This window comes from Cyrtonyx montezumae, unplaced genomic scaffold (assembly GCF_038088225.1).
Source record: "Cyrtonyx montezumae isolate F1298 unplaced genomic scaffold, pur_monq_1.0 scaffold_3, whole genome shotgun sequence".
Classification (NCBI taxonomy): Eukaryota; Metazoa; Chordata; class Aves; order Galliformes; family Odontophoridae; genus Cyrtonyx; species Cyrtonyx montezumae.
This window is the reverse complement of record NW_027072034.1, coordinates 106,560,778-106,703,068: the sequence shown is the minus strand read 5'-3', so window position 1 is coordinate 106,703,068 and position 142,291 is coordinate 106,560,778. Positions and strand designations below refer to the sequence as shown.

The 142,291-nt window shown below is 44.3% G+C and overlaps 5 protein-coding genes and 1 non-coding gene across 8 annotated transcripts; 3 read left to right on the top strand and 3 right to left on the bottom strand.

The window, feature by feature from the left end:
• Positions 1-34,912: 34,912 nt before the first annotated feature.
• TRNAD-GUC (transfer RNA aspartic acid (anticodon GUC)) lies at positions 34,913-34,984 on the bottom strand. Its single transcript has one exon. It is a non-coding gene; the product is annotated as a tRNA-Asp (tRNA).
• A 285-nt stretch (positions 34,985-35,269) lies between these two features.
• LTA4H (leukotriene A4 hydrolase) lies at positions 35,270-45,340 on the top strand. Its single transcript, XM_065742673.1, has 19 exons — positions 35,270-35,422; positions 35,708-35,838; positions 36,680-36,800; positions 37,341-37,409; positions 38,076-38,180; positions 38,859-38,911; positions 39,683-39,755; positions 40,065-40,205; positions 40,368-40,391; positions 40,797-40,867; positions 40,969-41,080; positions 41,999-42,143; positions 42,227-42,330; positions 42,635-42,705; positions 43,261-43,315; positions 43,663-43,758; positions 44,131-44,213; positions 44,379-44,483; positions 44,816-45,340. The coding sequence occupies exons 1-19, from the start codon at positions 35,270-35,272 to the stop codon at positions 44,934-44,936; spliced, it is 1,833 nt and encodes a 610-aa protein (XP_065598745.1). The 3' UTR covers positions 44,937-45,340.
• A 4,230-nt stretch (positions 45,341-49,570) lies between these two features.
• Positions 49,571-60,710, top strand: HAL (histidine ammonia-lyase). The gene is made up of 20 exons (XM_065742672.1): positions 49,571-49,903; positions 50,335-50,395; positions 50,572-50,599; positions 50,883-50,957; positions 51,043-51,115; positions 51,205-51,271; positions 51,442-51,479; positions 51,558-51,683; positions 52,892-53,031; positions 54,213-54,260; positions 55,618-55,765; positions 55,844-55,939; positions 56,056-56,114; positions 56,890-56,970; positions 57,775-57,840; positions 57,925-58,090; positions 58,890-59,024; positions 59,197-59,305; positions 59,417-59,486; positions 59,885-60,710. The coding sequence occupies exons 1-20, from the start codon at positions 49,657-49,659 to the stop codon at positions 60,032-60,034; spliced, it is 1,983 nt and encodes a 660-aa protein (XP_065598744.1). The 5' UTR covers positions 49,571-49,656; the 3' UTR covers positions 60,035-60,710.
• A 1,962-nt stretch (positions 60,711-62,672) lies between these two features.
• Positions 62,673-69,261, bottom strand: AMDHD1 (amidohydrolase domain containing 1). The gene is made up of 9 exons (XM_065742671.1): positions 69,097-69,261; positions 68,874-68,980; positions 68,678-68,742; positions 67,812-68,089; positions 66,314-66,539; positions 65,254-65,378; positions 63,953-64,046; positions 63,391-63,551; positions 62,673-62,912 (listed from the first exon to the last, which is right to left on the bottom strand). Exons 1-9 carry the CDS (start codon positions 69,231-69,233, stop codon positions 62,798-62,800), a joined length of 1,308 nt encoding a protein of 435 aa, XP_065598743.1. The 5' UTR covers positions 69,234-69,261; the 3' UTR covers positions 62,673-62,797.
• A 1,716-nt stretch (positions 69,262-70,977) lies between these two features.
• On the bottom strand, positions 70,978-72,527 carry SNRPF (small nuclear ribonucleoprotein polypeptide F). The gene is made up of 4 exons (XM_065742720.1): positions 72,437-72,527; positions 72,221-72,346; positions 71,975-72,039; positions 70,978-71,080 (listed from the first exon to the last, which is right to left on the bottom strand). Exons 1-4 carry the CDS (start codon positions 72,437-72,439, stop codon positions 71,014-71,016), a joined length of 261 nt encoding a protein of 86 aa, XP_065598792.1. The 5' UTR covers positions 72,440-72,527; the 3' UTR covers positions 70,978-71,013.
• Positions 72,528-103,676: 31,149 nt separating this feature from the next.
• On the top strand, positions 103,677-136,906 carry NTN4 (netrin 4). Of its 3 annotated transcripts, none has more exons than XM_065742669.1 (10): positions 103,677-103,754; positions 106,544-107,073; positions 116,356-116,628; positions 124,711-124,837; positions 125,030-125,218; positions 128,631-128,847; positions 129,375-129,487; positions 130,374-130,442; positions 132,285-132,455; positions 135,383-136,906. In XM_065742669.1, the coding sequence occupies exons 1-10, from the start codon at positions 103,700-103,702 to the stop codon at positions 135,517-135,519; spliced, it is 1,881 nt and encodes a 626-aa protein (XP_065598741.1). In that variant the 5' UTR covers positions 103,677-103,699; the 3' UTR covers positions 135,520-136,906. The 3 variants fall into 3 exon arrangements, with proteins under 3 accessions (XP_065598741.1, XP_065598740.1, XP_065598742.1); XM_065742668.1 differs by having other exon boundaries at positions 129,372-129,487; XM_065742670.1 differs by lacking the exon at positions 103,677-103,754 and adding an exon at positions 103,910-104,142 and having other exon boundaries at positions 129,372-129,487.
• Positions 136,907-142,291: the final 5,385 nt, after the last annotated feature.

Here is a 142,291-nt window from a genome sequence, read left to right as displayed (position 1 = left end):
AGACAGATGTCTATGGTGGGATTTTACTCCAAAAATACCCAGTCCATGAATCTTTCTTATACTAGTTTGCTATGTACTAGTTCAGGACAGCTCTCCTGCCTGAACCTTAAGTAGATGCATTGAAAATCTGATATGCAGTTGCCTATATGCTACCCCTTTACTGCATGCTAGCGATAGCTGTGATTCTAAGAAAACTACCAATATGCAGTGAAAAATACACTTAGTTATATATATAAATATCATCCTGTCTTTTTGTCCTGTGCAATTGTCTGGCTGTTATCAAGATATGTCACATTTACATGAATACCTTTTTTGAAACAAACTGTAGGCTTCTTCTACCCAGACATAAACACAAGTCTCAATCCACCCTCATTAAACAAACCCTGAATCGTGCTCTCAGTTTTGTGCTTAAAACAAAAACAAATTTGAGCAACGATATTATGAGGATGGCCAATGTGGCTGTAGCCCACCATTTGCATCATCCCATGAAGCACGGCTACTCCAGGCTGCTCTCATCCACATTCCAGCTGCATGCAATAATAGATTCAAGCACATTCTTAGGGCTTTGCTAAAGGCTTCCCATCCTTGTTCAAAAGGTGTTGAGGTTACAGCAAGTTTCCTTTGACTTCAAGGGATTTCAATTGGGCATCAACCGCACAAGTGATTTTTAGGATGATCTTGTTTACATACCAAGTTTCTTCAAAGTCTTATGGAGATTGTAGTATAAATTTATTAGTCCAACGCTTGCATGTTCTGCTAAAAGAAGAATGCTATCCCAAACAGTTTGTAGCTTACTTTAGTCCACAGAATATAGCTTGTATAATTCATGTTAAAAATTACTTTAAGACCTTATTAAGATATTTCAAAAATACGTATACATGAGGATGTACAGTGAACTATAGTGTAAGTGGCTTTAAACATTTTTAAACTGTTGGTAAATTTTTTGGATGCTGTTTACGTTTGAACTTTTCTCTGTTTTCCTGTAGAAACTTCCGTATCCTCTTCCTGTGTCCCTACAAAGTTTTGTACAATGCAGAACAAGAAATGTTACAGGGATTGTGCTCCACCTTTCTCCTTCCTGCAGGGATATCCTTTCTGTAGAGAAATGTAAAGTATGTAATATTCAAGTAAGAATGTTGTATTATTCTTTATCTCAGTCATTTTCTGTTATCTACAGCATATCAAGCCGAGTCTACATTGGTTGCAGAAGTACACCACTATATTCATATTTTTATGACATATGAGTTACTCAGCCAAAGGTAGCTAAAATCCATTACAAACTTTCTTGTTTTCCAGAGTCTTATCAAGGGTTCATGTCTAAGCCAAACAAGACAAGGGTGGGTTGGGTTTTTCTCTTCATTGTTCAGATTGAATTAACAGGAAGGGGGGAGTGCTTTACCTGTCTGACACCAGAGCAGTACTCATTAGCTCCCACTTCTCACTTGCCTGTCTGTCCAGACTCTGTCTGCATCTCTGTGGGAATTGTACAGGATATATTTCTCAACTCCCAGTAAGAAATAAGAAAATTAGTAAGGGCCTTCGATCTGAGTCCCAATGCCTTAATTCATTCTAAAGAAGTCAATACTTAGAACAACAAAGAAGGGACCAGGGCTTTAAAAGCTTAGTTAATGTTAATGGAACATATTCCCTAGCAGTCAGGATAGGCTTTCACTGTTGTGTTATTCCTAAGATTGTCAAAAGACTGTTTTATAACCCTGCATGCATATAAATGCATATGTACACGTGTGTGTATCTTGTTTAGATCATTTAGCCGTTCTTCTCCTGCTGTAGCATCAAGACATGATGGTGGTCAGCACTGAAGAGAACCATTCTGTAATCTTGTCGGCTATGACTGATTATTCATTTCAAATGAAGTTATGTATGTAAAATAACAAATGATCCACAGGGGTGCCAAATTCAAATAATGTAAAAAGATGGAGTCTTCCAAAAATATGGAGATGTTTCAGACAATTTATTGAAAGAGCAAATAGGAAGCAGATGTTTTAAAAATTATCTTCAGAAAAACACAAGAAGAACAAAAACACAGAAGAACAAAATTTATTCCCTTGCATGGATGAGATCTGCTGGGTTAAATATTTTTTATAGTTACCAGCTTTTTAATTGCCTTTTCACCTTTTCTGATAATACATATTTCATTGATTTACTTATTTTTCATGATAAATTGAACAGGCCAATAGGATAAAGGGAAGCGTTCAGACTACAGGAAATTAATGGTATGAAGAGCAAAATAGGGAGGTAGTCAACAAAAAGAATTTATTGAAAATTGAGCCCTTATTGATTACCAAACTGGTTATGAAGTATCTAGTAACTTAACCTTTATTATATTTACATTTTATTTATTTGTTTACATTATGAAGTTCTTGCTTGACCTTTATTTCTATAAAAACTATTTCTTTAATGACAAATAATCTAGTATGAGGCTTACATGGAGCAATGAATGGTCCCACAAAAATCTGCATGTTTAGAACTAATACAGTGATACCATAAATAGATTAGGGTGGTATTTTTCCAAGCAAATGACAAGATTGCAGATAGCAGTGGCAACTATACTTTTGCATGTGACAATCATTTATGATTGTGTTAGAGAATTCTGCTTCTGTGGTTAAGAGATTTGACTCCAGTTCTGTGGTTAAGAGATTTGACTCCACTCTGCTCAAGCTCCCTTATGTCTAAATGAACAGACTTGTGCTGAACTCCTTAATATTAATCAGAAATTTCACTGGGCTAATTATGAAAAATTTCAGATTCTCATTGGTTTTACAGAAGGCAATAATGGCTTCCCAATCCCAAAAAGAAATAACTTTGGTACATTTTCTAAAAGAAATGAGGTTTTGTGATCACACACCGAAAGTTGAAGACTTGAATGTCTCTCCATTGATTCATAGGTTTTAACAAGTTTACATGTATATGCCTGCCATTTCTCCCTAATAATTCGGCTTTGCCATTTCAGCCAAATTGACAAACTGTTTTGAAAGTCCAGCACTAATTTCTGTGAATATTCCATGAATATTGGCCCTTGGAAAGAAGGACAATGCTACTTCAGGAGGATATGTTACTGAACTCAGCAAGCCATGAACACCCATGAATCCACACGGCAAACTGTTATGAACATTAAAAAACCTGAGATGAGAGTCAGGTGTAGCTTGCATTTAGTAAGGGCCAGAAAAATCAGTCACAGTATTGTAAGGCAACTTCAAGCCAGACTTCATTAGCTCTTCCTTTCTGAAAGAACTTGGATTGTTGTTTTGTTGTTTTGTTTTGTTTTTGCACAGCTACATGGAAACAAAAATTCTCTCCTTGTTCAACAGTCACAAGAGGCTACAAGGAAAGGCTGGACTGTCTTCAGAGCCAGTGCTATCCAGTATAACATAGGTTATTGAACATTCTTTGCTGCTCCTCCTTCCTTATCTCTCTCCTCTTTGGTCTTTCTGGTTCTCTAGATAATCTTGGTTTGTTTATTGGAGAATAATGAGACCTTACTTCAGAAGATGTAGATACTCTCTGGATTAACCTCAAAAGCAGCAAAGACTGCTTGATACCTTCCCCATTGGAGGTTGCAAGAGTCTCCCTTTCTTGAAGCCATCTGTGTAAAATTACACATGTGCTACTGATCTTAACAAGAACAGCATTTGTTAAAAACAAGGTGAAAATTCGCTGAAAAAAAAAAAGAAATGTGTATTTTACTGTAATTTATCAGTTACTCTTCTGATCAACTCTATTAGATAAGAAAGTCTCAGCTGAGTTTTATAGAGGAAAAAAAATGCAGAAGTAACTCGTCAGTGATCAGCTTGCTCCAGTCTCCTGAGGATTCTCGTGTTGCACAGCCAGACTGACAGTGCTGAGGCCAGGAGCTCTCTGAACTACTTTTCCCCATTACCTACACACTGAAGGCTGTAAACTCATTGCCTCCTCTTTGTGCTCTCAAACTGGCATTAGTAAAAGTGGAGTTATGAGATGTAGGCTGTTGGTTTTATTTGATTATTTCTCAATCCCAGAAATAAAAGCTGTTTTTCAAATTGAAAAGATAAAAAAAATCCTCATGTTTGTTTCTATGAGGATTTTACAGGGAAAAGACATGTCAAAAAGATGAGTGCTCTGTCTAATTCTGAAAACAGTAAAGCTAGAATCATTTCCTGGGACTCCTGTGGGAGCAAACCAAGATAGACATTTATCACAATGCTGAAAAGGTTTCCTTCCTCTTCCTCACACTTCTCCAATTATCATAGTTTGATGCACTCCATGCACCCAAGGCTCATGTCACTAAATCATGACCATAAGTTGTATCTGGAGCAGGGCTGCATCTACTCTTGCGGGTTCCAGAGTCTCCACTTCTATTTCTTTCCCACATTCAAAAACCTTCCTTTGGGGTCTGACGGTCTCCTCAGTTGAGCAGAACAGCTGTCAAGGGAGTTTATGTTTGTGAAGAAACGAAAATTAGTAACAGGCTAAAGATTAATTTAATAATCTAGAAACAGATGCCCATGAGGATGTGTAGTATAGTAGAGGAAACAGCAACTTCTATGATGCCCTTCTTTCTCCCAGGAAAAAAAAACACTTCTGTCTTGCTTTTGTACAGCTTTGCCAGCTTGTCTTAAGGTAAGTCTAGGTTTTGTCCATTTAGAGACCCCTGTGCACAAAAGAAAACTGGAATTTTAGCATTTCAGTCTTTTTAATTGAGTTTTTCAGCTTACAAAACTCCTTAATTTCCATGAAGTTCCACCAGAATATAGTATATGCCTCTTTTCCAAAATGTATTTTTTTTTCCATCACCTCTCTTCAGAGTCTGCACAGCCGTTCAGTGAGGTGAAAAAAGGAAGTGAGATGTTGTGAGTCTCATAGGAAGGGTGCCAGGAACTGATGAGCAGTTTTTGCTAATGGTCCTCTGCTTCAGGAGTAGAGAACTTAGCTGTTTTGAAGTCTTTTCTGAACAGGGAGAATATTTCTTACCGCCAAGGGGATCTATTATTTTGCAGTGATTTGGAAATTACTGTATTGTCACTCTCCTTGGGTATGTGGGAAAAGGTCATCTGCCTGAAAATAGGCATTTGTACGTACATCAGGAATAGAAAGAGTCCTGGGAGACTGAGTTAGGGCTTCTGGCGTTATATGCTAACCTTTCCAATTACATTGCTTAGAAAAGAGGGGAAGGGGAGCCAGTCTCTGATGGTAAGATATCATACTGTTGCTCCATAAGTTATATGCTAGGTGAGCGACATACATTTAAGGAGATGTCTGTCTTTGAGGAGAGGATGGGATTTTTCCAGGACATAGAAGAGAAAATGCCTAAGACGGAAAGGGCATGAAAACTGTTTAATATCTCCAGTTTTCTTGTATGTAGCATGAAAAAGGTCTGCTCTGAATAGCTGTATAGTGAAAGGAGAAGAGAGAAGGAGAAAAGAATAATCCTTTGATTAAAATGTGTTCAGCTAGATCTGATAACATACCTTATATTAATACCCCAGATGAGGAGTTACACCTTCAAATACAGCTGCTTGTGGCCTTAGACAATAGAAACTCTGTTCACTAACATTAACGATCATGTACATCATTGCTGTGTACTGATAGTGCTATTATTATATCAGATAACAGTACACCTCTGGTGGCAACATTAGGAGTTGTTGAGATTTGTTCATGTTTAAGGTGTGAAGTGAAGGAAGTTTAGAGGTGGCTGCTTTGGGCTGTCATTGTTGCTGAAGTCATTTCATAAAGACGTTGCAGTGCTGTCCTTAACCAAAGGATTCAGAGGATTCAGCCTTTTTTTTTTTTTTTTTTGTCAAGGACACCATTAAATCTGTGCTAAAAAAAATCAAAACTTCTATCACGTTATCATTCCAATATTTCATCAGTTGGCATCTTGTGTGTTATAAACCAAAGGCACTGATGAATTAGAATTTCTACCTGCACAACATCTTATAAGTCTTACAATCGGGAAGAAGAAAAAACATCAGATAACAACTAACTGGTTTTAGCCAGATACCTATTTGGGATTTTTTTGAGCAATACTGCATTTTGAACACCAAAGTTCACTGAGCATGAAGATTAATTTGCTAGTGGGTATGAAGATTGGAGCTGTTTGTGTTAAGTGCTTGTCAGGTATGGATAAAGCCTCTAATCACATGCTTTTTTCTATGTGGGTTTCCAGGTGTGGCTTTCATTATGCTCTTCCTCAAAATAGCAAGAACAGAACAGTTTCTTTTATCCACATTAAACTGATTACCTTATAGATCTCATTAGAAGAAATTTTATGCTCGGCAGATCAGCTGCATATTTTCCTAAACCTTTCAGCCTGGAAGCAACATGCATGCTATGGTAGAGTGTATGTGGTGTTAATATCTGAAAACCTCAAAGCAGCCGTCACCTCTCATTTATAAAAAACAAACATCCTCTTAAGTAACATGATGATCAGATGAAGAACATTTATCCTATGGCCTCGTTATCATCAGAATTCAGCATGGAAATTCGTGGAAATTCTTGTGGAAGATAATAGAGCATCTTTCAAAGTGTCATCTTTGACTTTTTTTTTTTAGCTATGATGCACATATATTATTTTGCCAGCTAGAATTATTTCATTTGTTCTTTCCAAGCTGTATCAGCATTTATTTGGCTTCTGCAGATCCTCATTCTATTGGTTCTTTTTACTGATCTTCTCAGACCTATGGTGCTGCATTTTCTCTTGATTTTTCCCTTCTTCAAATACACGTTTCCCGTATTTTGAAGATATATCAGGATATATCAATGAGTCTGGCAAAATAAAAAAAAAAAGAATTGCTTTTACATGTCTGGATTTTATTTTATATTCACGTTTAGAATTTTTTTTCACATCTGTTTCTTTTTTTGCAAGTATTCTGAGGGAATCGCTTTGCTTACTTTTTTTTTTCTTTATAAAAGCACTCAAATTCTGTTCCTATTTATTTCAAATATTTTCGTGTTCAGCTATCTGCAAAATAAAATTCATCTGCAGCTCATTCCTGTTTCAGAATAAAAGAGACAGAGGCTTTAGGAGGCAGACAGGAAGTTGTGCCCTTTTGACCCAAAGGACTAAGAGGAAGGTTGGGAGGAAGATGATAAAGAAAAAGCAAAAGAGGAGGCGACTTGTGTGCACAGGTCATAGATCTTCTAAGTTTTAATTTATCCCATTAGGAGGTATTTGAGTAGCAACCTCAGGCAGAATGTGGAAATGTTGTTGTCTACCACGCTGTGCTGACTTTTTACTTCCTGTCCCCTAAATCATAACTTGGAGATAGCTATTCCAGCACATTTCATGGAGAGTCTTTCTCAAGCATAGGTTTTGTGATGTTTTCAGGAGGTCCAGTGTGAAATTAGCATTTCTGAACAGAAAATGCTCTTACACAGATGTGCCAGTCCAGGAAGCACACATGGCAGTGGAGTCTTCATCTTCTCAGATACTTGGGACTGTGATTTCTTTTCTGTATCTCCCTCTTCTTCACTCTTTCTCATTCTTGTTAGTTGTATACTTCTCTATCTTGCAGCTATTTTTTTTTCTTAGCATGTATATTTTTTTTGTATCTTCCCAGCTCTCTTGGTAATCTTCGAGTGCCTGTTGGAAAGGAAAACAGGGAAAACCTTATCTTTTTTGCTTTCTGCAGATGAAAATTGAGAGGATGCAGGCAGAGAGACACAGAGAGATGGAGAGAGATGGAAGGAAAGAGTGCTGCGGCTATCAGATCCTTCTCTGCTTTTCCCCTTCTGCAAGAGATTATCCTTGCAGAGCCCTGCAGGATCCTGGGGACTAGGGACAGGAAGAGGCTCTGAAACTCTGCCTGAAATAGAAAACAGGTAACATAATCCTCCTTTTATCCCACAGGAACCTGAGGATGAATGGGTGTGCCCAGCAAGTGTGACAGCAAGGCAAGAAATTAGAAACAGAGTCCCGTGTAGTTCCCACACAACAAGCTTCACCAGGAGGCTAAAAGAGAAAAATGGGCAGAGACGTTGAGACTGTGTTTTATACATTTCTTCAGCATGGAGTATAGAGAAAGGCAAGGAGTGGTGCTGGTCCGCTCCTGCATTGCCCAGAAGGTGCAAGACAGTAAGATAAGTTACTCCCGCCACTGCCATTCCTCAAGAGGATAGGATGGGGCAAAAAGATTCACTGTCAGGGTGTCCTGGTGCTCCTGCTGGCCTGGGACACCTGAGAGCAGGTTCCTGTTGAAACCTCAGAACAGACAGAAGGCCCAGCCAGTAATAAAAAACAGCAAATATGTAAGAGCCTTTCTTGTAAACTTAGTGAGGTTTTCAAAGTGACACTTTATGCTTTGCCACAGATTTCTCTCAGTGAGACAAATGTCTTATACAAACAAACCATGAGCTGCACTTGCCTTTAATTAAAACGTCTTCCAAACATATCAGATGATTGAACTTGTGAGCCTTATATTTATTAAAGCAACCTTTCTTTCATCCAGTGGATTGAGCGTTATCAGAGCTTACATTCTCAGGCACACACACCAGACAAATTTAAGTTCAGTAGGTGTCCCAAGGCTGTGATGACACTATGGTAAGGTTGAAGTTGTTCCAGTCTCTTCAGAATCATGAAATACGTAGCCAGGTATAATAACCCTACTTCATACGTGGATAAATGTACATGAGTTTCTCATAAATTCAGTGAGTTCGTTCTTGTTGATCATATTTGACAGCTTTTGCATATACTTGTCTACTTAATGTCTTCCCAATACATATGTCTCTTGGCAATGAATATAATGTAAAGCTGCCGATAAGCTGAATTTCATGTTTCCACTTAAATCGGCATTCCTTGTTGAGATCTTTTGTTGATTTCCTTTAGAAATGTCCCAGTATTTTGCCTACCATGTTTGCAGTCTACCTGTACTTAATGCTCTTTCATTTCCTTTGTCTAGCACAAGATGCTGTTATTCCACAAAGTCCCACGGAGAGTGGGAAAAAAGGAGGAAAAAAATGTTAATTTAGGAAGTAAATCTGCTCAGTGTTTTATCCCAACATCCTGTCCTCCTGCTGCTTTTTATATGACCTTTTGCACTGCACAGAACTCATTACTATTGTAAAAAGCATGGTTTTGCTTCTTACGAAATTTCAAGAAACCTGTGATCTGTTTTAAAGTAGACAGGATTCATAAGTGGCAAAAAATACATGTTCTTCCAAATCCTTTTCCTTCAGCATCAGCTCCAGAAGTTTGCTAATTAGACCCACTAAACAAGAACATCCCAGCAATAACACAGTGCAGAAGAAATGGAGAAAACTTCATTATTGCAATTTTATTTACTATTTGACTGCAGGACAACACAGGAACCTTAACCAGGTCAAGACTTCATTGCGTCAGGTGCTGTACACACACACACACACACAAAAAAAAAAATAGCAGTTCCTGCTCCAGGAAACGTGAAATTTGTGCATGTATTTATAGCCGAGCTTGTGGCTCCATGGTAACTCATTTAGTGATTACCTCCACGTATGCTAGTGTAGGCACCCAGAAACATATTTTGCAGGGTACAAACATCTGTGGTTTCCCTGAGGCTGAAGTCCAGTGTACTTTCCCTGCCACAGAAGAGTAATAGGGCCTTAGAGTAAATGGAGTGGAATAAGGCCCAAAACACTTTGTGTTCTTTAAATGAAAGGCAGTTTATACACACATGTATGTTTACTGAAAGGCCTTTCAAAGAGGCATAATTATGCAGGCATCTCTGTGTAATTCGCCTGGGTCAATGCTAATGTTGGAAAGTACTTATTCTGTGGGTCAGACGAATTACTGCGGTGCTCAGCCCCTGGCCTGTGTGTATGTAATAAATCATTCTGCAGAAGAACTCAACTAACCTGTATCTGTCTTAGCTTTTTTAATTGCAGACCACAAACACTGATAGAACCTAAAATGTTTGCTCAGTCTAGACTGAGTGAGGAAATGGAAGCTCATGCTGCATCTTCTCTTCAGGGAGTACCTTCTGCTCCTTCCAGGGAGGCAAAGTCACCAGAAATACCAAAATCCATACAAAAGCAACAAACACTAACTGTCCCAAATGATTCTTTAAAAATAATTTAGGTTTAAAGTAGTCAGGTCTCTGTGTGCACTTTTAGGCCCACAGGGTCTTTCGGAGTCTGAAAAGTGTCCGGCCAACTGCCTGCCCACAGGGTGAAGCAGCAGGTGGGACAGCACTGCAGCTTCTCCTGTCTCTTCCTACAGAGAACATGGTCCTCCACTGGATGAGTTGGGGCACAGAGCTGCAGAGGCTGCTACTAGAAATGTGTCAGGTGGGGCCTGATGGCGTGCTGGCCCCAGCATCATTTCCTGTGCCCTAGCTTCTGCAAGGACAGCCATGCAGGAAAAGCCACCTGACCATCCCGCAAATCTGCAATGTGAACCCTTTGGTGAGGATCATGTTGCTGCCGCAAGGTCTCTTCCTGCAGACACACAGATGCAGTGAGGGGGGGGACATCAACCCGCTCCTCCAGAGGCAAGTTGCCTGGGACCTGGGGCAAGTGCTTGGCTGCTGCTTTCCCCCCTCTCCACTGATAGCCACTCCTTGCCTCCTCCAGCACTGGACATATGCCACTGGGGCAGTGAGACCCTTCCCACCTCTGCAGGAAGGCTGGCTTTTTATTTTGCTGGCACTACATTAAAGATGGCAGAATCCCAAGGAAGCCTTATTCATTATTTCTACAACAAGGTGGTGAGCTGCACTGTGGGCCATGCATGGGATGCAGTGGCTTTCACCTTGCCTGAGGAGAAATACAGCTGCCAGCTCCACATGCTGAGGCAGCAAGGCAGTGGGCAAAGCCACACGCAGTGGAAAGCTGGCTGCCCCATTGGGACTGAACTGATGGATGCTCAGAGCAATGGGAACACTCAGAGCTTCACCTGGCTTTCAGCTTGGAAATGTGCAGCGGAAACGGAGACACTCCTCTAGCCGACTGTCCCTTTTTCCTGTGAGCACTTCTGGGCTCCCTGAAGACCTTTCTAAGAGTCCTCAAAGCAATTAAGGGCAGTGCCAGGAAGAGTGGAAAATCCTCCAGATGGCAGAGCTCCACCCAGAACAGGAGCACTCCATTGGTGTCCTCACAGCTCTACTGCTGCTGCTGATGCCAGTGCCGTCAGCCACCACAGAGGCCCCTCATGCTGCAGTGGAGCTGGAAGCCAAAGGCAGGAATTCCTGACTCGGCTGACCTGAATCCAAATATCAGAGATTAAGCATGAAAACCAAATAAATAAATAAGCAGTTAACTCTTTTCGATTGAGTTAATAATGAGTGTTTTCCTGGCTTGTCTCTGTCTGGCTGGCAACAGGAAGCAATGCCCCAGCATACTCTTTGAGATGCTGTTTTCATACGTTGTCTTGGCCTGTCAGGGTCACAGAAACAGCCCAATGCTGGGGCTGCTCAGCCATATCAACACAAGCACTGAGTGCCACTGCTCGAGGCTAGGGTTGATAGAAACTGACATGGGAAAGGCTTGAAAGGGTTACCAGGCTGTGAGAGGGAAGGGTGGGGAACGGAAGGCGAGGGGGAACCGCGGTACTATTACAATCATCAGATCAAGTCACAGGGTGGAGGAGGATTTTCCAGATCCTCTGACCTTAAGGTTGGGGAGTGAAAGGAAGAGGAAGCACATTTGCACAGATCCTCTGTCAGAGCTTCCTCAGGGAGGGGCTCAGTCCTCCTGGCCCTTTGCTACATGCAGGGCAATACGCACACATAGGCACAGCTAAATAAACACAGGAACGAAGTTCAAAGTAGACCCCCAGGAGAAAACCTAATCTATGGGAACCTTTTATTAACACTTAGGTTCAGCAGCCCCTCATATCTTAAACATTAAGTGTTTAAGCAGCCATAAATGAAAATATTTACTAGGTACCAGGAATACCTTGCAGTTCTGTAGCACTTTCTAAGGGTTTCCAACCACCTTATAAGCCATTAAGCCTGATTGTGCCTTTGGGTAGGCACTTCAGAGGACTTAAAAGAGTAGGGAAAGTGAAGTACAAAAGGTAAATTAGCTGATGGTTTCACGTGGGGACTCTGATAAAGCTGGGCAACTCCGAGTTCCCCAACTCTTAATTTACACCTGATCCATTGAAAACCATGGGCATTTTAAAATTGATTTTAATAGGCTTTGGCTTAACCTCTTCTGCCACAAAGACATCATCATTTGTGTTTTATAGTACATCTCTGTTACAAAAACAGATGCTTGAATCCTCAGCATAGGTTTCTGAATCATATTAGAATTAAGCGTGAGAAGATATCCCTCATATCCCCATTTTACTCTTTGTTTTCCTCAAAAAGTAATCATCAAAAGCAGCAATTCAAAGGTTCATTAACAAACAAATAAATTTATTTCATGTTTTCCTCCTTCTTCCTTGTTTCTCCTCTTGGCCTTTTTTTTCCCTCTTCATTTTGTTTTCAAGCTACAGGAAATGTTCGCATGGGCCATTTTAGATTAGACAGAGCATTCAATCAGTGCGACCCTCCCTAAGAGCAGATTTTGAAGAACAATTAGGACATTATAACTGTGAAGAGGCACTCAGACCTGAAGAACTACTAAGTGATTTTTTTCCTAACCCTGAATAGTTCAATTCCTGTTAAACACTGAAAGTAATAATACGCAAGGATTTCATCTCCTTTATGACAGAAAAACTGCCCCTGCCAAAGTGTCAGATTCTGTTTAAGTGCTCTTTCGTGCATTTTTTTCTGTTGATACATGATACAGCTATTGGAGTGACTGCAAGTTTCAACTTTTTGCCACAAGGCAATGTTTAAACAGTGTTTGGTTCTTCACAGGGCAGAAGAAGGAGACCCTTTAAACAGTGATTTACAAACCCTTCAATCTGACATTTTCATATCAGAGAACCACAGATTCTGACAGACAGACGAGACAACATGGCAGAACATGAGTATGTTTTGTCTTCTTTGCTCCCAGTCATCAGCTTTGGTTTTGCCTATTGTATTTCTTCCTCTTACTTATGAGTAATGGTGATCTAAATTTTATTTTAACAAGGACAGCAGCAAGGCACTTCTGATTAGATTTTATCTCTACCTACTAGAAGAAAAAAAAAATAAAGTTTGCACAGACAAAAGGACCTAGACGTAACGAGAGCATTAAATGCTTCTGCTGTTTCCATAAAACCCTCTCTTTCAGGGACATCTAAAATCTGTTGCCTTTCTGTTTTACAGTTGCTTGTGCAGAGGCTTTGCCATCAAGAGGTCTGTCAGTGGCAAAACGCAGCCATCATGGATTCCTGCAAGCTGAGTTGTGTTGCAGAGGTAGCACTTGAAATGCTGGTGAGGAACCTCTGCCGGATCATCTCTATCCAGCCTTTTACTGCTAAAAGTCACGGGAATTCTGGACATACATTCTCTCTGAGACATTCAAAGGTGAAGAGCAGGAAATGACCTTCCCCTTAGCCTGAACTCATTCAGTGAGCAAGGAATACACAGCACAAAAAGTCAGCCCTATCTCTCAGTTCTTGATAATGTCTGCCGACACCAACGTCATCTCCAAAAATACTGTTCCCTAGATCTAAACGTTTATTATTTTTTATTTTATTTAGTCTCCCAAATGCTTCTGAATAACCCAAATACTCATGACTGCTAAAATTTAACTTCACTTTACAACTGCTGAGAAAATTGCAAACCTGCAGACTGGACTTTCAGACTCAGTGTCAGAGTGTCTTTAGCAGCAGTATTGCATTCAGTACCTGCAGTTTATTGTAAGTGCACACATAGCCAAGGAGCAACCTTCCATACCAGTTTTGCTCACTTGATTCTTTGCTTGTTGACCAAGACAGCACAGCCACATCATCCCAATGATCGTCTCAGCACCAGTCACCAAGCGAAGTATAGCTCCATGACTCCAGACAGAATACCCTTCCTGGGGCAGGTCACTGCTTTCTGTCTATGATGGTACATTCCTCTAACATTTGAATTGTAAAATCATAGAATCATTAATATTCATCCAGTCCTGCCATCAGCCCATGCCCACCATGCCCACTGACCACAGCCCTCAGTGCCACATCCACACGGTTCTGGAACACCTCCAGGGATGGTGACTCCACCACCTCCCTGGGCAGCCTGTGCCACTGCAGCACCGCTCTTTCAGTGAAGAAATGTTTCCTAACATCCAACCTGAACGTCCTCTGGCACTACTTGAGGCCACTGCCTCTCATCCTGTTTGCATCCTCTTGGAGTAATGATGTTATTACCAATAGGAGGAATTCCACAGGAATGGGACTTAAACCATACTCCTTACTCACATAAGAGACAGGAACCACTACAGGCTTTGCGGGTGGAAACCAAAGGCAAGTTTCATTTCTTCAACTCAGCATTCCTTAAATAACTCTTTGGGAACATACAGGCAGTCTCAAGCAATAGTAGCCCATTGCCTACTCCAAAGTTTAGTTACAGGAGTGAGAGGAGGAGGAAGACAGACTTTTTGAAGCTGCTACTCCTCCTGCCTGATTGTATGAAAGGAGCCATGAACCCAGTGCTAGGGGCTGTCCATCCAAAGCCCCTGCAGTGATGCTCCACTCCACAGCCATCTGGGGTAGGGCACAGCTGAATGAGGCTCTTGCAGGAGGAGTTTGTGATATGGATATCCTACTGAGAAAACTGAAAACCATTGCAAAGCTAAACACAGCTTGGAGTTTCCTCCCTGAGGTCAGAGTCAGCTTCCAAATTTTCAGTCGTGTGTTTTTACTCAGCCCTGTGTGGACAGAGGAGTCATTTTTGTCTTGTTCCAAGGCTCCCTAGAGAGGCCACAGCTAAGCTACAACAGATTTTTACATTTCAGCAACAATATATTGTGGTCTTTTAAGGAAAAGGAAAAACTGTGTTGGTGTTCACAGCTTGAACTGCCACTGGAACAACATAGCAATGTCTTTTTCATGTCTTTGCTTGATAATGGGACCAGTGCTCTCAAGGAAGATCAGACAGATGGCACACTGTGCTTCTGAAGCTCATACAGTGTCCATACGTGCTGCATGCAACAAGTGTTCCTTCACCAGCTTTGGTTTCTGGGCATGTGCTCTCTTCTTTCTGCCATTTCATGAGCCTTTTAGTGCAACACAAGCAGAAATTTGAGGCAAAATCCCAGATCAGGTTTTAAAAGTATTTTGCTTGCAACACCGGAATCTGCTGCCTACTGCCAGCTGAGTGGACACTGTTTGCAAGGCTTACGTTCTGTAATGACTTGAAAAAATGATTATGGTGTTGAACTGATTTTTGCAATGTTTTCTGTTTTCCACCTGATTACCATGTGACCACCCTTACAATTATTAATAGGCAATGTTCAAGAAGCACTGAACTTATGCAAAGGAAGTTCTATATAAACATGCAGAAGAATTTCTTTTTAGGGTAAGGTTGATGGAGTGCTGGAACAGGCTGCCCAGAGAGGTTGTGGAATCTCCTTCTACAGAGATGTTCAAGACCTTTTTGGACACTTACTTGTGTGACATATTGTTGGGAACCTACTTCAGCAGAGGGTTGGGACCAATGATCTCTTGAGGTCCCCTCCCTTCCAGTAGAGGGGGCCATGTGAGACAGTGATGCACAATCAGCTATGCCTATCGAAGATCTGGAAATCTGAGGTTAGCATAAAAAACTTCAGCATCTGTTTGTGTGGAATTTCTGTCTGGGAAAAGAAACTCCTTGGGAAAATCCAACTGTATGAATCCTCATTCTTCCTAACTTTTCTGCTCTTCAAGAACTGCTTGAGGTGTCCCAGCAGGTATTCAGAGATGGGACAGCACACCAGTAGTGGGATTTATTTAGCCTGTCACACTAATGAAGTGCACTGGTGTCTGCAATTGTTATGATTTTAGCTTGTGACTTTCTTTAAAAAGCCTCTCTTTGTGTCTTCAATCTTTCATTTCTCTCTCTCTCTTCTTTTTTTTCCCAAACAGATATTCTGATACTGACACAGGAGAGTTAATTATTCCATAGCAGGAGACAATAACGAATAAATTGATCAACATTTCTTTGAGAGATGAGGAAACAAGGTAGGGAGATAGGGGAGCAAGTGCTAAATATCTAATTAAACAAACTAGCTAGCAGGATAAACTTTGGGTAATGCTTTATGTGTTATATTACCGTGCAATTAAACGTCAATATGATCTGATGGTGTTACATTAAATTCCACTTAATTTCCTGTAAGCTCCTGTGCTGAAAGTGCAGGTGAAAACTGATCCTATTGATCTCTTTTGCTCTCCTCGTGTTAGCTACGTGAGCTTCATCTGGACTTGCACTCTCTGAGGCAGTGATTTGCTCCTGTAAATGGCATCACTGAGGCAACTTCACGTTTTCCTGCTGCCTTCTGGGGCACATGTAGAATGCCATCTGAGCAAAGGTAGGCTGTGGCTGACACACAGCACGATGCTAACTTTTTGGTTGTCCCTTTCTTTCGGTGTTGCTAAAAGCCATGATGATGACTAATATTTTCCCCAGTGCAGAAGCAAGTCACTTTTTAAAGTGGTTAAAAAACAAAGATTGATCTGTGTGAAATTAGTTCTGCAGGTTTAAACAGCATCATTTTGCTGCTGTGTATCAGTCTTCTATCACTAATGCTGTATTCATCTAAGGACCATATCTTACAGTCTTTTTCAAGAGTAACTTGCCATGAAAAGTAAGTAAAAGCAATCAATATGTTTGGGCAGACAGGGGAGGTTACACCGACATGAATTGCATTGTTGGGCTGTAGTTAATTTTGTTCTTAAATGCTTGTAGATCTTATGAAAATCTCAGCTGTTCATTAGTTACTGCAGCACTGAAAAATTAACATTTCACATTCCTGTCATTAAAGGGAACTTCAGGCAGTTTCTTTCCACTCTCAAGCTCCACAGAGTTTGTTGTCCTCCTTCAGCTCTCTCATTTCCTGTGGTTTCTATGGTGCATCATCAACACCAGACTTGAAATGAGCATAACCTGGGGAAAGGAAGGAGTGTGGCAGCTCAGGAGCTAAACAGAGAGCTATGGCAAAGATAGGCTGAGGCCATGTCAGCTCCTACTTGCTGATGCTAATTTGTAATTTTCATGAATGCCATGATCAAATAAATTTAGAAAAACACAATCCAGATTGCTGGGGCAGAGAAACACTGAACACAGGGCTGCTAACATCCTGTTACTGGCCCTGAGCCACTGCCAGCTGCAACGTTTTTATGCTGGAGAGATGAAATTGCTGCTCCTGAATGCACTCAAGTATTTAAACAACCAGTGCAATATAAAGCCGAGGATATAAGGACATTAGAAATAAAACAGTCCTTTGGCAATAAATCTTGTTGAAAGAGCAACAGCTTAATGAATCCTATGTAACTTTTAGCAGAGCTTAGACCTAATGCTGACCTCTGCCAATATATTTGTTAATGGATTTGGTAGCAGTCCCAACAGTTTGGGGTCTTGCTTCTCCTTTCACTCATCTGTTACTGATACAGCACATCTCTGACATGACTGTTCCCATCCAGACAAGACCTGACAACTAAAAATCATCTTTTATTAACACGAGTAATAGCTACTAATAAATGGCATTTACAGTACATTGCCCTTTCTCTTGAAAACTCCAAACACTTCATAAATACAAGGAACTGAGCTTTGAATGCTTCAGAGAGGCAGTGTATTATTTTACTTATTCAGAAACATACAGGTAGTAGCAGAGAAAGTGTCACATTTGATGTTATGGCTGAAAGGCAGAGCCTTGAGGAGCCCGCTAGCCCCTTGGGTGCCTTTGTCACAAAAACACCCAGCAGAAAATGAGAAAACTGCATGCCCCATAAAAAGGGCAGTCACACGGCGTGGAGTCAGTAGCATTACCTATGAAATGCTAACCCATTTCACATTCAGAGAATTTTTATGAAACCTGTTCATATGAAGTATTCCTGTGGGGCGTTTTGAGTCAGATTCAACCTGCTAAATGGAGAGAAAGAGTGCTAACTCACATCAAGGGCAAGGTCACAGACGCACTATTATTAACAAATGTGGCAAACAACCAGGCTATCTCAGGTTCAACCAGAGGGATGCCGACAGCGGCCGACTTCAGACCTCCCACCCGTGTGGCCCAGCAGCCTCCTGCTGAGTCGATGCTCCTTAAGGCAGCAAAGAGCTCCTCACATAAAGGCACTTTATGGCACCACCACGCTCAATGGGCCCCCTTTTCTGTGCTGCGAGGGCGGAGGGAGCGTGGCTGATATGAGCAGGGTCTGTGCCTTCTCAGCGCCTTGTGACGGGAACTGCAGCAATATGTTGCCTAGTAATGGTCTTTCTAGGGACTCGAAAAGCTTTATACATTTTTAATGCTCCAAATTCATTTTCTGATAGCCTTAATACAGGTTTGTGATTTCAGTCGGTGAAACAATAGGCTGGTGTATATTCCCAGTAATTCTGGTCCTGCTACATTTTTTTGTGTCATTTTTGGTACTATCTCAGTTTTGTCAGAGACCTCTTATTTAACAAGAGCTGCAGTAACAGTTTTACTGGTTTCAGCTCAGTGGGCTGGGTTGGAGCAGGAGGGGCAGTCCAGGTCTCACACAAATCGGTTTTAGAGTGAGTTTAGCTCTCTGAGCTCACTGGGTCTGTTCCTCCTTTACACTGGGCAAACATAGGATAAGGATCAGGCTGTCAGCATTCATAACTTCTCTTCCCAAGGATTCATGCAGCAGACTGCGACACAGGCAGTGAATATATCCATTCTACTTGGCCTCCAGGCATTCATTTCCTGTAACATAATTTTTAAGGAGTCTCTGGCAATTCAGTGGAAAGAGACTTTTTTTTCTTTCTAATCTCTCTTAAAGACCTATAGCCACTTTTAATTACCACAGTTTAATTTTTAAAGACTAAAAGTCTAGCAGACTTGCTGAGCTGCTTAAGTGTCTCGTTAATCACCCCTGGTTAGCACAGCTGCTATGTCAGCCACATACTCAGTGAAAGACAGTGCAGCAGAGGCAGTGACCACACATCTACCCACCTGTGTCCCTTTATGGCATGTTTGTACCTGTGCTTTCCTGCTTTTTTTACCCTTTTATTCCATTTTCAATTGCATCACAGACATGTTTGTACCACTAAGTCTGCATGACTGAGACATCCATTGCTCTACTGGTGACATGTCAGGACTCGAGGTCACCACCACAGCCAGGCACTGGTTATGCTACTAGGGACAGCCATCCTGGTCATGGGGCTGACCCAGCCATCTCATGTTCTCAATGGGAAAGCAGAACAGGGGGTCGAGTCAGTGAGGTTAGACACTGTGCCAGAACTCAGGGCAAGAGGAGGCAGGAGGAAAATAGGTTTCATCCTCACAGCAGCAAGCTGTGGCAAGCTGTGATATAGGCAAGGACACTGGGAAAGTGCTGCATGTCCAGCAGCACAGGTTTGCTGCTGTCTCCCACAGTCCCGTGTGTGCCCAGCTGCCTTAACCTACAAACATCCTCTGATCACCAGGGATGTAACACCCACCATTCCCCAATGAGGGGCAGGGAGAATGTCCTGACATGTGGTAAATCGCTCATGGAGAGAGTTGATGTCTGGTGGATCCTGATGCCTGAAGGAAGCTATAGGGCAGCGAGAGTACATACAGGGTTCCCTTCCTGTAGTGTTTTTCCTGCACTTTAAACATCTACCTTTCTCCTTAAGAAAACTTGACAGAGGGAAATTTCTGTATATTTCAGGCAGTAGTTCATTTCTACGAGGGCTTCCTGAGGAGTTCATGATTCACAGTTGTTTACCTGGTGAGCATAAATGAGCATGTGTCACTTGGGTCATGTTTGGATAGAGAGAACAAAATAAATAACAGTACGATGTCTCAGGCAGCTTTTCCTCTCCAAGATACAATGAGGCTGTTTACTGCTGGATCATTGTTTTCTGTGAACTCGGTTGTAAAATCTCCTACTGCCACCATCAGGACATCAAAATACAGAATACTTCTTTATACAGAGGACAGCATCCAAGCCAAATAAATCAGTACATCCAATAACAACATGACTAGAGTATAAATCTTTGGGATGTACACAACAATATGTGCTGAACTGGAAAGTATATTTGTTTGTTTCTCCAGAGAGACATCTGTAAGGAAAAGGGAGGTTTTTGTTTGTTTGTTTGTTTTTCTGTAACTTGTGCAATAGTTATGTAGTAGATAATAATGTAGTAGATAGTCCAAACAAAATAAGCAGCATTATACATACCCACAAATGTGAATTAAGAGACATCTAATAATAACACCAGGAATATTTTTGCACATACTTCAGTACAAGATTTATGGCTGACTGAAAACTGCCCTCTTTCCCTATAGATGACTACTATCTTTCTGAATTCTCTGTCAGCTTTCATGTGTAACCTGGAGAACTAAATTCTTAAAACACCCTTTCTGCCATTGTAGTCTGCAAATGCAGTCACAATTTTCTGTGAAATACTCAACTTAATACCAAATATAGCCATCTGGTACTGTGATATCTACAGGATATCACTTAGCTGTCATCAGGAAGACTTGGTTAGGCTATACTGGGCGGGATCTCCTTCTAATGGGATTTATGTTAGCAGAGAATTTGGTCTTTTCTATATAGCTTTGTAGCAGCATTGTATCATCCAAGTGAATAATTACTAATACATCAATTAATAATATATATTTCTGAGCACACTGTCATGCAGTATACCAGATTGCTTTTCCAACCATAAATCTATTGTTTACTTTTATTTGCTAGTAAATAATGCTTCATTTCAGGTGAATGTGTTTTCTATGGGTTAGATTAAAACTATATCAACCTTAAATCAAACTGTCTTCCTTGAAGAAAGTAAGCTCCCCTTCTTCACTACCAGTAGTGCTCTATCTACTGTTGTGGTTGCTCATACCCAGTACTCAGCTGTCACTGCCATGGCTAAGGTGCCCAGAACATATATGTGAACATTCTTTTTTAAGGCACACTAATAGTAACTAGGTATTTACTGTTACATACTGTGTGCATACCTGTGTCCTCATTGCTCTGTGACATCATGTATGATCTAAGGAAGCACTCACAACTTTTCTGTTTTAAACGACAACAAAAAAAATCTCCGTAACCAAGCACTGAAGAATTTGTAAGAACTTCTAACACACTGAACCAAGAAGGCTCAATCTTTGACAGCAAGTTGTTATGGTATATGTTTGTCCTTTGTCAATTGTATGTTAAATAACTTCCCATAATTGCCAGTAATTCATCTAGAAGTGGAAAATAATGGGATGAGGTTATCGGGGGAGCAAATAGTCATTCTTTACAGTCATTGATGGGAAGAGTTTTTGGAGTGGTTGAGAGCTTCTCTACAGCTCAGTAAAGAGAAGGATTTGGCCCTGAAGAATATACAGTAGAGACCACAGGGAAGTCTGTGGAGGAAAAGGCCATGAGAAAAAAGAAGAGACATGGAGTGAATACATGCAGCCTGTGGATCTGTGCTGCACAGCAGGCAGTGTGTCATAGGAAAGATGGTGATATCTTCTGGATGGCATCTGGGATACTGGGGTAACACCCTGGATCAGCAGGGAGGCTGGAGGAAGAGGGAAGTACACATAGGAGGACTGGAGGTCTGGGTCTGAGGTTGGTAGAGATCTTCCTGCCCTAGGAATGATGCTGGAAGTTCTCTAGGAGAGCAATCTCCTGTAACTGAATTTTAACGGTGGAAGATCTTTGACCACAGGACCTAAAAACACAGCAGCAGCTTCACAGCCTTTGTAGAGTGACTGATTCAGATAGAGAATCAAGGCGTCATATCAGCTAGGTAAATATTACTGCAGACCACTAAGGTCTGGCTGACTGCTAGGAGGAGGAGGATGCTCAGCTGATGACCTTCCGCTGAAAATAACTCATGTCCTGGGCATACATTTATAGGTTTTCAAGAAAAATGCCTCCAATTGTCTGAGTTTCCATGGAAGTCTGTGGGGGGAAACGTGGTCCTTCAGGACCAGCCTCTAAAGCATTTACCATACCACTTTACATAGCAGGTCAGATTACATCCAGATGGGGAAATGGCATGGCTGTGTAATTCCTTCAGCTGACTCTCCCCACTGCAGAATCAGCCTTCCCGTGCTCTGCTAGCTGGAACGGACGACTGCCTTAATTGCATTGCCGTATTGCCACTTACTTGTACTTGAAATAGCCACATCCTGTTAAGTAAGTAGAAGCAGGAGGAATAGATTTGTGTGAGGTGGAACAAGGAAGGCCCAGTAGTGTCTCTCATTTGAATTACTGTGCATCTAAGGACATATGAGCTCTTGAAGATGATTCTCCTCTAGTTAGGTAGAAATGGTTCATAATGGTCTCTTCCATGATGCCTGAAGTGGTCAAAGTGTCACAGCCCTCTCTTCAGTACAGGCACTAGTAATTACTTATTTTCATCTACTGAGAAGCATTTCTTTTAGGTGCAGTAGCAGGGTTACGTGTAGCTTTTTGTTATCTTTCTATTTGTGACTAGTCTCTGAGGGCAAACGTGTTTTGTGGATGTCTGATGAAAAGCCAGACACACCTGCCTGCCCACACCAGCACATGGATCATAGAAGCATAGAAGCATAGAATATCCTGAATTGGAAGGGACCCATAAGGATCATCAAGTCCAACTCCTGGCTCCACACAGGACCACCCAAAAATCAGATCACATATCTGATCATGTTGTCCAGACACGTCTTGAACTCCATAAAGTTTGGTTCCATGCCCCTTCCCTGGGGAGCCTGTTCCACTGCCCAACCACCCTCCTCGTGAAGAACCTTTCCATGATATCCAACCATGGTATCACCTGTTACTAGCCTTTCAACAGAGAGCTAGAAGAAGCCAGCTAGAAAGCTGTATTCCCCACACAGCAAAGCAGAGCCATAAGAAGGTGTTTGTGACCCTCTAGGGATGCCCTGTGCAGGAAATGTACCCCAGTAATCAAAGCACTGGAGTCCTGCTCTCAGCACTGGGATCACCCTGAGTATTGCAGAATGCCTTGTTATGTCTATTCTTCGCACTGAGAGAAATTCAGAGGAGTCTGAAACAAAAGCCAAGTGGGAACAACCACATTTGCCTTCTGCTTTCCAGAACCAGAGGCAAAAAATGATTCCTTCATGAATTAATGCACTGGTTATGTTGATGGTTCCCTCTGCTCTCTTTCTGCATTTCAGCTATGTTTGTATACTGTATTACAATTACATACAAATGGGTTTTATAGGGACAGATTCCATTCCTGAATATTTAAATAGTCAGACTGGGGTGCTATATCTTCTTGAACAGATATGAGATTCTTTGTTTCCATACAAAGGCACTGAAAGGGAGTGGGGGAATGCAAAGGGGAATGTGGAAAGATGAGGAAAAAGCCACCTGGAAAGGGCAAAGGGAAATGGAGAGCACTCCATACACAAGCCTACTTTGGCTCATGAATTTAACATGTGTGTAATGTTTCTTACAAGAAGTCATGTGAGCAATTTAAACTAGCCCCTAGGCAAGCCTAATCTGAACAAGCTGCTCTGAGACAAGCTACAAATTGCAGGGCTTAATAAAGAGGATAGGCCAGAATGAGCAAAGCACAGGGATAGCACAGGATGGGGAAAGGACTAGTAATAATATCATAACATGAAACAAAGTCTCCATAAGCAGGTCTTAATAACATGTTATGTCAAGTTAGTAGAGACTAAAAATGAGACGCCGGATGAAAACCCTCCTGTTCAGTGTGTAAGTTGTGCAAATTACCCTGATACTCATTTAATATCTGTGGAGAGTGACAGTTCTGTTAGCTCTGTTGCACCACAGCTCTCTTGCACTGTGTCCCTGCCATTAGGTGTCACCAGTCCACAGCAGTAGATTCCTGAGGAAATAACTCTAGAAAGTCTCTCCTAATATTGCAAAAGTGGTATTTCTTTCTGAAAGGCTCCCTGGCAACTCCTACAAAAGCATCTTCCTGAGTAGCAGGCTAAGCTTCTGCTCCAGAAAGAAATAGTGCTGGATGAGACTGGGCAGAGCCCAGAAGTTTGGTTTAGTGGCTCGTAATGTTGAGGTTCAACTACTGGATACATTCAGCTGCAACACGTTAGGGGCTGGGCCTTTGGGGTGCCTCAGTGGCCCTGCTCCTTTGTTCATCCTCCATTCATGGACGGGATTAAACCAGCCAGCGTGTGGTGCAGTTGAGCTTCACGTTGCTCGTGTGTATCAGACAGGCCAGAGTTACTCCACCTGCAGGTTCACAGAGCCCAAAGTGAAGATGAGAGTAGCACTATGAGCTTTGTTTTGTGGGTAAAATGCAGCTCTAATCGTGCTCTCACTTCTCTGTGTGATGTACAACAATGCTGTGTGGTTTCCCCACAGGGACAGACAATGTTACAGGGAATAATTAAACACTTAGTACTAGACCAGTTTTGGGACAAGCAAAACAGATTTTGGAAACTACAAAAAATTGGTCCCCATTCTGGGGCTGGCCAGTAATCTGCCCCAAAACAACCCTGTAACTCAGAATTTTTCATCATGAATGCAAAATAGTGACTGTAACATCCTCACCAACTGCATCAGACTAGCATAAGCTCAGTTTCTAACGAAGCCTCCAGCAAGCCCTGCACACTGCTCATTTATGATGCTGTTGTTTGGCCCTGCTGCCTGGGGCTGTGCAAGCCCCTGCACCCAGCTGAGCAGGGTGAAAGCCAGCCCACAGTGGGGAACACCTCATCAGTTGGCCCAACACCTTCAAAACACCAGGATTCATAGGAAATCTGTGGTAGAAGCTTCCTTATAGCTGTTGTTTGCTTAGTAACACAGACAAGCAGCTAAAAGCAGAACGTGAGTCACAACATGGAGCTCAAAATATTAACACTCTTCGCTGACGGTGCACCCTCTGTCATGCTAACTGTGGCCACGGTGGCCTGAGGCTATGCCATCAGCTTCCTCTTCCCAGTGCTAGAGTACTCTGCTGGTCTGGCCAAGTTTGAGAGCGCCATGGCAGCAGTCTTCTCATCCTGCCCGCCACCTGCCTCCTGCCATGGGGGGAAGCTGAAGTGACTACTGTCCTCTTGACATCCTCTTGTTTCTTCAATGAACTGTATCGAAACAGGATGCAGAGGCCCTACAATGTGTACAGTCTATACACTCTTGAGTGGTCAGGCGCAGGGATGAGCTGTGCAGGGAGATGGTAGAGTCACTATCCTTGGAGGTGTTAAAGGAACATTTAATTGTGGTACTAAGGGACATGGTTTATTGGGTTATATTAGCAGCAGATGGACAGTTGGATTGGATGATCTTGAAAGTCTTTTCCATCCTTGGTGATTATACAATTCTATGATTCTCTCTCCGTAAGGCTTTGTAGTCAAAATTGGCTCAGCAAGACAAAAGAAGAATCTGCCATCTTGCAAAAATTTGGAAATGAGGCACGAATCACAAGTCCCACTGGGAGCCTGGGGCTGAGCATGGATGTGAATATCGTTCTCCAGAATAGAACTGGCAACTGGGACAAGGCCTGCTCTGAGCACCTCCAATCACTTCCAGCCATTGCTGAGTCCCAGTGAGCGTCATCCTCACAGTCTGCTAGGGGCAGCACTGAAGATGTAGCTCATGAAGGGCACCTAGGAACAATCCAAGCCAAGGGCTTCAGCGTGTTCTGCCTGTGTAAGGAGAAAAGCGTAAGAAAGATGGAAGTGTGGAACAACTTTTCCCTTGGAGTAGTGCCCCAGGTTATAGAAATTTGTTGTTTATAGATTTCAGGAGTTGGTAGTTGCATCCACTTACAGATGTTTTAGAAGCCCTGTTAGATCACTGTTTGTCTCTTTTGAGCCTGTTTATACTCATAGTGCCCACAGCATCCTGTGACAATGAGTTTCATAGTCCTCTTGGCTGCATTTGATTCATACACGTATAATTGCATGAAAAAAATGCATTTTTTTCTTGCCTGCTTGCCAAAGATTTCATTGGGTTGCTTCCTCATTCTCATTTTATGAGGAGTGATAAATAACCATTCCCAGTTCATCTTCCCAGACCGCTAGTGATTTTATAGACATCTATATTAAAAAATGTTTAAAAATGCATTCCCTGAGCTTTTATCAATGTCCTCACGTAAACCCACAACCTGTTTCATATTACTTAGGTTGAAGTCTGCCGTGGCTATTCTCCAGATATGTATTTTAGCAACAAAAGTAAGTATGTCCAGCCAAGCCTTGTGCATTGTCCTGTGTATTTGTCTGGCAATACTGCTCCCTCCTTTTTACTGCTTAGTAGAAAGCATTTATTTAAAAAAAAAAAAAAACTGGATGAATACTCCCCTCACCAGACTCTCTCAGGTACTCAGAGTGCCTGTGCACAGGGATTTGAGACAGAGAATTGCCAACTCATTGCTGCCTTGGAATAGGCACAGGGCACAATTTTACATTAAATGGCAGGCTGAAGTTAATGCTTGCTATATCTGCTCACTTGTGCTGAATTTTGAGTGCAAGGCAGTGTGAAAGAATGTATGTGGGATTTCTTTTTGATAAGACATACATTTTGGGCCCAGAGGAAATAGGGACTACTCAGTACCTCTGTGCTTGCTTGTTTGCCTATTTCCAGGAGGTTATTTGGTGAATGTTTAGCTTCCCTCTGGCAGCCCACACGCTGGTGTAAAGCTTACCTTGCTGGCTAATGGGAAGCAGGAGAGGGGAAAGTGCCAGGCCAGGGGGCTGGGGTGTGTGCTGCATTCTTACCACATCCAAAATCCTTCAGTGCTGTTTGCTCTCCTGGTTTGTAGAAGGTATGGGTGCAGGAAAGTCTATCAATCTGCTAGCCCTGACACTACTCAAATCCCTTGGTTCCCTCAAAGGTATGGAGGGGACACCAGCCCCCTCAGCCACTCTGGAGTGCCTGAAACCAGATACTGACACACAGATGGGCTTCCTGGGAATTCAGCCAGAGATGTGCAGAAGGCAGGTACATTCAAGACAAATGCATCTGAGTATGTCTTCTGAAGAGATCTCTCAAATTTATTATTTCCTTAGTGAGGCCATGTGAGCCAAATGACAGGAGCTCCTGCCAAAAGGAGCCATCTCTCCTTTTTCTTCAGTCCAAGGCATGCAGTGCCTGCCCAAGCATCCTGAGGAGGACAGGAGTTCCACCAGTTACAAGCAGTGTTTCCTAACATGCCTGAGGGCTTTCCTGCACCTCCATGGTTTTCTTGTACAGACAAAATTTTCAGCTCTGATCTCTATGGCTTTCTTGAACATTTATCTGCTAAAGATGATCCCAGACAACTCCATAATGACCTTCCTTTAGGTCGTGCACTGAGGACAATGAAAAATCATCTTAGTCAGCCTTCAGCCATCTGAACTTAATCAGCCTGAGGTAGTAATGATGCAGTGCCAAGGTTTTCCCTTGGGTGAGGGATGTGTCCCACCTATGTTAGCAGGGAAGCCAAAGGGGAGAGGGTGAAAGGTCTGCAGTTCATAGCTCCGAACAGCTCTGCACAAACACTCTCAAGCCCATTCTTCTGGGTGCATGGCCTTCCCCCAGGAAGTCTTACTTCACAAGGTTGGAGCTAGCCCTGTGCTACAGACATCTTAGTGGACCAATCTCACTTTGCTGAGATTTTGAATGGTGGACCAACACTTCTGCTAGGAGCACCACAGCTATGGAAAGGTGGATGGATGATGTGCTTCATGGGTTTTTAGAGAAGAGATTGCCACACAAAAAGCAGATTTATTCATGCTGCATGTTATACAGTAAGCTGGAGAACAGACAGGAAGCACTTCTGCCATGTGAAACAACTGTAAGAAAAATATGGAAGTTGCTGTTGGTGTTGTGAAATTATATGAGACTATGCCTGTGGTAATTGCCACCAGTTTTTTTTAGGTTTGGGGCATCCTATTCCAGACAAAGAGAGAAGTCTGCTGGCACATCTATTTAGGGAGTCTTCTCTTTATGATAAGAATGCTGCACAAGCTATGGTGGTGCTCCTGCCATGAAGCTGAGAGCTCGAAGGAGAAGGCATAACAGAGATGCCTAATGAACAACACTGAGGACAGCAGTTCATCATGGCTAAGTAAATAAAGTGTGGGACTTGTAAACCAACAGCCTAAATAAGGAGAGGCGAAGGCATACCTGGGTTTGAGAAATATGTAGAATAATAAAATGATGGAAGTGACAGCATCGGTAGACAGGGAAGGGGCAACAGATGTCATCTACCTGGACTTCTGCAAAGCCTTTGACACAGTCCCTTACCACATCCTTCTCTCTAAATCAGAGAGGTATGGATTTAAGGGATGGACTGCTGGATGGATTAAGAACTGATTGGCTGGTCACAGCCAAAGGGTTGTGATCAACAGCTCTATGTCTGGGTGGAGGCTGGTCACAAGTGGTGTCTCCCAAGGGTCAGCCTTGGGACCAGTGCTCTTCGACATCTTCTTCAATGACACAGATGATGGAATTGAGTGCACCCTCAGCAAGTTTGTAGATGAAACCAAGCCAAGCAGCGCTGTTGATACATTAGAGTGAAGAGAAGACATCCCAAGGGACCTGGACAGGCTGGAGAAGTGGGCTCATGTAAACCTAATGAGGTTCAAAAACACTGAGTGCAAGGAGTTGCACTTGGGTTGGGGCAGTCCCAGGTATTTATACAGACTGGGGGAAGAACTCCTGGAGAGCAGGCCTACAGAGAAGGATCTGGTCCTGGACATGAGTCAGCAGTGCACGCTTGCTGCCTGGAGGGCCAGCTAAATTCTGGGTTGCATTAAAAAAGGGGTGGCCAGCAGAGTGAGGGAGGTGACTGTCCCCTCTACTCCACTCTTGTGATGCCCCATCTGGAGTACAGGAGGAATTGTTTCAAACTAAGACAGGGGAGATTTAGGTTAGATGTTAAGAGGAAGTTTTTCACTCAGAGGGTGGTAATGCACTGGCACAGGTTGCCCAGAGAGGTTGTGGATGCCCCATCCCTGGAGGCATTCAAGGCAAGGCTGGATGTGGCTCTGGGCAGCCTGGTCTAGCAGTTGGCAACCCTGCCCATGGCAGGAGAGTTGAAACTACATGATCTTTGAGGCCCTCTTCAACCCAGGCCATTCTATGATTCTATAAAAATATGAATAAAGCAATTGCTGGAGGAAGAAATGTCTTTTCAGTACTTCACAGAGAAGTGATGGAAGACTCACCATTCAGTGATTTTGAAGACTTTCTCCTTGTCTCTTCTGACTAATCTTTGGTTTTCTTTCTCTTTCTTTTTTTTCCCCTTCTATAACAAAATATCATGTAATTACACCTCTTTCATTGGTTACTGTGGAAACTACGGACACAGAATAACTCCATTTTCACAGCTTGGCCTCTAGAAATGGAAGCCAGCATTGCTGGCAGGCAAAGCCCAACTCAAGGGTAGCATAGACAAATTCTGATTAAAAAATAAATAAATAAAAGTGTAATTCTTCTGTGGCAGACAAAAAGTCTTAGAAATCTTGAGGGACTGATTACACCATGTAAGCAAGTATAGTAATATAAACACTGCTCTTTCACAATGTCTAAGTCTTCAGATCACACTCAAAGTGTACACATAAAGAGGGGACAGAAGTGTAAAATCAAACGGTTTATAAAAATTTCCATTACTTGATGCTGTGTTAATAGAATTCTGCAGAAAATCTGAATGCAGTAAACCAGGCAGAAGAAGTAAATGAGCTCTCTGCAACTTCATAAATACAGGGAGATACTGTCACACTAACGAGAAAGAAGAAATCATGTGATTACATTTTCCTTCCAAAACCCTAATGGAGACTTTTGCTATTAAGTAAATATTTCTTCTCTGCTCTACTTTTAAATAAAGGCATCTGTGGAAGAGATGGACAAGACTTCTGGTTTTTGCAAAAGCCTTATGGTACTTTCTTGCGCAATTACTTAGTTTCTGCTTATGTTCATGCTCTGTTTTGCATTTCTGCTCTGAAATTGGACATAAGGGATAAATATCTAGATAATTACATGCAAAATAATTGTACATCTTACTGAGGAATCAAAAAGGCTCAAAGAAGCAAATTCAGCTAAAAAGAAGGATGAGCAGGAAATTGAACCTACAGATGTGGACCACTGGACTGACAGTGAGCTCAAGAGCCTCATTTCTGTGTGTTACACTGAAGCCATTGCTTCACATGGAAGCATGAGGATACTGATGTATTTCTGTGCACACTGGTGGAAGCCAACATCAGATCTAGGTACAATTAAATAGCATTCCTACCCCTAAAACAACACTTTGAGTTTATTCAGAGATCAGTTTGTACTGATGTCCAGGGAAAAGGTCACTTAAAGCAGAACCCTATAAAAACAGACATGAAACCACCTCTTGGAAACCTCCAGATACTAAATAACAGAAATGAAAACCCCTTTTGTGATCATGGAGTTTACTCTGCAAGAAGATAGCATCTGGGTTCTGTTCAAGCAAAGCACTTATGAGCATGCTTCATGTTAAATATATATTCTATCCCTTTTGTTCCAATGGAGATTCTCAGACATTTAAGATTTATTATGAGCTTGTTTCCTTGGTACCTCAAGGCATAGGATGACCCAATCACCCAGAAGCAGATGCTTTTAAAATGAACAACAGGAAGGATTATGAAGCCAATAATAGCTATAGATTCATGGAAAACACAGATGATTTCTTCACATCCTACAGTTCTGTCTGTACATTAACTTAAGCTGTATGTGTTTGTTACAGTTCTGAGATAGAGAGGGTTGCTGCAGCCACCATTGGTAAGCATGAATAGCATGGCTGGAAAGAGGAAGTGTTGCCATCTAAGAGGTTTCAAAATCTTTTCCAAGGAAAATATTTGAAAAACAAACAGCAAAATGCTGAGCAGGTTCAAATTAACAGAAGAGATAACTGTGCATCATATGGATTTTTGATGGGCACATTCATGATTATGGCATGATGACTCACTGAGGATGCCAAACTGCATGCGGATAAATAACACCCTCTGGAGAGAAAAATACACTTCACACTTTGAGGTGGTATAAATGAGCAAATACAAGCTCTCCAAATGTCAATGTTAAAGTTGGTTACTTAATAGTATATATCAAAATTCTGCGTTAATGTCTTCAAATATGCATCATGGTCTTTGGATGCTTAAGTTCTGAAATAGAATGAATCACTCTATATACCTTAAACAGGGCATCCAAAAGCTGAAGCTCCTCAGCATGGTGGTGTCAGCTGTGTGCATGTCTAGCAAGATGGCAGGTTTTAAAAAAAGACTGTGCAAAAGCATTTAACAACCAGAAAAAGAAGTAGGAAGTGAAAAAATTACTAAACAGATTTCTTCTGTATGAAAGGAAGGATGAGGGAAATTATATTTAACAGACGATCTGAAATGTGGAAATACAGCTGTGTGAAATGGTTGAAGGCTTCTGTGGTGATAACAGGACTGAGAAATGCTCTTTCTCAGGACAAAAAAAAAAATCCACCAGAAATAAAATAGGCCCTCTAGGCCTTCTACAGCTGCTCGAAAATAAAACATTGCTTTAAAATATTTTCCACCTGTCCCAGATCCATTATTGTCCATCCATGTAAAAAATAAATACAAAGTTATCTGCAAACCATTATGCTTGAATATTAATAACTCAATATGTTAAGAGCTACTGGAGAAAAAGTAGACAATTAATTTACTCGTATTATAAGCTAACATGGAAAGAGGCCAGGCTAGTCTGGAGGAGTCATAAAACTTCAGTATGAATTGGGATTGAATGCCTGAAGTTGGTCTGGGTGGTTTTTAATTGGTGGGTAGCGCAGCACTGCACCTGGCTTAGATTAGTGTTGCTGTGCTGACCTGAACAGGGCTGCAGCAATATACACCACCTGCAGACCCAGATCTGCATAAAGAGACTGGAAAATGTACACAAAAGGGCCAAATCACCCACTCCTCAGTGGCACACCGTGTTTGCAGACCCCACATCATGCTCCATGGGAGCCAACTGCTCCTGGAGGCTGGGGACACCCTACTGCCACTGTCACCAGTGGGTGCAGCCCCACAGTGCTTCATGATCCAAGCAGAGGTGGTGGCAGGTTAATGAGCAGTGTGAGCAATGCTGTTAGGCTTTGAAAATACTGAATTTTACAGCCTCAGAGGAAGCCCTCTCACTGCGTATCTTGTAATGTTAGGAGAGAATAAAGTGCCCTTCGAATATGCCTATTGTTCAGCCTTCACTACAGAATAAACTCAGATTGCCAGTTTAAGTTACATATTCTCTTTCAGACTTGTAAAAATAGGTGGAAAAATCCCACCCATGGATACACTTAACGTCTGCCTTTCATGGCATTTTCTTCATCTCTTCTGCCCTTGTGATTATAAACCATTTTTGGAATCAAAAGAAATAAAAACCAAATAGTTTTATCAAAAACAGCAGGCCGTTATTTAACGGGTTACTTGTTTCTTGCTTTAAATGTACTGACATGTATGAAGAAATGCAGAGCAACCACAACCGTCTGACCATTGCAAAATTCAGAAATTTTGGTAACAACAGACAAACCTTTCCTGACTGACACCTGTAAAACACACTGCAATGGTACCCAATGTGGTGGAGGTCTTTCTGGCTCTGCTCCTTCTCCTGGCCCTTGCAGAGCATTTATAGAAATGTTTTTTACTCTGCTTCAGCTGATCTCCCAATTTATTGATTAGGTTCTTTCTGAGTGGCAATGCAATTAGCATGTTTTCAGCAGCTCATTATGCTTATGTGCCTCCTAGAACAATTGCCAGCACTTATTTTCAACCAGGCTTAAAACAGGAACATATTGCTTGTGTTTTCAAGTTTAAAAGGTGCTTCCTTGGAGTAACCAACAGCATAAAACTCCCTAGTTCTCATTAACCTGCATTTCCTCATTGCTAATGACACAAAGCAGTTTCCAACATTTGCAAACAATTATTTTGGCTTTCCAAAGATCTTCTTGACAAAGGCTCATTGAAAAGTTTGGCAGAGTTAAGCACACGTACAAGACACGTATTTAAACATATACATGCATACAAAACACTGAGGATGGAAAAGTCAGAGTTCCAAGTGCTCGGGGTTTCAGCACGCCTCAACAATGTGCTCCAGCGAGGTACAGCTAACATGCTGGGGCAGAAGACCCCCAGGCACTGCCCCCTACATCAGCAAGGTGCAAGGTTTACTTCCCTGCCTGCTCATGTGTCACTGGTTTGGCCAAGCTTTCCCCACAGCCATGAGACCAATGCCATGGCTCTCAATGAATGTTTGGTAAGGTGAAAATGGGCCAACCTCAAAAACAATGCCCTTCCTTTTACCTCTGTCCATGCATCAAGGAGATTGGCTCTCCAGGACTGTAGAAGCTGCACTTGTAGAGCAGCTTGTCTCTTGTGTAGCCTTGCACGTGCCCTGTGTAATGTGAATACAGGAACACCAACTAAGCAGGTCTAGAAGTGCTTGCAGGACTTTTTTATGCCTGCAAAGCATTGTCAGCATATTTCTGTTTGGAAGGAATTGCTCTTCTAATCCGTTATTGCTTTATGACAGTTGAAATTGCCTGACTTGATGCCAACATATATGAGCTACTAAATGGTTCTTAGATCGTATTTTATGGTCCATTCTCAGCTTTTAAATAAACAAATAAGCAGCCTTATAAATAAAACAATTTTTTTTTCTGTTTGCAATGACATATGTGGATTTTAAGAAAGGGAAGCAGACACGGAAGAATATTCAGACATTGCAAAACAAAGATCAGTTTTTGTTCCTTCTGCAATACACGCAAGCAGGCCTGCTGAGACTCCTGCTGGGTTCATCTTGGTCTGTCTGCATGTATCCTCTGCAGCAGGTTTGTGCAACGCTCCTGCGTGCCTGGGGAAGGTGCTCCACATTGCAGTCCCTCTTTCCTTGCACGCTGCTCACACTGTCCTCTCAAGGCTGCACCCAGCTGAGGCTGTGAGGTGCTCCAGGAGGCCCACCGACTGCGTCCTGCTGTGCACCACATTTTGGGGGTTACTCTCTGCAGCCTCCGTTTCACACCCGTGGTTTCTGTAATGTCCTGCTAGGGGCAATCACTCCGCATTGCCAAACTGGGTGTCAGAACGAATCTTCACTCTTACCAGGTTTATGTCTGAAAAGCAGACTCACTGTTCATGTGCAATAGGTCAATATTCACACACTCACAAGAGGCATTTCTTATTTAGGTTTGCACAAGCCTTGGTGCTTGGTAGTTTCTCACAAATCAAGGATACAAGACAACAGTATCTATCTGGGCTGTATCTATATAAAAAACTTGCAAAATTAGTAATTTTCCAGGCCCATCCTCTTTACAATTAGTACCTTCCATACAATTATAATGCTTCTGACTTAATACTTCTACTATTATGCATTCTCAGGGGAAGGGCCTTTAGCTGTGTAAGGGTCTTTTTCACCTGCGGCCACGATTTTTATTATTATAGTCAAGGCAATTCATCTTCAGCTAAGAGTAGATGGACTGTGAGTTTCCTTGACAAGTTGGTCACACTCTCAAAACATGGATTAATGTTCTCCTCAAAGTCCTACCTACTCCAGGATGTCATTAGTTAAAGGATACTGAATGTCTTAATGAAGAATATATTGACTTACTAATACATTTTAGCTCAGTTTTTAGAGTCAGTCTTTAACACAATGGAGGTGATTCTGCTGGTGAAGCTCCTAACTCATGTGCTTGCTGCACAGACCAGCTCTGCACACTGCTCCTGCCATGTGGTCTTTGGTGGGGCTGTTGTATTTCAGCTTCCTTTCAGAAAAAAAGGTTTTGGAGCCTTAATTGGACCTCTGTTCAGCTGTTTGAGCTGTTTAAACATGAAAGTACATTCCCACGCTCTAGTTAGACAAGCAGCCGAGTGGGCTGCATCACAAACCAGGCAGACCACCCAAAAAAGAGGTGGGCAGCGAGAGCTGTACATATCTGTTTCCTGAAACGGTGGTACTATTTCAGGGTGAGGTTTTTTATCAGCAAAGAATTGGTTTTGACAGTAAGAAAAATTAAATTGGAAAAAAAAAACTCAGTACCTCCCCGTCGGGGAATCGAACCCCGGTCTCCCGCGTGACAGGCGGGGATACTTACCACTATACTAACGAGGAACTGTACAATGACTGGGCTTTCAGAGACTCCTACATGCGTTGCCCATGCGCTGTACCTCTCCATCATTGGTTCAGCTCCGCTTCCAGGAGTACCCCGCTCTCCTCCCTTTTTCCTGTGATGCACCATGGGAATCGTAGTTCTCCGCGCGCCGTCGAAGCCCTTCCCACCGAGCGCCGAACCACGCTTCCCGGAGCCCCGCGCGCCTCCCTGCCCGCCCTGTGGGCGGGGCGGCGACGGCGCCGTGCCCCGCGTTTGCCGCTCGGGGCGCAGAACGCGTGCGAGCGATGGCGGCGGCGGACCCGAGCTCGTTCGCTTCGCCCTCCTGCTGCCTCACGCGCCACCTTCACCTGCGCTGCCGCGTGGACTTCGGCGCGCACGCGCTGCGTGGCACGGCGGCTTTCACCACGCGCGCCGAGCGGGATGCGCTGCGTTGCCTGGTAACGCCGCGCGCGCGGGAGCGATCGCCGCTGCGTTGAGCAGCGGGTGGGCCCGGCGGGAGGGGCTGCTCGGCTTCTCAGCCCCGCTCGCCCCCTTCACCGCTCCCCTGGCCCTTCTGCCGCCTCAGAGGGGGTGCAGTGTTTTCCCCTTAAAATGGCGAAGGAGTGGGAACGAGCCGCCCCTTTCCACCTGAGGGGTGTAAACGCTTCCCCTCTTGAGGCACACTCGTGTTTGGGCTACTCGGAAGGCCGTGTCGGTTCTTAACGCTATTCACTTCGTTCCAGGTCTTGGATACGAAAGACCTCCAGGTATTTAAAGTGACCGCCAACGGCCAGGATGCGAAGTTTGCTTTTGGAGAAAAGCACAGTTTCAAGGGGACCCCACTGGAGATCATGCTCCCCTTCGAAATGAGAAGGTAGGCCCTGTGCCCACCCATGCACTTCCCAAAATACACGAGCGTAAGCTGCTCGTGGGGTCTTTGGGTAACACTTGCAATGGGACGTGTTAGGCATGGTCCTCCTTGAGAGGCAAAATAAAGCAGTGATAGGAAAGTGTGGCTGTTCAGCAAGCGTATGTGCCTTATGATAACGCACATTGCTTTTGCTGTCAAATATGCACTTTGGAATGTTGGTTGTAAATTAGATCTGCATGCCCACTCAGCTTACCTAGTGTCCAGCAGCTCTGATTAACTGCAGTTTGTGCTGAGTTATGTTTGATTTGTTAGTACCCAAGAGCAGTGTGTATAACCTGGAACTTTCAGGTAGTAGAAGCAAGTACTTCTGCATACAGTAATTACTAATTATAACAATTTTCTTCTTAAGGATCTCTTTTGCAGGGTATAACGTTAAGTGATTATTTACAGGATGCATAAATCCTTCATTAAGGCATGTACATGCTTACATAGACTTTCTGTGCTTTTTTGTTTCCTTATTGCATTGAGTTTTTTATATTCACATGTATGATGTTACATAGTTTGGGGGAAACTATGAACTTATCTGGCTTAAGGATTCTAAAGAACAAGTCTTCATTCTCCACGAGCTATAGAAAAAGAGAATGGAAGTGCCTTGTGATGTTAAAATTGAAATAAAACAAATGACTTCTGCGATCATAATTGGAAAGGAGGATTGTTTGTTCTTAGTGTTCTCAGCACTTCTGAAACAGTGTGGCAGACTACTTTTCAGAAAGCTCTGTAGAGGAATTTCACAGGTGATTGCAAGTCATGTCAAAACTATCTGACGATGTTATTTATTGCACAGGGGACAAGAAGCTATTATTGAAATTTCCTTTGAAAGCTCTCCAAAGTCTTCAGCGCTCCAGTGGTTTACTCCAGAGCAAACTTCTGGGAAGAAACACCCATTTCTCTTCAGCCAGTGCCAGGTTGAGTTGACTGATGTTTCTTAGTTGGTTGTTAAGGATTACTGTAATTCCCTCTGAACAGGGGAGGAAGTCGAATAGGGGAAAGTACAGCAGTCTGTAACTGTGCATATCAAAGGCTCTAAACAAAAACACTGTAGTCAGCATATCACTGAGACTTTATTGTATGTTTGCAGTTTAGTAAGTCCAGAACTGCTTTACTCTCTCACGTATTCTTGTTGAAGAACATTCAGTCACAGAGTGGTAGGGTTGGAAGGAGCCCCTGGATGTCAGCTGGTCCAAGCCCCCTGCTCAAACAGGAGCATTCAGAACAGCTTGCCCCATCCTTTGCAACCCGTGCATGTGGTTATAAAGTCTTACCTAACATTATTTCCTTAAAAAATCCTTAATTATGAAAACAGCTGTATGCTACAAATGACCTGGTATTGGTTTGTGGTTAATTAATCTCTGTGGAAACTATATAGATTTCTAATATATTAATTTATTTCCAGTCCTTTGTGAAAGGACATAGTTAAAATTTAGCTGACTTTTTTTCTTCTCCAGGCTAACCATTGCAGAGCCATTCTTCCTTGCCAAGACACACCTGCTGTGAAACTAACATACTATGCTGAGGTAGGTGAACCTAAGACACGTGTCTAAAGTAAAGACAAACAGTACAATGTGTGATTTGTTTTAATTTACTTATTTATGGCAGCTGACAAAAAAAAAAAAAATCAGTGGCCTGAAATAAAAACAGAGAATATTGACTTTAAATTACTGTAAGAGGCAAAAACTACACATCTTCACTGTGACACTTCTCTAGCTTTACTGTTTTATTTATATATTTATAATCTCTTTCATAATTCACATGTATCTTTTTTTCTAAAAGGAATAAAACAGTGTTGGAGTAGGAAAATAAGTTCTTAAATCTGAGAGTAAGACAACAAAAAGTGCTGCGAAGTGGAATAGTGCTTGGATGGCATTTCTGTATGCCTTAAGTAATGGGCACTGGTACATAGCTGTAATACCTTTGAGGTGTTGACAGAAATAATCCAATTGCTTTGAAGGAACACATCTGTGTTGTGGTGATCAATAGTCCAAAGAAAGTTAAACTTGTTGAAGGTTGTCCTTTTGGTTAATTCAGTATTGCCAGCCCCTGAAGCAACGTTTTCATATGTGGAGGGGAAAGTTCTCCTATAGGACATATCTGGGCTAGTCTCTTAGCTCCAGCTGCTTCTAGTATATGATATAACACTGTATGCCAGCTGAGTTCCTCACGGTTGCATGCCCTTCTTTCAGATATCTGTTCCCAAAGAGTTGGTGGCTCTTATGAGTGCCAGTCGTGATGGAGAGATGCCTGACCCAGAGGATGGCAGTCGGAAGATTTACCGATTCAGCCAGAATGTGAGTGCTGCAGGCTAGTGCAGGGGTGCCTGAGGTCTTATTGCTTTTATGGAAACATCTCCAGCTAATTAACTGTTTACTGTTTCGATTTGTACTGCAGCTAGTTTAATGGTTCCACTGCTCCCAGCATGGCAGTCTCAATTTATTCTCCTGGCTTTTTGTTCTCACAGCCTTTTAGGCTACAGTACTGGTGTTTATGGTGAGCGTGGTTCATAATTGTTGAACAGGCAGGAAAAGAAATTAAGCAAAGAGAAATCTAATAAGCTGATCTGGATGACGCTGGGTCCATGTAAGTGTGTGGAGGGAGGGACTTGAGTGGCAGGAGAGAAGAGTGAACCTCCAAACTGCAGCAGCTGTTGGATTGATTTGGCTGCCGTGTGAAACCTCAGAGAGAAGAGAGGAGAGGAAAACAAATACTGAGCTCATCTGTGAGCTCTTCAGCACCATGCTGTACCTGCTCTGTAGAGCCAAAAATACTTTCTACTCCTGATCTAGCATATGAAGCTTCTGTGTTTGTTGTATATTATCTAGAAATACACTGCTGGTAGTTGGGTGGACCTGCATGATACGTAACGTTGTCAGATGCATCAAATTCTTGGATATGTATATAAGTTGAGGTTACCTAGAACTACTAGCTCACATTAACTAAGGTAATTCTTTTTTAATGTTCTCCATTAGGTTCCCATACCTTCCTACTTAATTGCTTTAGTGGTTGGAGATTTAGAAAGCAGGTGAGTGATTTTGGACTAAGTATAACTATTAAGAATGGTTAAGAACAAGATAGTCACAGGTTTTATTTTTCTATTGTTATTTTTAAGGTTTTCTTAAGTTGCTTAATAAAATTTCTAGTTTTTAAAAAGTCTGAGAAGTTCAGTGAACCTATGAGTAAGTAAACTTTCTTTTCATCCTGGAACTGAATTTCATTGTTCTACAGTACTGCACCTTACTGAATTTATTACTGCCTTCTGAAGTGTTTGTCTCAGACAGTATATATCTTGATTCACTCTTGCATCGCTTATCTGTTCAATATATTTTTTTCTTAAGATAAACTGTGAAGATTTTAGAGTTGATTAGAACCACTGAGGGCATTTTTTAGCTCGAGGAAAAGTATACATATTTTTTTCTCTGGTAACAGATAAGCCTGATGATGTATGAAAGGCAGAAAATGAAGGCTTCAGCCTCTTTGCTTACCTGGACAAGGATGTGTTAATCAAGCCAGTAATAATGCCTGTGCATTAGGACTTTATAGCATTTTAAAATCTGTAAATGCATTGCCTATTTATTTGTCCTGAATAGTAGATGACTGTTGCTTATTTTGTTTTCTGGAGCCAGTTGTAGTGTCACTTTAGCGTAGGAGAGAAAAAGGTGAGGGAGATTCTGTAATGAGTTTTTTGAACATTGTGGGTTACCTATGAGCATATTCAATGCGTGCTTTCTGTGTTAGTTTCCCGTAGGATGTTTTCCAGTTCATAGTGTCTTACTGATGTTTTCACTTCCAACAGAAAGATTGGTCCAAGGACACAGGTGTGGGCTGAAAAGGAGCTAGTGGATAAATCAGCCTATGAATTTGCTGAGGTAGGTGATTAACAAAAACATCTTATAAACTCAGTGTTTTACACAGCATTAAAAAAGGAATGTGATGTAGCTTAGAGTTTTGTTCATCTGTAGCCCTGCTTTCTCCTTGTCCCACCCCAGAAATGCTGCTGTTCTAGCACAACACAGCACTACTGCTAAACATAAGTGTTGCTGCACGGTGTTTTGCTCATTTTGCACGTGGGGCATCCCAAGGTGAAAGGGCATGAAGTCTGGGTTCAGTAGCTTGTAACTCCTATAGTGTTTGTAGTCAGAAATCATATCATAAACTAATGTGAATTCTTCTTTCAGACTGAAGCTATGCTGCAAACAGCTGAAGATTTAGCGGGACCCTATGTATGGGGACACTATGATTTGTTAGTCTTACCACCTTCTTTTCCTTACGGTGGAATGGAGAATCCTTGTCTTACTTTTGTTACTCCAACCCTATTGGTAAGTGTAGCACTGGTAAAAGTCAACCTTTCCTTAGAGTTCACTCATCCATCTTGTGATGGAGGTTTATCTGCAGGCAGTATTAATCTTCTGTCCAAGAAGATCTGTGTGGTATGTTTTGAGTCTTACCTGAAATGACAGTTGCTTTTTTTTCTTTTGTAGGCAGGTGATCGATCTCTGTCAAATGTAAGTGCAAAATAAGCTTATGCCTTCAATTAGAATGTAGTCTCATTGGGGGAATTAAAAGTTAACACAGTGATTCAAAAAGTCTTTTACACAATGCATTTTAGTTTTGAATAAATCATAGAATAACCATTGTGCTTTACCTATGACTGCCTTAATACGTAAGGGACTGAAGTAGCTACTCAGTGATTTGCAAGCTACAAATTCAAAACTATTTTTGCTGAAGGTTTGACTGGATAGAGTTAGTCCTCCAACTGATGCTGATATGGAAAAGTTTACAGATCTGTGGCTATCTGTCACCCTTGGGAATGTAGCGCAGTAATCCTGCTAGGATTTTTTCTTTTTGTTGAGATTCAGTTGTTTTCAGGTGAGTCTAAATGATAAATCTGCCTTTGTTTTCTGTTTTAGGTTATTGCTCATGAAATCTCTCACAGCTGGACAGGAAACTTGGTAACAAACAAAACATGGGAGCATTTTTGGTAGGTATGACAATCAGTACAGTGCAAAACATACATTAAGAATCTGCAAAGAGATCATTTTTGCCATCCTACCAGTTCTGATGTTGTCAATGTGTTTCCAGGCTGAATGAGGGACATACTGTATATCTGGAACGCAGGATTGGTGGTCGGTTGTTTGGTGAGCAGTTCAGGCACTTCAAAGCCTTAGGAGGTTGGAGGGAACTGCAGAATACGGTAAATGTCTTCGAAGTTTTGGTAACTTTGTTCAGGTGTATACCTAGATAGGTTGCTCTGAAAGTAAGGCCATGAAACTATAAGAGATACCATGAGCACAGTAACGCTATTGGATAGAGCACATTCTCAGCTACAAAACACCACTGTTCAGCGTGGTCACCACCATTAGCTGCACATTTTTGCCAACAGCAAACAGGAGCCTGCACCCCACACTCTTAAAAATCTGCACCAGTAGTTGTGACCAACTGTCACTGCTGCTGAAACACACCACCCGCTGCCTCACTGTGCTCACATCCACTGTTTGGTCTCCTTGCATGTTCAGCAAGCATTGATGAATGTCAACAAGTGCAACATGTCAGTCTTCCTAACATTTTCTTACTAGAGGATTCTAAGGTATTCATTGTGTTTTTTTTTTTCCTGTTTGCTGAATTATACTTGAACATTTTGCAAATCTATTACTACCTGGGAGCGTTGTTAAATTATGTTAGATTAGGTGGCATAGGTAGACTTCAGTTTTCAAATTTCCAGTCTGTGTTCTTGCTGTTTGGTAATGCAGATACCTCTTTTATTATGTTTCGTTGTTGTTCTGTTTTTATCTTTCATGACACCTATTTAAACAAGTAGTTTGTTAATAAAGGGATAAATAATCCCTAGGTCTCATGACTGCAACGTGTGGCAGTAATCAACTACTTAGGAATAATAGGAACATGAAGTAATTGATCCTAATGTCTTCTTGTTTGCTATGTGGTAAAGCAAAAGAGAAAAAGAAACTGCACAGATTCGAAACTGAAGAAATAGATTGAGAGTGATATGGAATGAGGCTGTCTCTATTTTTGGATGGATGATATCTTTATAAATGATTTTTTCAAGAATGTTTTTCTTTCTGTATGAATATATTTTTCTACATCTTTGTCACAGGTAAATACTCTTGGAGATAAGAATCCCATAACTAACCTTGTCCCTAATCTGAACGAAGTAGATCCCGATGTTGCCTATTCATCTGTTCCATATGAGAAAGGCTTTGCTTTGCTTTTTTACCTTGAACAACTTCTTGGAGGACCAGGTAAGTGTTAGTTAGGCTTCATTTATAACTCTTTCCCTTGTTAATTTCCAACACTGAAACGGTTGTTTGTTTTTAACTGTTAGATGTCTTCATTGGCTTCTTGAAGGCTTATATTCAGCATTTTGCTTACAAGAGCATAGTCACCGATGACTGGAAGACGTTCTTGTACTCCTACTTCAAGGATAAGGTTGGGTAGTATTTAAAACCTTTTGATTATGTGAAGCTTTGACTCAACTCAGGAATTATCTTCTTTAAGGAGCAGTTATTTTCTCCTTTTTATCTCAAGATCATAATGTTAGGCAGTCTGGAATCTTACAAATATGCGTTTGCATTAAGGTATTTGGGTTGATTTGTTTTTTGCAAGTATTCTATTTCTAGTTTTGCTTAGTAGTAGGAGCTATTAAAAAAGAAGTTTTAAACTGGTTTCATAGAATATGCTTTTTCTCTAGAAATGACTCTTAAAATTCACTAAGAACTTGTGTTGTTCATAGGTAGATGTTCTTGATAAAGTTGACTGGAACTCTTGGCTACATGCTCCAGGAATGCCACCAGTTAAACCTACGTAAGATACATCTTGTTGCAGTATGAATATTCCTTCTCCAGCTGATGATTTTCCAAATGATAACAAAGCAGTATGTAAACAGGGTGAAAGTCTGCCCTCAAACCTTTCATTAGAAAATGGCCTTGTGCTTTGTAAAAATTGATTATGTTTTATATGGGAGAAAAAAGCGTTAGTAGAATTTTTTTGGTGGTGGTGGTGGAAATTCATTCTGCTTTGGAAGTTGCCAGGAAAAGCATCTTTCTCTTTTTTTTTTTCTTTGACAGTTTGTGGTGTAATATACAGATAATAAAGCATCATGTGCTCAAATAGTGATCATTTTAGGAGTGTAGGGATCGATAGATCCATAGGTCACTTATGCACAGAATGCTTATAACTAGAGCAAAAATTCATGTTATGATAATAGAACACTTGTAAATTGTGTTCCAATATTGAATTGGAGCCTACGATGGAAAAACAAAGTGAAACCATTAACAAATAATCCCTAAGCATCCTGTAAAAACCTTGCAAAAACTTCTTGTTTCCTAGATGTGATCCTTTCTTTATAATCTTTGACAGGTATGATATGGCACTAACAAATGCCTGCGTTGCCTTGAGCCAGAGATGGATCAAAGTGAGTAGTTGAAGAATTTAACTGAGGTCTCTGTATGTTGAAACAGTTTTCCTTATACAGAGTGAACCGTTCTCTTCTGAAATCTGTTATTTGCTTAGAAGGAATGTGTTTATGATATTGCTGGCATGGGTTTTGTGTTTTGCATACTAGCCTTTCATCGTGGAGCCTGTGGACTTGCTATGGCTTCTGTATGTGAAGTACAGTACGTTTTTAATAAGGCATGCAGCCAGCTCTGTGTGGCATGTATATGTAGATGTAAATGCCAGGTGTAAATGGTCAAACAAAAGGTTACTCCCATTTACGTTCAGGAATATCTGTTAGAAACTTAAGTAATTATTTGCTTTTAGGCAAAAGAGAGTGATCTGGGTTCATTCAGCTCAGCAGACCTGAAGGGAATATCATCTCATCAATTGATTGAGTTCCTGGCACTTTTGCTCCTGGAGGTAAATGCTTGGTTCTCCAACTGGTTGGGGATGTATGAGCTATTATGGATTGAAAGACAGAAAGAATATTAGAAGTTGCTTGAATTTGTGCTGTAGTTTGTGACCTGCAAATAAGCTATAAAAGCTGGTAATGAAACAGAATGAAAGTCCTTCAAGATGTGAAATTGCTGGTAGTACTGAATGTGGGAATTTGCTAACAATTACTCATCGTCCATTCCCTAATGCTCTGAAAAGGTGAAAGGAGCAGATGTATCAGCTAATGTCTTTAAATCCCATGGAACTCTAGTCCTCTAGAATGATCCTGTTTATTTTTGAAGTATGTGGATTGAGGTGGGCCCTGGCTTATTTTGACTGTGCAATTGCTTTTTTCAGGCTCCTCTTCCATTGTCACATGTCAAACGAATGCAGCAAGTGTATGACTTCAATGCCATAAACAATTCTGAAATACGATTCAGGTTTGTTCTAGAATGGATACTTTTTCTGGCTTTAAATGCTTTTGTAAAACAGGTTGCCCTGCTTCGTAAGTAGTTTGAGCACTGCTGCTTGGGGCGTTTATGGGAGCGGGATCGTAAGCTGACTGACTACAGCAAGTGGAAGCTTTATTTATTCATTCATTCCAGATGGCTGCGCCTCTGCATCCAGTCCAGGTGGGAAGACGCGATTCCTCTGGCTCTAAAAATGGCAACAGAACAGGGCAGGATGAAGTTTACTCGACCCTTGTTCAGGTAGAAGTAATCTCCAGGCTGCAGAAGCTCACGCTGTTGGCGTTTTTAGTATAACGGAATAAGTCATTCTAGCCTTTATAGTGATTTATAGCGATGTAGTTTGGAATTATCTATATGCTGCAAACAAGATGATCTTCAGAGTCCCTTTCAGCTTTCTGGCTTTTTATAATAGGTAAAAGTTTAGTCTCAATATGTCTCTAAATGTGAAGCTGTCAAGAGAAAAGTAAAACCTTGAGAAAATATCCATTGATCTAATGTGTTGGTTTGTTTTATTTCATAGATTCGTTTTCATAACTCTGCATGTGTTTTTTTTATTTATTTATCTTTTTTAGGGACCTTTACAATTTTGACAAGTCCCAAGATCTTGCTGTCAAGACATTCCTGGAGCATAGAGCCTGTATGCACCCGGTCACATCAATGCTCGTGGGCAAAGACTTGAAACAGGATCAGTGACAAACGTGTTGATTCCTTGGAAATTTTCTTACTGCTGAGAAAAGACTGATTCTGCAAACAGTTCATATGCATGCTTGATTATGCCATAAAATATTCTGCTGCTTTGGTACTAATTTAGCTCCAAATCAACTTCCAGATCAAATTCAGTACTTTGTTTTGCACCTCCATGTATACTGCAGAAATAGCTATATCTCTGCAATGAGGAGAAGGGTTTTCTTGCAGGCAATTGGTGGAACACACAAAAAAATGTTCAGAGATGTGGTCATTTGTCAGTCATGGAACTGAAGATCAGGGCAAGGGCGTGGCTCTTTGTGCACAGCTTTCTTTTTTGTAGCAGTACACAATTAAAACTTCAAGTACCTGACAGCTGAAAAATAAATCCTTTTATTGCTCGCTTGTCTGTATATTGATCTGTATGAAAATCTTTCTTGAAAACTGCAACAATGTTGGCCAGCTTCCAGTAAATAAGACACATAAAGATAACCCTGCTCATTACAGGCCTGCTAGTCTTGCTTTGGCTCCTGGCAGAATTATGGAGAAGGTTATTCTGGGTGTTGTGGAGAACATTGGTCAACAGTCAGTGTGAGTTCATGAGGGAAAAGTCTCGTCTAATGAAATGAATCTCCTTTTATGGTCCTAGCTGACCAAGGGAAGCCAACTGATGTGATCTTTTTGCATTTCAGTGAATCACTTAAGTTTCTTACAGTATCCTTCTGGACAAAATTTCCAGTGTACAGATAGACAAAAATATAATGAGGTGAGTGAACGTTTGGCTGATAGGTTGGGATCAAAGGGTCCTAGTGAAGGCTGGTGACCAGACTAGTGAAGTTTTGCAAGGCTCTGTTTTAGGGTTCATAGGTTTATAAGGTTGGAAAGGACCTACAAGATCATCTAGTCCAACCATCCTCCTATCACTATCCCTACCCACTATCCCTACCCAACTACTAAATTAAATCCCTTAGCACCTCATCTAAACGCTTCTTGAACAGCGCTAGGGACGGTGCCTCAACCACCTCCCTAGGCAGGCCATTCCAGTGCCTGACCACTCAGAGAAAAAATGTTTCCTAAGGTCTAATCTAAATCTTCCCTGGCGCAACTTGTGGCCATTCCCTCTTGTCCTGTCATTACTTATCAGGGAGAAGAGGCCTACCCCCTCCTCACCACAACCCCCCTTCAGGAAGTGGTAGAGTGCAGTAAGGTCTCCTCTGAGCCTCCTCTTCTCCAGACTAAACAATCCCAGCTCCCTCAGCCGCTCCTCATAAGACTTGTGCTCCAGACCCCTCACCAGTTTTGTTGCCCTTCTCTGAACACGCTCCCGGGCCTCAATGTCCTTCTTGTAGTGAGGGGCCCAAAACTGAACACAGTACTCAAGGTGCGGCCGTACCAGAGCTGAGTACAGGGGGATGATCACCTCCCTGCTCCTGCTGGCTACACTATTTCTAATACAGGCCAGGATGCCGTTGGCCTTCTTGGCCACCTGGGCACACTGCCGGCTCATGTTGAGCCGAGCATCAACCAACACCCCCAGGTCCTTTTCCTCTCTACATTCTTCAAGCCATTCTGCCCCAAGCCTATAGCATTGCATGGGGTTATTGTGACCAAAGTGCAGGACCCGGCACTTGATCTTATTGAACCTCATCCCATTGAGCTCAGCCCAGCTGTTCAGCCTATCCAAATCCCTCTGAAGGGCCTCCCTACCCTCAGGCAGTTTGACACATCCTCCCAACTTGGTGTCATCTGCAAACTTACTGAGGGTACACTCAATCCCCTCGCCTAGGTCATCAATAAAGATATTAAACAAGATGGGCCCCAAAACTGACCCTTGGGGGACACCACTCGTAACAGGACACCAGCTGGGCTTAACTCCATTAACCACTACCCTCTGGGCACGGCCCTCCAGCCAGTTCTCCACCCAGAGAAGAGTGAACCTGTCCACACCACGGGCTGCCAGTTTCCTCAGGAGAATACTGTGGGAGACCGTGTCGAAGGCCTTGCTGAAGTCCAGGTAGACTACATCAACAGCCTTTCCCTCATCTACCAGTCTGGTCACCCAGTCATAGAAGGAGATGAGGTTGGACAAGCACGACCTGCCCCTGGTGAACCCGTGCTGGCTGGGTCTGATCCCTTTATTGCCATGCACGTGTCGTGTGATCTCCCTCAAGATCATCTGCTCCATAACTTTCCCTGATACCGAGGTCAGGCTGACAGGCCTGTAGTTCCCCGGGTCTTCTTTACGGCCTTTCTTGTAGATGGGAGTCACATTGGCAAGCCTCCAATCTTGTGGGACCTCTCCAGATAACCAGGAATTCTGATAGATGGCAGAAAGTGGCTCAGCAATCACCTCTGCTATGGTACTCTGGATGGTACTTGTAATGTTTTTTGTCAATGATGTGGGTGCAGGACTTGGAGGTATTTTAAGCACGTTTTTGAAAGGTGCTAAACTGGGGAAGACTCCAGCATGGGGACATCTTGACCAATAAGAGAGTTAGGAAATCACCAGTCATGAATTTTAACAAGAGCAAGTGCTGGGTTCCCCATTTGGGATGGGGCATAGGCTATGCATGCAGACTGGGAGTGGCTGGGGAACAGCCCCATGCAGAAGATCAGGACTTCTAGTTGACAAGTTGAACATGAGCCAGCAGTGTACCCTGATGCCCCAAACACAATATAAGAAGGGCATAAAGTTATTAAAGAGTGCCCAAAGGAGGGCTACGAAGGTGGTGAATGGTCTAAGGACAAGATGAGGAGTAGCTGTGGTCCTCTGGTTTGTTCAGCCCGGCTTGATTTTGCACGGAGATAAGGCTAAAAATAGAAAGAGGGTTGTTTCCAATTATTTTACCCTGGTTGTTTGTTTAGGCGAAGCCGTTGTGAATACTGCCATCTACGGGTAACTGTTTGAAGTGAATTTGAGAAGAACTTTTCCTGGAAATGATCAGTTAGCATAATTTCAATCTGTTGACATAGAGATGGCCCAATATCAAGCAGTACCAGAGAGTGGAAAAGTGCTATCCTAAAGGAGGAGGAAGAGTGAATATAAATCATGGCAAACGGTCTGCATTTAATAGTTGCATTTAGAACGGAAATGGAGACTCATTCAATTGATTTCTCTTCTGAGTTTTAATTAGTACAGACTTTAAGCAGATGAAGCTGTGTATTTCACCAGGAGATTCACCTTTTCCTGTAGCAGCTCCAACATAAATTAAGGACTGAATGTATCTTGTTAGATTTTACTAAATCGTGGTACTCTGGGTTCTTCCATTCAGATCTAATGTACCTATGCCTGTTAACTAAAATGGGCTTAACTTTTTAATTGCTGTTCTGTCAGACATCTTTTAACAAACTCATTAAAGTACTGGCTTTTTTGGAACCGGGATAGCAAAGAACCTACCTAAACTGTTAAGGCTGTCCCACATTGAGGACTTGGTGGAGCATTCTGTTCTTTTGTTGCTATCCCTCTGAGTAATAACTTGTAGTGGGAAACTTCACTACAAGGACTGAAAAGAATTTTTCTCTCTTTCAGATTACTGAGTTCCTTCCATTCACTCCAAAATCTAATTGGTCTCCTGATACAGTTGTGCCTGAATTGAGAGTTTCTCAGACAAGGTTTTGATAGGAAGAGGGGATATCTGGTACTGGTTCAAGCTATTCCATTGCAATAAAACCCTGAGCTTTCCTTGGTTTTCATTTCAGGATAACTTTTTTGGCCAAAAAAGTCCACATCCCGTGTAGTGCAGTTAGCAGTTCATGCTGCCATCTGATCTTGACTTCTTGCTGCCAGAGCTATGAAAAACGCAGCAGTGGATCTGGCTTTCAGTAGTGTCCTGCTCTGCTGGGGTAATGGCTCCTACACAGTGCCTTCCACCAATCTGTGTGGGCACGGTCATTGCTAAACGTTGTTTTAGTACCATTCTAATCAGTATTTCTGCACATTTTTCTTCTTTGCATCTGTCTGCAGAAGAAATTTGGCACAGCAGCACCTGTCTTGGAGTCGTGCAGGTGTGGGCTGTTATTTGTTGGGACCATTCTAACAGTATCATCCCAAGCACGTGTGAAAGGCTAATGGAGGGAAGTTCATCAATCTTCTCCTCATCTGTAATGGAAGATTGTGTCCTAAAACTTCAGCACAGGAGTGAGCTGTGTCTTACACTGCTCACCTTCACCTGTTCTGGATAGGGAGGTAAGGGTGTAGTCCAATCTCCTTTCAATCCCAGCAGCCATGACCAATCTGTCATGGGGTGAACACCTTCCAGCTCCGTCCCTCATGGAGGTTTTCATTCATGTAACCCAATGCCACGTGACAGCTCTGTTCACTCTCCTTAAATCCTTAAGTTTTCAGAGCAGCTGCATTTCCTCTTACTCTGATTTGTTTACTTTTGATAAATTAACTCCAGCTCCTAAATTTTCACTTTCATGTTCCTGATCTTCGGCCAAAAAACAAACAAACAAAAAAACAACAACAAAAAAGCCCAGTCTGTGGCAATAGCTTTCTTTTCCAGGAAAAGGGCGTGCTCCCTCGATTTGGTTTGATTGGATAAAGTTAGCTGAATACATCGATCTCACTTATTTACAAAGGTGAGGATCTCTGGGGGAGGGTTTTTGCCTTTAACTGATCAGGACACTGCAGTCCAGTCATACACTGCTCTCCAGGCTGCTGTACGTGAATGTCAGGCTGCTTCACACTGCAGCCGCTCTCTGGTGAGGAACAATCTGTGGAGAAAGCATGCCAAGATACACAGTGCATGTCCGAGGAGAATGGCTGGCAGTGCCGTGCCCACACAGCACCAACACGGTTGGATGGCTGGGAAAGGAAGCTGTGAGGCGGTACATGAAGAACAAGCCTGATAATGGCGGATTTACATCAGCAGAAGAAGTAAAGTTTTATGTTCGGAGGTGCAAGGGTCTCGGCTTGCTGGATCTTGATGACACTGTGGAGGACGCCCTGGAGGACAATGAGTTTGTTGAAGTTGGTAAGCAAAACCTTGGGTGATTGTGACAGGACGAATGCATCAATGCTCGAGTCAGCAGCTGTGTTTCAGTTCACCTAAAGTTGTATCCGAGAGAGCGTCAAAGATTTGTATGAAGAAACAGCCAAATCCAGCCTTCGTTAGTAAGAAATATTTATGGTTTGGCAGTTACAGAACACTGTGTACAATCATTGTGTATCATGTTTGTCAATGATCGGGTCATGGAGCATGTGTCCAGCCATTGGACTGTCCTGTTTGCACCTTTGGAGTATGTAAAATAAATTATGTGAATGCTAATTATTTTCCTAGAGGCATATGAACACGCTTGGTGCTGATCACTGCAAATTATATTAACTAACGTTGTGTACTGTAATAAACAATGTATTCATCTATACGTAGAAGATGGTTAAATCCTGTTCCTATTCATTTTGCAGTTGTAGAAGGAGATATAATGTCTCCAGACTTCATACCATCTCAGCCAGAAGGAGTTCATTTGTATCCTTTTTTGAATCTTCTTTGAACGTTTTATATTTCCAGACATATAACATTCTAGATTTCCACATTCCTTAAGTGTTCCTTCATTCCTAAGACACTTTGCCAGCTCTAATGAAATAGACACTACTGCATGGGACATCCCTTTTGCTCTTTGTTTTCCTTTACAGAACTTCCAGATACAGCAAATATCGAGAACCAGAACAGGTAGGAATGGCCAACGACTGCACAGCTCACCAGTGATCTGTATTTATCTGAGCTTGTTGAGAGTTCAGCCACTGAAGCATTCATGACATTGGCAGCTGTAGGAATCTATATTATAATTTATTTATTATGTTTTTGTCACAGTGTTCTTGTCTTATGGATGATAGTGTGCACGAGCTTCCTGTTGTTGCTGAGCTCTGCCTGTTTGTTTTGCATCGTTACTCCAATCATTAAGCAATGTTATGTTTATATGTAACCCAGACTAAATGGTGGTTTCTTGGTGTAGTATATCTCTTTAGATGGCAACAGCTTAACAACGCAGGACTTGGTCAACTTAGGAAAAGGGCTCTACAAGATAAAGGTAAAGATTCTGAACAAATGTGGCTTTTCTACAGTTAGAATCCATGAGGATACACAAGGTAGTGCTCAAAATGTGCATTTTCTAGCTCACCCCTGAAGCTGAAGCTAAAGTCAAGCAATCCCGAGAAGTGATTGAAAGGATTGTAAAGGAACAGAGAGGTGAATAGTTTTACCTCTAACTATTAATTGTCTTTGTCAGTCACTTTGAAAACTTTCTCTCATTAACCAGAAGTGTATGGTTTTTGCAGTTGTTTATGGAATCACCACAGGGTTTGGGAAGTTTGCCAGAACTGTCATTCCAAACAGCAAACTGATGTAAGTTATGTATGCAGCTTTCTTCCTCCTTTCCTTTCCTTTCTCTGTAGAGAAGCATGTTGCACGCTGCATGCTTATTCTTCTGTGTTTAGATGAGAGAAATTTGCTTTTGTGCAAAACAAAAATCATCTTTGAAAGAGTTTCATACCTAACTCTTTTTCTCTTTGTAGGGAGCTTCAAATGAACTTGGTTCGTTCACATTCAGCAGGTAATGGGAAATTGCTCGGTGTTTTCTCTTTCTGTGCAGCTGATAGCAGGTCAGCAACTGAGCCCATTGCTGTTTCAGGTGTGGGGAAACCTTTAACCCCGGAGAGGTCCCGCATGCTGCTGGCACTGAGGATCAATGTTCTAGCAAAAGGCCACAGTGGAATATCACTAGAAACCCTCCAGCAAGTTATTGAAGCATTTAATGGTAAAACGATGCTTACAGAAAGTTCATATTGTTTGTTTTTGTTGTTATGTTTATGTTTTCTGTTTCAGTGCTCTTGTATGTTTCTTTTTTTTTTTAACTTTTCTTTAAAGGATGGTCTCAATGAGTCAAACTGTGAGTGTTGCTCTTTTGCTCGCTTGACTTGGTAGTTGTGAGACCAGGACTTGGTCCCCTACAAGATCATGGGTAGAGGTTTTGTTGAAGAACAGCAAAGGTCGAGGCTGAGCCTCTGAGCACTCAGCTGATCAGCTCAAGATTAAGCTTCTTACAGAAGCAGGAGCTGAACCTGGATAATTTAGATCCTGGTTCACAACCAGCTTTAATGCCTTGTGAGGCATTCTGGTATGGCAATTATGACCAAGAAGCATCTCCTCTTCCCGTGCAGGACAGGGGCTCTTATTGAGAGGATTCTGTGCTGTACGTAAGTTCAACTTCCCTTCTTTTCAGCAAAATCTGCAGAATGGGAGATTGCTCTAATGCTGTGATACATCTGTGACAGCAGAGCCATGTTTATATTTGTGAGACCTGAAGAATACAAGGCTTTGTGCTGTTTAGCACTTCGAAAGGAAAGAAATAGGCTGGTCTCTTCCCTCCTTTTCCCTTGATTTCCTGAGTCTCGTCATTTCACAGAATCATAGGATCATTAAGGTTGGAAAAGACCTCTAAGATCACCATGTCCAAACATGAGCACCACCACGCCCATTAAAACGAGTCCTAAACAGAATCATGGAAACACTAAGGCTGAAGAAGACTTCCAACATCATTAAACCCATGCACTCATTGCGTGGAGGCAGGGAAAAAGGCTTTGGAGATGGTTTCTAGGAGTTACTCATGTTTAGTATAGTGAGAAATGAACTTTGAGCTTTGACTGGCGATAAGCCTGTGTTGGGGATCTGAGAACAGTGGCATTATGACTGTGCCATGTGCTTATAGATGTAGTCACCACTAACCATGGTCCTTTCACTCCTTACAGAGCTGAATTCAAAAGGGAACCAATTTCTTTATAAACTGCAGCTAGTCTGGAAGCAGGCACAAACCCTGTCTGCAAGAGTAGTAGTCCTATTTGTGCCGTTGACCACAGCTATTAATTACAGAGCATTTCTGTGACCACCTTCTTGCTGGCTTCACTGTTTTCCATGGAGTATATCAAGGGGGAGCTCTAACAGGAGCTGTATTTGTTTTATTTCTAGCTTCCTGCCTGCCTTATATCCCTGAGAAGGGAACAGTTGGAGCCAGCGGAGACTTGGCCCCCCTCTCTCATCTTGCACTGGGATTAACAGGAGAGGGAAAGATGTGGTCTCCAAAGAGTGGCTGGGCTGATGCTAAATATGTAAGATTTAAGAGTCTTGGATTTTGTGTACGGGTTTGAATTAGGACTTGGTTGTTTGTAGCAGCTCATCCTCTACCTTGAGGAAGATGGATCCAAGAGAATGAGAAAACTGACCCACATGTCCCTGAGCAGAAGTGAATGCCCAGCATGTTAATAAGTCCCAAAGACATACCATGCTATGTTATCACAATCTGGAATACTTCAGTGACATCAGTTAGAGGTGGGCAGGATGCAATGCCAGCTATGAAAGAGCTATTACTACACCTTCAACTCCATCAACATCAATACTGTTCCAACAAACCCAAGGTCAGTTCAAATCTTAGGAGTTACAAATCAAAAGTCCAGGAGTAACTGAAGATTTAATGAAAGGAGGAATTTATCAGTGACGTTTCTACTGCATTTATAATGGCTTTAAGCATTTTGAATTGGCACATTCAATTTTAGGAAGATTAACAAGGTTCATGGGGAAACTTTATAGCACCATTCTTTACAGCAAGATGCTTTATAATGGATTTTTTTAATTATTTAATTGTTACCCTATCACTAATACATCAGCGGACTGATCTGGTGTTGAGCATCTCCAAGTCTGGATTCTCCAGTGTCTTTCATGGTAGTTTGCTCTTTCAAACGTATTAGTCCTACCCATAAATATTTGAATGCTAGATTTATTTGTGGATTGATAACCTACCATTGCAGTAGGCTGGAGAAGTAGTGAGAACTCCATAGGGTGGGGAGACAGGGAGCAAGGAGGCCAGCTTGTCCCAGATCTCCCATTTTCGGATGTTAGAAGGACCTTGGCTGATTCTTTTGTGAGCCCATGTCAGACAGAGCTTTCATCACAAGGTGTTTCCAGCCTTCTCTCCTATTACTCATTCCCACCAGATAATATGTGGTAGATGCTAATGGGCTCTGGCAATGTCTTACAGTAGTGTTCCTACTGCCTTCTTTTAATCATACTGGGAAACGAGGTGGTATTTAGAAGCTCCAAAATGCTGTCCCTTATGTAGCCCAAAAGAAAAATTAGTCTAAATTGATTGTAATATAAAGCTTTTTTTCTTCCTTCACTTGAGGATTTTTTAAATTTCATTTTAATGTGCAGAAACAATTAAGATTTTCAAATTTGGGGTATAGAATTACTGAAATATATGTTTCTTTTCTCTTTTCACTGAACTCCTTCACAGGTCCTCGAAGCCCATGGCCTGAAACCAATTACCTTGAAACCAAAAGAGGTAATAAAGAGTAATGTCAGCTGATTAAAAACAAGATTGGTAGTTGCTTTATATTTGCAACTGACGCCTGAGATGAGCTAACAGTCATTTTAGATCAAGCTTCAGAAAGATATTTGGAGTCAGCCATGGGGAGGGATGTCAGAGGCTCCATTCTCCAGCAGAGCTTATGGCAGCATTGCCATTGCAACTCCTGTTTGTGTGGGATTCCATACACTTGCAGCTAAGCAGAAGCTGTGACTGTAAGGCTTCTAGCCAGCAAACAGATACATCCCATCCTGTCTCCTGCCCCCATTTCAGTGCCAGTAATAGAATGCAGTCCTTTTGCAAGCAGTAACTGGTCTGGATCTGTATTTCCAGTGCTCCTGAAAAGCAGTGGAAGTTACTGCAGTAGCAATCCCATGAGTCTCCAGGTCAGTGGAAGGTGGCACCGATGAGAACAGGATTCTTTTTTGATGGAAACCATGGTGATGCAAATAGTAATAGTAGATTTGTTCCTTGCAGCACCAGTGCAGATCTGTCCTTCTGGTTGCCAACCAGCAGTTCACTTTGCTTGACTCTCAAGTCACCCTGCTTGACTTGAAAGGCTTGAAAGCCCCAAACCTGATGTTTAAATTGTCTCTGTGATGACTGGACAGGGACAGCCATCTTCCAGAATCATCAGCCTGGAATGGCTTAGAAGCCCTCTGAAGGCACCTCGTGGCCCTTTGACCAAAGCAAGAGCTCATGTGACAGGCCTGAACCAGACAGCTTACTTCTAGGTGGTTAAAATCAAGTGAGATTAACCGCTGGAGTCCTCCAGTATGGGGACCTCAGAAGCCATAAAATAACAGGATCAGCAGCAGCAGGAAGCCAAATCCAGTATCTCCTACAGGCAAACAGAAAAATCTCCTGTTTGTTTAGAACAAAGCTGTACTTAGTTTTAACTGCACTCAACAAATCTTCTAAAGCAGTTAAAACTTCTAATTGTGTTTCAACTCTCCATTTCCTGGTTGGGATTGTTTTTGCACATTCCATGATCCTAAGTTCCTTGTTTTGATGACTTAAGATATTTTATTAAATTCTGCTTCCAAAGTACTTGGAAAAGACTTTTCTTTTTGAGTTCGAAGTAATATGAACTAAATCTCTTTCTTGGAACTGCTGGAATTCCAAGGGCATCTATAATGATTAGTGGAGTCATGAACATTGACAGTTTATGTAGCAAAGACACTTGGTCAAGCTGTGCTTATTATTTTCTTCAGGACAATCCAGGGAGCTTAACAAATGTGTTTAAATAACTTATGTGAGAAAGAGAATAGTCACAGAGATGGGAAATGATCACAGCATGTGGACTTGGTTAACATCTGTTCTCTCTTTGAAGGGTCTGGCTCTCATCAATGGGACACAAATGATCACCTCACTGGGATGCGAAGCAGTTGAAAGAGCCAGCGCCATTGCTAGGCAAGCAGACATAGTTGCTGCCCTTACACTTGAAGTCCTGAAGGGTACAACTAAGGCCTTTGATAGTGGTGGGTACTGGGCTTTTCTCTATTTGCTGGCAGCCATTGGAGGGAGTCAAAGCCAAACAGTTTCATTTGTTTTGCTAGACATCCACACTGTGCGCCCACACCGAGGGCAGGCCGAAGTGGCATTTCGATTCAGATCCCTTCTGGATTCTGACCATCACCCATCAGAAATAGCAGGTAAATAATGTCAGCCTTCACCCTGCCAGGTTGCACGGGGTAGGCTGGGTCTTCCAACTGTAGCGCATTGCTTTTGTGTGAGGAATATTTGTTTTTTGTTCCCTTGTTCTTCCTAGAGAGCCACCGTTTTTGTGACCGAGTTCAGGATGCATACACAATGCGCTGCTGTCCTCAGGTAAAAATTGACTTTTATTTCCTTTCCTACCAATAGAAAAAATGATGTCAGAGTTCCCACCTCAGAAACATGGTCACCAATGCATTTTGTCTGACTTCATTAGAGGAAGAGGTTTTATTTTTCTTCTCCCTCACTTGAAAGTTTCTATTAATAGTGATGTGTAGTTTGCTGATCCCCTACACACATCTGTGTTTGGATCTGAAACAGGCCCAGTACTGGAAGCAGGGGGAAGGTGCTGCTTTCCCCATCTGGAGGTGTTGTAGAGTATTTCTTTTGCACTGATGCAAAAACTTGAATTGGGGTAGGGTGTTTCTAGGAGCCAGAGTGACAAACTGTTTGTGTATCTGTATTCTCAAACATACTGGATGAACTGAGTTTTAACATGAGCAAAACTATTAAATCAGTGGAATTAACAAAATTAGCCAATTAATGAGAGATCTCATTTTCTGTGGGGGATTTTTAAAGTAACTGTCCCCTAATAACACTTATGTCACCGATGAAATATCTTATCTTCCATTTAGGATAAACAAACACAAACTGATAAAGAATGACGTATTTAGTACTACTTCCATCATAACAGAAAGACAAGTCTTAGGGGTTTAGGGTGGGTAGTGTCCCACAGAGGCACTGCCTCTGATTTTAGGAGTAAACCCAAGGTTGTCTTTACGCGTGGATGTAGAAACTGGGACTATGGGGAAGAGAGTGCCTGCAACTGGGTCAGCACCATAAAGGTGTACTAACTGCAGACGCTCAGCACGGATGTATTTTCTTCTAGGTCCATGGAGTAGTAAATGATACAATTGCTTTTGTGAAGGACATCATGACAACTGAAATCAACAGTGCCACGGACAACCCTGTATCTTTTTATGATTCTATTTCTTTGTGCAACTTTGTCTGTCCTTTTTTATCTTTTTTTTTTTTTCCTAAGTAATTATTTGCATAAAAGAAAGTCCTATAGACTTCAGTTAATAGCTGCCACTAGTTGCCATCAGTGCGTGCAAGCACGTGTTGAGGCAAGGAAACTGCCTGTGATCTAGTGCACATTAAAGTTGTACAAGACAATGCTTTATATGCTTAGGTTGAATATGTAGAATGGTGGGGCTTAGCCACCAAATGGACTTAGGTGGATGGTGACTTGTCATGTGAAACATCTGGTGGTGCAGCATTAGCAAGACCTGCATTCCAGGGTAAGATTTGTGTTCCAACAAGGAAGGCAGACAAAATGTGTGTGATCAGTAAGCCTCTTCATGGTTCAGTGAGGCTGGGTTCTCCTCAGCACTGTAAAAATGCTCTTACATCCCACTGTGAGCTGCCAAACATTGCTGCTTGTTATGTGTCTAAAACTCTACCTGCCTCAGAGAGAATCTACCAAGTAGCTGTGCTAGGATCCAAGCTCTTGTTTCTGTACAACCCTAGTAATTCCACTTTCTAACTGAACACCTCTCTCCATCCAGTCCATTTGAAAAAAACATACGTCAAAACTGTGTCTACAAGTTTGGAGAACTGGGCCTTAATTTTCTGAAAAGTGAGTATGTAGATGCAAACAATAGATTTGCAAATAAAAGCCTACGAGTGCAAATATTCCCTCAGATAAGGAAGGTGGCATGCCTGTCATGTAAGCTATATTCATTTACGTTTGTGCCTTAACTTCTCCTTCAAGATGGTGTTTGCTGAAAGAGCAGAGACCATTTCTGGAGGAAATTTTCATGGAGAATACCCTGCAAAGGTAATTAAGCGTACAGAGAAAAAAGACATCTTTGTTTCTGTTTAATTTTCCTGTCTTCTGATTGAATGAGGAGATCTTTTATAGGCTTTGGACTACTTGGCAATCGGTGTGCACGAACTCGCTGCAATTAGTGAAAGAAGAATTGAGAGGCTCTGCAACCCCTCGCTCAGCGAACTGCCGGCATTTTTAGTCACCGAAGGAGGTCTGAATTCTGGCTTCATGATTGCACACTGCACGGCAGCTGCTCTGGGTGAGTGCTTAAGCAGTATCCACAGGGCAAACCAAAGACCAGTTTGTATTGAGACAGCTGTAATTTTATAGTTGTTTTCAAGGGAGCCGCTCCTGTTTTCCTTCTCCTTTTCCACATGCTTTGAGCTGGCTGGGTGTGATGACTGAGCACTCAGTGCAGTTGCAGTTATTTCAGCTCAAGGCTCTTTGTTGCCCCATGAGCACACTTACTGCTCTAGGTGGACTTTGGGAGTCCTTGCATCTTGACTGAAGCACTTGGTGTCTCCATCTGATGGCCAGGTGCTCACAGCAATACTGAACTCTACAGCCTGCAGGAGACTGGATATCCCAGGGCTGGGTTTTGGAGAACCGTGCCAAAAATAAGCACTGGTATATTTTTCCTCTAGTACTCATGACTAAAGCAACAACAAACATGCTGGCCTCTGGAACATTACAGTTCATAGGGAGCCCACATGAAGACAAACATGCTGTGAGCGGAGGGTAAATTGCAAGTAAGAGATGCAAACAACCAGGAACAGAGGACATTGGATCAATGAGTAGATAAATACCTTGCAGAAAACAAGCCACTGAGCTACATCCAAAGACCAGTATTGGTGACTTTTTTTCAAAGGCAATGGCAGTTTTCAAGGTGTTCTTTACGAAGTACTCAGCTTTAACACTGACACATTTCTCCAAAGAAAAGCAAAGGTTGGATTCTCCTGCAGCCTTTGGTGGTGGATGGGTCCTTTTCTCCAGACTGGCCATTGCTCCTGGTATCATTATCTGTTCTGCCCTACATTCCTTGCATGGGGTTTTTGCAGTTTCAGAGAACAAAGCCTTGTGCCACCCCTCCTCTGTGGATTCTCTGTCTACCAGCGCTGCTACAGAGGACCACGTGTCCATGGGAGGATGGTCTGCAAGAAAAGCATTGAGAGTCATTGAGCATGTGGAACAAGGTAACATTAAAATACTGATTTCCAGACAGATCTTATGCATATAACCAGATTATGATATTAGTGCCATTATTTTCAGATGCTGTTGGCAAAAAAAAAAAAAAAAAAAAGGAAAAAAAAAGTCTTAATTCTTTAGAAATAACTACTTTAAAATGTTTTATATTGTGATTTCTAGTTTTGGCCATAGAGCTTCTCTCTGCCTGCCAGGGCATCGAATTCCTACGCCCTCTGAAGACGACCACCCCATTGGAGAAGGTCTATGACCTAGTGCGCTCGGTGGTTAGGTAAGATCAGATAAACACCTCAGGTGGGGGTCACCCACTGCTTCAGAGGCCTGCTGCTGGCAGTGACAGCGGTTAATGTTTGGCCAACATGCTCCGTGGGTCTCGTTACAGGCCTTGGATGAGGGACCGCTTCATGGCCCCAGATATAGAAGCTGCTCACAGGCTGCTGGTGGAGCAGAAGGCAAGTGCTGGCTGCTGGCAGGTCAGGGGGGCCTGGCTGTAGGGGCAGCTGCAGCTCCACTCCAGGCATGCTTTGTCACATGCCGAACATTAACCTGGCTGCAAGACATGATGCAACTTTTTCATCTCATATCCTTTCACCTCATCTCCCCAGAGCTGTATCTTTCTCCAGCCCCTCTCAACTGCATCCACATACTCTTCTCTGCCCCTCGCTTTGGCTGCCTTACTGTTTCTGCTGATCACCTGCCACCAATGCATGCAGGTCTGTAATTCTTGCCTACATCCCACTGACTTTCCCACAAGGTTTCCTGAAGTTGTGTGTTGATATCTGTCCAAGTATGAATTTTATTTTATTTTATTTTTTTGCTTATGACACTGTTTCACTCTCTAATTTCACAGGTGTGGGAAGTAGCTGAACCTTACATTGAAAAATACAGGAGAGAACACATTCCTGAATCCAGACCTGGTTCACCAACAGCCTTCTCCCTGGGAGTGCTGGAAAGGAAAACGCACAATGGCCACAACCACAGGCACCACAATGAACTGTAGCCATTGCTCTCCTCAGGTACAGAGCAGACCTAGGACCTGCCCTGAGTGTGGCTGTTTCACCAAAACTCAGCATGGTTTCTTCAGGCGACCCAAAGGAATCGTTTGTCTCAGGAGCACATAGCAGGAGTAAAGAAATGGCTCCCTAGTTGCTTCCCATGGGAAAGACAGCTTGGTCATGATAGTGTGGATTTTATTAAACATCCTGAGCATTCAACACAAAACATTCAGACTCCTGATGAAATCAGTGGATGTTTTACTCAGTGCCTTCTGTATTGTTGTTGGCTCTTTGCTTGTAGTCTCTGTATCTCTGCCAATGATATTGTACAGCCGAGACTTATAATTCCCACTTTTCTCTCTCTTTGTTTTTCTTTTCATTTCCTTTGGGTAACTGCTGCAGTACCCTTCTTTTTTCTATGAGCAAAATTATCTCAGCACTTAACCCTTCTCCCCTTTGTTCCTCCAGCACTGTGCACATCTTATGTGAAGTATACGGATCCTTGTATAACAAAAGCATTTTGGAGACAGGCGTTTCACAAATCAGAAGAGCCCTGTGCACAAGAGCACACTATGATTACTGCTCCAGAACAAATATGTTGCATACTGATGACAGACTACATTTAATGCAGCTTTCCAAGGCCTATGGGTTCACGCCTGCAATAAATGCAGAGAGGTTTCACATATGGCTACAGCAGCGTGTTTTCCTGTCATGATGAAAGGCATAAAAAGCAGAGGCTTAGCTTAGAAATAAGCAGTCCAGGTGGCAAAGAGACCTGCAAAGGGTACTGACTGCTTCTGGGAGAGGAGGAGGTGTGAGAGTCGTGGGTGTGAACCAGCACTGGAGACCTGCACTTCCACTACTTACTGGGCATCCTTCTGGCTGCTGGCAGCCCTGTTCCATTTTGAATCTTGTGTTGTAATGTGCTCCGTGTTACAGCACAGACCTTTGGCACAGGCTTTATGTGTTTTGCAAGGGAAGAGTCAGCACTTAGGCTTCCCATCATAGCACAGTGACGACATTTAAGGGACAGTTAAAAACCAGTGACCTTGGCAGTACTGGCTGGATGATCACAGCCAGTGTGGGCTGGAAAACTGCCAAGGCCATCAGCTATGCTGCAAGGGGCAGCCAAATAATTGGTATGGGTTCACCCGTATGTGTCTTTAGGCCCTACAGTGGGAAGTATGCCCTGAGGATGGGGAACACACACCCTGGGCCAGCCATCAGGGAGACTTTGAACCCAGCTAGGAGAAAACACAAGTTGTGGAGGGTCCTGCCCCTGCACTACAGAGAGCCAGGTGACTTTTGTTCCGCCACTCCGAGTTACAAACATGAGCATGGTGATGGGCCCACAGCTCAGCACTAAGCAGACTGGGAATTCGGACAACTCTGTGGTACGTGAGGTCCCTCCTCTGGCCTCTCTCTCTCCCATGTGCCAAATCTGTCTCCACCCTTTCAGCTACAGACTCTGCAACACACTTATCTGAACCTCCTGCCTGTTCTTCCATCTCACAGCCAGCCAGCTATTAATTAAACCAGCTGTGATGATGACCCTACAATACACGAGCCTAGTTGTTACACAAATACCTGCTTGTTAGAACACCCTCAGTGTCAAGGTATGGCTAAATAACGCAGTTTCTCCAGCAGCAAAACCCAGCAACCCTAAATGGTTCCCCACTGGTTGCTGCTATAACCTCACACGTGGGAAAGAGCACCCAAGCAGCATGTATGCAAGGAAAACCAAATGTGAACAACGACACATGGCTTACATTTTGTATGTTAACAGATGACCCCAAGGCTCAGGGAGATCAGAAGGGCGTGATAAAGCTCCTACCAGAATGCGACTACTGTCCTTCATTGAAGATCTGGTTTGCCAATAGCTCTGTCCATAGACTAGATCAGATGCTATTGTTGACAGTATACTTTTGATGCAAAGCTCTTCATGCTTATCAAGGACAGTTTAATGATTTTATTTCTTAAGAAAGATAAGCGCTTTTGTTTCTGTGGCCTCCATCCAGTTGAAAAACTGAAGAAAAGCCTCAGACAGTGTGCTCTCTCTATCCAATAATCTCTACTTAAAACACTGTAACAGCTTAAACTCCACAGCTGTATCACCTTTTGACTTTTGACACTGTCTTCCACAGCATCCTTGTATTTCAGCAATCCAGTGGCTGCTGTACCACTTTGCTTTTTCCTCTCCCTTTTTCTTATGCCTGCTGTGAGATCCTAAACGTGGCAGGATGTTGCAGCTCAGCTGTTAAGAGATACCTTGTTGGATCCTACTGATTTTCTGCAGAAACCAAGAGACTTGACTTCTCAGAACAGTAAGACGCTGTGCTTCCTACCAGGTCTGTGGTCCCTGGTTTCTGCTGAGAACCAGCAGACCTGGGAGCTATGGAAGTTTCTTCAGGGTGTGATGGCCTCTCAGTGCTGCCAAAACCATAACAAACATGCATGCCTGAGACCCTGGCCCTAGGCTACAGGTTACATAACACTGCTCTTCCCCATTAATCTTACCTGGACCGAAACTTCTTTCTTCATTCAGAAGTCATTTCTTTGTGTGTGGTTTTTTTTTTCAAACTTAATGATTTTCCAGATTAAAATGTATAGGAAGTATCTTCATTCAAATAGATATAATTGAAATTTTGCTTGATAAAGTTTATTTGAATAAAAGGAGTGGTAGGATGAGCAATGAAACAATTAACTAGTAAATACAAATCTGATGTGTCTGTCGCTTTGAAATAATCCACGCAAATTATTGTCTTCTTTCAGTAACTGCTCATTATCCCATAGCTCTCATTTTTATAGACAACTTTTCCTTTAACTATAACATAGTCGATCAATGGTTGATGTCCCCCAAACTGGTATATCAAGTGCTCCCACCTAAAAAGACAACAAGATGTTTAAGAATATCCATACTTGCATAAAAGCAGGTCACACAGCTAGTATTTCTGGCAATTAAAAAGCATTTGCTTTAGCCATGGGGAAGCACTATGCCATGTCAATGACAATTCAGAATTCCATGTTTACATGTTGATCACTTGTTGCATGAATACAATGAAATAATGTACAAGAGCACAGCACAGTAGAATTCCTTCCACAAAATAAACAAATTTACAAATAATTGGTAATTGGGCAATTGCTACTTGTAATATTAACCCTAGAAGTCTCAGGCCTTATCCTCTACTGAAGCAATTAAGGAGAATGAAAGTGGATCTCAAATGTTAGCAGTGTCCCCTTCTACAGATGAAAATAACTTCTAAAGCACAAGGATCACATTAAACTCTCCATTCTCCATGACATGGTGAAAACCTAAGTCCCTTATGTTAAATCAGGTTACAAACAACAATGAAGAACATACCTTGATGAATTTATAATAACAAGATCCCCCTGCTTGCCAATCTCTATGGAACCATGTGTGACTGATTTTCCCAAAGCATAAGCTGCATTAATGGTGGCAGCTGCTAGGGCTTCATTCATTGACATCTTCATGTTTACGCACGCCAGATGCATCACCATAGGCTAAGGGGAAAATTAAGTAGAAAATGGAGTTACTAATACACAAATAAAACTGTTTATGTCTCAAATCCCAAAACATTCTCCTCCCGCCTCAAGCAACAAAAGGAGTTGTCCTGCATGATGTAGATCTTGTTGATTCCAAAATGAGAGATGAGAAATCAGGAATTTGCAAGCTTATTTTCTTAGCCTCTTAGTGCATTTGAAAAATCAAACCCCTTCAAGTTTCAAGAATTTCTGGCAAATAGTACCAACCCACATAAACAGACAGGACCAAATGTCCAAGCTGGGCACGCAGCTCTCTTTGTGGATATGAGAATGTTTGAGGCATGTAAGATCTATACACAAGTTGCACTAGCAGAAGATTTTGTAATTCCATGTTGCTCTAAGTATTAGGAATGGCTTACCATTGAAAAACAGTATGCATTAGGATTAAAATCACTGCCAAGAGCAACAATAACTCCTTCATCTAACATTTTTCTAGCTTGAGGTTGCTTCAATCTAGAGGGAAAAAGAGGCTTGTCAGTACCATTCACATAGTTATTAACATGATAAATTACAAAAGCAAAAGTCACCACTCAGTTTGTGCTAATTTCAGCTACATCAATCCCTTTGGTGATGAAAGGCCAAATTCTCCTTTTGGCTACCAATCACCTTATGAATAGTATAAAAATGGAAACTGTGATCCACTGATTCTGCAGTAACAGCGTGTGACAGCAGCCACGACCAAGCACCAGGCCAATGAAATGCTGGTATTTATCCAGGCCTCAGCCACTCCAAGGATTGACAAGGTGAAAATCTTCATTTGTCAAAAAAAGTAATTTTCTGGTGTCTATAGCTTCAAAGACAGGCTTGAAAACATGAGCAGTGTCATAGCCAGTGCAATAGTCTGTCTTCTCCCAGTTCTGTTGGTAAATCAGAACAGGAACTTGAAGCTGAGAATTTAATTTGTATATGTTAGGGGATTTATCAGACTTAGCAGTGTTAATGCTAACAATTGCTATGGTGAGCTGTTTCATAAAAGCCCATTCCCCAATGACATCTATATAAATATCTCACTGGGGTGGTGTAACTTCGAGGTAGCATAGGAATTCAGCTTCATCCATTTGAACTCCAACCATTCACTTACATTATGAACGTGATGCCCCTGTCACTTGGCAGTTGGAAAGTACCTCAAAGTACCTCAACCAACTGAGTAACCACCAACTAGTGCTGTGGTTGATGCCCTGTCTCTGAAGATTTTCAAGGTGAGGCTGGATAAGGCCCTGGGCAACCTGATCTAGCTGTAGTGTCCCTGTTCACTGCCAGGGACTTGGAATAGATGACCCTCGACGATCTCTTCCAACTCTAAGGATTCTATGATTCTATGAGATTTAGCCATAGCTGCTGCACAGCCAACAGCACCCAGATGCAAACCAGTGTAACAATAAAAATGAAAACACAGAGCATAAGCTGCTCCAGAAGAAGTTTTAAAAGCACTGGAGCTAACAGAATAGAGCTAAAAAACAAGAACTCAGTGGAGTGTTTGTCTTTGATATATGACAATCCTCTTGCTATACAAGACTCCTAGCAGATTTATGAGAATATACCACACATTCCATACTTGAGATAGCAGATAGATACAAGCTTACACTTAGGCATTATCAGAGTCTAGAACCAGGAACTTTGGTGCTATTTTGTTAGTTTTCCTCGAATCTAGTGGCCTTACCTTAGCATGTAGGCAGTGGTTGGCAAAAGGACAGCTGCACACTTAGCTCTTGCCATTGCTGCGATACCTTCATCACTAATTTCTTCTAGGTGGCTGATAGCCTGGGCTCCCAGTTCAGCTCCAAGCTGAGAGAATAGTCAACATTACTCACTGTTAAGAGTTAACTCAGTAAAATGATGTTGTCATCAAGTGACTGGATTAGACAACTCATTATTAACGTAAAATTTACTAAAAGAAAGATCATAAAGAATGCCTGAAAGAACCAACGAAATACAGATAGGATACTTTCTAATTTGCTGCATGAAAAGCTAATTGAAGAAATGTATTAAGAACAGACTGGAAGTACACCTTCAGTGGCATTCCTAATGGATGAACTTGCAAACTATGGGACTGCTATGGATAAAATCATTACCAACTCCCACCCACAACATAAGAAGTAGATTGACAAAACTGACTCTAGTTGCTGAGCAAGTAGTGTGACTGCTTCTTTCTGTAGCGAAGCAACATAAAAGCTTTTTATAATGAAAAAAAAAAAGTTTTTTTTAATACAGAGGAGAATACCTTTCCCACAGGAAAGAAGAAATCTTTAAATGATGGAAGAACACTGAATCGGACGGACTATCTTTAATAAAATAGTCTTGAGCCTACCCTTGACTAAACCAGCCCTCTGAGTGTGCTCACTGCACATCTTGCTATGGCTAGACATACACGGAAAGAAAAAGCATTTTCCAAGTTGCATATAGACTCTGATTTTGTCATCCTTGTGTTCACATGTATCCACTAGGTTCCCTCTCCATATCACATGTGGAAGATAAGCAAAGTCAACGTTTGATAAGGCAGTGCATGTTAGGCACAGAGGTCAATGCTTCCCTCCATGTCCTTAACTCCAAAATTGCACAGTGGATGCTCTTTCCTACTATCTATGAACGATCAACTTCACAAAGTCTTAAAAAAGAAACAAGACTTGGCTGTGAAAATGGCAATTCAGTCAAAGATTTAAGTGTCACAAAAGTAAAGCAAAACCAAAAAAAGGCTTCACTGTAGGTTAAGAAAGAAGTACCTCAGCAGATTTCATCGGGTGGAGTTCGTCACCATGAAAGTTAATCTGTAACCCTGCATCTTTTCCAGCTTGAAGAATTCTCCTGGTACATTCCAGATCAAAAACTCCCTTCTCGCAGAACACATCTATATTGTCAACATGAATTTCACCACTTTCCTTGAGTCCTTTCAGTTTAGGGAGATGGTTATTGATAATGTCATCTGTGGCTTCAGTAGCAGTTTTCCCTCTAAGGGAAAGAAAATGTTACAGAGCCATAAGAATAACAACTTCGAAGCTTGGCAAACATTCAAACCATATATGTAACTACTAAATTATTTAGCAAATGATGCAAATACAAATCACTCAACCTTCAAATTAAAAAATAAAAGCACTGTATCTTACATACGTCCAAACATGACTTACTTTCCATTTAAAGAATATTAAGACAATATTACAATTTATTTTTATAAGGCTGGTTTCTTTGGATGCTAACGACACAGGACATTTAAGAACCAGTACTTCTGCTTTCCTACTCATATATTCTGAACTGCTTATATTGTATCCTAAAATAAAATTATTTTAAATGTGCAAATGATTATTTAAACATTTAAATTCTTCTACTCCTCGCCAGCAGCCCCAACAGTGGACTAAGCAGGATTTTCATGAGCAAGTATAATTCTGTTTTGTTCCACATTAAATAGAATGATTTAAAATTGACTCAGTGTTAGCAAATTGGTGCTAACAAACATGCATGACTATGCATGGATTATTAGACTTTATCAAAAACTGCCATTAGGTACCTATAGCAAAAGGGAACATTACTTAAGGCTTACATAAATCAAGAAGATTTAAGTAAAAACATCAAATTAACCTTAATCTTTTGCTTGTGTGACTCACACAAGTAAGTTTTATGGACTAAATAATAAAAGAAAACTGACATGAACTTAAGTGACACAGAAGATACCTGTTTAACTCTTAAAATCCATAAACCCATAATCTTATTTGCATCTGAATCCTCTAAGAGAGCGCCCTCCAGCCCCAAACCTGTGGGCAGCATGTTCCCTTGAGATCCTCCACTGTTACTGAGGCTGAAGGAAATCAAGAATTGAAAACCTGAGCTCACCAATACATGTTGCCTCCCTCAGCATGTAACTCACCCAAACGTTCATGAGCCAGCAGAGGGCCCATGCTCTGAACATTCAGGTCTCAGATCAAAGAACAGCTGTGAAATTCCTCCTGGCCAGAATAAAAACCTGAGGCAGAATCTAAGTTTGGTGGGCCACAGAAAAATCCAGGTAAAATATTCTGGACATGAGTGTGTGAATGAAAAAAAAAAAAGAAAAAAAAAAAAGAGGATATAAGAAGACCCAAACTGCGTAACACAGAAGTATAGCTTTGAATATATTTTGCTATATTTTAAGAGGGTTGGTCAGAATTTGTTTTTCTCAAAATAACAGCCAAATTGCAATGCAAAGCAGTAACAAACAAACAAAATAGCAAGAATAGTAAGTTAAATTACTTTGGCACAGAATGAGCTCCACAGTAGGTTGAAGAAATGCCAATATCTATGGACTGCCTGGCACGTTCAATCACTCTCAGCATTTTGAGTTCTGTCTCTAAGTTCAAGCCATATCCACTCTTGCACTCAACCAAAGTAGATCCTGCTCTGCGCATGCGTTCAAGTCGGTGTTTGAATGTAGTGAACAGCTCCTCTTCTGTGGCCTTCTGGGTGTGTTCCACGGTGAAATGTATTCCTCCTCCAGCCTGGTGGATTTCCATATAGGAAGCACCTGCCAGCTTGGGAAAAAAAGGGAATAAAAACATCCACCACACACATCAAATTAGCCACTGAATGTGAATTTTCTATCCCAGGGATTCTAGAAAGTGCCCTGAGGTCTTTTTGCAGTGATAGACAAACAGAGGAAGAACAAATCCCCATTAATTTGTCCTCCCTCCTCCTATCTCTCTCCCCTTCACTTAAGCAAAGAAGTGATGTGAAAAATGGCATAAAAAGAATTATTTTGAAGATTTACTACCCCCTGAGCCTAAGGAGATGACCTACCTCTTAAAGATTCTTTTCTGTGGAAGAACAAGAAAGAAAAAGAAACAAAAAGTATTTGAAGATGCTAGGAGAAACTGACACCCTCAAATGGCCTCGGTCAATGTACAAAGACACTGCAAAAGCTACAGTCACAGTGCCCTCGCAGACTGTAGTCCTCAGACATCACTCCTCCTCTGTTGGTTGGATTATCTGATAGAAATCATATCATTTTCTACAGAAGAAATACGGGTATCACCGGAAAGAAGAAAGGATTATGCATTAAAGAAAAAAGAATGGGGGGGGGGGGGAGCTAAAAATCCAGCTCAGTGGCTGCATGCTGTTACCTTCATTGCAAATTCATGCACCCTATCACCAGCCCACACGGGATGTGTATGCGCATCCACCAGGCCTAAAGGAAACACGTACACTGCCATTATTCCACTGTGTGACAGAACCACGGGAGCATGCAAGTGAGTTAAACACAGCAGAAGCCCCCTACGAACCCTTCCGTATGACACCATTAAGACAAAACACACCCACCTGGCAATACACACTTCCCAGTGCAGTCAATTTTACTTTCAAACGTCGCTCCTGCAAAGCGGCTGCGGATTGCGTCTGCCGGGCCCACGGCTTTTATGTAACCATCTCTGCAAACGGGAGACAGTGCACAAGGGCCTGAGTGTGATTCCGAGTTAAGCTGGCAGAGCTCCTGAGGCACCTGAGGATGCGCTGCCTCCCCCCCAGCCCTCCTCACAGCACTCACAGCCCCACTACCAGGCTGGCATCCTGCAGCACGGCCAGCCCCGCCATGCCCTCCCGCAGCAGGTACTGCTCGCCGTGCCTGCACACCAGCACCAGCTGCCGGGCATTGGCCAGCAGCAGCCGGTACTCGCTCGCCATGGCCACAGGCAGCGTGTCTCCCCTGATGGCACAAATGGTGGCTGGAAAGGAGGGCAGTCGGCTGCCCGGCTCAAAGTCCCTCGGGGAGGAGCGTGACCCCTGTTGTGCACCTGGAGGTGGGCAGCAAAACGATCTCCCAACAGCGGAATGGAGAGTTTCTCAACTGGGTGTGTTTGTGGGTGTGCTTGGCCTGGGCACATCCCAGCCCCATGGGAACGTAACACCCCACAGTGCTCCAGGTACCCAGGCAAGCTTTATTGGCACAGACACTGATGCATCTAACTCCGTGATCAAAATGGATCTAACATGGCTTGTTAGATTCTGCTGCCCCCTGAAGATTTACGGGCAGGAGAGCTGGGGAGCAAATTGCAAATATGGATTCTCAGTTTTTGACACTCTTCTAGAGCATCCAGCAAAGGTGGTGAATGGTATTGAGGTAAAGGCGTGTGAGAAGCAGTGGGTTGGCTCAGCACATTGCAGAGGAGCTGAGGGGAGGCCTGATGGCAGCAGCTGCTCTCACAGGGAGCAGAGGGGCAGCGCTGAGCTCTGCTCTGTGTGACAGCGACAGGGCCCGAGGGAACGGCATGGAGCTGTGTCAGGGGAGGGGCGGCTGGGGGTTAGGGACAGGGTCTGCTTCACAGGGCGGTGGGCATGGAACAGGATGCCCAGGGCAGAGGGCACGGCTTCAAGCTGCCAGAGTTCAAGGGGTGTTTAGACAACACTCAGACTGAGAGTGATTTTTGGGTAGTCCTGTATGGAGCCAGGAGTTGGACTATGATCCTTGTGGGCCCCTTCCATCTCAGGAGATATACTGGGCACAGGGCTCCAGTAATCCCCAACTGGCAAGCAGTATTTATTTCTAACCAGGTGGTCCCTCAAATGCCCTTATAGCAGTAGTTTTTCAACATCCTCTTTTCTTTTAGAAAAAGGGATCAGTGTATAACACTTGTAACACTGAAGTACACGTACATATCCCTTCACAAAAGAAACAAATGGGTATCCTGGCTCAAATGCTGCACCACAAACGTGTGTGCCTCCCTCCACAGCATTCTCTCACCAGGCATGCAAAAAAACGGAAAGACAGGTGTGGAATGTGGCGCTGTACTGCTTCCAGGTGTTCCTGCTACTTATCTTGGCTTTGCCCAACAGTATCACAGTATGTACGAAAACAGAAATCAAAGAACAGCCACAGCGTGAGCTGTTGTGTCATGCACGTGTCAAGCATGCAGCACAGCACACTGTAGTGGAGCTCAGCACAGCAATTCACTCCTGCCCAGCATGCACTAGAGCTTCCCAGTTACTCTGAAGAGCTGTCACAGGGATGCTATCATAGTGATGGCACCATCTGCTGATGAAGTGCTAAGACCATTTCAACCAGCTCACCCCAGCCCCACTTCCTTCACGAGCAGAGCAGCAGCTGTCAGTTAAGGGAAGCATTAGGCCGCCAAGGCAAGTTTCAACCTTCTTCTCCCCTCATACTTACACTGCTAACCTTATCAATGAGAACATGGAATGTGTGTTAAACTGTGCATGCTGCGTCATAAACCAGACAGTGTTGGGTTTTTTTTCCTACTTTGTTTTCATACAAAGCGTTTCAGTTTAACATTGAAATAACTACCTATTCTGCCAGTGTTTGGACATCAATAAAACATCAGAGACCTTTTTAAGGGTGAACGTCCCCACATTAAAATACAAGAACAACACAAACAAACACCTGATTACAAAGTTATGGAAAAGAAAAAAGAAAAAAAAAAAACTTTATTTCCAGATATACAAAATGTCATTCTCTCATTTCTCCATCTTCTTCCTCTTCTTCCACACCTCTGATGTACAAAACATTATTGCACCTGTAAACAGAATGAAGAGTTCCTTTAGTTGAAATGCTTTAGTTTTCCTGACAAATACACTGCTTCACATTTTCCTACTTGACTGCAACCTGGCAACACCCAAAATGTGCACAAAAAAATAGCTGCTGTTGACATCCCTTCCAACCCTTACAATTCTGTGATTGTTCAGCTGCAAATACAAGTTTATTAAAGTAGTAGGCAGTTAACTGTGATGTACAAGAAAATTTTGCACGTGGATTAAGTTACGGTCCAGCATTATTTCCAAGCATGCATAATGTTTTCAGCAGCTGCAACACTAACATAAATATCCTAATATATTAATCACACAGAATCATAGAACTGTAGGGATTGGAAGGGACCTCCAGAGATCATCGAGTCCAACCCCTGCCAAAGCAGCTCCCTAGCCCAGGTTGCACAGGTAGGCGTCCAGGTGGGTCTGGAACATCTCCAGAGAAGGAGACTCCACCAGCTCTCTGTGCAGCTGTGCCACTGCTCCGTCACTGCACTGTGAAGAAGTTCCCACACACATTTGTGCAGAACTTCCTATGCTTCAGTTTGTGCCCATTTCCCCTCATCCTATCTCCACACACTGCTGAGAAGAGTCCAGCCTCATCCCTTTGCCTCCTGCTTAGACCTACAATAATCTGGAGCACAAAGGTGTTTAGTTACCTGAAAAAGGGATCATAAACATTTACTTAAACACTTTTCATTTTTATATTGTTTTTTCCCCTCAGAAGGGATCTCTGCTTAAGTTACAGCCCATACTCTTCACATAACAGTTATGCTGACATTTAGCACTTCAGTATAGACAAGAAGCACAGCCCCCAGATCTACAAGCTTTAACAGAAGCTGTAATACAAGACTTGAAAGACCCTGCTCCAGCACCACGATTACCTTATCAAAACTTCCCCCAGGTGTCCAGACAGCGCACCATCGATATACTCTTCTGTGTTTGCAAGCTTGGAACAAAAACCAGCACAAAGATTACACCAACAGGAGCCTGTCCAAGCACATCGCTGCTTCGACCCGAAGCAACCCCGGCCACGCTGCCCTGACGAATTCCCCACTTTCCCCCTTCCATCTAGCAAGGCCCAGGTCCCTCCCTCCCACCCCCCCCCCCACCGTCTCGCCGGCCATCACCTGCATGTTCATGTAGCCGTCGACAGACACGAGGTAGCCCTTGTACTCCATCCCCCACTTCAGCTTCACCATCACCGGTTTCCCCGTCAGTCCATTGAGGAAGGGCTTGGGGTTGAGGGGCAGGCTCTGCGGGGAGAGCGCGGGTCAGCACCAGCCCCACTCCCCCCCCACTTCCAACCGTTAACAACAGCCGCCCCCTGCCCGCCCCGCCCTCACCATGGCGACGGCGGCGGCCGAGAGACGCAGTCCTACGCGGGAACACCTCGTGAGCACCGCGCGATGCGGGACAACGCGAGGCAGGGCAGCGCAGGCTTCCACTTCCGGGGCACCGCGCCGACCTCTGACCTCTCTCCCCGCCGCGCCGCCTTTTCGATTGGCTACGACGCAACGGGGCGCGAAGGGAAAAGCGCGGCCGTCCATTGGCTCGGCGGGGTTGTGGTTTCGCTCTCATTGGTTGAGATGGTCAACGCCCCCGCCCTGCTCCAGCCAATAGCCGCGCTGCGAGCCGCACCGCTATCCCACGGCGCCGTGAGCGCGGTGCCGCTGTCGGTGGCGGCCGGGCGCGGTTTGCGCTGCGTTCAGCCGGCAGGGGCCGTGCTCCGTGACAGCTCCCACCAGCTTGCTCTGCCGGCACAGGAGAAACGTGGGAGAAGGGCTGTACTGTAATCTGCGCCAGCAGGGTGTCGATGATTTCCCACTTTCGGATTTAGCGGCTTCGGAGTCTGCTTTCAGCCTGCCCAGCTGTTAGTGTTTCTTTCCCGACGAGAATGTCCCCCACGTTATTCCACGAGGTGGCAGTGCTGAACTTGCACAGCGCTCGACGTGTGCCCTCAGCAGTGCAGGTTAGAGAGGGATGATCACCTCATGCTCACGCTCACTACACTCTTTCTGATACAAGCCAGGGTGCCATTGGCCTTCTTGTCCAGCTTGGCACCCTGCTGCTTCATGTTCAGCCAGCCGTCAGCGAGCACCCCTCAGAGCCTTTTCTGCTTCACAGCTTTCTAGCCATTCTACCCCAAGCCTGTAGCAACAATGCATGGGGTTGTGGTCAAAGTGCAGGACCTGGCATTTGGCCTCGCTGAACCTCACACAATTGGCCTCAGCCCATCAAGACGGTGTACCCACATTCCTCTGTAGAGCCTTCCTACCCCCCAAGGCAAATCAACACTTCTTCCCAGTGCAAGTTTACTAGGGGTGTACTCAATTCCCCCATCAATGAAAATATTAAACGGGGCTGGCCCCACTACTGACTCCTGGGGGAATATTCACCACCGTGATGAAAGTTTAGTTGCATCGATTCATGTACGTGTAGAGAAGATGCAAGAGTTTAAAAGACAAACAAGCTTTGTTCTTGCCATTGTGTGAGTGCTTTCCTTGGTCTCATTCGACTCCCAGGTAAAGAAGAAGCTGTAGAGAGCATCACATGCTCATGCTGATAAAACCTTGGCCTTTCTGCTCTAGCATTTGTGACTCCCAACCTTTGACAGTGAGACGACCTGTACCGCTTGCTAATTTGTCATATCTGTGCTAATGTCTGCACTAAGCTATATCTAAATGTCATCATAAGCCACAATGTAGACATGCAGAAAGACAACTATATTAAATATATTCTATCTTTACTACGTTGGATGCTGCATGTACTTTCAGTAACTAACCTTTCTGTTACAGAACTGATCAATCTTTTGTGCACTTTATCTTCCAAAGGGTAGGCTAGTGCTGTTGTATGGAAAGCAAAATCATCATCACCTGCTTAAATCCAGGTACTTAATATCCTCTCCAGATCCAGAATGTCCCCACGCACAGTGGTTTCAATACCTTTATATATGGGTAGGGTAAGAGTGGGAATTCCAGTTCTTCCTAACAAATATTTATCTACAGTGTACTTGTATTTGTTTCTGTGGTCATTAACAGTGAGTGTGATTTTCCTCATGTATTGGCTGGGCAACAGGGACAACATCAAAATTAAGCTAATTGTCTTTCTGACAGTAAGACTCACTGGGCACCACTTGAAGGAGAATTGTTATAAGTTTATTGCAAGGAAGCTAATGCTGAGACTATGTAGGAAGAGCATAAACACTGTGGGAAATTGCATATATAGGCAGCTTTTCATCCCCCTTGCAGTAAAGAATAGTGAACTTGGGTGATAACATACAAGGTGGCAGAATACAATGAGTTCAGCATGAGCATGGATAAAATGCCATGAAGTCTTCTTTGCACTTTTCTGACAATGGTTAAAGAAAAATGTATGTTTTCGAATGACAAGATAACAGTTTTGGTATTTTATTGGTAAACAGCACTTTTTAGGTTTTGAACCAACCTTTATCATGTCTCCTACTTGTGCTGGGAAAACTGTGTACCAAGAAAAACAGGATCAGCTACGTTCATTTCTTAATGCACTCAGTTCCTCTGATATAAGATTAAATATTCCAGCCCTATTGTTATAAAATCACCAGAAAATAGCACCATTTCACAGGGTCATATGTATCCATATTACAGTCGTAGTTGAGAATAGGAGTGCTCAACTTGTGTTTTCATAATCAGTGCAAGAATTCACGTGTCAGTAACCACATTAGCTACAAATGAGGTGCTGCTGGCTGGTAGGGTAGAAAGATGTACTGAAAGCACAGAACGCATGACTACATCTGGTGTAGGTAACTGGATAACTTGGTTAATCAGGAAACAAAATGGCTTTTTTTTTTTTTTGCCCCTGTGAGGAATTTGCTGTTTACTTTGTTGATTGAATCATTCTGAGTCGGAGACAGTTTGCTTACGTGGGTCTTCTCGTGGCCTTCAGCAGAGGGGTGAATTTCACCTTTTGTCCACTTTGTGTTTCCCCGTGTAATAGGGGAAGCAATAGTTTGCATTCCTTTCTGCCTTTGGCCAAGGATATTTAGGATATTGCTCAACGGGAAATGAACAGGAAAGTGCCTTTGTAGTAGATTAATACAAACCCTAGCTCTTGGGTGGATGGATAGGATTCTCGTAGTTACAGCTGGGTTGGGAATTTAGCACTATTGCTCACACTTTGTTCCTAAGGAAATGCATTGAGTGGCTGGACATCTGACAGCAGCAGCACATTTGGTGGAGGGATACGTTAGAGTTCAAAAGCTCACTGACATCATTAATACACTATATCACCAAAATACTCAGCAGAGGGGGCTGGCTCCTGTTCACTCACATTGCTGAGAGAACGCTGAGCTGTCCAGAGGTATTCAGGAGCTCTCTGCAATAACCTCAAGCTGTCTGTCATAAACACATTACTTAAGGAAAGTTCCAGAGCTGTCCCATATTTCAGCTTCTGAACTGTTCATTGGTGCAAGAGTGTGCTGCTGTCCTTACTGTCCCTGTAATTTCTCTGAGATCCCCATTGCAGAAAACCAAGCCAAGCTGTGTTTCAGAGGTGGGTATCCAGAATCTGAGGCATCACTGAGCCTTTTTCCTAAATACTGATGGTTTGAAATGAGGTTGAGGGTGGTGCACTAGCAAGAGCCCAGGTCTTGGGGTAGTCATAAAAGTCTGTTGCTCTCTATTGAAGGGATTTCTAGTGTGGCTGTGCCGTGAACCTTTCACCAGGACAAACTGTACTGGGGATGCTATGGAATGGGTATTGTACAGGAATTAGGAGAACATTAAAGCCTTCTTTTATGCATATTGAAAACCTTTATTTGTTCGTGCAAATAGTATTCATGCGAATTATGCAGCTACATTAAAGGGAGGCCTTTTAAGAATGTGCTTCTGAAAACACGGGCTCCTTTGCCAAGAAATAATGGGACTTCCTTAATTATCAGCTGTTATCTTCTGGTTTGGGGAAAACTTTTGTTGCTTCATGTGCTTTTGTTTCTTTTATGTTTTGACATTAATGAATTGGAGGTTATGTACTGAGGAAAACAAAGTGATCTGTATAAATAATAAACTGGAATTCTTCTGTGTGTCACTAAAAAAGGAGGGGGACACCAGGGATTGTGAAGAAGGAATTTGGAAACTGTACTTTCACACAAACTTCTTAATAGAAACTAATAGCTGGCTTCAAAATCACAGTGTTTTGAGAAATCTGAGCAGGGCTCAGCAAACCCACTTGATGTTGGAGACTCTGTGATTGATGGTGGACTGTATTAACAAAGTTTATCTGCTTCTTCTGTTGTCCTTTTACCTCAGTCCATGGCTAAAATTCCAGTGATGAGGATATAAGCCTACCTGTTGTTTCTATCTAAACCCTGATGATCTTTTATTCATACCAAAGCCCTCTCAAACCAACCAGTTACCAAACAAACCAGTTACCCTGACAAACAGAGGAAAGCCATTTTTAACAGTTCATCTCGGGACAGAGAGGAGAGAAAATGAGAGGAGAGAAGAGAAAGAAGTGGTAAAGCAATGGGACTGTTGGATGAGTGCGTGGGTCACCAGGAACCACTGCTCAAGGGAGAGAAGGTGCTCTACACGAGGTTCCCTCGCTGTTTTAGAGACAGCAGAAAGAAACTTGCTCTGGAGGAGAAAGTTGGAGAGAGAAGTTCTTCTGGCTTAAAAGAAAGAGCTAAATCTAGGACCCCTGAACTTCTCTGAAAACTCTTAAGCCCAAGCAATATTCTGGAGCGATGAGGCAGAGAAATAAGGATGCAATTCCCAGAGAAACCTTTGAGTCATCAAGGCTGACTGGTAGCTGTAGGAATAAATATGTCCCAAACAACCTCCGTGGCATTGAAAGGCTCTGAATGTGTTGTGGCTTTATTAATTTGGCCAGATATGTCTATTCTTGTGATATCTGAAGGGAAGAGAGATTTGGGGTGGGAGCCTCTGCAGCGCGTGACTGGCTGCCTGTGCCTCTCTCTTCTGGGGGAACTGGTGCTGGTCCTGGGGCAGCAGAAAACTGCCTTCCAGGAAGGGGCTGCAGACAAAAAAAAATCCCCCAACCCTGGACTCTGAAAGTATTCCAGAGGCTATGTCTGCATTTTGTGTTTAGCTTGAACCTGAGCCCAGGGCCCACGTCTCAGCTGGAAGGCAGCAATCTCAGCCATGCATCTGAGAGCGGTGCCTTCTGCCTTTCCACTAAGCTGGTGATGCTTTTGTGAGGGCCTCTCCAGGTTAGGGAGAGATGAGGGCCCACTGTAATGCTAGGTGTGTTTGTGTAAAAAGCCCCGCGGAGTAGAGTGGAGGAAGAGCTTCCACACAGCAACTAGCAAGTGCAGCCTGAGAGTCCCACTGCCGTCCTGCATCTGGCAGGAGTCCGAGCTTGTGTAGGTGGGCAAACTTTTCCCAGACCCCACAAACCCCACAGGCTTTGCCTGCCCAAGATAGGAAGGATCGTGGGAATGAGTTGGCTGTGGGAATGGCCAGTGAGTGAGAATTTAGCACAAGAGGTAGATGGCACAAAGGACGGAGAAAAACATGAGGAGTCACAACATGGGAGTCCTTTATAGCCCCTATAGCCGCTGCTGTCACCTGCATACCCTGGAACACAAATGGGCTCTGCAGCATCATGTTGTCTCAGAGACATTTGCCTCAGAGTGGTGTCTTTCTTCTCCAGAGCAAAGCTTGGGGTGGACATCCTCCTGTTGTCTCTTGTTTCTGCCTCTTATTATGAGCCCATTTTCAGCTTCCTTCCAGTCATTTCTTGCTGCTCATTCTCGTTATGGCAGCTAACTCCATAGGTGATGGGAAGGGTCAGGAGGCAGGGTTTGAGATGGTCAGTAGGTGACCAATGCTTCTACGCATGAATGTGGTGGCAGATGCACTTGCAGTGACTGACCAGACGAGTGAGGAGGAGATTAGACTCTGACTGCACTGTTTACTGCAGTGCAGGATAGAGATACTTAAGCTAGTTTGGATAACATAAACAATTGAAATAAGCCTGCCTCTCTGCCAACAAACAGACTGTGCTATGTGGGCCAGCTCTCTCCCACCAGCACGTGCAGACTTATTATTTGGAGAAGAAGAGTATAATCAAGAGTTAGCATGGTGGCCATATCTCAGCAGATTTTCACAAGCATCTCCAAAGGTACACCCTTAACAAGGACCATTTCTTGTGACATCCAAGATTTTGTTCCAAAGTTCATTGAAAATTTTCCAGACAAAAAAATCACGATATGTTTTTAAAATAAGGAGAAAATCACCTTTTTCCTCCCCAAGAACTGTTCTTGGAAGTGACCTTGTTGGCTGAAGTTTTCTTTAAAAAATATCAGCTTGGCATAGATCTCCTTCTTTCCAGGAAAGCTTTTCTAGAGATCTACCTCCTGTGAATGTTTATACAGACGGCTCAAGCCTGCCAAAGTTATAAGCAGCTAAAAAAGAGGAGCTTAGAGTGGAAAACAGTGAAACTTTAATCATAACATTTCCAACTTTACTTAATAAACATATCTGTTTATTGTGGGTTATATGTAATGAATCTAGCTTAGATATGAAATAGTTGTACCATTTTTTGACGTACAGTAGGCAAAGGTTTACAATATCCATGCTTAATGTCAAGTATTTTCTGACACGTTTTACTTCTAAAATTATCCTTCAGGTTGTTTGATCAGTTGTAGATTGTGATGGACTGATATTGTGTTCCTTTTATATGATGCTTCACAGAAGACAAGCGACTACTTGCTTTGACAGATCGTTAAAGATGGGTAATTAGAAGGGGAAAAGGGCTAGTTCATACCTGTGACACTTTATGGATTTACATGCTTCTGTGAAGTGGTCATACAGCGCTTCAGCACATCTGTGATTTTGTGGATTCTTCCTGAATTCCTCCAAAAGGAACCTGTTATCATTCTTTATCACTAGCAAGCACCATTCAGCTGGAAGCTTGGCTACCACGGTGCCGTTCACCACGCAGTATCCAGCCAGACACAGGTATGCAGGGGGGTGTACCCACGGCTGTGCTGGCAGTGAACTTTATAACATTATAGTTCTGCTCCCTGAGATGTCCAGAAAAGAACACATACAAGGCTTAAGAATCTGTATTTATTGAGGTATCTCTAGAGTTTATGAATAACCAATCTTCATTTCTCTCACATACAATTCATACAATAGGTTTACTTTATGGGTCCATTATTTGCAGTCCTAAGTTGATCAGGATTCCAGTAAATTAATTCTGACGAGGTGGTGTTTGTTTGCATGATTTCTTCTTACTGAGCAATCAACATTAATAAATTAAACACATAAGAAAAGTACTGCAGTATCAGTGCAGAATGCTGCAGAATCAATATATAGCTGTACAATTGCTCATAGAAATGAAAAATATAACACATGTAATGTTGCCAGATTGATTCGAACCTCAGCTAATGGGCTGAAAGATGCATGCTAAGCACATTGATCTGAGCTGTAATGTTTTTAGCAAACGAGGGAAATGGAATACCCTTTGTCTACATAACCTTTGCCTTCGCTGTTTTTATGTTATTCACATTTGGAAGTACACATCATCTCAAGTGCATTTAAATAGCATCAGGATGGGAGTAATCACTGTACTTCCAGGGGCAGAATGCCCCTGAGTTCCATGGGAACTGGGTGCTGATTGCACTGGAAGTCCATAGAGCTCAGATGAATCAGACTTATGCTGTACATGAAATGTTGCTGTAATGAGAGGCATCATGCGATTGTATTTATGGCAAAAGTAGGTCCATTTTATATCATTTTAAAATATGTTGCACTTTCCATATTTTCTCAGATCTAATATGTGTTTTATATATGTATCTGCAGTACTGCAAAACAATGCAGTCAATGCCATCCGTACTGATATATGTTTATGTACTACATATAATGTGTACATATAATCTGTATTATTTACTAACAGCCATTTTACTTCAGACATTAGAAAAATGTGGGATTCTGTTGTGTGTGAGAGCACTGATTACATTCACAATGGTGAACAGATTAACCATTTAGTTGCAGGTATCAAGGTTGTCACTCAAACTGGCAGCACCTCAGAATAGCTAAAGCTTATCAAAAATTGTCTGGATTGGAAATGACAGCCATACATGCATGAATGCGTCTGTATGGCTGGAAGACTGTTGAAGTGTGAAGTGAAGAAGTTCACTTCGGTTTATTTTTTATCATAATTACTGTATTTCATGAGGGAACATTGACTTGCTTCATGATAAACACAAGGGGAAACAGAAAGAAACTTCATTCTCTTATCATCTTTGTCTCCCACCCAAAGGTCACCACATTCGAACAAAGCGTATTTATTTCATTCCTTATGCATTTACGTGGCCATTTACTGTACTCTGTATAAGTGAAGCAGAATAATTTTTTGCGAGACTAATTAAAAGTTGCATGGTAGAAAATGTTTTTGTGATCACACCAGCGTAACGAAATTGAGCTGTCTTTACTGACGCGTGTTCCATTTACTGTTGTTTTGTTATTATTTCCCACACTTCCAGCAGGTCATTGTTTTCTAAGAGCAAAAACATCATAAATTCTTTCATTCTAGTCAAGATAATACCCTCAGTGAATATACTTAGGAAAAGGTTGTGGCAGTTTACCTCATCTTTGTTCTTTTTGTTGTGTGGCTGTACACAGCTTTCTGTCTCTACAGCGTCTTAGAAAACCCCCATGTCAAATCAAGAACAACTGAATTGTTTCTGGGTTGATAGGGTCAGTGCATAAAGTTTATTTGTCCCCTTGCACAACATGGAAAAACCAATTTCCATTTTCCTTCAGTCTCAGCATAAGGTATTAAGCAGGCAATTTCAACATGTCTGATCCTACGTGGAATAAACTTCCAGCAAATAGAAGATGACATTAATTTAATTATATGATTTCATAATAGACTGTTAACTGAGTTGAGGGCTGCTCTGAGAAAGCCTGGAGGTTCCAGCATGACAAGTGGACAAAAACAAACTTTTGTTTAAAAAATAAAATCTTCCAAGTCAGCCCAAACCACTGTTAATTCTTCCAAAAGAAAGTCTGAATTCCACAACCATGGTGGCTGATGTTTTGAGGACCAAATGGTCTCCTGGAGACCATCCCCACTATGCCCAAAGAGACTACAGCACATGGCAGCTTTGATGCACCCTACCAATGCAGGTGTGGGGTTGGAGCTGCTCTCATCCCTGCTGCTGGTCCAGCAAGTGGCTTTCAGCAAGTTGTGAAGTCATTTGTAAAGCAGGAACATTTTTCGTAGTCATCATGACTACTATTCCAATATATTGTTGAGGGAGTGATGGCACCTGGAAGGTGTGTGCAAGTCTAATGCTTTTAATCTGTCCTGTGTGGGATCACTGGCAAGTGTGATGAGGGTGCCAGGCTCCCCTGCATGGGTATCAAACGATGGAGGGGGAAAAAAAGCATTGTTTGAAAAGTGGAGAACAGAGGTGATAATGGTGATCCTTAATCCTACCTGCCATTCATGAAGTAAAAATGACATTGTCAAAATGTGTTTTATTGTTGCAAAGCTCTGTTGCTGTCTGAAGCACAAAGGGATGCCTACATTTTTCTCTCCTCAGTAGCTGACCACATGTGGAAAGACAAAATGCCACCTCTGATTCCAGAGGCGTGTAAATGGCTCTGAGATATGGACAGATATGCAATTGTCAACTCCAATTAGTTAGTTAAATGACCTACTGTACTTCTGTTCTATAGGTATCACAAAAGCCGTTCCGCCCATGAATTAGGCGTCGGTGAGAAGCTGAATTTAAGCCCACTATTGTATGGGAATGTCCACTCCACTTTGCCACACTAAAGACATTCAGGCAGGCAGAACACCCTCCGTCGGCTCATTAGGGCATACATTAGAGGCAAGCGCGCTGAGCTCGCCATGAACCCACTTGAATGGTCGTCCTTGGTGGACGCTTGCAGGGCAGACCGGTTCCCACAGCACCCCGCTGATCCCCTGTGAACAGATTCGCAGCTCCCCGCTGACTGCAGAATGGACGGCCTGCCCCATCCTCACCCGCCACTGACAGCCCTCATAATAATAACCTGCCCGGGAGGCGAGGGACGGAGCCGAATTTCTGACAACTCATTAGCCAGAGATACAGTCGGGTTCTGCCAGGGATCGCCACCAACGCCGCAGCGGGAGCGGAACAGTACTGGGCAATACTGGTTGGTGCGGGGTGATCCTCTGCTGCAAAAAGTGACTGTTTTTCTTCACAAAGGAGGGTGACTCCGTGAAGAATCCTGAGGGAAAAAGCAGAAAAATTGGTGATGTAAGAAATGCTCAGGAGAAAAATGAGGCCAGCGGGGGGTCACATGATACTATAATGAAACCACAGCTGCTGAGGAGGATGCAGGCTGTCATCCGCAGAGAACACATGTACACATTGTCCACTCTTAAGTAACCCAGTGCTGAAGTTCTGGGTCTAATTTTCATAATGCTTTCTTGCCTTCTCTTTAGATTTGACCAGGCCATTATGATCAGTGTATCAGTTTTGGAAAAGAAATTAAGCGGGATAATTCTATTAAATAGGACTTCAGGACATAGAACTCACTGTTCTCTGCAGTTTGTCTCTTCAAATCCAGGTGTGTTGAATTATACCACAATGTTCTGGCCCAGTCAAATACTATATATGAGATCCTGCCCACTCCCATGTGTCACTGGATGATGGTAGATGGGCATTTCTGAGATGCTTCTCCTTTGCAGCATAGGCATTGCTCCCCTCCCTGCTCTTGAGGCACAACCTCAAGGTGTTACCACACCTCCAGTAAAGGGAGTGATGCTTATGAAGAAGTCTTCATGCAAAACATCCAACAGGGGCAATATGAAGTAGCTTTATCACTACAGGCAAGAGATACTCTTGTTTCTAATGGGATGAGAGCAAGATGTGGAGGATCTTGAAAAAGTTCACATATTTTGCCTTTGCTACATCTATCTTGTTGTATCAGAGGCTATTGTCTGTGTGCACAGGAAGCCTCTGCTGTTTCTGAGTGTAAACATTAGGATCAGAAAGAGAAAAACAATAATCCATAAGGTCTTTGTCTGGCTTATACTGGTAGATAATGAAAATTTAACCATTTTTCTACAGATTTCAACACAGAAACAAGAAAAAGCCTCACTGAGGTAAGTAATTATCAGCATTGCTGTTGAGAAATGCCATCTACCAGGGATGGAATCGCTATCAAAAACATGCCAGCAAGATCCAATCTGACAGCAAAAAAAGTAAAAAAAGATCCAGCCACTTATTATTTTTAATGGATTAAAATAATTATTACAGTGTGCTGTTTCCATCACTCAGCTCCTCTGCAAATAAGAATGAAGAGTTTCTGAGCCAGAGTTCTGCAAGTACATGAACACTGTGGCCAGGGGAGACTCGTGGCTATTGCTAAACTTCGTGGGGAAAATAAAATCACAAAGGAACCACTTCTGAAAGAAGAAAAGAAAATGAGAAAAGATTGATCTACACACAGCTGCCAAAAACAGTGATATTATATTGTTTCCGTCTCGTAGGCAGGACTTAAAACTATGGAGATACACTGGAGATGTTCCAGACCTGCTAACATTCCCCCTTAGTCATGGAAGCAGCAACCTGTAGTAAATCATCCTGAAGGCCAATGAAAGGTTTTTAACAACTGTATTAACTGGAGAGGGAGGAGAATGTCAGTGACATCAGTAGGAAATGTTACATTTGATTGTGTTGCAGGCAGAAAAATAGCTCGAAGTCAAATGTGGAGATTAAAATGATAAGGCTGAATCAATACAGACTCATTCAATTTTGGGAACTGTAACTGTTGAAAGGGAAGCCAAAGATACTGTTCCTCACAACATGTGCAAGCTGTCCAGAGAACAAGAGGAACTGAACTCTTGTAAAAATAGAAGTCCAGCAGACAAATATCAAGGTGAGATCACCTGTTGGCAAGGGATGGCTGGTATTGTTCCACTGTAACCTATGTTGACCTGTAACGTAGCCATTGTTGGAAAAAGGTGCAAAGAGAGAAAAAAGAACACCTAAATTAATCCAAATGAAAAGACTGGCTGATATGGTCTATGGCTGTGGTGGGATACTGCTAAATAAACGGACTATATATTGTTTCCCAACTATGTTCAGCTTGGGAAATACATAAAAAAGCCCCCAGGTGCAGTCTGTCATTGAACACTCAGATAGGAGAGCAGATAAATGGCTGTAAACGTGGACGTGTACTTTGTCAAAGGCAGAGAGTCAGTCTGCTGTTGGGATAAACCACCAAAGAGCCTTGTTCTTCCCACCAAGAAGTTTTACCTTCTAGAAGGAGAAACTCTGACTTTCTGAAGAGTGAATTAGGCAGGCAGGAGCGCTGCTGTGGTCTTGTACAAAGTAAAACAGTGTTGGAAGGGAGGCAGCTGAGAGTCTGTAAATAAAAATCTCCCTGGGTGTGGAAATTTAATCCAGACTGGAAAATACTGATCTTCCTGAAGATGACTGCACATTTTTTAATTACCTTCCATTTTGTATGTTGTTCCACTGTTGCTGAAGGCTGCTATTAGAAGTGGTTACTGCACTTGAACTTCAGTGGTACGGTTGAATCTAGAAAAAAAGATACTTGATTTCTAAGTTCATTTTCAGCAATGAATTTGAAATGGATTCAAAAATACTAAGGTGAAAGGAACTACAAAACTTGTCAGAGCAAAAAGCAACAGAGATGTAGCCCAGACAAGCAAAGATTTCAGCATTGCATCTCCGAACCACTAACAGAACCGTGTTGGTTGCAGCTCCCATGACACAAACAGCTTAAAACCCCAAATAAAATATATGCATCAGTACTCCTCAGAGACAGAGCCCAAGGCTTGAGGCCAAAAGTATCTGGTAAAATGCAGAAGTCTGGGGGAAAGCAAGTCAGCAGGTACCCATGGAGGAGAATGATCTCTTAGAGGAGACCAATGCTAAAGACCACCACCTTCATGAATGCAACAACCAGCAGCTCATGATGCACTGGGCCTAAGGGAGGAGTTGACATTACTTTTTCTGGTGTGTGAACAAAACTACTTTCTGGGTGCGTATTCATATGGAAGAGTATAAGACAAGGGATAAAGCTATTTCAGAATGTCAATCTTCCCACTTTACAATATAGACACTCCATATAGGATGTCTTTCAGTAATTTCTGGAAAGTCTTCATGGCTAACCATTTCAAGATGTTCTTCTAAAACTACTTTTCAGTGGGAAAACAAACATGTAAATAGCAAAAGGGAATGTTTCTCAAACTTCCAGGACATGTTTTTGGCTTTTGAACATGTCCTTCCAAGACCATTAAACACACTTTCCCAAAGCTAAAGGATTTCTTTCACTGCAGTGAGCTGAATGAGTCCTAAAAAGCGCTACATTCTTGGTGCTATTTCTAACCTCCATTATAATATTTTAGATACCCCAGATATTTTTGTCAAGATAAAAATCTCTGAAGGCAAGAACTGTTAAATCACATCTCTAAAGTGAAGGAGGGAGAATTCTTTATGCATGTAAAAATCCTTTACATTATAAAGAAAAATAGTTTACAGACTGCTCTAAGTACAAGGCAAATAACTCGTCAGAAAAATGGGAATAGTATATACAAGCCTCTTACCCTTGGTGATCTGGTTTGGCAACAAATGTTAGGATGGCTTGACTGGATTATTTGGAAGTAACTACATTAAATATTGTCTTTTGTTCGTCAGCTGTGAGATTTATGCTAAGCACTCTATTCCAGTCCTGAAACATCTGCAGATAAATAAGGAAAAGAAAAGAAGACAAAATAGCACGTAAAGTGGATTTAGCTCTCTGCTAAGTAGAAATGCAAGTGAAAGGATTTTGGCTAACTTGGGACATTATTGCTCAGGGAGATAGAGCTGGAGACTAGGCAGGAGCAATATGCATTTCTAAGAGCACCCCTGGCTCCCAGAGCTGCAATACAGAGGTACATCCATTATTATATTAAGAAGACAGGAAAAAATATAATTTAATGCCAAGAGGTCGTATCAGGACATGGATTCCCAGGTGCTAGATTGAATTTATACAAATGAAGATGCTCTCCTATAAAATAACTCTCTTCAAAAAAAAGCTTGAATTTCTCTTATGAAACTATACTTGAGGTCGATACAAAGTAATAAGCTGTATACATCCATGGTGCATAGGTTTGGGTGCTGTCTGCCATATTTTCAGAACTACCAAGTTCCACATTTTCTTTGCACATTTCTGCTGAGATAGAAAGTCCCTGAGTAAAGCCCTGCAACACATCACTGAGCAGAAGGCTCTGGTATTTTATCTTCTCCAGTGATCATCCTGCTACCTCTGGTGACAGTGCTGCTCTGAGCCTATGGCTACTCTGCCCTTATCCCTCATATCCAACAATAGGAGCTCTGGACCCAGGAAATGTCCAGAGCCATTGGGTAAACCTCATAATGTGTGTTCCTGGATACTTCCTTTTTTTTTTTTTTTTTTTTTGTTATTATTATTATTGTTCCACGTGGAAGCATGGATTTTTCCAGCTCCCTGTACCAGCTCTGACTTCCCAAGCTGCTCCACATCAGCGAGATTGGACAACATTGCACCTTCCAGTCTGCTCCACAGCTGGAGATGCCAGGCCTTTCTATGGCACTGGAGCAGGGCAGCCCTGTGGCTCTCCAGCAGGTAGGCTGGTGCTCCTGGAAGCCTTGCAGCCCCTTCATGTGTGAGCTGCATTGAGGGTACCTCCTTCTGAAGGAGTCATCTGTGCCCAGCATGCTATAGGGTGCCACTGCCCTGCCATAAGCCTCCTCCCACCTCACATGCTCCCCACCACAGGACCCCAGACATGCCGTGTCCTTACATGCTCAGAAGTAGGTGTTGAAAGGTATGTTTTTCCAGTTGCTAGCCATTTGTATATGAAACATCTGCTATACTGTGTGCTTTCTTGCTGTCTCTTATTCCCTCAGATGAAGAGGCCAAGATTTTGCAAGCCAAGTCTAATCCCATTCATATGGTGCTTTTAATTCCCGTATTACTAGTTCAAAGTGTGTGTTCAAATTTAGAAGCAAGACTAATACAACCCCAGGCTTTACAGTGATCAGATCTCACTAATTAAGCATGTTCAGGCCGGGTCATTACTTGGATGGAGAGCTGTCAAAAATTATGTGTCTGAGCTACGAGTGGTCTCATAGACTGCAGGTGGTGCACTTCTCTCAGTACTCAGCTGTTTTGAACATCTGGAGCAGTGTTTGAATCAACTGCTCATTTTCCATGTGGGGAGAGAAGGTCAGCCTGATTTTGAAGACTAGAACATGGGGATGTGGCATTTAAATCTAGGGCTACATGACATTTAAATCTTCTAATTCCCTATCCTGAATACAGAGTGGGAGTTTGGTTCTACTAAGCATGTGTGCTGCCATCTGCACCATGCCAGCTCTTGAATGCCTAATGACAGTGCTGATGGCTCAGGCTTGGCTGCTACAGATGCACTTCAAGTCAGGTGAGAAATGGAGATTCTGTTCAGTTGTCATCATTAAATAACTGAAATATGTTTTCCTAGAGAAAAGGTGTTGATTAAAATGTCAGCCTCCAAAGAGGAGAATGATGCTTTTCATTCCTGAATTATTTTTTTCCTAGTTATTTGCCTAGACCCAGCACTCATCTGGTCAGGCTACTGTTACACTCTTCTCATACCTGGCCATTTCATCGTTAGTTAAGGGTGGCACAAGAGCCACGAACTACCCGAATATGACTGCAGTAGGAACCAGATTTCTCATAGCGTAGCTGATAGCTGAGTTCAGCCCGCAAGAAGGTTTTGCAAATAGATCAGGTTAGAAATTGTCATTACAAGACTGAAATCATTATAAACCTTTTTACACAGAAGACAAGATCTTGTCAATTACAAATGCTCTATAATTTGAGAAAGGTTTGTAGATACACATGCAAAATTTTGAGACAAGTTTTCTGATAGAAACCTAGCTCTGTTGCTCACACAAAGCTCAGCCTATCATTTTTGACATGGCATCAATGTTTGGCCCAAGGCAAGCCAGGGTCAATGTCTTGAAATTATGACCACCTCCTGACTTCAGCTGAATTTCTCTCAAAGTTGTGCCAGTATCAAAAAGAGAGAGAAAATGAGGGGGCAATTTTCAAGGCAAATTCCTGCCTACAACCTTTTAATTCTTTGTGAAGAAACGTTGTCACATTCACCACACTAATTGAGAGCATCAACCGATTTGTCTTTTCAATAGCCATAGAAAGTCATTTAAAAAATGCAAAGTAAAAATCAAGCTATCTACATACAGTTTATAATTCTGTTTATATAACATCGCTGGATTTGGACATATTAGTGTTCCCCTTAAAGCTACTTGCTGCTAGATAGGTAGAAACTATCAGTATGTTTTCCTTTGAACATAAAAAGCTTTCTGTTGTTGGCAATGTCCATAATTAGCACAACTTTGTAGATGTTTTCCATTGTTTACTATGGCCTCCAGGACATCTGAATGAACAAAAAGTGCTAGCATAGCAATGGTAAATTGTAATGACCAAGATCCACCTGCTAGGAAGTATTTTAATGTTTTCTATCATCTGCATTTCTCCTTCTTCTCAGTAATAAAGTAATTATTACAAACCTGAGTGCTTTTGACAATTGTCAGTGACCAATTAACAATTAAGACTTCAAATACCCAACATTTCTCAGTGATTTCTCGGAGAGCAAAGGGACATTTCAGAGTTTAAGGTGATTACTACTGTATAGTAAGGAAAGCAATGAAAGGAAGACAAAAAGCCTCAGTGACATTAGGATTTTGTTACTGTAGTCACTGGCTAGCTTTGCTGTTTCCCTGGAATACCAAGATTTCAGCAACAACCTTATGCAGAGCATGTACAGGAAAGTCTGTCTGCTACAGGGGAAAAAATCATCAGCTTTAGCAGGCTCTCTGCCACGGTGTTCTTTTCAAATAGAGGCTCCATCCCATTTCTGATAAGAAATCGATGCTCCAGCCCTGAGGGCTCCCACATTGTCTCCCTCAGGTGGGCTCCCCAACCTCCATCTCTTTTTGTGGAGCTGTCAGTCAGGCTCACGTCCTCAGTCAGGCACACCGCAGCCACTTTTCAGCTGGGAACAATGCCCACACCACAACACACCATTGTGCTCCCAGCGGATTACACAGGCAGGGCTGTCTGCCTGGCATGATATTATTATATCAATAGGACTTTTCTTTCTCCCGGAAGACGTAAGCTCTGTCATCTTTTAACAAAGAAACTCAGTGCCAACCTGCTGCCAGCCAGCACTTTTAGCAAAACACTGCTGCTTTTCTTGGAAAGCACTGACAGTCAGGGCTTTTTGCCACAGGAGTGCCAGGGGCTCTAGGGAGAATCATAGAATCACAGAATTACTTATGTTGGAAGGGACCTTAAAGATCGTTGAGCTTCAAATCCCTCCCATGAGCAGCGATATCACCCCGCAGGTCATGCTGCCCAGGTCCCCATCACACTTGGTCCAGGGATGGGGCAATCACAGCTTCTCTGGTCAGCCTGTGCCTGTGCCTCATTCTGGGTAAAGCATGTCCCCCTAACATGTAACCAAAATCTCCCCTCTTTTAGTTTAAAGCCGTTCTTCCTTGTCCTATCACTGTCACACCATGTAGAAAGTTGTTCCCCTTCCTGCTTATAAACTCCCTTCAAGTACCGGAAGGCCACAGTGAGGTTTTCCTGGAGCCTTCTCTTCTTCAAGCTAAACAAGCACAGCTCCCTCAACCTTTCTTTATAGGAGAGCTGCTCCAGCCCTCTGAGCATCTTCATGGCCCTCCTAAGGACCTACTCCAACAGCTCCACACCCTTCTTGTGCTGGAGCCCCTGATCTGGATGCAGGAAGAGCAAGGGAGGATTCCATTGTGGTGACCTCACAGGAAAAGGGCTTTCAGATGTACAAATGCCATGGCCCAGAACCCTTTGTGCAGGTGGGACACCCTGGCTAAGGGTTGCCTGCCTGGGGGAAGAGCCATAGACTGTGGGGTTCATGTTGGGCTCTGCTAACAGCTATGGGCTCTTTCCTGTAACAGAAGGAGTTGTAGCAGAAATTTTTGTACCAAAAATGGCACTTGATGAGAAATATATTTTGCTATTTGGGGCCTGTGTTCCCCTCTGGGTCCACACCTGAGCAGACCACTCATCTTTGCACAAGGAAGGCTGGCACTGGGCAGGAAATGGGTCGTGCACACCCCCAGCTTCAGCCAGCAGTAGGACAGGCCCACGAATCCCACAACAGTCATTTGGAAGCAGCAGGTGGCCCAGCTGAACTTTTCTCACAACAACCCATGCTTTAGCCTCTGGGCATTGTTTCTGTGAGGAATCCCCTAAAATTTCTTCTGCTTTCCCACTCTCCTTATGGCTCAGGCTGCTCTGTTAGCATGTGGGGAGACCCCTCCTTGCTTATCATGCACATGTGGCCATGTTTAGAGACCTCCTCACAGCTCCCAAGGACCTCAGTGACCTCACTGCTGTCTAGTGGGGCCAGCAGCCCCACAGCACTCCCCCATTTCAACCAATCCCTCCCAGCCCTTGAGTTGGTCACATTCAACAACCTATGGAAGTGTTTTGTCCCCTCTGTAACAGTGTTAACCTTGCCATTGTCTCACACTCACTGTTATCACTCTATTTTTGGGGTCTCTTATTTCTTGTGATATAATTTCAATCAAGTTACAGAGCGTTTGGTTCCTGTAAATCAGCGTGAAAAGGCTGTCACTACTGTGCCTGATGATGGCAGATTAAAACAAACATGACTCCATCTGGCTACATCAATCTTTCATGTTCACCCATCTGTGGTTTGCCTGCCAGATAGATTCATTTATCATTAGAATAAATCCCTTTCGAGAAAGGAAAAGGGAAAGCAAAACTATTTGTTGGGCTGAGTTTAGGTGAATTTGAGATGGTTGCATGAATCTATTTCCCAAAATTTGTGGTCTGCATTCTTAGCCCATCCTGGGAAATGTGCCAGTCTTCACAATATTAAATGTATCTGCTTCACAGGAGGCTGTGAATACAATCCAGATATGTCCCCAGCTTTTTCAGGAGGGGTGTTTGAAGGATGTTCTGACCATATTTGTCTTTGCACTCAGCAAGAGGAACTCTACAGAATCAGTACATGCCTCATCAGGAGACAGTATGTTCAGAAATGCTTAGAGGACTCTAAATCCCATTTTCAAAGTCAGTAGGGGTGCCAAGATTTATTGGTGCCTATCAGTTTCTATATATTTGCAATATAGAAGCTATGCTCTTAGAGTAATGTTTTCCTTCCTTTTTTTAAAAAATTTTTTATTATTATTTATAGGTTGCATTTTCAGAGAATAATCCCAGTTTGGAAATATATAAGCCTAAAGCCTTCAGTCCTCTGGTAGTCTCTCAATCTCTCTTATCATCTTTAGACTTCTGTGTGCTGCTCCTTGCACAAAACTAGGCCACTGGCAATCCCTAATTTCATGCTCAGATTCTGCCTTTCCCTATGGTACCTTCAGTCCCTGGCTCACCGTTTGTAGAACTGCTTTCATACCTTGCCTTGCTTCTACGAAGGGACTTTGAGCTCTTACACAAGCTAAAAAATCCTGGTTGCCTTAAGATGCAGCAAGCACTCAATGCAGCAGAGCACGGATCTTCCTGAGGGTCTTTGTTTCACAGTTGTGCTTTTAGAATTGCCCAGCACCAGCTACCTCACAGACATGAAAAGGTGACTGGGCCAGAAATGCTGGATAAACTGCTGAGCCTCTGAACATGAACAAACCAGTCAGCTGTAGTTCATTACCACCTTAGTCATTACTTCACAAATACTTGGGCTTCTGCCAGAATTCATCAACATATTTCTGGATTCCAGGAGCGTCAAGAATTCATACCAGCTGTTCATTAGTCACTGCTCACCACTCAACTTGCTCATGCTAGGAAACGTCAGTGCTTGCCTGGAGGATCAGAAGCCACACGGGCTCACTTGCCGGGCACCCTTATCCCCAAGATCCATCAGTAGAACACAGTAGCCAACATTTTGAAGAACGTCCTTAGCTGGAAAATGATTTGCTCAGATAGCCAGCGAATGTTGAAACAACAAAAAAGTACACAAAAGCAAGCAAACGAACACAAAAAACACTTCAGTCTTCTTTCCCAAAATAACACACTATGTGCTGTGTGACTGTCCTGGGTGGCTCTGAGCAGAGGATCAGCAGAGCTCTGGCACTAGGCGCCTGCCTGTCCCTTGATTGCTGCTCAAGACCTGTTTGAGTGGCTGTGTGGCATTTCAAGTGTACTACAGGGCCTAAGCTCCACATTCAACAAGGCTCTGGAGCACAGTCCAAGAATCAGGTCCTGCTTTGTTGCATTGCTTCATGTGGCTCCATCTCATGTGGTGATCTGACAGTGTCAGCCAGGCTCACTTGTTTTTGAAGGTCAGGCTCTCTGAGGTGGCTCTGAGTAGGAGCCAGCTATTCTCATCAAGATTTCTCATTGGATCAGACCAGCCTCAAAGATTAATGCTATCCAGCAACAGGACCAGCACTGTTTGGAGGGGAAGGGAAAAGAGGTGAAGAAATGTGATCAAAACAGAGGTTTTGGCCAGCTGCAGAATCATATCAAGGTCCCCAGTATGGGACCTGACCTGCAAACCTTGCAGTTATATTCCCCAGATTTGCACACTCTGGCAAGACTTTTCCTGAAACTAAACTGCAGCAGCTGCTCCTTTCATGCTTTGATCCAAAACAAGTAAATAGCCACATCCCAATGACTGATGCAAGCAGCTTAGCCAAAGTTGCTGCCTGCCTTGAGTCACCACAGAGTGGTGTCATCTGAGAACTCAGCTGGTTCTGGGTGGGTTCTCCTTAAAGACAGACATCCATTGGCTTTAGCTAATAGCAGTGTCTCTTTTTTTTTCCTGCTTCACATACTCCTTCAGTATTGGGGACTGAACTGCAAAGCTCCAGTTCACCTCTGAGCAGACCCAGGCACTCACTGTCCACGGAAATGAACTTCTGCAAATAAAGACATGGCCCAGTTTGCTCCAGCCATGCTTCAGCCAGCTGCCCTGGGATCCATGAGAAGGAGGGCAGCTTCTAGGAACTCTCTTTAACTTTAGGAGAACCTGCCCTTGACACACAACATCTCGTGGTTCTGGTATTTTGGTTTGGATGATTATGATGTTAGTCATTCGCAAGAATGGGGTTTGCCTTTGGGTTAAATGTCCCCAGGGTCTAGCAATTCTTTCTGTAAGATTACTCATGCCTATTTTTGCTGAAAGACCTCATGTGAAAAATTACTGAGGAGAAGCAAAATGGTAAGTGTGGAGTCCAGTGCACTAAATAATTGTACAGATGAAAGGAAATTTCATCTATTACAGGGAGACAAAGAAGAAAGAATCATTTTAACTAAATGGTTGATTTTCTCCAGTCACTCAAAAGGAAAGCTTTAATTTCTCTAGAAAGGACAAAAGAAGTAAAAAAGTACAGCCCAAGGGAGAGAGGAAAGAAAGACATTAAGAAACATAAGGTAGTATTTCCCATTATGAAAGGGGCTTTGGGGGAACATAATGCTCAGATCTACATGATTACAAGATTTCTTGTGATTTATGATAAACCTTATAGCTGACAGAAAATGTTTGACATAATTCGGTTAATATTACAAAAGGTCTTTGGAACAAGCTAGCACAAGTTTTATACCTTTAACTCAAGGTTAATTAAAATTCTTACACCAGGAGCCCATGGTATTGTAAAGTCAATCACCACATGTCCCAGCAACATCACAACTGTGGTTATAACATGGACATATGCAAACTTGTTGCTGTGTTTTGGGGGTTTGGGCTTTCTGGATTTAGGACTTCATTTTGGATTGTTTTGGAGGGTTTGTTGTTGTTGTTGCTTTTGATTTTGTTTTTAATTAACTTGAAAAGGAAACCCAAACTGTGCTTAGTATCCGTTCCTGTTTACAAAAATACAAGCAATCATTGCTGCTCACTGAGCACTGAAGTCCGCTGTCAAAGAGTTCAGTGCCAATGGACATTGCTTTTCACAAAATACAGAGCTGCTGTGCGTAGGAGGCCACAGTCAAATGCACATAATGCCAAGAATTCACTGAAGAAAAAAACACTGTCCCAGAGTAGAAAAAGTAAATCACCACACTCAAGTTGAAGACTAGAGAGCAACCCTTCACAATGGCAATCTGATGAGCCACTGTTAGCCTTCGTCCTGCCTCTGTTGTGAACCTGTGCTCTCGATTCTGCCCCAGTCTCCTTGTGTAGGCTGAGATAATGTGATTGCTTTCTTTGTCTCTACATTGCTGGTAATGAAATGTAGAAATAATGGGTCCCATATCTCTCCTTGCCTTTCAAATTATGGCGAAGCTTGCTGACATACTGCTGCAGCAAGGGGGAAGATGTCGTGTATTAACACAGTGGATCCAAATGAATATTGTTTTCTGTTCAAATACTTTAGTACAGAATTCTTAGCCAAATGGCTCGAATTGAACAATTTGGACAAGCATTAAACTTTCTTTTTATTTCAGCTCGTACAGAAAAAAAATTAACTTTCTATTTTGCTTCTTCCTCTCCTTTCACTTTTCCACACTAGGAAGAAGGAATAAAGACTACATGGCAATGGAGACACTTCAGTTTAGATCATCAAATGTGAAGGCCATGTTGCTTTACAAATTAGAGAATGGGAGAAGAAAGAAAAAATGACATCTTCTAGGCCCTTAAAACTGTGTCAGAACCCCAAACTTGTTCTGCTTCCATCCAATCTAGACCAGCAATTCATTACTTGAAAAGTGTTCAGACACACATTCATTTGGATTCATTTTCTTATTAAAATCAGACCAATATCTAACATCAGACTTATCATCTGACCACATTAGACACTAGTGCTGATGTGGCAGACCTCTGTTCAATGTGTGCGCTGAGCTGGTGGCTTTGTGCTTTTTTTTCCATTCTCCTTTTCATCTCCTTCTTCTCCTCTTTGTTCTTTGGCATGTTTCTGAACGGTGGCATGTTTACCTTGGCTGACTCTCAGGAGAGTCAATCAACACAGGATCACCGGATCTTGTCTTCTTTGGTTTCAGACCTATTTTAATCCCATTAAAAATCTGAGCTACTTGTCCTGTGCTGTTCCCAGTCCTGCCTGGTTTTCAGAAGCTCAGACATATTCAGGCAAGGGCAACAAGGAGCCAAAATGCATCCAGGTTCACATCTGAAACTTGTCCTGGCTGTCTGTGCAGTGCTGTGAGTGCTGTGGTTACACGAGACTGCCTGTGGGCCTAGCACATAAAGGGGATTAGAAAGAACCCTGTGTCCCCGACAGGGATATAAGAAACCCAAAGTAGTGTTTTTCTGACAGATAACAAGGGGTCAGAGAGGTTTCAGAGCTTTTGTTGCGTCCTTTAGACTCCTGTACATACTCCTGTGGCTGGTACCCTTGGATCACATTTTCAAACACTAACCCACGAGAAACAGAGAAACAGGGCTTACTAAAAAAATGTTCTGTTGAAGTGTTAGGATAACACTGCCCTGGAGCTAGAACCACAAGTTCCCACCACTCAGATCTGCAGTGGGCAGGGCACAGGGAGGGCTCTGTCACTTCTTTGCATCACTGTGCTCAGGAGGACACCCCATTGCAGATGGCTCGAGGGGCTCTCACGGTGCAGCCCAATTCTCCCATCCAGCTGTGAGAGCAGCTCCTCACAGCTTCTGACAGCTTGTGTCACTGTTTCTGCACAAGTCTCACAGTCACTCCAGCTGTTAAAAATGTCTACATCTGTCCTCTATGAAATGTGAATTAGGGATCTCTTATCAGCTCATATCTTTGCAGATGTTTGGGGATCTCATCTGTCAGGAATGTATTTAGAATGTTATCCCCTGCCAAAATTACAAAGCTATAAAAAGTTCCCAGCCTTATTTACTCCTGAATCATTCTGAATTTAACTCTTAAGCAATCCTTATCTTTCTTCATACTTCATGCTTTCTGTTTTTAAACTGGAGAAGAACATTATCTCAGACTTAATTCAGTCATTCAGTGTACCATCTCTGAGAATGTCTGGGATCTGGTGAAGAGCCAAGTAAGCTTGGAATGGAAAACGATGAAAGTATTTGACGATAGTTAGAGATATTCCCCAGAGTTTAGTGTTTGGTCTGCATCTTTAAAAGGTTTTTTATCCTGTCTATGGCTGTAGAGTGTTCATTCATAGGCAACTATGTATGTGTTTATTTGCTTCTGAAAAATCCTAGCCCTGTAGGTCAGTACATTCTGTCTTATGATCTGTAAAGACATATAAACTCAGAATGGAAACATAAGTCTCTCGTTGCTTTGATGTTCTTATAATATCCATCAAAAAGCTTTATATTGAAGCTAGAAATTCCCCACACTTCTTTCTTCTCACTTCCATTTCTTTCATTTATTCTTTAATTTCATTGCTCCTGGCATTCAGTTCAGGTTTTCTTTTGCTCAGCTGTGTTGTGCCCTACACTACCTCGAGTGACCATACTGTGATTCTATGTGTGTACGTACAAGCGTTTATTTGGAGGGTTTCTCTTCAGTTCCTGTTTAGCCAGGCCAGATTTTATTTTCTGCCCATTTTTCAAAAGTATGCACTCTGCCTTTCATTCTTCCCACTCCTGTATGGATTCCCTTCAGCATGTCAGCATCTTTCCAACAATGGGTTCCCAAGGCTATGAGCAGCCCTTTAGGTGCTATCTAAGGAGTTTTTCCATTACAGAAAAGATCTAGGGCATAAGGAACATTAATTCATTGCTTGTATTGTCAGTGGGCAATGAGCCCAATCCCCTTGGCATCATAAAACTCCAACTAAAGGACTAGGGTTGAAAGGCTTAGTGGTGCTTCAGTGAGTAGGAATGTAATTTCCACTGGGCCTAGGGCCACAGACAGACAGAAGTGTTGCAAATCCGAGTGTCCTGCCATCTGCTTTCCAGGCATGGTGCCACCTTCTGGTCTGTATTGCCCCGAGTTGTCCTTGCTTCCTGAAACAGGCTGAAAAGCACTAGATGTCTGGTTAGAACTTTGTACAGTCAGGACTTGAGTAGGTAGTTCATTATGTTAGGCTGATCATTAGATCAGTGCAATGGCCAGTTGTTCAGGCAACTAAGCCATGTACACAGCGGGGATGTTACAGTGCAAAGGAAAGCCCCAGGACATGCTGCACCCAAGAAGTCTAGACTCATTTTATAAAGACAGAAAATGCAAAGAGTGATTGTCCTATGGTTTTCAGCTCCACAAATCATTTGGCTTCTGAACTCATGCTTTCTAGTGCAAGAACATCACCAGGACCCAGAAAAGTACAGTCTACCATGCTTTAGCATTTCCTTTATTATTGAGTTGTATAATGTGGTAATTTCTTACACTAAATGTTATACCAATTTGGTATTAAAAAGACAACAAAAAGGTAATGAGGGAAGAAAAAGAGATAGGGGTGTAGAGGGTGGTAAGAAAGAAAGGCAACAATATTTGCTAAGCTAATCTGAAGGGGCAAGGAAAAAACACTTGGAACATTTCAGCCTACAATAGCTGGTTGATTAGGATTCTTTTCTAAGAATGATGTTTAATTCTCCACAGGACTCAAACCAATACCTCACTGTTATGAGCAAGGGCTTCTTTTGCATCCTTCAGCTGCTTTGTGAACTCGGCCTTTCAGTTTAATGAAAACAGCAAATAGCAAAACCCTCAGAGACTCCCATCAGTGACAACACCTAAGGATATGCAGAAATATGCTGTGAAAATAAGAATAATTTTAAAAGCTATTCAAATTTTCGGTTCAGGAATAAGAAATTGGTTCAGCTGCTGTTGCTGCCAACAAAATAATGATTACTGACTCAGTCCTAGGCATGTGGTTTCAACTTTCTTGACAATTATGGTCCCACAGCCTTGAAGTGTGACATAGGCACCTGACCCTTACTGATTTCAGGGATGGACCATTGGTACATCTTGGAAATCCATGAGGAGTAGCTAAATAATGTCTACCATGGGCCTCCAGCAGTCCCAGTAAACAGGCAACCTGAATCACTCCACCATAAACACAAAAAGCAATCATACATAAAAGAACAGGTGTGCCAGCTGATCCCATGCAGAGACCTCACCTAAAGATGAACGTCAAAACTGGCAGGGAACCAGTTCAACAACAATGGCAAAAAAATAAACTCTTCCAGTTCATCCCATTTTTGGCATGCTCCAGTCTAAGCATATAGCAACTTGAACTTCTTCAAAAATATTGTAGGAATGTTCCAGTGTGCCACCGAATTAACATACTCTTATGAGCAAGAGTTGTAGGACTGTTTGTGGAATGGCTTCATTCTGCAAACAAAGCAGGACCTGGCTGGTATCCTTCCCTTTTTGTGTGCTCTTCCCTTCCCTTCCCTTCCCTTCCCTTCCCTTCCCTTCCCTTCCCTTCCCTTCCCTTCCCTTCCCTTCCCTTCCCTTCCCTTCCCTTCCCTTCCCTTCCCTTCCCTTCCCTTCCCTTCCCTTCCCTTCCCTTCCCTTCCCAGCACAGTCACAATATCAAGTAGTAGTGCTCAAAGGAGGTGCCAGCAGAACATTTGGCCGCTATCAAAATCACCCCATAGATTTCAGCAGAATTTAAAACAATTGCATAAAGAAGACTTGAGTGTTGAAATGTCATTATGTAAGCCTACATGTCCATGCTGAAAGACCTAGATGAATTAGTGCACTTGGCTGCATGCAGATATGGTGTCTTTACACAAGACTGAAGCATGAGTCTTGCATGAGTCTCAGCAGTGCCCAAAGCCTGCTTGCAAAGCTGACGTGGATATTTGGGCCTCCAGGCCTTTGGCACTCATACACTACACTCCTCCTGTGAATTTCCCAGATCAGCTTGGATGTACAGTGGGTGAGAAGTGGATGTGCAGAGTGAAGCTGTCTTTCTTCTCCGAGAGCTTCTAGAAACCAACATCTGAACATTTTGGGTACAGGCATGTGGTCTGCAGGATCTCCAGCAAAAATCTGACATTTTTCTAGGATCTACTGTAAAACTTCTCCAGATCTCCACATTCCCGCTGGATATTGTGTATTAGAGGCACACACACTAGGGACTGAAATTCAGAGTTGCTTCAAGGAGGATGGAGATAGCCCCTAGAAGTCATCCTCATAGGTGTTCATGCTTTTTGCAGGCTGTGCTAGAATTTTATGTCTTTGCTGCTACTTGCAACATGGTTTTGAGATACCAAAACCAACTGTAAGCAGGAGCAAAATAAAGGCTACTTTAGTTTATTGTTCAATTTTCAGAAAATACAAGGTAACTTTAATATATGTCAGAATAAGACAGAAATAAGTTGGTTCCCCGGGTGCCTTCCTAGTCTGTACATGTCCTACGTCCTCAGACACAGTGAAGAACTAACATTGTCACACTTAACCACCTGAAAAAAAAAGAAAAAAATAGACATTTAAAAGCTCCCTAGTGATCCAAGTTTGACAACAGACACATGGTGACTAGACTAAATGCTGACCCATGTGCACATGCCACTTAAATCCATAGCTCTGCTACACTATACTGTCAGACATGGCACATTCCACATTTATTAAACCCTTCTAGTTTAAAGAGCTAAATGGTCTGCCATTTCCACTGACAAGGTAAATCACTTAACTATATGATGTACCTAGATAATTACCTAGATGCATGTTAGATAAATGGAAGGAATTCCCCATTTAAGATATGTTTTCCACTATGGATTATGCTGGTACTCAGCAATACTCAGTAATACTAAGTAACCTGTACCATGAAGTCTGACTGGAATGAGTGCCCTTAGCCTAGCATGAGTTCTTTGAGGCGCTGGGTCTTCATACTGCACCACAGTGTGATGACTCTTACTGCACACAGCCTCATATGGGTCAAGGAATCTTAAATATGAAATGGCTTTGTCCTCTGCCTGGCAAACAGAGGATATTGAAATAGCCATGATGTCACACCACGTGTACATCCAGCAGAAAGCAAAACAATGTCTAGAACAGAGTAGAAGGTCTGCCAACAACCCAGAGCAGAATCTGAGCTGAGATTCTGATACTAAGGAGAGGGGTATGGACAGAGACAGACTTCTCTAACACAGTGAGGCTCAAATTTTAAACATAGCCTTATGTTTTGATCAAGAATGGCTTCTCTTTACCCCATGTTCCTTGTTATTCCCTCTTTCCTTAGTATACACCTACATCGGACGTTTAATTTCCTGGTGGGGATACTTAAGTCCCATCAGATGCAAAGGCCATAGGAAACACTAACGATTCTACTGTTTCACATTTTTTACAGCTTTGCTGAAAAAATATTAATAATCTTGTGTACGGAGGAACAGAGGCGAAGCCAAGTTCAGTCCCAGCAGAGGTCCCTGAATCCTCTGTAAGTGGGATGGATGCAGATCAGCTGGTTCCCCTTCATTCCTGCTTGTCCAAAATGTATGGTAAAAAGAGACGGAGAGGGAGGAAGAAAACCTTATAGTGCCTGAAGTCACAATGTATGGATAAAACAGCTGCACATGAGAAATAATTGATGTGGTTTGCAAACTACTTTAGTTTGGGAATAAATGCCAACTGCGTCCTCGCTTCCCGTAAGATGACAGAACTAGATGCACTGTTGAAAAAAGGTCTTTGTATATGAGTTTCTTGAGCAATACATAGGCAGAACCAAGCACACCTGGAGCCCATGCTATGCTGTGGCTGCCCCCAGGGCTTCCATCACCTTCCTGAAGCAAATCCCTGCCAGAGGGCAGCAACTCCCAGACCCTCGGGACACCAGAACAAGCCCTGACCCACTCATCCATCCCACAGACTGGAAAGAGGGCAGCAAGGGAGGCGAAGACCATCTCGAAGCCAGCGAGCAATCTGTGCTGGACTGCAAGGTCCCTTTGACAGGTTGGGTATCAGGAAGAATATCTTCTCAGGAGGAGTGGTGCTGCACTGGCACAGGCTGCCCAGGGATGGGGTGAAGTCACTGTCCCTGGAGGTGTTCAAGAAACACACAGATGTGGCACTGAGGGGCACGGTTACAGTGGGGCTGGGCTGATGGTTGGACGAGATGATCTTAGCTGTCTTTTCTAACACAATGATTTTATTCTATGACTGATGGCAGAAAGATCCTTTCCTTCACTACAGGGCCAGTGCTATCAGCAGAGGGAAGAGGGTTCAGACTTCCAACAGACTGCGTGGTACACGGCTGTCAGTGCTCCGTAAGAGAGCTGCCACGGCAAGCACCATGTTTTACCCCAGAGACTTCTCCCAGTAAAGGACAGCACTATCATTGCCATGATGCTGTTGTGACCTGACTTCCAATTACACTAAATCCCATGCATGCACTGGCCCAGAATGCAAAACACTCAGCTCGGAAATGTCGATCACTGGGTACAGTGAAAAGTAATGGCTGGCTCCCTTGTTTCCTTCATATGCCTGAGAAGTGCTGCCTTATATCACAGCTCAGCTTTTAACAGCAACGTAAGCAAGGAAATATGAAGCTTTAATCAGTAGTCGTCACTCTGGATTATCCACGGGTTTATTTTCACGCAGAAAACATGGGAATCAAGCTGCTTCAAAACACGATGAGTCATTGAAATGTTTTCATTACTCATTTGACAATGGCTGGAAAAATTCCAGTGGTTTGCAAAAAAATGGAAGAGTGCAAGACAGGTTTTCATAGAGAAGATTAATGACATGGTACCAAAACAGACAACAGGAAGGTGGCTGCAGCCCCCATCCCAAACCCCTGATCACATCAACTCCCACTGGCTTCTGTGGGCTTTGAATCAAGACCACATTTCTTCTTTAAACAAATCAGTTTGTATTCCTTTTGATAAAGTGTGAGTAGGTATCCAGACCTCTTTGCCCCCACTTCACCCACCAGCAGCCTCTGCTGCCCATGCGTCTGCCCCAGGGCCTTCTGTTAAACTATAACAGTGTTCTGCAGTGCAGGAAACGGTGATCTTTGAACAAGCCTTTGGTTAAAGTCCTCTGATCTTTTGAATTTTTGAGATTTTTATGACAAAAGTGTGGTCTGCCAGGCAGTAGGCCACATGTCTCACGCAGGTTTGGCTTCTAATATGAGCCCAACATGTCATTTTCAAGATGCCAAGTCCCAACTCATTCCTGCCCTGGGCGTGGGGCTTGGGAGAAGGAATGTGCAGAGGCCACTCTTTGGTCACCAACCCAGTGATGAATGGAGGTGAATGGAGTTAAATCCAGCTGGCAGTCAGTCAGCAGTGGTGCTCCCCAGGGGTCACTATTGGCACCGGCCGTGCCTTATATCTTCATTGACAATCTGGATGAGGGGATTGAGTGCTCCCACAGTAAGTTTGCTGATTACACCAAGCTGGGAGGAAGTGTTGATCTGCTTTGGGGTAGAAAGGTCCTACAGAGGGACCTGGATATGCTGGATCTATGGGCTGAGGCCAATTGCATGAGGTTCACTGAGACAGTGTGCCAGGTCCTGCACTTTGGTCACAACCCCATGCATTGTTGCAGGAAGAGTGACTGGACAGATGAGTTGTGGAAAAGGACCTGAAGGGTGAACATGAGCCAGCAGTGTGCCCAGGAGGCCAAGAAAGCCAGTGGCATCCTGACTTGTATCAGAAATAGCATAGTCAGCAGGAGCAGGGAGCTGATCATCCCTCTGTACTCTGCTCTAGTGAGACTGTGCCTTGAGTGCATTCAGTTTGGGGCCCCTCAGTACAAGAAAGACATGGAGGCCCCGGAGTGTTTCCAGAGAAGGGCAGTGGAGCCGTGAAAGGCCTGGAGCACGTCTCATGAGAAGCAGCTGAGGGAACTGGGATTGTTCAGTCTAGGGAAGAGAAGGCACAAAGGGAGACCTTGTTGCTTTCTATTGCAACCCGAGAGGAAGTTGCAGCAAGGTGGAGGTCGGCCTCTTCTCCCAGGTAACAGCGATAGGATGAGAGGGAATGGCCTCAAGTTGTGCCAGTGGAGGTTCAGATTGGATATCAGGAAAAGTATCTTCAAAAAAGAAAGAGCGGTTGGGCATGGCACGGGGTGTCCAGGGACGTGGTGGAGTCACTGTCTGTGGAAGTGTTCAAGAACTGTGTGGAAGTGGCACATGGTCAGCTGGCACGGTGTGGATGGGCTGCTGGTTGGACAGGATGATCACAGCGGTCTTTTCCAACCTTAACGATTCTATGCACGGGTTCCCCCCATCCACACCTGCCCTGCCCCTGCACCTGCGCATCCTCACCTCGCGCTCTGCCTTCTCCCTCTCCCTCACCCCACTCACACTCCCCCCGTTCACCCAACGACCCACCGCCGTCCCCTCTCGGCGCCTTTCGGAGACTGCACAGCCCCGAGCAGCCCTTCTCCCACTTTCAGAACCCAACCGTCGCGAGAGGCGGCACGACCCCTCCGAGCACGGTGCTTTCCGCATCGGGCACCGAGCCCGGTGGAGAACGAGGCTCCCCCCGCGGCTCATCCCGCCGCGGCGACCGCAACGTCCCGACCGGGCGTCCGCCGGCACCGCGCTCCCTCCCTCGCGCCGGGGCGGGCCGCGGGGCGGGGCGGGCGGCGGCGGGGCGCGGGGCGCGGGCGGCGGGCGGCGGGGCGGTGCGGGCGGCGGGGCCGCGCGGGGCGCTGATGCCGCGCGGGGCCGGGCGCGCCGCGGGGCGCGCGGGGCGGGCGGCGGAGCCGCGGCCGGGGCTCGGCCATGGGGAGCGGGACGAGGCTGCCGCTGCTGCTGGTACTGCTGCTGAGCGCCGCAGGTGAGCGCTCTCCGTCGTCTGCGCGCGGGCGAGCTTGGAGCGGGTGCGTTGCGCACCTACATACGCGTCCGTGGATACGCGGGCGTGGATGGCCGGGGGTTGTGTCCGTGGGGGGAGGAGGGCGATGGAGGCGAGGGGAGCGTTTCGCGGTTTCAGCCGCTTAGCACCGGATCGCCCCGCGGTGGGGTGCCGGAGCCGGTCGGGTTTGCGTAACGCTGCCCTCAGGGGTTTGCAAGCCGGGTGCCAATGTGCTGCTCTAAAAAGGAGAAAGAACCCAGATGGGAAATAAACATCTCACGGGGCGCGAGATACTAGTGAAACTTTACAAGGCAAGTGTCGCTAAAATGCTTAAGCAGGAAGCATATGATTTTCCATGGATGTTTTACAGGTGAGTCATGGTGTTCACTGCATGCTCTTACTCATTGCTCACGAACCCCATCCCGGTACCATGTGCAGCGCAAAACAGGGCTTTCTGAGGCGGGCAGATCCGTCAGGGCAGTCAGGAGAAGCCCCTTTCCCAGGGCTGCGGCGTGGCAAATCCTTCTGCCCTCATCTGTCCTTTCGCTGAATTCCCGGGGCAGGCGGCAGCACACAGGAAAGCTGTCACTTTTTGTAACATGCGGTGCTGCGTGGCCGTCATGCGATTCCTAACCCTAGGGAAAACAAACTCCCTTCGTAGGGGTTTCCTCTCGTCTCTGCTGGGGTCTGTGTGGCAGCCTTCGTTCCCCAGCCCCTTCTGAATTCGAGTCCTTGGCCCCAAACCTGCAGGTGAGGAAGGGATCCTGCATGACTGGCCCGCAGAGGGCTGGGATCCTGTCCGGAGGGTGCTTGGACCTGAATCCCTTCAGATCCCAACATCCTGAATGGGAATTTGGGAGCCAGCCCTCCTGGCAGCGCTGTGCCCCAGGACAGCCCCTGAGACTGAGTCTCCCACCCATCAGAGCCTCCCTGCACCTCTCTGGGAACAGTCACCAGCAGCGTACAGGGAAACTATAAGGATGCGATGAACACAAACGAGGCTCCTGACGTGGCTTCGGGTGCTGGCTGAGCCCTGCTGCGTTTGTCCTGTCCCAGACCCCTGCTCCGGTCCCAGCACTCAGGGAGCTGCAGCCAGTGATCACTTGTTTGTTTATAGCGAACTTCGCCATGCTGCACATAGCCGAATGATCCAGGAGAGCAACCAAACGCATCAATTAGTCCAGCCTGTGGCAAGCCTACCTGATAATATGGTAATAGCACACACTGGGCTGCCCCTTGGGAGAACTGTTTGGGTTAGTTAATGTTTGCGCAGTGCTTTGGGAAGTGTCTTCAGGAGATGTATGCGTGTTTTACAGGTATGTTTGTTTGCTTTTCTAGAGTAGATGTGTGCTGCACAGTTAATATTGGTGGCTGTGTGTTTGTTAGGAAGCTAAACTCACTGAGCCTTGTCTGCTTGCTAAAGCTGCCCAAGGCTGCTTGCCGAGGGAGGTTCAGGGACTGAATTCAGGAGTGCTCTGCAGCGGGCAGTTCACATCTGTTCTGAATAACGGCACAGGATCCCACGCAGATCAGCAGTGATAAAACTGTTGTTTCCAGAGCACTTCTTAAGGGGCAGGAGCGGAGAAATCCATCAGACTCTGAAGGCTTTGTCTCTGCTAGTAGGTAATGTAGCTTAATTGCAGCTTAGACACTATAGGCGAATGCTGAATAAACCCCTAATAAAGGATTTATTGGATGCTAAACTGGAACGACCTTTGGACATAACAAAAAATGGCAAGATGACATAGTAATTGGTGCACAAAGATGATTGTGAATGCTTGGCACAGTGAGAAAGAAGACATGATGCACCTTGGATGTTTCATCTGCCTTGCATCCAAATCATCAGTGCTTCCTTTATGTTTCTTAATTTTTTAACACATTAAGCAGTTATGGTTAATAAAATACAGCCTTGACCTGCTTCTACACTTATTAATAATGAGGTGGACACCCCTCACTGAATGCTTCTGAACCAGACGGGTTGCTTTGCAGAGTGTTTCACACCAAACCCCGCAGTGATTTTGTTTTCCTTTGCCACTTTCACTGTGATTTTTAAATTGACAAGGCTGCCAGAGAGACTTGCACACAAACCACAGAGGCTCAGCTGCAAGGCAGCCTGCCAGCACCATTTCAACCAAGGATTTATTTCTCCCTGCTTTACACACGTCGATGACAGGCTTCCAAACCTCAGCACTGTTTAGATTCAACTTCTGTGGCAGTTTGGGACTGCGGGGAGATTTGGAGTAGGAATGGAGGTGTTGGAGAGGGGTGTGAAGTTTTGGGGTCAGCGCTTGGAGGAGGTGCTCACACCAGGAACCAGCTCCTGGGCCCCAGCATGGAGAGGTTGGAATGGTGTGTGCCACAGAAGCTTGATGCTTTCCTCCTGCCTTTCCCTGTGCCTGGAATCACCTAGTGGACCTCTCAGTGCCATGGGATGGGGCTGCTGCAGCCCCTGAGCCCTTCAGTGCCCTCACCTGGCTCCAGGATGGGAAAGCCAGGTGCAGGCCTCCCTCCTCCTGCCCTCACTGTCCTCATCTCTTTGCAATTCTTGCTGGGGATTTTCCCAAGCACAGGGAAGCCCTGAGGGCTTTCATTTTACTTTGTTTTGCTGTTTTAGACACGCTAAGCTCCACTGAGGTGTGCACTACACAGTAGTGCAGCTCTTGCTGGATTGACAGGCACTGGGTATGCAACTACCTGGCTGGCACACAGTCCCCATGGGGTTGGTGAGCAGCTCTGAAATCCATGCCATGGTCTCACTGCTTTCCTTCCAGGCCTGGGCAGCACAGCTGGGGCAAGCAGCCCATGCGAGAAAGCCTGCAATCCCCGGCTGGGCAACCTGGCACATGGGCGGACACTGAGGACGGAGACAGCCTGTGGGAGCCATGCCACCGAGCCCTTCTGCACGTATGCCGAGGATGCCATGCTCCGCTGCAAGCCCCCCATCTGCAGCCATTGCAGTGGGGCCCATGCAGGGCTGGCACACCCCCCTGCTGCCATGGCCGACTCCCCTTTCCTCCTGCCCCGCACCTGGTGGCAGGCAGCTGGAGATGCCCCACAGGAGACCATCCAGCTGGACCTGGAAGCCACCTTCTACTTCACACATCTGATCCTGGTCTTCAAGTCACCCCGGCCGGCGGCCATGGTGCTGGAGCGCTCACAGGACTTTGGCAAGACCTGGCAGGCCTACAAGTACTTTGCCACCAACTGCTCGACGGCCTTCGGGCTGGAGGATGACGTGGTGCAGAGGGGAGCCTCGTGTACATCCAGATACTCCAGCCCCTTCCCCTGTACTGGAGGAGAGGTGAGTGGGAAAAAAACAAACAAACAAGGAAAAAGATCTCTTTTGTTAAGAGGAAGAATGCATGTGAAAGAACAGGTTGTTTTCCATATCAGAAATTGCAGGTCACAATTGGCATATCTTCAGGTGCTACAGGCAGCGTGCTGGCAGCATACTAAAGCCGTGATGTTGGGCTGGGCACCCTGTTTGGTGGCTTCTTGTGGGGTCCCTGCTGGAGAGGGTCCCCAGGGCCCATCCCGGGCCTTGAGGCAGCTCCCTCTTGTGGCCTCATCCCATGAACATGTCTGCCTGGGAAACCAAACCTGCTGCAGTGCAGAGAGGAGCAAACCTGGATCATGAATCGAGGTGTCAGTTCTCCACTAATTATTACCTACAAATTGTGTTTTCCACTGATAATGTGATTTGAGGTGAAGGTCCTGTCCTTGGAGACCAGCAGTAATGTCTAAGAATACCCTGTTCAGACCTCTCTGCAGCTCTTTGGCTGGCCAGAGAAAGTGGTATTTTCTTCCTCTTCTCTGTCCATTTTCACCTGCCCCAGAAAGCAGGCTGAACTTGCATAGAAAGGCTGGTGCAATGTGTGGGCACGATGGGCCTCTTATATGTCAAAATCAGTGCCTAGTTTCAAGAAAGAAAGAAATTCGGTGTCGTTTGATGCATCTGTGGTAGTCAGCTGCAAAGAAGGCTATTTACTGAGCTTGCTCCTGCAGGACTTCTGGCAGTGCCTTGGTTTGTGTTATTGCAAATAAGCTATAAAAGTCAAGATCATTTAATTATTCCAGGGCTTAAACAAATGTTGGGTCCAGGAGGCTGGAGCTTGTAAGGTTTTATTTGTACGGCACACTTCAGTTCCCTTATATTTACCTGCAAAGTAGTAACAGCAGCTTTCTGGTGACCAGATGGCAAGCATGCATGCCTAGCAAATATCACATTTAATTTATTACAGTGTGCTACATTCCAGCAATTACTCCTAACTGCCAATAGCAACATGGATCTCACCTAAAGAAACATCAGAGTATTGTGTTCTGTTTGGAGTTATGCAGCACTTTACTCCCACTTCTGGCAGCACCTAATTCCAGACATATGGAAGCAGTAATTTCACTTGAAACGGTGGTTTTAAATGTGCAGTCATCTGAGTTATCCAAGGGTATTATTTAACTGAAGCTCAGTTACCGCAGTTTTCTTTAAAGCACAAACATAAATTCCCTAAGTGCTACTGGATTTCTTTTTGAACTTTTGATCGTTGTTTTGGTTTTTTTTTAGCGCAATGTAACAACCACAGCCCGTGATCCAAGCTGCATGTCACACCATCTATGTACTGCTTTCTCCTTCAAATATTTCAACACCCCATGTGCATCTCCAGGCATGGGGTCGGGGCTTGCAGGTTCTGACAGCGCTCTGCAGTGCGGAGGGGTTTCTGCTTGCTGCTGCCCATCCCCCGGGACGAACGCTTTGCTGAGCTGCAGGATGTGGCTGCTCACCCCAAAATAGCACAAAGGTAGCAATCTGCTACGCTGTGCTTCTATAGGAATGGGAAAATCAGGCTTTATTTATTTCTTCAGCCAGAGGCCTCCACAGCAGTGGGAAGTGGTGGAGATAGCATTGCGTACCTTGCATGGCACTTGGCAGGGCTGCTGATGGGTAGTCACCTGGCTGGGATGTGGTCCCTTATGCTACACAACTGCTGGGTGTGGTTATCCTCTGCTTTGGGTACACCTGAGTGCTCCACCCTGAAGGACAAGCTGCCTGCAGCAGTCCAGTGATGGGGTCAAGAAGGAAAGGGCAAATCCAGATGGAACTGCAGAGGGGAGGCTGAGGGCTGATCTTCCCTGTGGTGTATAGTGAAGTCATTGTTGGTTTTCCTCAAAGAACTCTGGAGGAAAATCAAGTCCTGCAAGTGTGGGGAGAGAGGAGAATGGTGCTTAACGTGGCACAGAGTGTGCTCATGCAAGTAATGTCCCTCTTCTAGTGATGGACAGCAGCACATCCCCAACCAGTCAGTTTATGCCTACTGACCAAAATGCGTATTGGAGCGCATGACTCAAGAAAGATGACAGAATCATAGAATCGTTAAGGTTGGGAAAGACCACTAAGATAATCTGGTTCAACCATCAACCCATCCCCACCATGCCCACTGACCATGTACCTCAGTGCCACATCCACATGGTTCTTGGACACCTCCAGGGATGGTGACTCCAAAACCTCCCTGGTCAGCCTATGCCAGTGCAGCACCACTCTTTCTAAGAAATTTTTCCTGATATCCAACCTGAACCTCCTGGGATGCAACTTAAGGCCATTCCCTCTCATCCTGTCACTGTTACCTGGGAGAAGAGGTTGGCTGCAACCTCACTACAACCTCCTTTCAGGTCACTGTAGAAAGCGATAAAGGTCTCCCCTGGGCCTCCTTTTCTCCACACTGAACAATCCAAGTATTCTCAGCCATTCCTTTTAAGACTCATAAGTCCTAACTGTCACTAGGATTATGCAGATGCTTACAGGTGAGTGTGTTCCCAGACTTGCTGAGCTGAGCCCCATCAGAGGCTGCCTGGCCACTGTCTGGTCTCAGGCAAAGAAGACCTGCAGCCCTGTGGCAGCCAGGGCAGCAAAGACTTTGCTGTAAGGATGCAGGAGCCAGACAATATCTGTCTGAAGACTTTCCCCATACTTGATTCAGTGGATCATTTCACAGCAATGGTCCTCTTAACCTAGATGCAAAAAACCACTAGGTGCTGGCCTATTGTTATCAATGTTCTAGCAGGAAGGCTAGCTTATTTCAGTGTGGGTCGTACAAATGTACTACAGAAACAGGGTATTTTTGCAGTTTTCCAGGGCGTGACCCTTCAACTGTATTCCTGCAAGGAAAGTCAGAACTGTATTCACCGGCCAAATGTAATCTAAGTAAACAAGATGCAGAAATGAAGTCCTTCAGCTCTGAGCTCAGTTTTATTAGTATACAACTTTCCTCCCACACTTTGGATCATATTAATATTTCTTGCCTTACAAGTTAATCCTAAATTTATCCCTGACTAGAGATTGCTGCTAAGGGTTTGTCTAGAGGAGGCCCTTAGCAGATGTTAATTCTTGAACTGTGAATGAGAGTGACTGTCCACTCTGCAATGCAGTTATCTCATTTACTTTTAAGTTCCCATCTGTGGTCAATTCAGATTAGCTCGCCTGGGTGTCCCCATTTAGACAAGCACTGGCATAAAAGAACTGAAGCAGAGTCTCCTTCACAAGATTTTAGTAAATTAGTAACTTATTTAGGTGTTTATCTGTTCAGAATACTGCTAATAAACCACTTTGAGACTTCAGCCATTGTTGCTATTTGTTATTAGTAGGAGAGGCATATTTGCAGATTGACTGTTTTCCAGCAACAAATTCTAGCATGCTGAGGATGTTTGAAACATCACATACTGCTGTTTTACTGTGGGGTGTGTGTGTGTGTGTCTTACTGAGCATTATATTGATCTCATGTGCCTTGTGTAGTAGAGAAACCTTCCAGGGCCTTTCCTCGCACTGTTACTGCATGCAGCCTGCTTCTGTCCTTAAGGTTAAGCTACCTGCCCCCAGAGCCCAGACTGCACCTGAGATGAGGGCCAGAAGCTTCTCAACCTGCCCAGCCATCCTCCCCTTGATTCCCCCTCTGCAGCCAGCCCACAGCAAGGCCTCATCATCTCCTCTTCTCTCTGGCTGTCTGAGGCTTTTTGCCATGAAGAGTTTGTTCCTCTGCTTGGCTCACCATTGAAATGCAGCCACCTCTGGGATGGAGCATAGTCAGTGCTTAATAGTGCATGCTGGCAGGCCTCTATTTAGAAAAACAAGTTTCTAACTGCTGCAGATCAAGGCTTCTAGATCAGCCTCCAATCATGGCTAAATTATGGCTAGATTGGCTAAAACAAATTATTCGTGGGAGGGAGCTGTGAAAGAGGGTGAATTCTATATTGTAGGCTGCCAGCAAGAGAAGGAACGGGCTCCAGGGCTCAGTTTTCCAAACTAATGTTCTGGTGTAGACATTGAAAACACTGTATCCATGTGAAACGAGGGATTTGGATAGGGAGAGTTTAATTCTCTGAACTGGCATCTAGCCTTGTTAGCAAGGCTATTGCTTCCTTTGAGAAAAGGGCCATGGGCTCCTCTTACAGCACTGTTCCCCACTGCTCTATTTCACTGCTTCTCGCTGGTGTGCTGGAAAGACTGGCTTACTTGCTCAGCTCCTAGCTTGCTGGCTGTGAAGCCCAGCTGCTGTCCTTCTCTCGGGTTTCCTTGATACCAGTGGTTACATGGAAAGCCCTTAACCTAAAGCGGTGAATAGCTGCATCTCGGGAGCCTTGGACCAAAAGCTCATAGACTTAATCTGGGATTAGTCAGCATGCACAGTGTGTAGTGGCATGAAATTTCCAGTCTAGCAGCATCCAAAATCCTACACAGGTGGCAAAGTCCTCAAATTCTGCCTGGGCAACATTTCCAGGAAGAAATCAGTGTCTAAAACAGGCTTAAACAGCCAGTCACTCCTCTATTGCCAGTCTGTGCTGCATCCCCAGTGCTCCATCTCTGTGGTAAAAGTCCACAGCCTCAGGGTGAAAAGGGTTTCTCACGGCCTTTTTGACTGTACCTATTTGCATACAATTCAGACAGGTGTTCTTTTTACCAAACTGAAGTATATCTCGCAGTCACTGGATGGTTTCCACTGCAATACCAAGCAGCCTTTCTACAGACACAAAGCCTTTTCTTTATAGACAAAAGGAGTGGAAAAATATTCATGAAGTCGAGTTACGCTTCAGCTGAAAGAAATGCCATCAATGCCTAGCACTGTGGCAGGCGTCCATGCTGACACCCTGACCCTTGCAGGCCTTTGCAGGACGCAATAAGGGGCTGTTCTGCGACTGCAGGGAGAAAGCCAGCTGCACAAGCAAGCCCAATTCTCTCCCTAGCTCACTGGACACAGCTCCAAGTTTTCTTGGTCCTTCATACCCAAAACAGATCCTGGAACCCTGGTCCTTGCCTTGTTCCATGCATGCCTTTTCCAGCCCCTCGCTGCCAGCTGCCATGTGTGTCTAGGAGCTTTCCCGGACTGCTTCTCACTGTTGAGAATGGGAGAGCAGTGCCTTGACTTTCCCCAGATCAAAACCTGTGTTGAATATAGATTAACCTGCCAAGGCTCCCACTAGGGCCAGATATTTGAAACAATTGGATTTTCCTTCTGAAGTCTTTGTAAGATTATGTGACTCCTGGGTGATGAGGCAGGGAATCATTTGCCTTGTTTTATGTGCTACAAAAGGACTGCAGGCACAGGCCAAGTGCTGTCCTTGTCAGAGTATATGAAGTAGCTGTAACAGTGCAGGAGAGCCTCTTCTCCAGCATCTCAGTAGCTGCTGTCAGTGGTACACAGCAGGTTTCGGTGGCCATTATTTACAGTAGCCACCAAAAAGCCTTTTTTTAGCCTAGGGTTGTTGAGTGAACATAGCACATCATAGGTACACATGACTTTCTCTTGTAATAGCTCTTCTGCTTGTAATACATCAGGTAACAGAGGTCACCAGCACTGGGGCTCCAGCAGCCACCTGCTCAGGGAGAGGAGCCCACCAGCTCAGATTCTGCTGTTTTCCTTGTTTGTTGGACATTTCCTTTCTTGTTTTCTTCTTTCCATGTGTATGTGCTCATTGATTCCCCCATCAATTTACTCCTTCTGTGTCATTTCTGCTATTGTCATTTTGAAGAGCATCTCCGAATGTCCGTGGAGCACCATGACTCATCGAGGCAGCTTTGCTGGCAGCAAATCTGTATTGGTTTTGTTGACTTCCTTGGGCCACTTTGACTTTGTTGTTCTCAGCATCATTCATTAGCATTTTCCTTCCCAAAGTGGATATATATATAAAGATGCCCTTTCACTGCCTTTCGAGTGTAAACATACTAGGGTACTTCTTGCAAAGGGACTTTTATGTATTTATAAATCGAGGTCATTGTGGTGCAGGCGGTCACTTGAGTGCACCATGCTCAGAGCTGCTGTTTTATTTATATTCAGGGCTACATTTTTGCATCCGGGGAATGGCAAGTAGCTATGGCTTCTTACACACTGAAGCAAAAAAATGTGAAATAGCCAACAGACCAAGAGCTGCTCATGACAGCCTGTGAGGAAATGGAAACACTGTGAAAATTTATTAGGGGGTGTCAGCTTTGCCATGTGCCCAAACAACAGAGAGCTTGGCTGAAAAGCAGCCTGTTTGCATTCCATGGCACGCACAGGGCTGGCACCAGAGCTAGCACCTGGCAGAGAGCACTGCACCAGGCTCACTGGCACTGAGGGGCATCGCTGGGATGATCACATAGGGATTTCAGCCTGCTTTTCTATTTCTTATTGAAAGCATTGCTTTCTCCGTAGGTGTTTTTCACAGGGACAGAAATTCTCTGCAGCACCACCAATTTGGCTGTGCAGAGAGACTTCTCCACCCAGATGTCCTCATGCAAGTTTTAAATTACACCTCTGTTGACATCACTTCATGAAAGCTTCACATTTATGGACGTGGCATCCAACAGCACAACTCCATGAGGCTTAGAAGGAACATTAAACTAAAAATCACTTGGTATTTTGATTTGAAAACATATGTTCATTTTATTTGCCTCCTACTTTGTGACATTTGCTCCTCGATATGAGATGTTGCTAGATAGTTATTTTTAAACAGGAGCTCAGAGAGATTCGGTTCCTGGGACTGTGCTAAAGAAGAATCCCAAACATCTCAAGATTTACAGTGAGCTCACAACACTGGAAATGAAAATGCCTTTGTGATAGGATATATTATGGCATGTCCAGCATGGAGGTGCTGTGGGTTTTCAATTTATCACTTCCTACTTGTTTTACAAATTAGAAATGTGTAGTAATGTTCATGCAGAGCAGCTGCTGATGTAGAGATCCTGTCCTCCCACTGTCATGCATGGTGCTGTCTATCATGTCAGAGAAGTCACACCATTTACCTAACACCATGATGCTTATTGTTGGCATATTGTTCATAAGACACGTAGAGACAGGCAGCTCTGGTGGCCATGGAGTGCTTTCTGGTGAGACTCATTGCATACAGAAGGCCAGAAAGGGGCAGTCGGGGACACCAGGCTTGCAGCACCCCATGGCCAGGTGCACATGCATGGTGGCAGCTCACTCATCTCAAATCCTGCAGTGGAGAGCTGGATGGGAATGTCCTAGGAGAGGTAAAAGCAGGACGCAGCCTGTGTGAGGGTGCATGTGAGGCTGGGGTGCCAGGCAGCAGCAGACCCACCACAGCTGCGTGGGGACGTGTGACCCTAGTGATATGCTGGGATTACTCCAGAGACAGGCTGAGATGAATTGGCAAAGTTAAAGACTGAACAGGGAAGTCCTGCTGGGAAACACATCCTTGATCTTATTGTGCAGCCTCTGGGGGCTCTGGCTCAGTCGGCTGGGACAGAGCAAAGAATTGCTATTTGTATGGTGTCTCACATGTTATAATGACTGTTTTGTGTTTTATTAAAATAGACCCAGTAGCACTGGGGGATGGGAGTGTTTACTGAGGTGGCAGTGCTGAGACCCAGCTCCCCTACTGCTGTGTGAGCACGGCTGGAGAAGTGCAGGGCAGCAGGGCGAGCCCGCTCTCTGCAGCCCCTGGGAACTGCAGATAGGGCTCATGTTTAGCATCACTGTTTTCAAGCAGCCATAAAAAGAAATGTTTGTAACAATTTAAGTCCTGAACTGGAATACTGGCTCCATTGAAATCAGTGGCATAACTCCCCCTGAATTCCACACGGCTGTGGTTTAACTCCCTCAGCGTGAAAACACTCGGGACTACTGATTTCCTCACTGCAATGCTTTTATGAGGGTCACAGGCATCATTTGCCTGCCTTAAAATGGGATAGATAAGTGAGAGAAAGTTAGAATAATCAGAAAAATGTCTGTTCCTATATGTAGCATAGATTATTCCCTTATATGTATTCACCACTCCCCTCTGAATTCGAATGAGCAAAGAATTTTTGGAGGCAAGATTGATGTAATAGCTAGGAAACCAACATTCTAGTTTTTACAGAAAATTCTCAGCCAGGCATTTTCCATTCTAAAAGGGAATCGATGTCTCCAACATGGAGATTTTTCTGTTTTTTCCGTATCTGTAAACATCTTGTATTCACCATACCACTAATGAGTAAATGTGAGCAGAAAGACACCGGTGTGTGTTTGGTTGAATAACAACTCCAGAGGAGAGATGCAGGGCTGCTTGTTGGCTTTGTTTCACATCATAGTTTTATTTCAGGAGAGCAGAAAAACAGGTCTGTGTTCCTGGAAGGGATGAGAAAACACCTTTTGAAAGGTGTCAGTATTTATTAACGTCCCTCATTAGACTCATTACTTCCACACAAGGGGTGCACCACCACCTACCTTGCTCCTTTGACCACCTCTCCAAGCCTACCTGCTCCCTTTTGACAGCATTTCATTAGAAGCAGCTAAATGCTTGAGTACCTCGGGGATAGACTGCTAGTCTGACAACTTCAGGTGGTCTTACAGTGCTGCTGAAGCAGTGTATCGACATCCTAGGCCATGTTGCACTCAGTTGTCAAGTAACTCATTGAACTGATGCTTGCAAGTGTTGGAACTCATCAGGCCTTCCAAAGCCAGTCAGTCAGTGATGGGGTTTCTAGCTATGTAATGAGTGTAAACCATAAATCAAATATTCTGGTAACTAACATGTGTTGTAAATTTGTCATTCCACGCAAATGGCAGTTGTATGAGTGACGTGCTGTTTCTGGTGACGTACCACAGGCAGCTGGCCCAATAAGCTTAAAATAAACCCCTCAAAGAAATTCAGTTATTTTTGTCTAGTGCTCTCAATTTTCCATTTGAGCCAGTATTTACTTACTCAATCAGACAGAAGTTAAAATAAAGACTGATTTATAAGTATTTCCTTAAACCTCAGGAGCTCCACCGTCTCTTTCTTTCTTAGTTCAGTTTTCTTGACAGTCAGCTTGCTGCCACACTGCATCACTTTTCCACTAGGAAGTGGGCTGGGACTGATAGGAGCCAAATATTTGGAAATCTGATCTTCATTTGTTAAAAAACAAGAGGTGGTGGCAGGAGAAGTTGGTGAGGACTCCTCCACCTGATGTTTGCCCATAGAATAGCTGGTCAGCTGAGGCTAATGACCAAATGTAGGGTAATGGCTGGCAGTGCTGTAGGGACCAAATTTAGTGCACCAAAGGGTATGGGGGTGTTGCATGTACCTGGGGATGGCCCCACAGTGCTGACACCCCCTGTTCTGTCCCACACCTCTGCAGGTGATATACCGAGCCCTCTCGCCGCCACATGCCACCGAGGACCCATACAGTGCAGAGGCCCAGGCACAGCTGAAGGTGACCAACCTACGTGTGCGCCTGCTGGAGCGGCAGAGCTGCCCCTGCCACCTGCTGGAGCCACCACTCCTGCCAGCCCCACACTACGCTGTCTACGACTTCATTGTGAAGGGCAGCTGCTTTTGCAATGGCCACGCCGACCACTGTGTCCCCGTCAGGGGGTTCCGGCCCATCAGGGCAGCTGGTGCTTTCCATGTGGTACGTACACGAGCTTTGTGGCAGCTCCTTAAAATGTTAACATTTCTGACTCTCTTCTACCCACAGATCCTAACTAGTAATACCTAAGAAGTACTAAATGCAGGGCATTTGGGTGACAGAGAGGGAGCAGGACTTCCCCAAAGGAACAGGGAGCACATGCTTCCCACTGCTCCTGGAGCATCCTCTGATACTGGTTTGGGTCGTGAGCCAAGGGGCAGGAGGGCTCCAGTTCTCACTCCAAGGCTTTCCATTGTACCTCTCAATACTTCCTCTAGACGAAACTCCTGTTTTCTGGTTTTAAGGGGACTCATATCAGAAGGGTTCTGACCTGAAATCTCTTGGGCATGAAGAAGACCCAAAGCCCACTGGTAACAGGCTCACAGAGTCAAAGGATCATGGAATCTCCCAAATTGGATGGGACCCATAAAGAACATCAGGTCCAACTCCTGGCTCTTCACAGGACCATCCAAAAATCAGACCATATGTCTGAGAGCTTTGTCCAGACACTTCTTGAACTCTGGCAAGCTCAGTGCCACGATCACTACCCACCTCTCTCTCACATTTGCACCCTGCCAGCCTGGGGATGCTCTGACCTCACTGCCCACAATGCACTGTGCTCTTTCTGCCCCTCCTGCCTGACCCTGAAGACACTGGCTGTGCTGGCAGAGGAACCATAAGGAAAGTTGAAGCCGGCATGTATATTGCCTTGAACAATGTGAAAGAGGGGAAGATCATAAAAATGTAAGCTAATTACTTGAGGTAAGGAGGTCTGGCTTCTATCCAGCTCTTCAGGGAACTCTCATCTGAGTTAAATTATGGTCTCAAACATGAAGCAGACATCGTGTTTCCTTCTAATATAGCTAGTCTTGCAACATCTTGAAAATACACAAATTTGAAAGCATGCAGCACTATGATTGATAAGCCTGTTTCAAGTAGTGCTGCTCTGATTTTCACAGTTGTTCCCTGAATGAAAGCCTTTGGAAGGAGCTGTTTGCTTGGGATTATTTCTGTGTGATACAATTGCATGGGAGTGTGACCCAGAGCACCACTGATAGTTATGACAGAGCCTGAAGCCAATTATGCTTCCAGTACAGCTACAGCCTATAGAAATCACAGTGCACAGGTAGCAAGCGATGGTGTGGGAAGGAGCCAATGCCAGAATTGCACTGAAAAACAAAACAAGAAATAGCAGCAAGCCTCTGCACTAGCCCCTGGGGGAGTGGGAAAGTAAACACGGTGTATAAACATGGCATGAATCCCAAAGGTGATGTCTCTGTAATGAAGCTGACTCATTTTACTGTCCCTCAGAGCTGACTCCGCATGGCCCATGAGGGATGGGCCAGCCTAAGGGCAACCTGGCAGCAGAACCCTGCTGGAGGGTCAGGGCATGATGAGGCATTTTCCCCACTGATATTTTCTCACCCATTGCCACTTGTTACACTGTCAGATCAGGGAAGAAAGACTGCAGAATCTGCGTCTGCTTAGCTACCATTCAAACTTCTGGAAACAGAGCAAGATTTCAGAGAGGAAATGTTTCTGTATGTTTCACCTAGAAATAAAGCCAGTCACATTACAGGTAATGCTGAAGAAATAGTCAGTTATTCAAGTGTGAGATAGGGACTTCAGTTGTGGCTCTGTGTAACATTTATGTGGGGCTTTCGCAGACCCTTCACTGTAATCCTAGGGACAGCAGAGGATGGGAAATGCATTACCAATTCCAAATGTGGTTACAAAACCTGGCTCAGTTCTTGTGCTCATTTTGACCAGAGCTCTCCTGAAGAACATCTCCTAAGTTAGAGAGTTAGTATCAAATTTCAAGCAAGTTTAAGATTCCACTTCTTAAAAAAAACCATCCTTGTCCAAAAAAATATGTGCAGGTTTTTGCAACCCCCCACTTGATCTCAGCCCAGAGGCAGAGCCTGCTTGGCCAGCAGAAGAACCATATGTGATATATTGATGCTTCTGCTGAGCGATATGCCAGGTCATCCTGGTAGTGCTGGGCATAGCTGCCAGGTCTCGGGCTGATCTGCAAAGCCACCTGAAGTAGTTAATCCTCTTCCCCAGCAGGCAGAATGAGAGTGTGACAGAGCCACCTGGGGATGCAGGAGCACTGCTGCCTGCCTGGATTTGGGGCCAGTGCATCCTGCTTGGTTCAGGACCTCATCCTGGCCTGCTGCCACAGGATTCCTCCCATCGTATGAATTTTTTCTCAGTGGCTGGGCCATTGTACTCTGGAGAAAAATGTTCTGAATGGCTGAACAGAGGCTAAGTTAGGATTGGCCACGAGATCATGGAATGATAGAATAGAATCATGGAATCACCAAGGTTGGAAAAGACCTCTAAGATCATCCAGTCCAACCATCCACCTATCACCAGTATTTCAACCATGTCCCCCAGTACAACATTTAAACATCTCTTTACTGATAATACTGACCCAAGACATCCTCGGCTACAAGGGCGGGATGCTCCCTGGATGGAGAATAGCATGCTTTTCCCTAGCAAGAGCAACTCTAGCTATGTCTCTGGGGTGGAATAACCTTCTGTATGATCCCACTGAGTCTAATCAGAGCAAAGGTGGACATTACATACAGACTCTGAACTTCTGATGTAGGAAAAAAGTACTTCACGTTAGTCCTAACAGACAGCACGGAGCAATAGCCAGGAGCTGACAAAAGAACAAGCTTGTTTCTGTGCCTTGAGCACGGCACAGCTGCAAACCCCTCTGTGATCCTCCTCCCTGCAGAGGTTGCTTCATGGACACCACAGATCACAGCTTGCTGCCGATTTTCTTGTCCCTCTTTCTTCTATCTGACAACTAAGGGGATTGTGGGAGTCCTTGTCCTGCATTCTTTGTATGGCAGTGGGTGATGGCACCAGTTGAAGCCTACACATCTCCATGAGATACTCAGTTCCACCAATTGGAGTTCTGGGAGAGGATCGATCAGAAGGGTTTAGGTGCTTATATATCTGCCAGATTTACATAAACAAGAATGGACTTTGTACAGGAAAACTCTAGGTTTGTTTAAACATCAGAGATGCCATATCATCCTCGAGGTAAATTGTGAACATGGAAGTGAGGTTGCTGCTCCAAGGGAGTTTCTGTCTCCGTGAGTTGCAGAACAGAACTGGCTACCCTCCAGTGGTGGTGAGAGCTGCTCCTCGGGGAGCAGCAGTGCTGGCTGTCCTGTGTTGTACACTGGTGTGCCCCAGACAGATGTTAGGGTGATACAGCAACTCTCCCTTTCATCCCCACTCCTCCCACATCATTTGTTCAAAGGGTCACTATCCAAATCATACCACCATCAACAATCCAGTGCATGCCAAGAAGAAAGCATGCATGGACAAGCACTCCTCACACCTTACCATGCGTAGTAGTTGGATTGGTGTGTTGAGATGGCTTATGGGATGAAACCTCTGCTGTAAAGAAACTTAAAGAAGGCCTGCGAGTAAAGAAATGGATGCCCAGGCACAGGAGATAACCCATGATCTTCAGTGGCCATGAAAAGCCTGGCTTTTGGGACTGATCTATAGTGCAGGAGATAGAACATTTGTGCACTGAGCTATTGCAGTGCCAGTTTGGCCGTTTACCAGCTGCAGCATCCTGATGGCCTTGCCACAGCAGCAAGGGTCATGGTGAAGATCAGCCTGGACACAGGCAGGAATTGCAAGTTAGGAATCCAAAGTGGGAATAACAAGCCCAGAGGTACCTCACCTGGGTCTGCAGTTCTGGCTCAGGGTGCGGAGAAGCATTCACCTGCCTCAGAGTATCCCTGTCCTTCCAACACCCAGTTGTGTAGTTGGCCTGAGTCAACAGTCTGGAAAGCTGTGTCCTTGGGACTTCCTACTTTTACCCCTGTGAGTTGAGATACCATTATCAACTGATGATCTCATTGTCTCATTGGTAATACAATATTACTAACTTTTTAACATGTACTGCTTTCCCACTAGTGCAGTCCTGTTGTGCACACCTGTCACCTGCGCTGATCAAAGAGCCAGAACAAATTCAGCTGTCTCAGTTTGTTCTTCCTCCTGTTTTCTCTTTCCCACAATGATAGTTTGAAGAACGTGGCATGGTAGCTATTTTTGATAAAAACTAGAACCTGGGTATTAAGTAGTTTCAACATACTTTAAATGTACTGATCAGTGAGTGCATTTGAATCAACATGGGGTTGATGTATGCAGGTTGGAGAGTTGGTCTCCCAGGGCTCCTTAGATCAGAATTGAACGAGCTAGGTTATGGGGATATGCTAAGGCTGGCATCCAAAGTACAAGAGCCCTTCTGCATAGCTGGGCAGCAGGAGTATCCCTCCCCCTTCCCACGTGGCCAACCCAGGCTGTTGTAAATTGTTGCTGTGTTAGTGACATCAAAAGATGCTGAAGGTCTTCCCCAGAGCTACTGACAGAAGCCTATTGTACAAGGAATAAAAAACAAAGGCAGCCCCCACACCCTGAACAACAAACTTTCTATTCTTTCACAAGAGCAAAATAGGATATGAGAATTTTCTCATGCATAAATTTGGTTGTCTGGTGCTTTGGGAAAGAATACCATCCTGTGGGCAGACAACAGCCAGTAGGCATGGTTTCTAAAATTGGCACCATGGTTTGAGTGCAACACAGTTTAAAAATCATTGTTAAAGACCAGTATGAATGACGTGCTTTTCCTTTAGATTGATATCATGCCTGTTTTCCAAGAAAGTAGAAAAAAAGTAGAAAAAAATGCAATTTTAGCAGTTCTATGCAAGCAAGTCTATTAAAAGCAGTTGGCCCTCCCAGCTATTTAGCTCATCTGTTTAGGCGATCAGGTCGGTTTTCTTTTAGCATGCATTTGTGTTGGACTCTCTGTACAATGGGAGAGTTCTTGTAGTAGAAATTAATTAACAACAGGTGAGTTGAGTGTGTTTTTTCCCCAGTGCAGCATTTCTTTTACTCTGTGCAGTATTTTGGATAAATAGGGTGGAAAGCACTTTATAAGATTCAACCGAAAAGCCCGTGTATTTGCATTCTGAAAGGAAGTGCTGGAAGGTAGTAATTCAATAACAAAAGGCTATGGAAGGAAGCATGCCCTAGCAACTGTCTTTGTGTATAGAAATCAGCCACTCATTTATCTTACAGAAGTCAACTTTTGTAACACTGTTTGCATTGTGCCCTCTAATGAGTGACGCTGCAACTGAGCTGTCAAACTAAGACGGGAAACAGTGTGAAGGCGAGCAGGGATGTAAAGACCCCATGACAAAATGAAAAATGGTATGAAAAGGATTTTCTGCTTAACTGAGTCAAGAGCCATGTGAATGCTTAAAGCAGTGAGACGCACAGGGAATTGTGTTTGTGTACTTAGCAATGCTCCATAATGACCCCAAATGGATACGCCTTATAGTTAAATGTAAATTGAGGTGAATTAAAAGGGAGGAAAAATGAGCTCTTTCCACTATCGGCCCATGTGGGTCCCATTCTGCCTTCAGAAAGATGCTGAGATGCCAGAGAAATACCTCAGGCTGGTACCACTTTGCCAAGCTGCCACCTCAGCCCTGGTTCCCCAATTGTCCCCATCAAATCAGGCATGCAGAGTGACCTGGCCCGTCCAGCACTTGTACACCCCTCACCTGCTGCCACTTTTCTTTCTCTGTTATCTCTTCTTCTCCTTTCTTCTATCCTTAGCTGTCACAGTATCTCTTGAAAAATACAAAATTTCTTGTCTGCACATGGGTTACAAGAAATGGCTTGTTAGTATTCATCTCTTTTGTTGTTCCCAACACATAAAAACCTTTTATGTCATGCTGGAATTATGTAGAAGAAAAAGGGAGATTTTCCTCAATGGGATAAAGCTAGGAAGGAGAGGGTTTTAAAGCAGAGCTGTTTTGGGGGACTAATCATTATAATGCTATTGAAAGAGAAGAAATACATCTTGCCCGAGGCGAGGTTTTTGAAGTACTTAGACTGACTTTCGTTGAATTTCTGGGGAAAAAAAGAGTAGGGAAAAAATAGTAACTAAACAGAGAAATTAGAAAGCCTGTTTCCCTCCTCTCCATACCTCCCTGGGTCATCACCCTGAGCCTCTGGCCCACCCTGTGCCCAGACGAGTGGTTCTTCTGCTACTTCTCAAGCTTTTCTGTGCTACCTCAAGCTTGTCTGTGGCACTTGTTTCCTTCCCCTGGGTGCAATGCACATTGCAAGCCATCAGTATGCGGAGCATTGTGTCCTGCTCTGCCACAGTGTCTCTCCCAGGTTTAACTGATTTCCATTTCCATGCAGCTAGTGGCTTTTGAAGTGAGTGTAAAGCAGGTTGTAGCATTAGTTTGTGTATGGCATTTCCCTAAAGAAGATATACAAGAAGTTTCGTAGAGGAGTATAGATTCAGGAGTGAGGGGTCTGAGAGTTTGAAGAGGAATGTTTAGAAGTGGTAGCAAAAATGAAAATGTGCAAACACGAGACACGCTTTGAGAATGAAGTATTCCATCTGCAAATTTGTTTTGTTTCTCTCTGTGTTTGCTTCTCATTCTTTCCACACTTTATCACACATTTGAGCATATAGGCGACCTCAATTTGATAAGCCAGACGGAGCAACGAATATCTGCGGTGAGGCAGAAATAGCACAGAAAGCAATGTTATCTCAGCATTTGCCACTTTAGCTCAGATACTTATGCATTCTATCAGATTCTGTCTGTATCTGCATGTTGCTCGTACTTGTCTGGTCGCTGTACTGTTATACTTGTCCCTGCTCCATGATCCAGACATTCTAATAAGGCAGGAAAGGGCCACTTGAAAGGTTTTTGAAAGATTTCGCTATTTGCAGTGCTGATGAAAAGTCTCTCAAGGACTTTCAGGGCCAGTTTTGAAGCATTGTCTGTACTGGTTACTTCTTACCCCTGTGAGACAGTACCTGAAATCTATTTATGAAAAAAAAAACAGCCAGAAAGTCGTCATCAGTAAGGGGCATGTGCAGTCTGCATGCGTGTGCACCTACGCAACGCACAGGAGTTGTTTACCACACTCTCAAGGTCCTCTCCTCTTGTTTACTGTCCGCGTTTCTGACAGGAGGAGTTCATGGGGGTTCTCAGGAACAGCCCATGCATTTAGGAAGGACGCTGTTGTGAAATCTGCATCAAACAGTGTGGCAGGAGGACGTGAACCCATTTGTTGCTTCTCCTATACTGTAGCTTTCCCCTCAGCTGGCAACAGAAGGGGCAGCCGCCCGCCACACTGCCTGGGATGAGGCAGGCCACCGGCACCGCCAAGGAGCCATGATGACAGCATCCTCACTGCGAGCTGTGGGCTGGGGCTGAGCATGCCAAGCTGCAGCTGGGCTGTGCTCCAGCCTCTCCCTCTGTTCTGGGCCCAGTGGGCTGGGAGGTGCTCAGCTGCTCCAGAGTTGCATTTCATAGCGTCTGGGGGCGGCCAGGCCACTCTTGCCCTCTGGCTGTGTCCTGTTTTCTTTGCGTTTGCCAGCAGCGTGATTAATGCCAGCAGCTGACAGGGCAGCTGGCACCAAGCTCGCCACGCTGGCTTTTCATCTCTAATTACCCCCTTGGACTGTGCTTTCTAGCTGTTCAATTACCTATCTGTCACAAAGATGTCTGACACAATCCCTCATGGTCTCTGCTATCTCTGGTTCTTCCCTCGTGCTGCAAAGCCTCTGCCTAGGACAAGTAGGTATCTGTGTCCTGAGATTCTAATTTCTTTTTTCTTGTGCTTGTTGATGTTGGCGATGGATGCTGAGGTTGTGACCACTGCTGCTGTTTGGGAGGAAGAAAAAAGAAAGGTTTTTTAGTGTTTCACAAGAGTGCTTTAGACCTTGGCTTCTTTTAATATCTCCTGGAAGTTCATGCAGGGGCTGGAAACCCCTTACTGAAGATAATTCTAGAAAAGAAAAAAAGATGTGATTACATGATATTATGATATATATGACATACAAATTGTAATCTAACTGAAGGTATAACTGCAGAATATCCACCTTTGGCTGCACTAGGCAGCAGGCAGGCCCAGTGCTAGCCTTCCTCCCAGCCCGTGTCCTCGCACTGTGCTGACACTGCAGCCCCTGTGCCTGAGCACCGCTGTGGGTAGCCCTCACTCTCTGTTCCCCACCAGGTCCATGGGAAGTGCATGTGCAAGCACAACACTGCAGGATCTCACTGCCAGCACTGTGCCCCACTCTACAACGACCGCCCTTGGCAGGCTGCTGACGGCAAAACCGGAGCCCCCCGAGAGTGTCAGTGTAAGTGGCCAGCTTACGTGTCATTTCTGTGGGGTGCATCAAAACGTGAAGTGTGTTTGTGCACGCATTTGAATGAGTCACCGGTTCGTAGGTCAGATTTGCCATTCCAAACCGTTCAGGTTTTTGCCTCTTTTCTGCAGACAACTTTCACTGCTTTAACAAATCTTTCTGTTCTCTTTGGCTTCGTCCCAGCGTGCAAGTGTAATGGGCATGCTGACACCTGTCACTTTGACATGGATGCGTGGATGGCATCAGGAAACCGCAGCGGTGGTGTCTGTGACAACTGTCAGCACAACACAGAGGGGCAGCACTGCCAGCGCTGCAAGCTGGGCTTCTACCGAGACCTGCGAAAGCCCTTCTCTGCCCCAGATGCTTGCAAACGTAAGTCAGCAACCTCTTACTGATGTAAGGCTTCTGATAAGTAGGACGCCAGCAAAGGTGAGATCTTCCTGCTCGGAGCAACCTTCTTGCTTCAGCGTGGGATGGGGAGCTCTCAGCAGTGTGCAATTTGAATTCCTTCACTGATGCTGTTTGCAAAAAGCGGTGATGAGATTTGCAGGACAAAAGCCTGCAGCTGCTGTTGACAAATCATTCCCAAGAAACCTTATAAGTTGGGGACAGGGGAAGAAAGATGACTCATTGACTCTCCTGCTATTTTTGGAGAGCAAGAGCTGCATCATGTTTTCATGCTTCCTTGTTTGGTGGTTGCCACGACCCCAGAAGCAGGGTGCGTTGCCTACACAGCAGCAGGTGGGTATGGAAAAAGCTGGAGTGCAAGTGAAGTGACATTGTAGAAGGCATAACACCAGTGAGCTGAGACCAAAGGCAGTTCACATGTAAAATTCTATCTTTCCCAACCCAAAGTAGCACTCCACAATTGCTCCAGGGAATGGTGTGGGCAGTGGTGATGCACCATGAAGCACACAGGGGACACTGCACAGCACATGGCTAAGCCAGATGTTCAGTTTTGCATCTGCTTGCAGGGAGCCAGACACCGCCACCTCCATCCTGCTCCTGCACTGAGGTCCATCCCTGGGGCTCTCCAAACCTGCCCAGCACCTTGTAGGGGGCTTTCCCCTCTCCATCACTCACTTTCTGCAAAGAGAATCAGCCGCAGCTGAATTGACTTTTTTAGAGACCTGGGTCACTTTACAAAAGCAGAACTGACCACAGATCTTCATTACTAGTGTAAATAGTTATTTCACTGCTGTAGTATGTACACAAATTTGGTTTTTAGGCAGCAGATTTAATTGGTTTTTAAGGTCTTTACATACTTGTGTACAGTGCAGTCTCACTTCTCCTTAAATCAGATACTTTCTCTCGGTGATTATTGCCAGAACACACAAAGAATTTTTATTTTAAAGTCTCATTAGTAAAAAAACACATTTAAATCCTGCACTTAAACCTCCCACACTTTTTGCAATATTTACAAACTTCACATTATACAGTACTCCATCACCCCAGGGAGACAACTTTCCCAGGCAGAGGCTGCCTCCATGAAAATGCAGGGAGTATCTAATGCTGTCCCTGCAGAGACTGTGGTATTGTGAACACAGAAACCATTTCTCTCTGGGCTTTGAAACCCCACCCAGATGTTCTCCTTCCTAAGACCTCTCATGGTTTCCCTATTGGGTTCCCCTGGCCAGGCTGTAGAGCTGGGATGGGTTTTTCTCCCATCACAGCATTTTCCAGACCCCGCATCAGGTTAGGGCTATTTGTTGTAGCTCCAGCTGAACAGTGAATGACTAATGACTGTTAAATTAAATTATATAAGACTGATTACAGCCCTCGGCTGGAACATTTCCAAGGACCGTGCCGTGGTTTGCAATAACGAGGGACAAGGGAGATGCCCAGTTATTCTTTCAGGAAGCCCACAGCATTGCCTGCTTGCTTCTGGCTCATACCATTGTTATTGCTCAACTGCAGAGCAGCAATGAAAATTTTAACATGCCAAGGTCAAAGTAAGTAAGTAAGAGAGTTGTTAAGCCATTATCTGTAAGGATTCTTCAAAGATTTTTGTAGGCATAGAGTGTATATGATATTTGCCAAGGAGTGCACCAGACAGAAGATGTTCTGCCATTTAAAAGAGCAATCTGATGACTCTTACCCCCTGTCATACCTATCTGTCCTTTTCTTTACATCCCCCGTGAAGCTTCAGCTACAGTATGATTGCAGATAATAAATCAGCTTTTGTAATTGGCAAGTTTATTTTTGCTTTGAAACTGTAGGTTTTTGAGGGTAAATATTTGTCATTTCCAAAGGTTAGCTGGCAGCTCACCTGGCCCTACTGGTCTCACTACCTTTCAGTCCCTGTTGGGGTGTGGGGACCCAGAAGCTGAACCTCACCATCAGTCAATGGAGAGTTGGTGGCTGGCTAGTGGCAGATCAGGAGCAGCCAGGAAGGATGGGGGCTGTGCAGCCATGTGGAAATGGCCCACTCTTGTAACACTTCTCTGCAGCTCCAATTAAAGCACACAGCCAGCTATGTTCTTGTTTTTCATTGCCTGCAGTCCCCTGTGAGCTTGCTGATGTGTTTTTTATATCAACTTCTGTAAATTTAGTGTTCTTTTTTCATCACGAGTGTTGCTATTGCCGTTAAATTTTCCACTAGGAAAAAAGCAAAAACCAAAAAACAGGTAAGAAAGCTTCAACTAATGTGTATAAAGCAGTAGCCCTAATAGGACCAGTAGTGAAACTCAGCTGAAATTTGACTAAGATGGGACTGAGCCTCTCTGAGCACAGAGTGTCAAGTGCTTGCTATTTGCCCTAGAGGGGCTGGGGAATGCCATAAATACTCTCTGCATCTAGGAGGAAAATAGAGCATTTCGATACATGTGTCAGGTGTAAAACACTTCACAGGCTTCAGGAGAAAGGTATGCAGCTCTCACTGAGCGCCGCTGAAAACTATGCTATTAAAGGTACCCGTGTTCAATGCCTGCAGCTAGTTATGCAGTTTGTGGAGAGGCTTCCTAATCTTTTAATTTTATTTAATTATATTTCTTTGGGAATGGAAAGGGTGGGGAAAATTTGGGGATTATTTTGGCAAAGATTTTGGATTCATAGTCGTCTCTAAGTTGGCCGTCAATATCAATTCATCCTTTAATATTTTGAAACTGCGCTCCAGATATGTCAAAGCCCTGAAACCACAAGCACGTCACCAGAACAAAATTAAATGTACATGCACAGCAGTAAGTATTTTATAAAAGAAAGTGAGGTTGTGTAACACTCAGTGGCTTTTCTCTTTCATTGCCGTTGGAGTTGCAAAGTAAAAATATTTGCATTAGCATTTGGTCAAAAATTTCCCCCAGTGAAATTTTCTCAGTTTTTATGTAAATTATTCTTTGCATCATTAAGATCACCAAAGCAGAATGATTCACAAATGCCCCAGTAGTGCCGGAGGTCTCCTGGAAGCTGAGGTTGGCGTGCTGCAGGCTGCTCCCTGCCTGGTGCACATTTTCCAGCTGGCTCTTTGGTGTCACACACGGTCACCACCCAGTGTCCTGCTCAGAGACCCAGGTGCAGGCTGATGCTGTGAGTCACTCCATGACCACAAAGCCTTTCTGATTTTTAAAGGGATGCCCTGCAGACCTGTTTCTCGGAGCTTGCAGAAGAGCATATCTCAGATCTGATGGTGTTCTCATCTTATTCGTGTTAACATTTTGAAGTGATGGCTTTAAAAGATGTGCTTTTTGCACTCCTGTGATTATATGACCAATCAGGAGTGGGGTTTTTAACCTCCTCTTAGCCAGCGAGTCGTCGTTGCTGTATGACTAACCCCGTGGTGTCCCCACAGCCTGCTCCTGCCACCCACTGGGATCGGCCACGCTCCCCCTAGGACCCCGCACCTTCTGTGACCCCAGCACCGGTGACTGTCCCTGCAAGCCTGGTGTGGCAGGGCCGCGCTGTGACCGCTGCCTGCCCGGATACTGGGGCTTTGGTGCCAGTGGCTGCCGCCCCTGCGACTGTGCCCACAGTTGCCACCCTCTCACTGGTGATTGCCACAGCAGCAGGTGAGTTGGGGGCTCCAGCCCCCCAGACCCCAGGGCAGGTACTGTTCCTGCCTGGTTTTTGTGCCATCTGAAAATACCCATTCAGCCAAGTAATCATTTTTGGTGCTGTCAGGGACTGGGGGAGGAGGGAGTATTGATGCTGTGGTTCCTTTGGGCGACAGACACTGGTATGGTGGCACTTGGAGCAGGTGTTTTCCATGCCCTTCACGTTTTTTTCCTCTCCATGAGCAAAATAAGAGCCTCAGGGAGACCTGAGTGCCCAGAGACCAGAGCTTAATGTTGCTGCTGTTACAACTCAATTTGCTTTGACTGCACTGGACAGTCAAGCTCTGATTTTGACAGGCAGCACAAGTGAATGAGACCCCACTGTCTGGATCTCATAGGATGCTTTTTTTACCATAGGGATAATATTTTTAGCAGAGAAATCCCTATAGCACATTTTAAACCAAAACTGGCTAGGCCATGAGTTACGAGTGCTTTCTGCCAGCTGCAGGAGGCCAGCTGACTCTCTCCCTTTCTCCCAGCAGTGTGGATGCGAGCTGGCAGCAGGAAGCGCTGCCCTTCCAGACAATGCTCAACGAGAGCAAGCCCACATGGGGCTGGGAGGACGAGCAGGGCTTCTCAGCTCTGCGGCACTCTGGTAGGACCATGACCCCGCGTGCTCCCCACATCCCTCCCACCAGGGTGGCCTACATCAGCTTGCAGCATCCTACTTTGGCATTGGCTTCACTGAGGATGCGATGAGAGCTTGCCTGGTACTCCAGCTGCAGGTTCAGATGGGAAATTCCTTCTCCCCAGCCCTGCCAGGCTGGACAACACAGTGCTGGAGCTGCCAGTGCTGCAGTGAAGCAGCCTGGCCCCATGGCACTGCCTGGGCTGGTGACAGCCATGCACAAGTGGGAAGGTGTAATTTCCTGTGTTTGCAGAAAGCAGCACGATAAAAATCTTGAGGATAGGATAATTGAGTTAATTGAGGGGAAAGCGCCATCATTTGTCTGAGCAACTTAATTTGAAACGTAAATAAGTATAACATGTTATTCTTTGTTCTAAGATCACGGAAGTCATTAATCTGCCTTAACCTCAGCAGTGTTTCCTTCTAAAATTGTGCCTGGGACATTAAAGTGTGGAAAATACCACAGGAAAAGACATGCATGTTATTTGCATCCTGAGGCCACATAATAAGGCCTTTGTTTTCCTTCTCTTCAAATTGTAAACAAGGAATAATTGCCCTTGGACTAAGGCTATGTTCAGCCCAGATCTGAGAATAGGGCATTTTAAGGGGTTTGTGGACCACATAAGAACACCTAGCAGATCCCAGTGGTGCAGCCAAACCCCTCCTGTAGCCATGGAGGCTGGGATCATGAGGCAGCAACCACATCCTGTGTGCACTTTTCTCCCCAGTCAGGGCCACTTAACTCTCCTGGATGGTGGCAGAGATTTCTGGCCCCCCCAAGCCCCAGGGCCTGTGTAAAGATTCTCACTGGGAAGTACATTCCACACTCATTTACTTTGTTCTCTTCCCACAGGTAAATGCGAATGTAAAGAGCAAGTTTTGGGCAACTCCAAGGTCTTCTGTGGAATGAAGTATACCTATGGTGAGTTGTGGTAGGTGATGGAGGTGTACAGGGAGGTTCCACAGGAGCACAGTGCTGAGCAACCCTTTCCCTGCAGCTTGCCAGAGAGGAGTAGCACCTCTGGAAGCTAAGTCCAACATTCAGTCACTGAAGAGGCAATCACTGTATGGGGGATAATGAAGGCCCCAAGCCTCCATGTCCCCATATACCTCTGCATGTTCTCAGTAACCGAGTGTGCCAGCCCTGCAAACTCTTGGGCTACTTAGTCTAAGGGACAGATCTTTGTCCTTCCAAAAGCATGTAGGTATCTTGGTGCCTAGTCACACTGTGTGAAGCGTCTTGTCCTTACAATCAAAGTGCACTTGCACTGAAATCATGGGAATGCAAGAGTTGTAAGTGCCCTGAGAGGGTCTCTGGATCTCAGATGGACTAGAAGACACTGATACCGAAAACAAGTCACTGAATAGTCACTACAAAGTCACTCTTATAGACCAGCTGCCCCACACATGCTGTAGAAATCACCAAATATGAATTACACTGAGCAGAAAGAGGGACAGTATTCACCACCGAAGACATTATATGGAAAAAAATGGCTGTGGCAGCCACTGGGAGCTTTGCCTTGTTAGCAAAGCTGAGCTGCTGCAGTGGGGTGATGTATATTGTCTATGTGAGTGTAGCACATTGGATTTCAGTGAATTGAGGAGACATCTTTCCCAAGACCTCTCTAGTCTGTTCCAGCAAAGCACCTCCCTAATGGCACTGCAGAGCAAGGACTTCTTTGTGCAGCACTCCCTCCTATCATAGCTTTCCAGAGGTTTCTTTCACCTGTTTCATCTTGCACTAAAGCTGAAAATGAGCAGGGAGATAATCCATACCTTGGCACTCTGCAGAGCAGCCCACAAAGGGAAGTTCAAGGGGCCGCCAGTTGTTGAAATATAGCCCTGGCTTAGTGATGTTAGAAAAAAATCTGATTTTGCTTTGCTTTGCTTTCTGGCTGTGATAGTCACTGTGTTTAATCTTGCAGAAGATAAGAAATAATAATAATAAAAAAAGCACAAAAAACCCAAGTTAATAAATCTTATCTAAAGTGCACTCAGGCTTACCGCCCTTTCATCACTCAGCATGCAAGGTGTCAGCTTGACAGGAGACAGATGAATTATGGGGCTCATCACAAGCACTGTAGAAGGAAAGGTTTCCCTGTGCTACATAACATGTGGTGCTGAATAAAGCACCACTGAAGACATCGGTATGGACTGGAGGTGACTGATAAATGGGACCTGGGCCCTGACACTTTGCTTTGCGGGCACTGCCAGCAGACACATGATATCCCATTTCTAACTCCATCTGATGCAGGAAACTGGGTGGTTGAGGTGTGCCTGTGGGTGTCTGTGGGTTCAAAATGTTCCACAATTGTCTCAGTCCCCACCTACATCTCAGTCCTTGCCACTGTTTGGATGCAGAAGTTCTGCAAAGGAGGAGGACCAGGGCTGGATGGGGACAGCACTACCAGTTGCCAAGCCCTGCAAAGCCTCAGTGCTCATCCCTAAAACCAGGGCTCGCTTCTTGATTTCCAAAAGTGCAAGTCTTTGCTGAGCTCTGGGGGAAAATGTTGCCTTCGCAAGTTTTGAAGCTGAGGTCATGGAACCTCTCCTGCTGCCTGTGTGGCAAGTCCAGGGGCTGTGGCCAGACCAGCTGTTGGTGTCCTTGCCCACAGGTATGGGGACATGGGCATTCCCCCTGCAGCTGTGCTCCCCAGCAAGGAGCACTGGGCTAACTCTAGTGTAATGAAATCATTGTTCTTGCTGTTTCACCCAGACTTTAAGTAGTTTATCCATTCCTGGATTTTAATTCATGTCTTCCCAGTGATAAAGACAAAGATCTTGTCAGCTCATGACAAGGGCTCCCATGCAGAAGTCAATGTGAAAATCAAGAAAGTCTTGAAGTCTACAAAGCTGAAGATTCTGCGGGGCAAGAGAACGCTCTACCCGGAGTCCTGGACTAACAGAGGCTGCACCTGTCCAATCCTCAATCCCGGTAGGTTTGAATCCCAGAGAAGTACGTCCCCTCCATATTCCCACAGATTTCATCTTCACTTTTCATCCCCTCATGCCAGTGGGTTTAAACTACAGCCCAATGTTGATTAAATTATTGCCATCTACATCATTTGGGTTCCAGCATCAAACTCTATGCTATTTGAATTTTGTGGAGAAAAATATGGTTCATTCTGTAGACTTTTGAACATAATTGCTCTTCGTGAAACGTAGTAACAGCACTACAGCTTTACTAGGATAGGTGTGTTCCCACAGGGAGTTAGGTGCATGTTGTGCCCTGACTATGTGACATATCTTTTCAAAACTAATGCTAGTTTGAATCCATAAAAGCACATTTATATCTAATCTTAGGCATGATATTGTACTGAAGATAGAATCTAATTACAAGGGAAGATGCAACTTGCAAAGTAACATTAATTCGCATCTTCAGCATTCAGAAGAACCTCTCTTAGGCAGTGTGAGGGAAGCTTTGGCTTCACAGTTCTTCCTCATCTTTCATTAAAATGAAGTGTAATCAGTGCTGGGTGAACAGGGCATGCAGTATCCAGTAGGAATAGGGAAATGCATACTCCGGGTTTTCTTCAACAGAGCAAAACTAAGATGCAGTTGACACACCTGTCTTTACAACTCCAAGATAAACCAAGAGTTACCAACTAATTCAGATAAAAGATTTTCTTTCTGTAAGGCGCACACTTCACCTGGAAGTCGCTGATCGAAGCAATGACTTTGGTGCTGAGACTTATTCTACCTGTGCATCATTGGGAGCTTCCTTCAGGGGGAAGAGGCTGTCTGCTAGGCAGGATCATGCAGGAAGGTTATTCATTGATGAGGTGTTTGCACTCTTCTTTCATGAATACCGAAATGATTGCATTTGGCTTTGAAGGCAGTCTGCCCTGATAGCACAGCTGCAGTTGGGAGGTCTGCTCAGGTGCAAGGGTCAGATGGATCAGCAGCACTGGGCAGGACTTCACTGTTTGAGCACAGCAAGACTTTGGATAGTGGTGAAACACCATAAATCTGTAATGAAAATTTTAATTTTCCATATGCAATGCAAATGCGCACAAGCCCAGATATGGCTGCCTTAACACAAACCTAAAGGAAAGGCACAAAAACTGTCAGTGACCAACCACACGGGGCAGCCCCACACCTGACACCCAGCCCTGTGCCACCATAAGCTTCAGAGGAGCTTCCCTGGTTTCCCCTGCAGAGGAGAAGGGGGCAAGGAGCACATAGCCCATTAAGGTTGCTGCCACTTGTATGTCAGCAGAGCAGTGGAGGTGCGGTTGTTGGAATCCCATCTGTGTAAATTAATCTCAGCTTTCTTATTCAAAAGCTTCATCTGTGAAGCTTGGGGAATCTCTTGGTCCCGGTGGACTTGAAAACATCAACTGAGTTCACCTTAAAGAATGACTCACTTCAAAGGGGAAAAAAAAATCCCAAATATTTTTTTTAAATCTCATTATTTTCCTTAGCTAACACATTCATTTCTGGATAACTGGCAGTACCATAATAGCAAATTTAACCCTCTCTCAGAGTAAGAGCTTATGACCTCCAGATGAATAAACCACCAACAGCAGGATAGAAAGCCAAGCTGACTTAAAATAATTTCTTGACATACAGCTGTAATGGAAATCACATCTCCTAAAAACAGAGGAAATGAAAGATAAAAGTAGAAGAAAGCAAAACATGTTTTTACTCTGCTACACAGTGCTGAAGTGACACCAAATGGAGGGTAAGCTCTTCAAAGTTCTGGCAAAAATAGACCCTCTACACATTTATCAGATCTCCACAGGCTGCTTCCAGATGATCAATGTGCCAAGGGCCCTGTGAGGGGGCAGGTTGGCCTTTGGGCAGTGTGGAGGGAGATGCCCATGTCTTGGCCATCTGCAGAAAGCAGTAGCCCTTCCTAACCTCATCTCCATCCCTCATACATGCACGAACTGAGCTCTCCTTGCTAGCAATGTGGACAAAACTCACAGCCTCCAGTCCTGGCATGTTGCATCTCTGTTGCACGTTTTACCTTTTCAGTTCTGTGAAGTCAGACTGAAAATTGAGAAGGATGAGACATCCTCTAGAATGAGAATCAGCAGCTGAAGCAATAATAGCTTTCCCTCTGAGAGTGTGGGTCACATTTTTCTCTTAAGAGAGAGAGATTTAGGAGCCCTTAAAAAGTGATGCTTACAGCAGCAAGATTGACACAGCCAAAATGAAGGTCTTGCAAAGGCTGTTCTGCCATGCAAATTTCCTGTGTTTACTTGGCAGAAAGAGGATGTGTGTGCCCAGAAGCTCAGTTGAAGCAGATAACAAATTGTACTGAATTAAAGAAAAACACACTTAACCTTTAACAAGGGAACACTTTCCCCTCACCACCACCTCCCTTTATTCTGAGCAGCAAAACAAACACCCAAGAAAGCACGAGGAGTGCCTGCTGTACACAGTGAAGGGGCTGGGAGACCCTGCCTGACTCTGGGATCCCTGTGAGTTAATACCCCAGAGTCAGGAGCAGCTTTCCACCCCAGTGCTGCAAGTGAGGAGGGCTCGGAGGCCCTCCATCCTTCCAGCACAGCAGGGGTGAGGCTGGAACCAGCAGGGCTATGGGAGGCTTTGAATCCCCAGGGATGAGCACAGGCAGCCCTGTGTCCCAGAGCAGCTGCCCTCCCACTGCGCTGCTTACTGCCTGAGCTGTGGCTTCTGCGTGTCAGAAAGTCAGGAGACAGTTCAGGCGCCCTGAGCAGAAATCTCAACTTCTTCTATGAAATCCTAATAGTACTGTACCTGGCTTCCCTCATACTTTTCCCCTTTCTATGCATGCTCCAAAGCACTACTGCATAAATTACACGCAGGCGGTGTTCATAGCCCTCCCCATGAACGCACTGCTGTGCAGTCCCTGACCGCTTTGCTGGTTTGCAGGCTTGGAGTACCTGGTGGCAGGACATGAGGATGTCCGGACGGGCAGGCTCATCGTCAACATGAAGAGCTTTGTCCACCAGTGGAAGTCAGCCCTTGGGAGAAAGGTCCTGGAGATTTTAAAAAGAGACTGCAACTAGACTCACACGGCCACCTAGGGCATTTCTCCATGCACAGAATGCAAGAGCCTTCACAAAGAGGAGGCCTCGAGGATGAAAACTGGAACATAAGAAAATAGTGCCAAAGCATGTAGCGAGGCATTACCATTTGTAGGCGCTGTCTAATTTAACCCTTCCTGGCCAGTGCCCATTCATTTGCCTGTAGCTTCCTTGCAAGGCATTCCCCAAGCCCAGGTTTTGTTGCATTGAGGGGAAGAGAAAGAGGGGCAGCCCTTGGTTTGGCCCCAGATGAGAGGTGATGAGCCACTGCCAGTGCCACCAGGATGGAGCTGGGGTCACGTCCAGAGGCTCCCAGAAGATGCTGCAGAGCAGCAGGAGCACGTGGCTGAGGGCTGGGTGCTGCTGCCCTTACCATCCTGTTGGAGGTTTTGGGGCTCAGCTCCCTGCCTGTGCTCTCGAGGGTGGACCTCCTTGATGATGTGAGTTCATCTGCCCTCACACAGATGTGGTGGATGCCGGTTCTCTGCCACTGCTGCAGAGAAGAGCTGACTCCGTGGGGCACAGTGCCTCTGAGCTTTTGTCCTTGAAGTGTTAAAATATGAACGCGGCCCCCTGTAAATATTTCATTGTATAAAGCACTTTACTGCCTGCCACTTCACGGTGCAGAAGGCCAGATTGAGTTTGGGAAAGAAGAGGCTGAAGGTGGCACGTGGAAAACCTTCCTGAAACAGAAGCACTCCTGAAGACGCACAGCATAAAGGGAAGGGCCAGCCTGGCACGGCCACTCGGAGCATCCCAGGGTGCAGTCTGAGGGATAGAAAGCATTTGCACTGAAGTCCCAGCTTCAGACCAGCACTTGGGCTCCGTGGGCAGGAGGCAATCAGTACAAAAAGAAGAGACTTTGGAATGAAAATGTAATTGCCAGAGTAAAAAACTGCCCACAGGAGGAGTGGATCTGAAGAATGGAAAAGACTGCCATTCACATATCCCCACCCAGTGATTCACGATGGGCCTGGAGTTTATTTTATTTTTATGTTAGTATTTAAAACTGAACACTCGATTTGTTTTCTTCTGTGATATTGTTTGCAATATATATATGGCCTCTACACTTCTTCCTTAACACCCATATGGAATATAGCACAGTTTACTGCAGTTTTCAGCACTAAAGTATATCTTCTCTGTAAAGTTGTCTTTGAAGCACATTGCATAGTATATTTTGTTCGTGAGTATGAGGGGAAAGAAAAGGCAGACGTGCAACATCATAAGAACCACAAGTCTACCAATATGCCTTACATATGTATTTTTCTTTCAAGGTCCTGTGGACTCACAAAAAAAAAAAATAAGGATACTATTTTGGTAATTTGTTTTTATATCTCGTGTACGTAATAAATATATTATGATTTCAACATTCCAGCAATGCGGTCTTCATGCCTGTGCTGAAGAGGGCACTAAGGGTGAGAAGCTACTGTGGGTAGGTAATGTTCACCATATGGGGAAAGGCCAAGCCATGGGGATGGCTCACAAAAATCCAGCCCCAGCTGTTATGGGAGGCTTAGTCATAGGCTCTTCTCAGTCAAAGAGGAATCGCTCTTCTCAGAGCTGCCCAGATCCTTGCCTCCATACAAACCTGGTGGCTGAGCTGCAGAGCAGCAACAGATAAACAGCTGAAATCAGGCTCACTGCCTACATGGAAACTGTAAAGGAAAAAAAGGGCGGTGGAGAGCGAATGTTGTGGCAAAAGATGTACAAGAGCACCAGAGAGTGAAATCAGGCATCAGAGAAGATGGACAAGAAGGCAAAGGCCTCTTCAGAGATGGGGTTGCTGGAGACCTTGACTTGTGGATGTGGACCTTGGAGCTGGCCAAGCCAGGCTGTAGTCACAGCTCCTGTACCCTGCAGTGTGAAGTTGGTCATGCAGTCTGACATCACGCCCTCCTTATCTCACCTGGAGTGTAAGTAGCGCTGATATAAAGACAAGAGCTGCTGATGCAGGCAGAGCTGGTAGCTTCCCAGAGCAGAGCAGGGAGAATTTCTGAGGAGAGCATCCAGCTTCACCAACACATTTACAGGCTTTCAGTCCCTGCTTCTTCCAAACTCAAATCCCATATCATGAGGGTTGTTAGGGCCAGGCATAAACTAAACAATCTGCTGCGCAGGTGGGGATTTCTGCCATCACTGATGCCTATGGAAAAAAACAGGATGAGTTACTCAGATTTGCCCACTGGTTTTCAGAAGCCTGAAGCTTGGTTCCTGGAGGAGGCTTGGTGCTTGGAGGAAGCAAGGTCCCCTCAGCTCCTACCTCCTCCTCACCTCCCAGCCCAAGCCCTGGCAGGCTGCAGAACCGGTGTCCCCTCCTGCCACTGCCAGGTCCACACAATCTCCAGGCTGTGTTGGTGGCACATGTGTGGAGCCCATCCCCACCAGCCATCACTCACTGCAGAGCAACGTGCTCATCCGGCCTTGGTGGAAAGTTCCAGGCATGATTAATATAGACGTGCTGACAGGCTGAGTCTTTTGGGAAGTGACCGTGCTGCTGAGCATGCCTAGGCATCTGATACTACCAGGCTGCTGAAATAGAAAGTTGGGCTGGTACGGGTAAACACAGCAGCTCGGGAACAAATAGCTGCAGTGCTGTTGTTGTTGTTGTTGTTTTCCTAAACCTTTATTTTTAGCTATTGTATTCACTTCAGGATCCACAGCGTAGAGAATAAATATCTCAAAAATGTCTGGTGGCTGCTGCCCCTGCATCCAGAGCAACACTGTCTCTGATACAACAGGAGGAGATCAGTTGTTCTTGATCCTTCTGGACTCATGTGTTGATTTTTTGATGACGGTGTTTCCAAAGCATGCCCCTGCCCAGGGGTCACCACTCTTTTCCCACAGTTCTGCACAGAAATATTATGAGTGCCCATTTTTATTTATTTATTTATTTATTGTCTGCAGGGGAGGGCAGTGAGGCCTCAGCAAGCTCACAGGCTGGAAAATACACTATATATGGAAAACTCATTGGCTTTTTGGAAGTGTTAGCATGGTCAAGAAGCCTCACTGAAGCCCCACTGATGTGCTTTGCCACGCCCAATTTCTGTTCCCTGTGATGTGACCTGAAGTTCAGAGCATCCCCAGGCTCTGCCTGGGCACTTTCTGAGCAATAGACAGACATACAAGCTCCCCAGACTGCTGAGGTCTGGGTAAAGGTGTGGGTGCAGTGCATGCTGTGCACACCCCCAGAACTCATCACTGCCAAATTTCCCAGATGTGTTTTCTCTGGACACATCTCTGAGCTCCCCAGCCTGGGCAGGCTGCTTACACTGCCAGCATTTCTTCCTTTGATTCTTTGCTCTGCTCTTTCAGTGCTATGCACAGACTTCATATGCACTCACTGAGCACAAGACCTGTGTTTTAACTTATTTGAAAAGCAAAGCTGGGAAAAGGCCCTCAATTCTGTATGACAATTGATGAGAAGATTGAAATTGCTTCTTAAAACATGAGCATTGTTTCCCTGAACATTGATGCACTGTGGACGTGGATGTGCACTCCCTTCAGCAGGTATAAAATCCAGTCCAGCCTGAGGCTTGAGACACATGCTGAGGTGCTGGATCAAAGGCAAGAAAGATTAGAATCAAGCCTGGCAATGACCTCTGAGTACAGTATCTTTCACCACTGTATTTCCTTTGCCTAATTTATACACGTCTTCCCTGCCTGGTTCAGTGGGAGATATGTTTAATATTATAACCTTACAATGTACAGCTGCAGAAATGCAACTGCTCTCTGTCTCTGCTGCTCTAGGAGCTGACTTTCCTTCATTCACATCATGTGCAACTTGCATTTGGATCTCAGGTGTTTGTATGGCCTGCACGTGGTCACATCCATAACCTTTACCCAGGCCTTTCTTGTATCACCTGCCGAAGTCAAGGAAGCCATTTCAGATACGCAGGGAGTGGAGCTTTGTCCCACTGATGTGTGTGTGGCACGTGCCAGTTGTGCAAGTATCCCCTGTTCCCCAGGTACAGAGAGCCCCAGGAGCATCTAGGGGTGTTAAGCTGCCCAGCTCCCCCGGAATGGGGCAGCTCTGCATGCCAGAAGGCACACAGGTACTTTGGTCATCCAGAAGTGCTGCTGAGGGCACTCAGAAAGCAGAGCAGGTGCTGAACCCACCCTCACAGAGGTGAGGGCATTAAATAGAGCTGAGATGTGAGCAGAGACATCGCAACCACAGCTGCCCTTGGCCTGAGCACTGCACAAGGCTTCCTGGCTGGCCAAGTGGGGAGGCCACAGACCTATCACCAGCCATGTAGCATGAGGCCAGCAGCCAGCTGCATGCTCTGAGTGTGCTCAGCTCGTGGGCCAACAGCAGCCCTCAGCCTCCAGAGCAGCCTGGCTGTGCTGGGGCATTTCAGGAATGACCCCATGAAAATATCCTGAGAGCTGCATCGTGTTCTGTGCTCTGTGCCTTCAGAGAAGCAGCACATCCTGCCCCACACCACAGCCCATCTTTCCAGAGGCAGGAGGAAGAAGGACACGACAACAAGAAGACAGAAGCCAAGTTATGCAGCCCAGGGGACAATATTTTCCTGGTCACGGCAGGTGACCGGCAGAAACCCAGAAACACATCATAAATACCACTCACTGTGAAGTGGAGGCAGCTGCCTGCAGCTCAGTGCTGCTCTCCCTCTTTATGGGGAGCCAACCTGCTGGTGCATGGGGCTGCTCCCTGCTACTTTGTGCCAGCAACAGGGAGGCACTGCCAGTCCTTCTCAGCCATAAATAGGATGCCCTGCATAGCCCATAGTGATCAGCACAGCACAGAGCAAGACAAGGCCAGCCCACTGCCACCACACCATGTTCTGTTGGCCAGGTCTGTTCCCTCATCCTCATTCTGTGCTGGTAACTCTTTAACTTTGACACATTAAAAGCAATAACTACCAAATGCTTCTGAGCAAAAAGCCCTTATAATTGGATAATGGCCATGGAGCATCAGTTGCTTGGTTGCCTAATGCCTGGAGGGAAGCATGAGATGTTTTTCCACCCACAGCCCTATTATGAAGCTGACAAGGTCCTGCTCCCTGCAATTCCCATTAATTTTACCACTGGGCTTAGAGATTTATGACAGCTTAGTCTGACATTTGTGAGCCAGACAGGTATTGTTACATGCCGGTACGGTGTGCTGGAAAGCTCCCAGCTCTTGTACAGGGAAAGACTAAATAACTGAGAATTACCCTGAGCTGCAGTCTGCCTTTCCTCCCCCCAGCAAGCCGTACACATGCCAGAGAGCAGGACTCACTGCTCATTCTGTGCTCAAACAGTAAGTAAGCTTACATCCTTAGAAACCCCTGAACAGCCAGCACTATAGGACGTACACCAAGGACATGGCACACCTGTTATCTAAACCCACTGTGGATTGGAAAATGTCTGGCACACATTCACCATCCTGCCCAGCAGTAAAGGAGTGATCGGCTGGCACTCTCATCTTTCTCCTTCCAGCACACAGTTCTCTATAGCCACAAGGACTCTTTTTTTTCTCTATGAAACATCCAGAGAGGAAATAAACAGAACTAAAATAGCTGCAGTACAAGAGAAAATGCCATTGAAGTTCCTGTTCACAAGGCTATCCTGGCATTTATCTGAGTCTGTTGACATATTTCAGAGCCACCCAGCCTCTGCCAGCTGGATGGTCAGCGTCAGGCTCAAATCCACAAACCGGATAACTTCTTGCTCTGTTCTACAGTTTCTGCACAGTTATTTCCTTGCAGCAGCAGTCAGCAATTCAGTACATGCTGGGGCACAGCCCTGGCACCAGCCCCTGCCAGCCAGGGGCCTCCCATAGAAACTCAGGGGTGCTGTGGGCCTTTCTGTGTCTGTGCCATTTTGTCCTGGTGATCGGTGTGTTGCCAAGTGCTGACCTCCTGTCCCATTCTTGCTACCTGATAAACAGAGTTTTAATAATAATGAGCCATCCTTTACTTCCGGTAAAGGAAATGAACTGGTCAGTTATCTTAAGCATCACATAACCCAAACAGCAAAGATTCCTATCAAGGGATCCAGCGAGCTGCCCACTGCGGGCTGAGGTACAAACCTCAGGTATTGGTTCCCAGAAAATGCAACATCCATGGGCATTGTAATTAGGCATCGTTTGTGTTGCTGCATGTTCCTGCACTGCTTTCCTCTGCAACCCTGCTCAAACCGTGCGGCTCTGCCAGCGACTGTGACCCTTTCTCATCAGTGAAAGACAATACATGCTGATTTGAGAGCTGGTGTCTCTGCATGCTTTTTTCCTTTGGTGCTGTCATGCAGCCGTGTGTTAAGCAGAGGAAGAAGTACCAGCAGTGGTCTATTGTAGGTACTGGAAAACAACCTTTTCATAATGTGTGTGATACCCAATAAAATCCATTTTGACTCCGTATCATGTTATGTGACAACAAAGAAGCGAACAGAAACAGAGAGCCGTATTTGCAGTGCAAACAGACACAAAATAGCACAGCTTTATGATTTTCCCTTGACTTTACCTCCCTCACATTCCCATCCTTGGAGCCCTCTGATGTCTCTGTACCCATTGCTACAGGCACATCCTTCACACAGGGCCACCAGAGCAGGTCCTCAGAGCCACCCCTCCAGGACACTCACATAGCAGTGGTGGTGCTGGGTAGCCCTGCGGGAACCTGGGCCATCATCATCATCCTGCCCAGGGAGAGGGGAACATGTGTCTCTCAATGAGTGTCAGGGTGCTACAGAGGGGCATGATGATGGCCTGATGTCCTGCTGCTGGGGCTGCTCTCCAAGATGGGACCACTGCAAC

Excerpts from the sequence above, each read along its gene's own strand:
- LTA4H (XM_065742673.1), top strand. The coding sequence starts at position 35,270 with ATGGCGGCGGCGGACCCGAGCTCGTTCGCTTCGCCCTCCTGCTGCCTC. Across the intron at positions 42,706-43,260 it reads ATGCCACCAGTTAAACCTAC|GTATGATATGGCACTAACAA; the intron begins GTAAGATACATC and ends AATCTTTGACAG. Across the intron at positions 44,484-44,815 it reads TTTACTCGACCCTTGTTCAG|GGACCTTTACAATTTTGACA; the intron begins GTAGAAGTAATC and ends TATCTTTTTTAG.
- HAL (XM_065742672.1), top strand. The coding sequence starts at position 49,657 with ATGCCAAGATACACAGTGCATGTCCGAGGAGAATGGCTGGCAGTGCCG. Across the intron at positions 55,766-55,843 it reads AACTAAGGCCTTTGATAGTG|ACATCCACACTGTGCGCCCA; the intron begins GTGGGTACTGGG and ends TTGTTTTGCTAG. Across the intron at positions 56,115-56,889 it reads CAATGCGCTGCTGTCCTCAG|GTCCATGGAGTAGTAAATGA; the intron begins GTAAAAATTGAC and ends ATTTTCTTCTAG.
- AMDHD1 (XM_065742671.1), bottom strand. The coding sequence starts at position 69,233 with ATGGCGAGCGAGTACCGGCTGCTGCTGGCCAATGCCCGGCAGCTGGTG. Across the intron at positions 68,981-69,096 it reads GCCAGCCTGGTAGTGGGGCT|AGATGGTTACATAAAAGCCG; the intron begins GTGAGTGCTGTG and ends TCCCGTTTGCAG. Across the intron at positions 66,540-67,811 it reads GGAGCTCATTCTGTGCCAAA|AGGGAAAACTGCTACTGAAG; the intron begins GTAATTTAACTT and ends TCTTTCCCTTAG.
- SNRPF (XM_065742720.1), bottom strand. Across the intron at positions 72,040-72,220 it reads ACGGCTACATGAACATGCAG|CTTGCAAACACAGAAGAGTA; the intron begins GTGATGGCCGGC and ends TTTTGTTCCAAG. Across the intron at positions 71,081-71,974 it reads CTGGGGGAAGTTTTGATAAG|GTGCAATAATGTTTTGTACA; the intron begins GTAATCGTGGTG and ends TTCTGTTTACAG.
- NTN4 (XM_065742668.1), top strand. The coding sequence starts at position 103,700 with ATGGGGAGCGGGACGAGGCTGCCGCTGCTGCTGGTACTGCTGCTGAGC. Across the intron at positions 107,074-116,355 it reads TCCCCTGTACTGGAGGAGAG|GTGATATACCGAGCCCTCTC; the intron begins GTGAGTGGGAAA and ends ACACCTCTGCAG. Across the intron at positions 129,488-130,373 it reads CTCAGCTCTGCGGCACTCTG|GTAAATGCGAATGTAAAGAG; the intron begins GTAGGACCATGA and ends CTCTTCCCACAG.